Source organism: Hemitrygon akajei, chromosome 28, assembly GCF_048418815.1.
Source record: "Hemitrygon akajei chromosome 28, sHemAka1.3, whole genome shotgun sequence".
In the NCBI taxonomy this organism is placed as follows: domain Eukaryota; kingdom Metazoa; phylum Chordata; class Chondrichthyes; order Myliobatiformes; family Dasyatidae; genus Hemitrygon; species Hemitrygon akajei.
In genome coordinates, this window is record NC_133151.1 from 12,551,369 (window position 1) to 12,695,547 (window position 144,179).

General features: G+C 43.7%; 1 long non-coding RNA gene across 1 annotated transcript; it reads right to left on the minus strand.

The window, feature by feature from the left end:
• Positions 1-5,597: 5,597 nt before the first annotated feature.
• LOC140717691 (uncharacterized) lies at positions 5,598-75,317 on the minus strand. The gene is made up of 3 exons (XR_012096584.1): positions 75,142-75,317; positions 69,070-69,148; positions 5,598-5,699 (listed from the first exon to the last, which is right to left on the minus strand). It is a non-coding gene; the product is annotated as an uncharacterized lncRNA (long non-coding RNA).
• Positions 75,318-144,179: the final 68,862 nt, after the last annotated feature.

The window sequence follows — 144,179 nt, forward strand, 5'->3', positions numbered from 1 at the left end:
TCCTCTCATGCTAGTCATTTCAGCCCTGGGGGATAGCCTCTGACTATCCACATGATCAATGCCTTTCATTATCTTGTACATCTCTATTAAGTCACCTCTCATCCTCTGTCGCTCCAAGGAGAAAAGGACAAGTTTGCTCAACCTATTCTCATAAGGCATGCTCCCCAATTCAGGCAACATCCTCGTAAATCTCTTCTGCCACCTTTCTATGGTTTCCACATCCTTACTATAGTGAGGCGACCAGAATTGAGCACAGTACTCCAAGTGGGGTCTGACCAGTGTCCTATATAGCTGCAACATTACCTCTCAGCTCTTAAACTCAATTCCACAATTGATGAAGGCTTGTATGCCTTCTTAACCACAGAGTCAACCTGCGTAGCAGCTTTGAGTGTACTATGGACTCAGACCCCAGGATCCCTCTGATCCTCCACACTGCCAAGAGTCTTACAATTAATACTATATTCTGCCATCATACTTGACCTACCAAAATGAACCAGCTCACACTTATCTGGGTTGAACTCCATCTGCTACCTCTCAGCCCAGTTTTGCATCCTATCAATGTCCTGTTGTAACCTCTGACGGCCCTCCATACTATCCACAACACCCCCAACCTTAGTGTCATCAGCAAATTTACTAACCCATCCCTTCACTTCCTCATCCAGGTCATTTATAAAAATCACAAAGAGTAGGGGTCCCAGAACAGGGGCACCACTGGTCACCAGCCTCCATGCAAAATATGACTCGTCTACAACCACTCTTTACCTGCTGTGGGCAAGCCAGTTCTGGATCCACAAAGCAACGTCCTCTTGGATCTTATGCCTCCTTACTTTCTCAATAAGCTTTGCATGGGGTGCCATATCAAATGCCTTGCTAAAATCCATATACACTACATCTATGGCTCTACCTTCATCAATGTGTTAGATGAATTTTTTCATCCTCAAAAAATTCAATCAGGCTCGTAAGGCACGACCTGCCCTTGACAAAGCAACACTGACTATTCCTAATCATATTATGCTTCTCCAAATGTTCATAAATCCTGCCTCTCAGGATCTTCTCCATCAACTTACCAACCACTGAAGTAAGACTCACTGGTCTATAATTTCCCGGGCTATTCCTACTCCCTTTCTTGAATAAGGGAACAACATCCGCAACCCTCCAATCCTCCGGAACCTCTTCCATTCTCATTGACGAAGCAAAGATCATCACCAGAGGCTCAGCAATCTCCTCCCTCACCTCAATAGACTGGGGTACATCCTGTCCGGTCCTGGTGACTTGTGCAACTTGATACTTTCCAAAAGCTTCAGCACATCCTCTTTCTTAATATCTACATTCTCAAGCTTTTCAGTCCACTGCAAGTCATTTCTACAATTGCCAAGAACGTTTATTGCTTTTGAAGTTACAAAATTGCCAGTTACAGATCTTAGAAACATACTCTTTAAGGGTTCGCCTACCCACATCATTTCCCCCTATTTCTGCACTGAGAATGACAGTTTGATTCTTTTAGTTTTTAATAAATTTAAAAACTCAAGTAATATAACAAAACCATCAGTAAATGCAAGCCTAGAGTTGTGAAATAAGAGATAGATAGGGTAAGGTTTCTCCCAGACTGTCTGCATATTCATGCATGTTGCCTTCTCCATCCATGGAGGGTTTCTCCCCTGTTTCTGATTATGGTGAGCACAGCTGACACTTTTGTTCACCTATTCCTGAAGGATCTTTGCCCTGATGGGACATCTGGAGATTCTAGCATGCTGGAAATGGTCATCACTCTTTCTCCAGAGCAGAGAGTCAAACCCAAATCCAGCCCAGTTTTCTTGTTAATGCAAGTTTCACAGTGAGACACCATAGCCCAGGCTGGGAAGGAGGACACTGATGAAACCAGCTGTGGTTTCAGATTCTTGATTTAGTACCTTGCTGATGGCGTTTTTGTTTGCACTTAAAATAAAATGCATATGTCTTTATCTGTCATAGACGTGGACAAAGGCAGAAAGAGTAAGAGTGTGCAATACTAGAGTATGAGGTAGAGAGGGTGGGATTTGAAAGAGGGACAAATTGTGTGCAGGAAAGAGAAAGAGTGAGAACAAGAGGGAAAGAAATGTGAGAATGAGTGAATAGGCTAGAGGAGTTAAGTTCAGAAAGTCAGTCACTGCCGCGTTCATTGTCATCTGTACAAGTACACGTGTGCACAGGTGCAAATGAAAAACTTGCAGCAGCATCACAGGCACAGAGCAGCAGATAAGCAGCGGAAGGGAAAGGGAGTTACTGAGGGTGAAGCGAGGGTGTGAGTATTCCTATCTCCATGTGTATTTATGAGCAAGGAATGTCAACCTCAGGATTTGTCAGCTGGTCTGATCAGGGAGTATATGGACAGATGAAAGTGAATGCAGAAAAATGTGAGGTAATTAATTTACACAATGGTGCAGCAAGTAGAAGAAGCAAAGGTGGGTTACTTAAAACCTTAAAACCAGTCGCTTCGGGCAGATGGGCTCATCAGCCATTGTTGGCAGCTCATCCAGAAGAAGGAAATTTCTGATCTTAAACTGACCAGTGGAGTCCTCAAACAGCTCTTGTCACCACATTACCAGAGAAACATGGAGAAAACTCATTATTGTTGGTGAATGATAATTATAGTTAAGAAGTGGAGAAGGTCTAAGGTAGGTTTGTTTTCTTTGGACTAAGGAGGGATTTAACCAAGGTGTGAAGCCTGATCACAGCAAACAAGGACTTGTTTTCCTGGGTGGATGGATTGACCAAATGCTGGTTGTTGGTGCATTGATATTGGCACAATAACAGCAGGCTTTCCTTCATAAATGAGGAATCAGGTACAAAGGACCATGTTACCTACTCACCTAAATTGCCCTAAAGACCTAGTCACTGAAAGCTTGCTACCAGCGCATCGTGGCTACAGGTGTGCCACCTACAAAATGTTCTATTGTGCCCTTCTAGGTCATACACCCAGTCATGGTGGCTATGGAACTACTGAAAAGTCACCTGTTACATAAAAACATTCAGGGAAAGAAATCTACATTATTTTTGGCTTCACCCACCAATGTGGTTAACACTCTAATTCCTTTTCCATTCAGAATCAATAGGGAATGGAAAAAAATGCCAATAAATCCACAACTTCCATATCTTGTGAAGGAATAATTTTTTTTAAAAAAAAAAGCAGGACTGGGATTGGGAGTCAGCTGGAGTCCATTTATCCTCAGAAAAGGATATAACTTGAGGAGTTTTCCCACCAGTTCAGCAGATGGCAGATACCACTGGTGCATAAACAAGAACATGTGTGGTAAGGCTGCGTTCTTCAGTTTCCCGTGGTCATCTTGAGGGAAAGAGAAATAGAAATAATTTAGCAAGCGAGCCTACCTCTTGAACCATCAAGGAGAATGTTATCTTGTCTCCAGATTTCTTCTATTTCATAACATTGTACCTCTTGATAATTTGACAAAGGTGGTGGTCATTCAAACATTGCCTAATCTCAGACATAGGCACAAATGAACCGTTGGTTTATTTGGCATAGTCTGTCCTGGTTAAAGAGGGAATGTTGATTGCAGTCAACTTCCCTACTCAACTTCCAAGCCATTCTCTGACCCAGCAACACAATTACACATGATATTCCATATAGAGTTAATGTGTTCGTCCCACAGCCATGTGTTGGCTTCCATTATGGAAACCCAGCTCTCTCGCTCACTCAGATAATGTGTCAATACCTCCAGTTGAACTCTGTGTGTTTCCCCCTAGCTGTCAGTCTGTGGTTTTGTATTCCATGTGCTCCTGTTCCTGCCCCTGCTCTACTCTGGCCCCTGTATTACTGAGTACAGTGTCTCTCATCCGTTTCTCATTACTACATGTATTGCTGCCACCTTATCTCATTGTGCTCCACCTATCATCTGCCTCTCTGTTTATTGCTCAGTGTATTTTTCAGTCCTGTGTTTTCACCTGTTTGTTGCCAGATTGCGTCAGTGAATTTTCCTGACCCTTTCCAGCATTCGTATCTGTACACTGTCTGGCTGACTTTGTTTGCACCTTTAATTGTTACTCAATTAATATCACTGTGTGTACAGTACTGGGTCTGTGATTGGATCCCTACTCCAGTACCCTGACATATTGCTTTTCATCTAAGACCTGGTGTGAACCAGATGCTCCATTCAAATTCTCAGCCACTAAACTGTGGGATTAGGCTCCACTCCTGATTGGCACTATGATGCAGGACAAGGCAAGTCACATCTCTTTATATGACCCAGAAGGAGATCATTTCAATTTATCAAGTCTACACAGGCTAATAAAATCTTCTCAGACTTTCAGCTGGGTATTGACTATAGCTGACATTTCAATGACAAACTAGGACATTTTATCAGGGATCCCTCATCACAGTACATCACCCTTATTCATCACACCACTTGTACTAAATCAACCCAAAACTACACTACATCACCCTATCACCACACCAACAGTACCAAATCACCACAAAACTACTCTACATTGCCCCATCATCACACCACCTGTACTAAATCACACTACATCACCCCATTCATCACAACACCTGTACTAAATCACCCCAAAACCACAATACATCACCCATTCACCACACGTGTACTAAGTTGCCCGATCGCTATACTACATCACCCGTCACAACACTACACCACCCCGTCACAACACTATAGCACTCCTTCTCAACACTAAACTGACATCTGACAATAATTCTCTGCTACAAAATGTTCTGCAGCATCTGTTGGAAGGGAGCAGAAATTTTGTCTAAGGGCCAATATTTAGTCCAGAACCACTCACTGAAATCAGATTGGCTCATTGCTGATTTAGGTGCCCTGAAAGAGTAGGTGGAGGAAAAACACACTGGGGAACTGGAGGGGTAACGAACAAGAGAAGTGGAGGAGTGACACAACAGGGAACTAGAGGAGTAACTCACTAGTGGACACGAGGGGTAACATTCTAGAGAACTGGAAGCGTAACACACTAGGGAACCGGAGAATGACACACTAGGGCAATGGAGTGACTCACTGGGGAACTGGAGGGCAAACACACGAGGGCACTGGAGGAGTAACACACAAGGGAACAGGATGTGTAACATTGTAGAGAACTGGAGGAGTAACACACTAGGGAACAGGATGTGTAACATTGTAGAGAACTGGAGGAGTAACACACTAGGGAACTGGAGGGGTAAACACAGTAGAGAACTGTAGGAGTAATACTAGTGGACAGGAAGGGTATTCTATAGAAACAGAGGGGTGACACACTAGGGAACTGGAAGGGTAACTTTCTAGAGTAAAGGAGGTGTAACAGTATGGAACTGGAGGAGTAGCACGGTAGTGAACAGGAGGGGTAACACACAATTGAACTGGAGGGATAACACATTAGTGGAAAGGTTGGGTAACATTCCAGGGAACTGGACGAGTAACATTCCAGGGAACAGGAGGGACGTAGAGAGAAAGTGATCAGAAGACATGATGTCAAAGAGGTGGATGTTTTAATCGATCCTCCAGCTTACCAAACTCTTTGATGCACTCCTCAATCAACTCATCAATAGTGGCTGACTTTACGGTCTTCAGGAACTCTGGCAGCTTCTCCTCTTTCCCAGACATCTCAGCTGTTTATCTCAAAAGTGTCAGAAGCCAGAAGTGTGGAATCCAGACAGTTGGAAGGTGGGACCAGGTTCAATGTTCCTTCACTTCAGGTTTAAAGTCCTGCAAAAAAGGTTTTTTTAATCAAATTTAAACAAAGGAACACAAAAAATGCAAACTAGAAGGGAATCCCTTCTGATATGAGCTTAGCTGACATTTACCTCTTCATTCCTCACCTTAAACTGGGAATGAGGCTTCAGAGCTTGTTGGTAGTTCAATGTTGTAACTAATCCATTCTTACACCAAGAAGTGAGTTGGAATGGAATGGACATGACTCCAGAATCCTGGAGAGAGAGATGTTCTGGAATATCTAGAAGAACTTAAGGGGTCAAAGAGCATCTATGGGGGCAAAGGAGTGGCCAAAGTGTGGGGTCAAAATCATGCATCAGGACTGAGAGTATAGCAAGAGTGTTGATGGATGAATGATCTAATTCTGCTCCTTTGATTTTTGGAAATCAAAGTGAAAAGGAAGGATGAGACAGAGGCTGGTAGCTGTATTTGAAATGAACTACCAGAAATAGTAGTTGAGGTGGGCACATTATTAAGATTTAGAAGTTATCAGATAAGTCCATGGATAGGAGAAGTTTTGAGGATTGTAGGCCAAACGTGAACAGATGAGACCAGGTTGTTGAGCAACATCGTCAACATGGACAGGTTGGGCCAAAAGTCCAGTTTCAATAATGCATAGCTCTATAGTTATGAGGAACAAGCACTATGGCCCACCATGTCAACAGCAGCCATGATGTCAATTTAAGTAATGGCATCTATATACAGAGGCAAAATATTATGAGGATGGAGCCAAATGAGGTGGCATAGAGACAGAGACTGGCAGTTAATAGGTAGAACCAGATAAGCAGGGCTTAATGGACAACGAATGCAGGTTGGGAGAGTGGATAAGAAAGTTGAACTAAGGGAGAAGATAGGTGGATAGATAGGCTGATGAAATCAAGATAATAAGCAAGGGAGAGATGGAAAGGTGAACAAAGTGAGAATGCAACACACATAAAATGCTGGAGGAACTCTGCAGGTCAGGCAGCATCTACCAAAGTGAATAAACAATTGAAGTCTCAGGCCAAGATCCTTCTTCAGGATTCCTGTGGGAGAGAACCTGATGGATTGATGGGAGTAGAAAATGATCCTACAGGTATGTGGACCTGAACCTGGAAAACTGTGTTCATACCATTGGATCGTAGTCTAATCCCAGTGGAATATGAGTCGTTGTTCTTCTCTTTGCTATTGGCCTCATAGCATTATCATTCCTTTTTTAGTTGGTAGAGATTGCTTGGTAACCAGATGCGTTCAGGATCAGTGTTAATAACATTTTACCATTATCTGCTCAACTTAAAGCACCTTCACAACTCTTTCTAACTCAAACTGCTTGGTCAAATTCCTCTATCATTAGGTAAAGCCCTTGTGCATCCTGTATTTTATCCATACCTCATACACAACAGCATTTCCCACTTCGTGTCAAGCATCTGAACCCAATTCTTGCTGAATAGACCTGTCAGGAACTGCTTACTATGAATAACCCCAATACTGGCAACAACTGTCTCATACTTGTTGCATACACCACCACCATATGGGCAACTATTAATTACCCACTGATGGAAACCAGAGTCAGATAAACTCTCAGTAAAACAGACTGCAGGTGCGGTGAAGCAACACACACAAAATGCTGCTGGAATGCAGCAGGCCAGGCAGCATCTATAGGAAGAAGTACAGTCGACGTTTTGGGCTGAAACCCTTCATCAGGACTGCCTGGCCTGCTGCGTTCCACCAGCATTTTGAGTGTTGCTTGATTTTCCAGCATCTGCAGATTTCCTCGTGTTTGTAGATGCAGAGATTCACCTTACACAATGAATCCTGCTTTCTGGGGTTTTGCTCTATGCTTTACAAATTCCCCTCCAGTCATGTTAACACATTAAAAATCTCATTGTTGCACACAGTTTGGGGTTACTGAGCTCTCACATTCTCCAATGCTTTGACACTGTCACCATCTGAGAAGTAACTTCATATGGAGAACCATTCTCCTCCAACAGCTTCCACTATCTCCCCATCAGTGTGCCACAGAGAGAACTCTTTGATAGTGCTAACCATAAGAGATGGCAGATTCTGGAATCTGGAGCAACAGGCAATCTTCTGGAGGATCTCAGCAGATCAAGTAGCATTCCTGGGGGAGAAAGGAATTCTCAACCCTTTGGTCCAGAAGTCAGGATTAGAACAATCAGGGCCAGTGAATGAGTGTTTTGAAACAAAGTATCGATAGGTCCTTTCACTCTCCACCATTGTGCTCACAGATGCTGCTTGACCTGCTGAGTTTTTCCAGACTGTTTGCTGCTTCAGGTTCCAGCAGGAAGTTTGTTTGCTGATGTCTCAGAAATGCGTGTTAATCACACTGATCTATTTTGAAGTGCTCATATGGAGACAAAAGTGGAATAACTGCTCTTTTTCTGTCAAGATAGTGCTGAGCTGTGGTCTCCATTGAGATAGTGGCTCAGACTTGATCATAGAGATGGGTTTTGGGGACAGAGAGGGGATTCAGAAGTCAAGATAGTGATTAGGGATAGTGATGTGGGATGCCAGAGGTCCGATTAGGGGTTAGGGACGGGTGTAGAGGAGCTAGACATCAGACCTCAGCTCCGTGCTCCGAGTTTGAAGTCCAGTTATGTGGTGGGGTGGTGAAGGACATCCACAGTCCAGGCCTCACTTTGCACTCAAAGACCAGTGACTAAGAGTCCATGTGAGCAGGAGGGGCATGAGGAGGCATAAAAAGAATGTGGCAACCTCCCTCAATGATTATCATCCAGTTGTACTTATATCCACTGGGATAAAGTGGTTTGAGAGGTTGGTCACGAAGCACATCAACCTCCGCCTGAGGAGTGAGTTGGATCCAATCCAATTTGCTTGCTACCATCAAAGATCAATAGTAGATACCATTTCACTGACTGTTCACAGCTCTGGAACATCTAGACTATGGGTTCACAACATGGGGTCTATGGCATAAAAAAGTTAAGGATCCCGGTCTAAACAATGAAGATGCATACATTAGGATGCTCTTCATTGACTACAACTCAGTTTTCAAAACTATTATACCCTCTAAACTAAGCCCTCAATACCTCTGTACAACTAGATCCTCGATTTCCTTACTTACAGACCTCAGTACAGATTGGCAACAACAGCTTCTCCATGATCACCATCAGCACACATGCACCACAAGAATGGGTGCTTACCCCACTGTTCTACTCAATTTATGCCTAGGTCTGTATGGCCAAGTACAACTCCAATGTCATATTTTAGTTTGCTGATGACATTGCTGCTGTTGGCTGAATCAAAGGTGGTGATAGATCGGCATAGAGGAGAGAGGTTGAAAATCTGGTTGAATGGTGCCACAACAACAATCTTTCAATAAACATCAGCAAAACCAAAGAGCTGATTACTGACTTCAGGAGGAGGAAATCAGAGGTCCATGAGCCAGTCCTCATTAGGGGATCAGAGGTGGAGAGAGTCAGTAACTCCAAATTCTATGGTACTATCATATCAGAGGATCTGTCTGGGAATCAGCATGCAAGTGCCATCACAAAGAAGACACAACAACACCTCTACTTTTTTAGAAGTTTGTGTAGATTCAGCATGTCATCTAAAACTTTGACAAACTTCTATAGAAGCACAATGGAGAGTATCCTGACTAGTTGCATCATGACCTGGTATGCAGACACCAATGCCCAAGAACAGAGAAGTCAACAGAAAATGGTGGATTCACCCCCCCCCCCCCATCCATCACAGGAAAATCCCTCTCTATCATTGAGCACATCTACAAGAAGCACTGCCACAAGAAAGCAGCATCCATCATCAAGGAACTCCAACAAGGAGGTACAAGAGACATAGGTTCCATACGACCAGGTTCAGGAACAGTTATTACTCTCACCCATCAGTCTCCTGACCAGTGTGGATGACTTCAAACACCTTAATTCTGAACTGATTCCACAACCTATGGATTCAGATTTAAGGCATCTACAACTCATGTTCTCTGTATTATTTATTTGTTTATTTGCACAATGTGTCTTCTTTTACACATTGGTTGTTTGCCAGTCTATGTTTCTGTGTATTTTTAATTGATTCTACTGTATTCTTTGTAGTTACTGTGAATGCCAGCATAAAAATGAATGTCGGTGTAGCTTATGGTGATAAGTGTATCAGAAAACCAAATTCCCCACAATTCTCAGTGAAGACTTTCCTGCACCTTAATGTATGGATAAAATGGTAGTCCTAGGCTTTTGTATCAGAAGCCTTATCCGAAAACTGAATTTCCCACAACTGTCAGTCACACTGTGATGGCTCAGTGAGGACCCTCCTGCACCTTTGAGTCAAAATGCCATGAGTTTGAGTCAAATTGTGGCCATACACTCCCAGAGCAGGAATAGAAGTCTTTCCATTGAACATAAATATCTCACTATCCTTATTCAAAGAAGTGTCTTGTCTTAATAGATTTCCACAAACAACATCACTTTTGCTATCCATTGTGACATTAATGTCTGTGTGAGATCAGTTGCAGAGATATTCAGAGATACAGTTATAGTCATATACTACATCCAAGTACCTGAACCATTTTAAATGCCTCCCTAATATTTGCCTCCAGTTCTTCCCTTGGTAGCATACTCCACGTACCTATCACTCTCAATGTAATAAACTTGCCCTTTGCCTAACCATCTCCTTTGAATTTTCTCCTTCACACAAGTGCATGTCCCCTTTAGACATTTCAACCCTGGAAAAAAAGATATCGTCTGTCTTTCTGTGTTTCTCATAAACTTACAAACCTCTATCCAATCAACCTCTGGCTTCCTGTGAAAATAACCCAAGTTTGGTCACCCTTAGAGCTCATGTCCTCTAACCCAGATAAATGACTTCTGCACCATCTCCAAAGCCCTAACATGCTTCCTATAATGGGGCTGACTTAGATGCAATATTCCAGATGGAGGTGAACTGTTTTGAAAAGCTGTAACATAACTTCCCAACTCTAGAGCTGAATGCCCTGTTAGAGTTATTGAGTTATAGAGCACCAGAAAAGGTCCTTCAGCACATCTTAACCATGCCAACCACAAAGCCAATCAATGCTAATCCTATTGGACCTGAATTTCTACATTGCTTGCCCATTCAAGTACCTGTCCAAAAACCTTTTACACAGTGTCATTGTATCTTTGTCCACCATTACCTCAAGTAGCTCGTTCATTACAACCACTATCCTCTGTGACAAACATCCCCTCAGCTCCCTCACCCCTCAAAATCTTAAACCTACAGCCTGCAGTTTCAGGTTTTTGAAAAAGATCCTGATTATATCCTCTATCTAATAATTTTATAAACCTCAATGACATCAGTCCTCAGCTACAGATGGAACAGGATCAGCCTGCTCAATCTCTCATTATAACTACAGTCCTCCATTCCAGATGATAACCTGGTGAATCTCCTCTGTTTCTACTCTTTCCTGCAAAATGACAGCCAAAACCACACATAATGCTCTAAGTGCAGCCCGATCAATGACCTCTACAGCTGTTCCATGACATCTAACCATTTACATTCAATGTATTTGCCTAGAAGGAGCAACATGCCAATAGCCTCGCTCACTAGACTAATCACTTGTGACACCACTTTCAACACCTCATTCACCAGACTAATCACTTGTGTCACAATTTTCAACAGCCTTGTTCACTAGACTTGTGTCACAATTTTCAACAGCTCCTTCACGAGACTAATCACTTGTGACAACACTTTCAACACCTCATTCACTAGACTAATCACTTGTGTCACAATTTTTAAAAGCCTTGGTCATTAGATGAATCATTTGTGTCACAATTTTCAACAGCCTGATTTACTAGACTAATCATCTGTTACACAATTTTCAACACCTTGTTCACCAGACTAATCATTTGTGACATCATTTTCAATAGCTCCTTCACTACACTAATAATTTGTTACAATTTTCAACAGTTTTGTTCACTAGACTAGAACATAGAACATAGAAATTTACAGCACATTACGGGCCCTTTGACATACAATGTTGTACCAACCATGTAACCCACTCCAGAAACTTCCTAGAATATCCCTACCGCATAGCCCTCTATTTTACAAAGCTCCATGGACCTATCTAAGAGTTTCCTATGTATCCGCCTCTATCACCGTCACTGGTAGTGCATTCCATGCGCTCACCACTCTGAAAACTTACCTCTGACATTCCACTTGCATCTACTTCTAAGCACCTTAAAACTATGTCCCATCGTGTTAGCCATTTCAGCCTTAGGAAAAAGCCTTTGGCTATCCACACTACTAATGCCTCTCATTATCTTGTACACCTCTATCAGGTCACCTCTCTCCTCCGTCACTCCAAGGAGAAAAGGCCAAATTCACTCAACCTGTTCTCATAAGGCATGCTCTCTAATCCAGGCAACATCCTTGTAAATGTCCTCTGTACTCTCTCTATAGTATCCACATAATTCCTGTAGTGTGGTGACCAGAACTGAATACAGTACTCAAAGTGGAGTCTAACTAAGGTCTTATATAGCTTTAGCATTACATCACGGCTGTTGAACTCAGTCCCATAGTTGATGAAGGTCATTACACCACATGCCTTCTTAACACTATCAAATCATGCAGCAGCTTTGAGTGTCCGATGGACACATACTCCAAGATCTCACTGATCCTCCACACTGCTAAGAGTCTTACCATTATTATATGGTGTCTTCAAATTTGATCTACTGAAATGAACCACTCCACACTTATCTGTGTTGAACTCCATCTGCCAGTTCTCAGTCTAGTTCTGTAACCTCTGATAACCCTCCAGACTGTCCACAGCACCCCCAACTTTTTGTGTTATTAGCCAACTTACTAACCTACCCTTCTACTTCTTCATCCAGATCATTTATAAAAATCACCAAGATGAGTGTTCCTAGAACTGATCCCTACGGAATCACTGGTCACTGTCCTCAATGCAGAATACTAACCATCTACTACCACCTTTTGCCTTTTATGGGCAAGCCAATTCTGGATCCACAAAGCAAGGTCTCCTTGGATTCCATGCCTTCTTACTTTCTGAATGAGCCTTGCATGGGGAGCCTTATGCAATGCCTTACTGAAATCCATTTACACTACATTCACTACTTGACCTTCAATGTGTTTTATTACATCCTCAAAGAATTCAATCTGGCTTGTAAGGCACGACCTGCCCTTGATAAAGCCATGCTGACTATCCCTAATCAGATTATGTCTCTCCAAATGCTCAAAAATCCTACCTCTCAGGATCTTCTCCAACAACTTGCCCACCACTGAAGTCAGACCCACTGGTCTATAATTTTCTGGGTTATCGCTACTCTCTTTCTTGAGAAGGGAACAACATTTGCAACCTTCCAATTCTCTGGTACTTCTCCTCTCCCTATTGATGATGCAAAGATCATCGCCAGAGGCTCAGCAATCTCCTCCCTCGCTTCCTGCAGTAGCCCGGGATATATCTCGTCTGATCCCAGTAGCCCGGGATATATCTCGTCTGATCTAATTGCTTGTTACTCAATTTTCAAGAGGCTATAAGCTTGTACTTGAATATTCCTCTTGAAGTCAACAGTCCTGAGATTCCTGCTATTACTGTACTGGTCCAGTTAGTCTCTGATGTTCCAAAATGCATCACCTCACTCTGTACAAATTCAATTCCAGCTGTCACCTCTCTGTCCAACTTCCCAGCAAATTTCTGCCTCTCTGTATCCTTCCAAAACCATGTTTCTGAGTAGAGTCAGAGAGCACCACAGCACAAGAACAGGCCTTTTAGCCCATCTAGTCTGTGCTGAATTGTTATTTTGTCTTGTCCCACCAAAAACAGCTGGACCATTGCCCTCCATACCCCTCTCATCCACATACTTATCCAAACTTCTACTACTCCACTAGTTTTTGAATCATTTGCAAAAATACTCTTCAGTGCATTTAAATTCTCTTCCAATCATTCATAAACATGACAAGCAACAAATGTCCTAGCAACTGTGATCACTGTGACTTCTAGTCAAAAAGCACCTCTCAGCTACTGGCCTCTCCCTCCATGAACCAGCCCATTTGCCTCCAATGTTGAATCCCAGGTAATGTAACCTTTTAGACAAGCTTACTATATGGGACATTATTAAAAGCTTTGCTAAACTTTAAGTAAACTTTGTCTACTCTCCTGGCTTCATCATTTTTCTTAGTTACCTTAAGAAAACAGAATCAGATTTGTGGTACACAATTTTCCCTGCACAAAACCATGTTGTCTCCTTCAAATAATTCCCCATCTTTCTATATACACAGAAATCCTTTCACAATGAACAGAATATTTTTCCCAATAATTTCCCTACCACTGATGCCAGCTCATTGGCCCTATGGATTTAACCTCCTTAATGCCTTTTACATTTCCTCCTTTCTGACACCTGCACAGACATGATTCTGCATCCCCTAACTCTCCATCCAACACATCCTTCTCCTTGGTGAGCAGCCATCAGATTTAATCACTTTGCATTCTCCTTCTATTGCTTGGCCCCACACAGATTCCCTTTTGCTCCTTGAATACACTTACTCTTTTCCTGGTTATCCTCCTGCTTCTAAAGGTGCAACACACTCTTCATCCCACAGAATCTGTGCTGAACATCTATGGCCCATTTACAATATTCAAATATTTTCTATTCTTCTCACATTCTCAGTTACTCTCCCCAGATTTGACACCTCACTGCATATTTGGGGCAGCCTGACCTGCTAGTTGTTGGGACTTGTGAGGAAACGGAGAAATGTGTGCAATCTTAGATAGGACCAGAGGTCAGCATTCAACTCAGGTCAATGGCACTGTGAAGCAAACAGCCTACCAGCTGCACCACCTGCACCTCTGATGTACACAGACTGGCTGCTCTATTTCTACAACCATGAAACCTCAACATAGCATCACATTGGTAAAAACAATTTCAGATGGTATGAAAGGTTCTGCAAAAATACAACCTCGAGAAAGCAAAAAAGCAAATCGAGGTAACAAAAGGCACATTGCTATCATGACCCAGGGGCTGAGGGCAGGACCGAGTCCCCGGGGTTGAGCGCAGGACCGAGAGGCTTTCTCAGATGCTGCCAATTGCAAGTGTGCAGCGACTTCGGGGATTTCAAGGCCTCACAGCAAGATCCAAAGCGAGGAAGTGTTACAGATACTGGTTGTTTCTGAAAATGAATATCTGTGAACACCAGGCACAGTGACATACTTCTGATGGATGCAATCAAATAATTACAAACCCTCTGATTGCTGGGGCAAGGCCCAAGCTGCCATTCATGAACACTCAGGGGCAGTGCACAATCTGATTCTGCATTGTACTCACACACACACTCACAGAAACTCTCAAACACTCACACTCACACATACAGACACACACATCCACTAACACATTCTCACACATACACTCACACAGACACACATCTACTCACACACTCTCTCACACTAACATACACACTCAGACACTCTTACACTCACACACTCTCACGCAAACATACCCACTCACAGACACTCTTACTCTCTCACACTCACACACATAAATACATCCACTCACACACACTCTTTTACACTCACTCACACACAAACACACATCCACACACACATATGCACACACACGTCCACTCTCTCACACTCACACATACACACACAAACACACATCCAATCACACACTGTCACACTCACACACATACAAACACTCACACAGACATACAATCTTGACAGGTGGAATCTTTCCATACCCCACAAAAAACATCGAAAGGTTACATCAGGATGTTGGAATTTCACAACATTTACCGCTGCAAGTCACAGTAAAAGGTGACGACCTTGAAAATAGCTGAATATCTGACTCCTGATGTGCAGTTTCCTTCTGATCAAGCAAGCTTAGTTCGTCTCAATCCTCGCACACACACCCAGACCACCTGGGAACCGTGTCCCACTTAACTGCAAACAGAAACTGTCAGCAAGGCTGTTGAACCAGACCTGGGCCCTAGAATCCAGGTTCCTTCACTTTTCTCCTCCGTTCACTCCCTTGCCTCCAGAGGCCCTCCAGTTTCTGACTGGGAAAAAGAATATGACCATCCACTATATCCTAACTTTTATAAATAAATTAACTTCATGGAAAACAGTCCCAGCCTATCCAGTCTCTCCCTATACATCATGCTCTCCACCCCGGCAACATCCTTGTGAATTTTTTCTTCCCCCTCTTTAGTTTAGTCACATCCTTCCTACAATGTGTTCAGATCTGCACATAATGCTCATGGTCTCAGCAATGTCTGGTACAACAATAACACGACATGCCAGCTCTTGTACTCGATATCCTCTCCAATGAAGGCAATTTTCTGTAGTTCCTTCCTCGTCACTTTGTTGCCACTTTCAGAATCATTTCTAATATCACTGTCTCATGTAATGTGAAACTTACTGTTTTATAACAGCAGTATAAATCAGTTATAAAATTACTATAACTTACAAAATAAAAATTGGCAACAAAAGGAATCATAAGATGCACTTATGGGTTCATGAATCATTCAGAAATTTGATGGTAGAGGTGAAGAAGCTGTTTCTGAATTGTTGAGTGTGGGTCGCCGACAACAGTGGTGGAGGTGGATACAATAGGGTCTTTTAAGAGACTTTTGGATAGGTACATGGAGCTTAGAAAAATAGAGGGCTATGGGGAAGTCTAGTAATTTCTAAGGCAATGAAAGACTGCTCATGCAGTGAGTTGGGTTGAAGATACCAGTGGGAATGAGGCTGAACACACTGGGTTGGGGATACTAATGAGAACTAAGCTAATTACATTGGGTTAGAGATTCTAGTGAGAACCAGGCTGATTACATTGGGTTGGAGATAGTAATGAGAACACAGCTGATTCAGTCAGAGAGAAGATGAAAATAGGAGAGGAAGAGAGAACAGAGCAAAAAGATTTTTTTTGCTGCTGACTTAAATAAACCATTTACTGTGAAAATAGACCATAAGATCTTGGAGATTTCATCATGGCTGATCCAATTGCCCTCTCAGCCCCAATCTCCTTTTTTCTCTGTATCTCTTTATGCCCTGGCCATTCAAGAATCTATCAAAGTCTGCTTTAAATATACATAAAGACTTGGCCTCCATACCTGATTTTGGCAAAAGATTTCCACAGATTCACCAATTTCTGGCTAAAGATATTCCTCCTCATCTCCATTCTATAGGACAACCTTTATTCTGAGGCTGTCAGCTCTGGTCTTAGACTCTTACACCATAGGAAACATCCTCTCCACATCTACTCCATCAAGGCCTTTCACTGTTTGATAGGTTTCAATGAGGCCACCCCTCATTCTTCTGAATTCTAGTGAATACAGACCCAGAGCCACCAAATGCTCTTCATACAAGTTATTTATTCCTGGGATCAATTTTGTGATCCTCATTTGAACCCTCTCCAGTTTCAGCACATGCTTTCTAAGATAAGAGGCCCAAAACTTCTCACAATATTCAAAAGAGGCCTCATCAGTGCTTTATAAAGTCTCAACATTACATCTTTGCTTTTATATTCTAGACCTCTTGAAATGAATGCTAACATTGCATTTGCCTTCCTCACCACAGACTCAACCTGCAAATTAACCTTTAGGAATCCTGCACAAGGGCTCCCAAGTCCCTTTGCATTTCAGCTTTTTTTCTTAAGCATTTTCTCTCTATTTAGAAAATAGAGAACCATTTCATTTCTTCTGCCAAAGTGCATGACCATGCACTTCCTGATGCTGTGTTCTAACTGCCATTTCTTTGCCAATTCTCCTAATCTTTATAAGTCCTTCTGTAGCCTCTCTACTTCCCCAAAACTACTTGCCCCTCCACCTATCTTCATATCGTATGTAAACTTTACAATCGAGCCATCAATTCCTTCATCCAATTCATTGACATTGTCACATGGGGACAGGAGGCTGGACCCAAGTGCAGGATGCAGGCACTGAAGTACTAGGGACAGGACAGGAATAACTAAAGGATAGAACCAGATGGGGAGACCAGGGCATGCAAAAGAAATGGGGCATGCTAGGTAATCCTGGGGTTCAGAGAAAGTCCCTGGCTAGGCAGGAGAGCTCCTTGGGCGGCCACATAACTCCTGGGCAGCGCCTCCCAGGCAGGAACACAGAGGCCCAGGCAAGACAGGGAACACCTGGGCAGGTGCAGGCACAACCCATAGGGAGCAAGGAGTAGGAAGGGGCAGAGACCTCAGGGTGTGCCACATACTCCTGGGTAGGGCCACCCCCCCAGGCAGGAACACAGAGGCCCAGGCAAGACACAGGACACCTGGGCAGGTAGTGGGCACAACCCATCAGAGGTGAGGGGTAGGAAGGGGACAGAGTCCCCCACCAGGCAATGGCAGTCCAGCCTGCTACCCAACAGAGGCAAGGGATCAGAAGAGAACTTGGTCCAGGGTAACTCCAAGGTTGACTCACAGAACTTGAGGATGAAGCCATGGGCCCTCCAAGCTGGGACAACTGGAACAATCAGCCAAACCAGCTCATACAAGACAAACAAGTTCCAAGCAGGACAACCCCCAACTAGGCTCCATCCCAGAGTCCCTTATATCCACCTGCCAGCTGATAGGCAACAGGTGCACCTTCTTAAGCCAAGATGATCCTATTTGGCTTAAGGGTGATGGGAGGGACGACTGCAATACCCGGAGTCCGGAGTCCGTGGACCGGATCAAGACCCGGAATGCGGCTCAGGACTGGACCATAACAGACATTATAAAGTAAAAAGAATTGGTCCCAACACAAACCCCTGTGGAACACCAGTGGTCATTGGCAATCAGCCAGAAAAGAACATAACACAACATAAGAACGTAAGAAATAGAAGCAGGAGTAAATCATCTGGCCCGTTGAACCTGCTCCACCATTCAATAAGATCATGGCTGATCTGACCATGAACTCATCTCCACCTACCTGCCTTCTCCCCTTAACACTTAATTTCCCTACTATGCAAAAATCTAACAATTTATTTATTTAAAAGGCTCCCTGTATTCCCACTCTTTGCCTCCTGCCAATCAGCCAATGCTCTATCCATGTTAAAATCTTCCATGAGCTTGTTAAGCAGCCTCATCTATGGCACCTTGTCAAAAGCCTTCTGAAAATCCAAGTACACAAAATCAACTGATGCTCCTTTGTCTATCCTGCTTGTTATTTCTTCAAAGTATTCCCAACAGATTTCCTTGAGGAAACCATGCTGACTATGGCCTATTTTATCATATACCTACAAGTATTCTGATACCTCATCCTTCATAATCAATTCCAACATTTTCCCAGCCATTGAGGTCAGACTAACTGGCCTATAGTTTCCTTTCTTCTGCCTCTCTCCCTTTTTGAAGAGTGGAGTAACATTTTCAATCTTCCAGTCTTCTGGAACCATTTCAGAATCTAGCAATTCTTTAAAGATCATTATTAATGCCTCCATGATCTCTTCAGTTACCTCTTTCAGAATTCTGGGGTGTACACAATCTATTCCAGGTGACTTATCTATCTCAGGCCCTTCAGTTCCTCAAAAAACCTTCTCTCTAGTTTTAGTAACTTCACACATTTCACCACCACATCACCTGGAACTTCCACCATACTGAATCAAAATGAATCTCAGGATTGTATATGGTGACATAGGTGTACTTTGATAATAAATTTACATTGAACTTTAATAGGCACAAATGTAGTAAAATGGTAATGCATGGATGAGTAAGGTCTTCTAAGGGTAAAACCAGATTCTGTACTCGGCTGCTGAGAGCAGTGTTAAGCTACAAAATGAATACTGAACAGCTGTCTTCACCAGGGAAATGACTGCTGGAAAAGTAATCATGTTAGAAGATACAGTTGAGAGGCTAGACGTGCTAAAAGTTAATAAGATGAAAATATGAGGAAAGTTGGTTCAAAGTAAATCTGATAAATCATGAAGACTGGATGGGATGCATCCTTGGATTTTGAGAGAAATATGGGTCAAAATTGTGGAGGTACTGAGCATATTTTTCAGAACACTTATAGAACATAGAATAGTACAGCACAGTACAGGCCCTTCGGCCCACAATGTTGTGCCGATCCTCAAACCTTGCCTCCCATATAACCCCCCACCTTAAATTCCTCCATATACCTCTCTAGTAGTCTCTTAAACTTCACTAGTGTATCTGCCTCCACCACTGACTCAGGCAGTGCATTGCACGCACCAACCACTCTCTGAGTGAAAAGCCTTCCTCTAATATCCCCCTTGAACTTCCCTCCCCTTACCTTAAAGCCATGTCCTCTTGTACTGAGCAGTGGTGCCCTGGGGAAGAGGTGCTGGCTGTCCACTCTGTCTATTCCTCTTAATATCTTGTACACCTCTATCATGTCTCCTCTCATCCTCCTTCTCGCCAAAGAGTAAAGCCCTAGCTCCCTTAATCTCTGATCATAATTCATACTCTTTAAACCAGGCAGCATCCTGGTAAATCTCCTCTGTACCCTTTCCAATGCTTCCACATCCTTCCTATACTGAGGCAACCAGAACTGGACACAGTACTCCAAGTGTGGCCTAACTAGAGTTTTATAGAGCTGCATCATTACATCACATCTCTTAAACTCTATCCCTCGACTTATGAAAGCTAACACCCCATAAGCTTTTTTAACTACCCTGTCTACCTGTGAGGCAACTTTCAGGGATCTGTGGACATGTACCCCCAGATCCCTCTGCTCCTCCACACTACCAAGTATCCTGCCATTTACTTTATACTCTGCCTTGGAGTTTGTCCTTCCAAAGTGTACCACCTCACACTTCTCCAGGTTGAACTCCATCTGTCACTTTTCAGCCCACTTCTGCATCCTATCAATGTCTCTCTGCAATCTTTGACAATCCTCTACACTATCTACAACACCACCAACCTTTGTGTCATCTGCAAACTTGCCAACCCACCCTTCTACCCCCACATCCAGGTCGTTAATAAAAATCACAAAAAGTAGAGGTCCCAGAACAGATCCTTGTGGGACAGCAGTAGTCACAGCCCTCCAATCTGAATGTACTCCCTCCACCACAACCCTCTGCCTTCTGCAGGCAAGCCAATTCTGAATCCACCTGGCCAAACTTCCCTGGATCCCATGCCTTCTGACTTTCTGAATAAGCCTACCGTGTGGAACCTTGTCAAATGCCTTACTAAAATCCATGTAGATCACACCCACTGCACTACCCTCATCTATATGCCTGGTCACCTCCTCAAAGAACTCTATCAGGCCTGTTAGGCACGATCTGTCCTTCACAAAGCCATGCTGACTGTCCCTGATCAGACCATGATTCTCTAAATGCCTATAGATCCTATCTCTATGAATCTTTTCCAACAGCTTTCCCACTGCAGACGTAAGGCTCACTGGTCTATAATTACCTGGACTATCCTTACTACCTTTTTTGAACAAGGGGTCAACATTTGCCTCCCTCCAATCCTCCGGTACCATTCCCATGGACAACGAGGACATAAAGATCCTAGCCAGAGGTTCAGCAATCTCTTCCCTTGCTTCGTGGAGCAGCCTGGGGAATATTCCATCAGGCCCCGGGGACTTATCCATCCTAATGTATTTTAACAACTCCAACACCTCCTCTCCCTTAATATCAACATGCTCCAGTACATCAACCTCACTCATATTGTCCTCACCGTCATCAAGTTCCCTCTCAGTGGTGAATACTGAAGAGAAGTATTCATTGAGGACCTCGCTCACTTCCGCAGCCTCCAGGCACATCTTCCCACCTTTATCTCTAATCAGTCCTACCTTCACTCCTGTCATCCGATTGTTCTTCACATAATTGAAGAATGCCTTGGGGTTTTCCACCTTACTCGCCAAGGCCTTCTCATGCCCCTTTCTTGCTCTTCTCAGCCCCTTCTTAAGCTCCTTTCTTGCTACCCTATATTCCTCAATAGACCCATCTGATCCTTGCTTCCTAAACCTCATGTATGCTGCCTTCTTCCACCTGACTAGATTTTCCACTTCACTTGTCACCCATGGTTCCTTCACCCTACCATTCTTTATCTTCCTCACCGGGACAAATTTATCCCTAACATCCTGCAAGAGATCCTTAAACATCGACCACATGTCCATAGTACATTTCCCTGAAAAAACATCATCCCAATTCACACCCGCAAGTTCTAGCCTTATAGCCTCATAATTTGCCCTTCCCCAATTAAAAATTTTCCTATTCTCTCTGATTCTATCCTTTTCCATGATAATGCTAAAGGTCAGGGAGCAGTGATCACTGTCCCCCAGATGCTCACCCACTGACAGGTCTATGACTTGACCCAGTTCATTACCGAATACTAGATCTAGTATGGCATCCCCCCTAGTTGGTCTGTCAACATACTGTGACAGGAATCCATCCTGGACACACTTAACAAACTCTACCCCATCTAAACCCTTGGAACTAATCAAATGCCAATCAATATTAGGGAAGTTAAAGTCACCCATGATAACAACCCTGTTATTTTTGCACCTTTCCAAAATCTGCCTCCCAATCTGCTCCTCGGTATCTCTGCTGCTACCAGGGGGCCTATAGAATACCCCCAGTAGTATATGGTAACAAATTTTACTTCATGCTTAAAAACGGGGGAGAAAAGATAAGTACAGTGACCACACATCAGTCAGCTTAACAAATGATGGGAAAGTTTTAGAAATATCAAACAGAGTAACCTAGAGGAAAATAGATCACTTAGAGCATTCCAGCCTTGAGTTGCTAAAGGGCAAAACAAGTTTACCCAACACAATAGATTATTTCTTTGTTGAGGCAGTGGGCAGAGTTGATGAAGGTAAAAGAATTGCAAAAGGTTTTTGACAAATTATCTCCCAGTTATCTACCAGTTTGAAGCTCATGTCATATAAAGGGCAATTTCGGTGATGCACCATCAATAACTCACTCTGAGACGTAAGAAGCGAGATATCGGCTTTTATTGACTGGAAGAATGAACAACACTACATCCTGGAGAATGAGGCCGGGCTCAGGCCTCAATCGCCTTTATACAGGGGTCTGTGGGAGGAGCCACAGGAGCAGTCCAGACAGGTATATGTAGTTCACCACATTCGGCATGGAAAGAGGATAGTTAAATAAATGCAATACACACTAAATACTGGAAAAACGTAGTTGCTCTAGCATTCTATAAGTGTTACTCTGAATTCCAGCATCTGCAGATTTTCTCTTGTTTGCAGTTAAATAAAAGCACTGTCAAAAGTTTTTCCTTGGACTGGAGGAAGGTGAAAAGAGGTCTTTCCCAGAGATCAGTGCTTGGCTCCTTGCTTCTTTGATCTACGTTAATGACTTGGGAGTTCGTGAGCCATAATTTCTAATTTTGAAGATGACAAGGAATGTGAAAGTGCTAATAAATTGTAGTAGATATAAATAGGCTGGTGGAGATGGCAGATCCCTGTTTGATATGGTATAATGCTAAACTATATGAGATGATGGTTTGGCAGGAAGAATAAGGAGAGGCAACACAGTATAGATGGTGTAGGAGCAGGAGAATGTCACACTATGGGTGGTGTAGGAGGGGAATGTCTCATTATGGGTGGTGGAGGAGAGGAATGTCACAGTATGGGTGCTGGAGGAGAGGAATGTCACAGCATGGGTGGCATAGGAGCAGGGGATTGTCACAGTATGGGTGGTGTAGGAGGAGAATGTTGTATTATGGGTGATGGAGGAGAGGAATGTCACAGTATGGGTGATGGAGATGCAGGGGAATGTCAGAGTATAGGTGGTGTAGAAGCAGGGGAACGTCACAGTATGTGTGCATTATTCAGTGACAGATCAGCACATGTTGAGAAAATTGTCATTGTGTCATAGAGAAGTACAGCACAGAAAAAAGGCACTTTGACCCATCCAGTCCATGCTGAAACCATTTAAACTGCCTAACCCTATTCAACCTTTCACTATGAATTGGGGCTTCAAGATTCAGCAGCATTTTTGTAAATTTTCTCTGTACTCTTTCAATCTTATTTACATCTTTCCTGTAGGTAGGTGACCAAAACTTCACACAATACTCCAAATTAGGCCTCACCAATGTCTAATACAACTTCAACATAACATCCGCTTCTGTACTGAATACATTGATTTATGAAGGCGAATGTGCCAAAAGCTTTCTTTACACCCTATTAACTTGTAACCCACTTTCAATGAACATATTTGACAAACTCTGTTCTATATAATCCTTTCACAGTATTGGTGTCCCAGTCAATCTGTGGAATTTTAAAATCACATACTCTGACAACCTTATATTTCTTGCAACATTCAGCGATCTCTACAAACTTGCTCCTCTAAATCCCTAGGTTTGTTGGATGGTCTGTAATATAGCCACATTAATGTGGTCATACTTCCTCATAACTCAGTTCCATCAATAATACTTCACCTGACGAGTTTTCCAGTCTGTCCTGATGGAGCACTGTTGTGAAATTTTCCTTAACTAGTAACCCCTCCTCCTTTAATCTCTCCCACTCTGTCAAGTCTGAATCAACAGAACCCCTGAATATTGTGCTGCCAGAATTGCTCTTCCTGCAATTAAGGGTTAATCAGGCATACACAAGTGTAAAAGATGGAAGCTGTGCTGAAATTTTGTAGAATACTGGTCCAGTCACAGATGAGGTTTTGTGTTTGTTTCTGCTCACCATTTTGCAGGAAGGATGTAAGGATGTTTGAGAAGGCCCAGGAAAGATTTATAAAAATTGTTCTTGGACTGTAGATACAATGGTGGATTAGAGAGGCTAGGACTGTTTAGAGCAAGGGCCTGAGTTATAAGGAAAGACTGAAAGGGGTAGGACTTTATGCCTTGTAACACAGAAGATTGAGAGATGATTTGTTAAAGGTATACAAAATTATGAGGGGTATAGACAGGATAAATGCAAGCATGCTATTTCCACTGAGGTTGGGGGGTGTTACATTTAGAGGTCATAGGTTAAGTGTAGAAGATCATAGGGTCATAGAAAAGTGCAGGGAAGAAACAGGCCCTTCGGTCCACCTAGTCCATGTCAGAAACTTTTAAGCTGCCTACTCCCATTGATCTGAACCCATACCATAGCCCTCCATACCCCTAGCATCCATAGAAATATAGAAACATAGAAAAATTACAGCACAATACAGGCCCTTTGGCCCACAATGCTGTGCCTAACATGTACTTACCTGGGAAATTACCTAAGGTTACCCATAGCTCTCTATTTTACTAAGCTTCATGTATCTATCCAGGAGTTTCTTAAAAGACCCAATCGTATCTTCCTCTACCACCATCACTGGCAGCCCATTCCATGACTCACCACTCTCTGTGTGAAAAATTTACCCCTGAGATCTTTGTACATACTTCCAAGCACCTTAAAACTGTGCCCTTTCATGATAGTCATTTCAGCCCTGGGAAAAAGCCTCTGCCTATCCACACGATCAATGCCTCTCATCATCTTATTCACTTCTATCAGGTCACCTCTCATCCTCCATTACTGCAAGGAGAGAAGGCCAATTTCACTCAATTTATACTCATAATGCATGCTCCCCAATCCAGGCAACATCTTTGTAAATCTCCTCTGCACCCTTTCTATAATTTCCACATCGTTCCTGTAGTGAGGTGACCAGAACTGAGCACAGTACTCCAAGTGGGGTCTGACCAGGGTCCCATATACCTGTAACATTACCTCTCAGCTCTTAAACTCAACCCCACGGTTGATAAAGGACAATGCACCGTATGTCTTCTTAACCACAGAGTCAACCTGCGCAGCATTTTTGAGTGTCCTATGGATTCAGCCTCTAATGTCCCTCTGATCCTCCACACTGCCAAGAGTCTTTCCATTAATACTATATTTTGCTATCATACTTAACCTATCCAACCAAAATGAACAACCTCACACTTATCTAGGTTGAACTCCATCTACTACTTCTCAGCCCATTTTTGCATCCCATCAATGTCTCGCTGTAACCTCTGACAGCCCTCCACACTATCCATAACACCCACAACCTCTGGATTTACTAACCCATCCCTTCAATTCCTCGTCCAAGTTACTTATAAAAATCACAAAGAGATTACCGTAAAAATCCTCAAAATTTAATGAGGTTATAAGGCACGACCTGCCTTTGACAAATCTAGGTGGACTGTTCCTAATCATATTATGCATCTCCAAATGTTCATAAATCCTGCCTCTCAAGATCTTTTCCATCAACTGACCAATCACTGAAGTAATACTCATTGGTCTATAATTTCCTGGGCTATCTCTACTCCCTTTCTTGAACAAGGGAACAACATCTGCAAGCCTCCAATCCTCCAGAACCTCTCCCCTTCTCATTGATGATGTAAAGATCATTGCTAGAGGCTCAGCAATCTCCTCCCTTGCCTCCCACAGTAGCCTTGGGTACATCTTGTCTGGTCCCGGAGAATTATCCAACTTGATGCTCTCCAAAAGCTCCAGAACATTCTCTTTCTTAATGTCTATATGCTCAAGCTTTTCAATCTGCTGTAAGTCATTCCTACAATCGCCAAGATCCTTTTCTGTAGTGAATACCGAAACGAGGTACCTCCTCCGGTTCCATACTCATTTTTCCACTGTCACACTTGATTATTCTCTCATGTTTTATCCTCTTGATCTTAACAAGTCTCTTGCCTACATCCTTTTTTAAAAAGTGGAGTGACGTTTGCTGTCTTCCAATCTGCCGGGACCTGCCCAGAGTATAGAGAGTTTAGATAAATGATTACCAAAGCATCTACTATAACCTCCACCCTCATCCTGTTGTAGTCTCCCTTGTTCAAACAACAACACACACAAAATGCTGGTAGAACACAGCAGGCCAGGCAGCATCTAAAGGGAGAAGTGCTGTTGACATTTCGGGCCGAGATGTCGACAGTGCTTCTCCCTATAGATGCTGCCTGGCCTGCTGCGTGCTACCAGCATTTTGTGTGTGTTGTTGTTTGAATTTCCAGCATCTGCAGATTTCCTTGTGTTTGCTCAAGCATAATATACTAGTTTTAGATCTAACTATTTCATCCTCCATCTGAATGCGAAATTCAATCATACTATGATCACTCTTTCCCCAGAGGATCCCTGACTACAAAATCGTTAATCTTACCTGTCTCATTGCACAGGACTGGATCTAAGATAATATTTTCCCTTGTAGGTTCACTAACATGCTGCTCAAGAAAGCCATCACGGATGCATTCTATGAAGTCTTCCTCAGGACTTCCTTGACCAACCTGATTCACCCAATCTATGTGGAAGTTAAAATCTCCCATGACAACTGCTGTTTGGATCTTGCAAGCCTCAGTTATTTCTTGGTTAATCTTCTCTGCCACTGCGATATTTTTATTAGGTGGCCTATAAAAACACCCACCAGGTGATTTTTTTCCCTTTGCTATTCTTAATCTCTACCCAGATGGACTCAACATTCTGCTCCGTAGATCTTATATCATCTCTCACAATTGACCTGATCTCATACCTAATCAAGAGCGTCACTCCACCTCCTCTGCCTTCCTGCCTATCTTTCCCTATTACCTTATACCCTTGGATATTTAATTCCCAGTCATCGCCACCTTGAAACCAGGTTTTTGTAATGGCCATTAAATCATATGCCCTGGTACTGATCTGTGCCACAAATTCACTAACCTTGTTTCTAATACTACAGGCACTTAGATAAAGTGCCTTATACTTTTAGAATCTAGTGACCTATACGATTTTTGCTTTTTACTTTTATGCACTCTACTCTTACTTTTTTCTTCACTAACTCTAGCTTTGGTCTCTGCATCACTTCCCTCTTCTTTTCTGTGTGGGTTCCCCTCCCCCTGCCATATTAGTTTAAAGCTTCCCCAACAGCACTAGCAAACAATCTCCCTAGGACATTGTGCCCTGCTCAGATGTAGACTGTCTGGACGGTACTGATCCCACCTCCCCCAGAAGCGGTTCCAATGCCCCAAGTATCTGAAACCCTCCTTCCTGCACTACTGCTCAAGCCACATATTCATTCTAGCTATCTTGCTATTCCAACTCTGGCTAGCACGTGGCACCAGTAATAGTCCTGAAATGATTTTACCTTTGAGGTCCTACTCTTTAATTTATCTCCTAGCTCCCGAACTTCAGCTTGTAAGACCTCATCCTGTTTTCTTCCTATATTGTTAGTACCTACATGCACCACGACAGCTGGCTGCTCACCCTCCCCTTTCAGAATGACCTGAATTCTGTACAGACCCAAAGCCATCAAATGTTCCTCATATGATAACCCTTTCATTCCTGGAATCATCCTTGTGAACCTCCTCTGAACAGTCTCCAATACCAGCACATCTTTTCTTAGATGAGGAGCCCAAAACTGTTCCGAGTACGCTAGGTGAGAGCTCACCAGTGCATCACATCCCTGCTCTTGTATTCTAAACTTTTTGAAATCAATGCTAACATTTTCTGACTTGTGCTTTTCAATAACCTTTCCACAGAGCTGCTTGAAGTGTTCTTTTATAGACAATAGACAATAGACAATAGGTGCAGAAGTAGACCATTCGGCCCTTCGAGCCTGCACCGCCATTTTGAGATCATGGCTGATCAATTACTATCAATACCCGGTTCCTGCCTTCTCCCCATATCCCCTGATTCCCCTATCCATAAGATACCTATCTAGCTCCTTCTTGAAAGCATCCAGAGAATTGGCCTCCACTGCCTTCCGAGGCAGTGCATTCCAGACCCTCACAACTCTCTGGGAGAAGAAGTATTTCCTTAACTCTGTCCTAAATGACCTACCCCTTATTCTCAAACCATGCCCTCGGGTACTGGACTCTCCCAGCATCTGGAACATACTTCCTGCCTCTATCTTGTCCAATCCCTTAATAATCTTATATGTTTCAATCAGATCCCCTCTCAATCTCCTTAATTCCAGCGTGTACAAGCCCAGTCTCTCTAACCTCTCTGCGTAAGACAGTCCAGACATCCCAGGAATTAACCTCGTGAATCTACGCTGCACTTCCTCTACAGCCAGGATGTCCTTCCTTAACCCTGGAGACCAAAACTGTACACAATACTCCAGGTGTGGTCTCACCAGGGCTCTGTACAAATGCAAGAGGATTTCCTTGCTCTTGTACTCAATTCCCTTTGTAATAAAGGCCAACATTCCATTAGCCTTCTTCACTGCCTGCTGCACTTGCTCATTCACCTTCAGTGACTGATGAACAAGGACTCCGAGATCTCTTTGTATTTCTCCCTTACCCAACTCTACACCGTTCAGATAATAATCTGCCTTCCTGTTCTTACTCCCAAAGTGGATAACCTCACACTTATTTACATTAAACGCCATCTGCCAAGTATCTGCCCACTCACCCAGCCTATCCAAGTCACCCTGAATTCTCCTAACATCCTCATCACGTCACACTGCCACCCAGCTTAGTATCATCAGCAAATTTGCTGATGTTATTTTCTATGCCTTCATCCAAATTGTTAACGTAAATGGTAAACAGCTGTGGTCCCAATACCGAACCCTGTGGCACCCCACTAGTCACCACCTGCCATTCCGAGAAACACCCATTCACCGCTACCCTTTGCTTTCTATCTGCCAACCAGTTTTCTATCCATGTCAATGCCTTCCCCCCGATGCCCTGAGCTTTGATTTTACCCACCAATCTTCTATGTGGGACCTTATCAAATGCCTTCTGAAAATTGAGGTACACTACATCCACTGGATCTCCCCCGTCTAACTTCCTGGTTACATCCTCGAAAAACTCCAACAGATTAGTCAAGCATGATTTACCCTTGGTAAATCCATGCTGGCTCGGCCCAATCCTATCACTGCTATCTAGATATGCCACTATTTCATCCTTAATAATGGACTCTAGCATCTTTCCCACCACCGATGTCAGGCTGACAGATAGATAGATAGATAGATAGATAGATAGATACTTTATTCATCCCCATGGGGAAATTCAACTTTTTTTTTCCAATGTCCCATACACTTGTTGTAGCAAAACTAATTACATACAATACTTAACTCAGTAAAAAAATATGATATGCATCTAAATCACTATCTCAAAAAGCATTAATAATAGCTTTTAAAAAGTTCTTAAGTCCTGGCGGTTGAATTGTAAAGCCTAATGGCATTGGGGAGTATTGACCTCTTCATCCTGTCTGAGGAGCATAGTAACCTGTCGCTGAAACTGCTTCTCTGTCTCTGGATGGTGCTATGTAGAGGATGTTCAGAGTTTTCCATAATTGACCGTAGCCTACTCAGCGCCCTTCGCTCAGCTACCGATGTTAAACTCTCCAGTACTTTGCCCACGACAGAGCCCGTCTTCCTTACCAGCTTATTAAGATGTGAGGCGTCCCTCTTCTTAATGCTTCCTCCCCAACACGCCACCACAAAGAAGAGGGCGCTCTCCACGACTGACCTATAGAACATCTTCAGCATCTCACTACAGACATTGAATGACGCCAACCTTCTAAGGAAGTACAGTTGACTCTGTGCCTTCCTGCACAAGGCATCTGTGTTGGCAGGTCGATAGTTCTCTGTTTTCTCCCTCCCTCCTTTCTTAAAAAGTGGGATAAAATTAGCCATTCTTTTGTCTTCATGCTGTAGTTTTTGCCAGGATACTGACTTACCATCAGTTAGACCTTCCAGAAAGAGGTGTATTTTTACCACATTAAATTGAAATACCTTGACTGCACACAGGTCTCCATAAACAGATCTCAGTTTAACTAATTATATGACTTTAAAACCAATTGGCTGCACCAGTGATGATTTGGGGTGAATACTTATGCAATCAATTATTTTGTGTTTTATATTTGTAATTAATTTAGATCACTTTTATAGAGATCTGTCTTCACTTTGACATGAAAGAGTCTTTTTCTGTTGATCAGTGTCAAAAAAATCCAAATTAAGTCTACTGTGATTCAATGTTGTAAAACAATAAGAGATGAAAGCTTCTGGGGTGGGGGGGGGGAATTAATACTTTTTTTATAGGCTCTGTATACCCTATACATGGATGCCTGTGTTAATAGACTAGCATCCTTGCAAGTGACATCCTGCAGACAGTTTATGAAATTACTTCTGCTTCTCCTTTTTCTTTTCAATATACTCTTATTACTAATCTGTGCCTGTAATTACATTTTAATCATGTGTAGGGACGATTGAGCAATCAGGTGCTTTTGCTGTCTCCGAAGGAATTCCATATGGTTGAGAGTGAGGTTGAAAATCGTGTGCATGGCCTAATGGCAAAGCACCAACCCATGACTGGATCCAATTCTCCATTGATTCACCAGTTAAAGCATTGAGCAAGATTGAAATCAATAAGGATGAGAACAGAAGGTGAAGAATACGTACACAATGCTGGAAGAACTTCCATCACAATAGACAGGATCTCCCGGTTGCCACCCACTTCAATTCTGCCTCTCATTCCCATCTAGATATGTCCATACATAGCCTCCTCTACTGCCATGATGAGGCCAAACTCAGGTTGGAGGAGCAACACCTCATCTACCGTTTGGGTAGCCTCCAGCCTGGTGGTATGAACATTGAATTCTCCAATTTCCGGTAATTCCCTCCCCCTCCCCCTATTCCAAGTCCCTCTCTGCCTCTCTCCCCTTTCAACTTTCTGCTTCTTTATCTCTATAGTTCTTTCATGCTTATCCCCTCCCCCTCCCCCTTTATCTTTCCTCTGATTGGTTTTCCACCTGGCGCCTCTAGGCCCTACCCCCCCCCCCCCCATCTTTATTACTGGGCTTCGGCCCTCTCTTCCTGCCCATTCCTGATGAAGTGTCTCGGCCCGAAACGTTGGCTACTCTCTTCTCACGGATGCTGCCTGACCTGCTGAGTTCTTCCAGCGTTGTGTACGTATTCTTTGATCCACAGCATCTGCAGTTGTATTTTTGTGTTTTGAGATCAGAAGGTGAGTTGGTGCATTTGATCCAGTCTCCCTCTCACTCTCACTCTTTGCTGCTGGGGAAAGGAGCAGGAGTTGGGCAATGTTTCATCATTGCGGTTTGTGAATTGGACTCATTTTTAGAGGATTCTGCAGTTCATGTTATCCATGTTTCTACTTTTTTTATTGCTATTTTGTGTGATTTTCATTAGGGTGGACTGGCTGAGCGGCCTGCAGTCAGCAAATGACACAGTGCTAAATTGAACTGAACTGAACTAAACTGAACATTCCTAGACTGTTCCAATGATTCTGTGGTTTGATGTTGAACATTCTGTGTGTTATTTGCTATTTTTTGCTGTTTGCGTGATTTGTTTTTTTCCGCGTTTTGGGTGTTTGATGTTTTCTTTGAACAGGTGTTTCTTTGCTTTGTGGCTGTCTGTAGGAAGACAATTCTCAGGGTTGTATACTACATATATACTTTGACAATTAATGTGCTTTGAATCTTTGAATCATTGAACTTGACAAATTTAACTACAGTTATTATTGGTTTATTGTGTATTTAAACAGGGAAAGACATGGGGAAACTGAAGGGGACTAAAGAATGAATCAAATTGATGGTTCATTGAACATAACTGTAAGTATCACCACTGCACAATTTATAGTTTATAATGAAAATCAAATATAGCTGCAGAATATATAGAGTAAAAACATAAAAGCTGGAAATAGTCAACAGGTCAGGCTGCATCTCTGTATAGACTCTCCATCAGAACAGCACCCTTGGTGCAAAAGGTTTAGCTGAGTATATGAATTTAATTCCTTTTTAAAGGGAATGCAATGTGCTGTGTAACAAGACACTGTGTTCAATTGAGAGTTAAAGCTTTCTGTAGGGGATCTTCCTCCCTGTTCATAGTTCCTCTTTTGTTTATTTGCTTATGTAAGCAGTGAGACAATAGAGTCTATAGATACCACAAGGACATGAATTTGATATACACACCACAATCAGAGGCAGACGTTGATGGGCTATGTGATTAGATACCTGTGACTAGTGGTGTTCCACAGGGATTGATACTGGTACCCCCTGCTGATTGTAATATTCTCAAATGTGGATGTAGGAGGCACACTTCATAAGTCCTGAAGATGAGATTCATCCCAGAATGTCATATCATTTCCATAGATGTTGCCTGATCTGCTACGTTCCTCTAGCATTTTGTGTGTGTTATGCAGGATTTCCAGCATGTGATGAATCTCTTGTGTTTACGATCAGTAAATATGCAGGTGACTGGAATTGTTGACAAAGTGGAGGGTAGACTTAGGCTATTGTCTACATACAGGCTCCAGTCTACATTAACAGAGTCCAGTTTCAGGTTTCTGGGAATACACATCTCAGACGACCTTACATGGTCCACTAATACCACAACAATAGTTGAGAAAGCACAGCAACACTTGTTTTTTTTCTCAGGGCACTGAAGAAAGCTGGTCAACCTGAACAGTTGCTGGTGACCTTTTACCGCTGCACTATAAAGAGCATCTTAACATACTGCATCTCTGTGTGGTATCTCAGTTGTACAGCAGCGATAGGAAAGCACTTCAGCGGGTCATCTCTAGCGCACAGAAGATCATCGGGACACAGCTCCCAGCCCTGGAGGACACCTATAGCTCACGCTGCCTAAGGAAAGCTACAAGCATCTGTCAGGACAATACACACCCATGCAATCATCTGTTTGAACTTCTTCCATCTGGCAGACATTATAAGATTTTCTATGCCCGCACTTCCAGACTGAACAATAGCTTTTTCCCCAGAGCTATAATTGCTCTGAACCAATTGATCAAGCATCATCCATAAATTTGTTGTATTGCCACTTTTAATACTGGTTTTATGGCTGTCATGCATCTGAGTTGCGTTTTTGTGCTGCTGGACATTGCTTGTACTGGCTGGTTACTTGATTTTATTTTTTGTTTATTAATTTTATTTGTTGTTTTATAGCATTGAGTACCAGAGTTGCAAACTCATTTTCGCTGTATTGGTGCATGACAAATTGTACCATGCAATGGCAATAAAGATATTTCAATTTCAATTTCTATTGATGTGCTGGGGAGCGTAAATGGGGTTAGGACTAAGATCCTGGGGAGACTTCAGCTACAGGGGGAGGCCGGTGTGCAAGTCCAAACATCTTTTTGGTGGCAGCAAAGATAGACAATATAAGGCCATAAGACCATAAGGTGTGGGAGCAGAATTAAGCCATTTGGCCCATCATCTTCTCTGCCATTTCATCATGGCTGATCCAATTTTCCTCTCAGCCCCAATCTCCTGCTTTTTCCCATATCCCTTCATGTTCTGACCAGTCAAGAATCTATCAACCTCTGCCTTAACTTGGCCTCCACAACCACCTGTGGCAAAGAATTCCATAGATTCACCACTCTCTAGCTAAAGATATTCCTCCTCATCTCTGTTCTAATAGAAAGCCCCTCTATTCTGAGCCTGTGTCCTCTGATTGTAGACTCTCCCACCACATCCACTCCATCAAGGCATTTCACCATTCATTAGGTTTCAATGAACTCACCCCTCATTCTTCTGAATTCTGGTGAATATAGACCCACAGCATCAAATGCTCTTTGTATGACAAGCTGTTTAATCCTGGAATAATTTTCGTTAACCTCCTTTGAACCCTCTCCAGTTTCAACATAACCTTTCTAAGATAAAGGGCACAAACTTGCTCACAATACTCTGAGTGAAGCCTCACCAGTGCTTTATAAAGTCTCAATATTACATCCTTGCTTTTATCTATCTATTTATCTATCTATCTATTTATTTATTTATTCGCCCGTCCATTTATTTATTTATTTATTTATTGAGATACAGTGCAAAATAAGCCTTTCTGTCCCTTTGATGCTCGCCTGATTTAATCTGAGACTAATCACAGGACAATTTACAATGACCAATCTCTGGGGAGTGGGAGGAAAGCAGAGCACCAGGAGGAAACCCACATGATCACAGGGAGAATCTACGAACTCCTTACAGGCAGGTGAAAACCAAAGCTGGGCTGCCTGCACAGTCAAACGTTGTACTAACCACTACACTACTGTACCACCTATTCTAGTCCTCTTACAATGAATGCTAACATTGCATTTGCCTTCCTCTCCTCAGATGCAACCTGCAAATTAACATTTAGGGAATTAATATTATTGTCTAGCTCTGCACACCATCCTTACAGATCTGGAGAAGAAGGATGCTTTTGTGAGAATGCTGTTCTTGGACTACAGTTCAGCATTCAGCACCATAATTCCCTCCAGGCCCGACAAGCAGCTCTGAGACCTCAGCCTTCACCTTGCCTTGTGTAGCTGGAACCTAGACTCCTAGACTTTCTGTCAGGTCGCCAGCTGGTGGTAAGAATGAGCTCCCTCACCTCTGCCCCTCTGACCCTCAACACAGGTGCCCCTCAGGGCTGTGTACTGAGGCCCTTCTTTTACTCTCTGTACCCATGACTGCATCGCCACCCACAGCTCCAATCTGCTAATTAAATTTGCTGACAACACTACACTAATTGGCCTAATCTCAAATAATAATGAGGCAGCCTATAGAAAAGTCATCACCCTGACATAGTGGTGTCAAGAAAACAACCTCTCCCTCAATGTCACAAAAACAAAGGAGCTGGTTGTGGACTACAGGAGGAATGGAACTAGGCTAATACCCATTGACATCAATGGATCTGGGGTTGAGAGGATGAACAGCTTTAAGTTCCTTGGCATAAACATCTCTGAGGATCTCACGTGGTCTGTACATACAGATTGTGTGGTGATAAAGGCACAACAGCGCCTCTTTTTCCTCAGATGGTTGAAGAAATTTGGTGTGGGCCCCCAAATCCCAAGAACTTTCTATAGGGGCACAATTGAGGACATCCTGGCTGGCTGTATCACTGTCTAGTATGGGAACTGTACTTCCTTCAATCGCAGGACTCTGATTGTGGGCAGCCCAGTGCATCTGTAGATGTGAACTTCCCACCATTCAGGACATTTACAATGACAGGTGTGTAAAAAGGGCCTGAAGGATCATTGGGGACCTGAGTCACTCCAACCACAAACTGTTCCAGCTGCTACCTTTCGGGAAATGGTACCACAGCATTAAAGCCAGGACCAACAGGCTCCAGGACAGGTTCTTCCACCAGGCCATCAGACTGCTCAATTCATGCTGACACAGCTGTATTTCTATGTTATACTGACAATCCTGTTGTACATACTGTTTATTATAAATTACCATAAATTGCACATTGCACATTTAGACAGTGATGTAACGTAAAGATTTTTACTTCCCATGTATATGAAGGATGCAAGTAATAAAGTCAATTTAATTCAACACTTTTGTATTTCATATTTACCTTCTTAATTACTTTTTAGTTGCCTTCTGTTGGTTTTTAAAAGTTTCCCAATCCTTTAACTTCCCACTAATTTTTGCTCTATTTTATGCTCTCTCTTTTGCTTTTATGTTGACTTTGATTTCTTTTATTTGCCACAGTTGTGTTATCTTTCCTTTGGAATACTTCTTCCTCTTTGAGATGTATAAATCCTGTGCCTTCCGAATTGCTTCCAGAAATTCCAGCCATTGCTGCTGTGCTGTATCCCTGCTCGTGTTCTTTTCCAATCAATTCTGGCTAGCTCTTCTGTCATGCCTCTGTAATTCCCTTTACTCCACTGTAATACTGTTACATTTGACTTTAGTTTCTCCTTCTCAAATTGCAGGGTGAATTTATGATCACTTTCCCTTAAGCGTTCTTTTACCTTAAGCTCTCTAATCAATTCCGGTTCATTGCACAACATCCAGCCCAGAGTAGCTGATCCCCAGTAGGCCCAACCATGAATGAGCTGCTCTAAAAACCTCTCATAGTCAATCCAGAAATTCCCCCTTTTGGAATCCAGCATGAACCTGATTTTCCCAATCTACCTGCAATTGAAGACCCCATGACTATTGTAACATTGTCCTTTTGACATGCATTTTCTATCTCCCATTGTAATTTGTAGACTATATCTTTACTACTGTTGGTGATCTGTATACAACTATCTTTTGCAGTTCCTTAACTCTATTCACAATGATTGAACACCTTCTGACCCTATGTCACCTCTTTCCAGTGATTTTACTTTATTTTCACCAACAGATCCATGCCCCCCCCCCCCCCCACCGACTACTTGCCTGTCCAATATGTGTCCTTGGACATTAAGCTCCCAGCTATAATTTTCTTTTAGCCATGATTCGGTGATGCCTACAACATCATACATGACAATCTGTAACAGTTCTGCAAGTTCATCTACTTTATTCTTGAATATTTGTGTATTCAAATATTACACCTTCTGTCCTATATTTACCCTTTTCGGTTTTGTCGGCCTTTTATGTTTCAACTCATCCTATTGACTGCAATCTTGCCCTACTAACAGCCTCTCCTCACTACACGTTGCCTCTGTTTGTAAACCAGCTACCTCATCTTCACATGGTTAATATAGCTAAGAAGGCAATGGGATGGTAGCCTTTAATCAGGGAACTGAGGACAAGAGGCCGCGTTCCAGCTATAAAAAATGTTGTTCAGAGCTCTAACTCAGTTGGAGGTATATTCATGTCATTATAGGAAGGATGTAATAGTGTAGTCAGGTGCAGAGGTGATTCACCAGGAAGTTGCCTGGGATGGACTCTTTCGTTTATGAGGAACGATTGGAAAGGCCATGTCAGTTTTTACTGGAGTGGACAAGATTAAGATACTATGGTTGAAGTACATAAAATTATGATAAATATAGATAATGTGGACCAGAAGAATCTTTCCTGGATATCTGAGGTTAATAAGACTAGAGGACACAGATTTAAGATAAAGTGTAAAAATTTAGATGGGGCCTAAAGGACACCTTCTCCATTCAGAGAGTGGCCAGTATCTTGAACATACATTGCGGGAGTGTGGCGGAAGCAGAGTTGCTGACAGTATTTAAGAGGTGTCCAGATGAGTACTTGAATCCTAGAGGCGATGGACCAAGTGCTGGAAGATTAGATTAATACAGATGGGTGCTCAGTAGACAGCATAAAATGATGGGCCAAATGTGAATCATGAACTAATCACCAATATCAGATCTGCATGGAACTTACAGGGTCTCACTCTACACTGGTAAAACCATCCACAATCTATGGACATTTTATACCAACTATCCACAACACCTTTCCACATCTATACATCAGCCAATTCTTTCCCCAGCTTAGCTCATCTATCTCTAACATCCTTAGTTATCTCCACACTGAACACCCCATGATTTCCTGGACAGATTCCATTGTTCTACAACCCAGAAACTTGAGGTCATCCAAAAACCTTTCACCCACTATCCCTTCCATTTTGGTTTCTGCTTAAGCAGCACCCTGACTTTAAAACTCTCACTCTTATTTCAAATCTTTCTATTGTCCCACCAATCTCCATCTTTGTGACCTCCTCCAGCCCTAAAATGCTCTTCTTGTTCTCCCCTCTTAAATTCCATTTGCTCCACCATGAGTTCAGCCTGTTGAACTCAGAATTTTCCTCCCCAAACTTCTTAGACATTCCTTAAAACAAGTTTTTACCAAGAATTTGGTCACCCATCCCAGTGCAGTAATACTTGATAATTTGCTATACTATTGTTTATAAAGCCTCACTTGAAGTATTGTGAACAGTTTTGGGCCCCTTATCTGAAAAGGATGTGCTGGCATTGGAGAGTGTTCAAAGGAGGTTCACAAAAATATCATATCAGAAGTGTTTGATTGCTCCAGGTGTCTACTCACTGGAATTCAGAAAAATGAGAGCTGACAGCATTGAATGTTGAAAGGTCTCAATAGAGTGCAGAGGATGTTTCCTATGGTGGGGGAGTCTTGATCAGTCAGGGCATGAAGGGATACAGAGAAGTCAGGAGATTGGGATTGAAAGGGAAAATGGATCATGATGAAATGGCGGAGAGGACCCAATGCTCCTCTATATTAAGCTCTAAATCCTCGTGCATCAATAGCTGACTTACCAGCTTTCCTCCCTCCCTCTAAACCCACCAGGGAACATCTCACAATCCTTTTGATCTCACTTGAGCCCACTGAACATACAATGTCCCATCCTCATACTCCTTTTGAACTCAAACAAGAGAAAATATGCAGATGCTGGAAATCCAAGCAACAAACAAATGTTGGAGGAACTCAGAAAGTCAGGCAGCATCCCCACAGTCCCTTTTATCTCACTGTGGCCCGTCCCCACATTCCATTTCATCTCACTGGATCCCATCCCCACACTCCCTTTGATCTCACTTGAGTCCATCGCCACATACTATTTGATCTCACTGGATCCCATAACCACATTCATTTTATCTCACTGGAGTCCATCACCACATTCCATTTGATCTCACTGTCTTAAACTCCCCTACCATGGGAAATAACTTTGCCATATCTAACCTGTTCAGGCCTTTTAACATTCGGAATGTTTCTATGAGATCCCCCCTCATTCTCCTGAACTCCAGGGAATACAGCCCAAGAGCTGCCAGACCTTCCTCATACAGTAACCCTTTCACTCCCGGAATCATTCTTGTGAATCTTCTCTGAACGCTCTCCAATGTCAGTATCCCCCTATCTAAATAATAGTCTGCCTGTTTATTTCTTCCACCAAAGTGCATGACCATACACTTTCCAACATTGTAAGCTGATGGAAAAGATCCTGAAAGGCAGGATTTATGAACATTTGGAGAAGCATAATATGATTAGGAATAGTCAGCATGGCTTTGTCAAAGGCAGGTCGTGCCTTACGAGCCTGATTGAATTTTCTGAGGATGTGACTAAACACATTGATGAAGGTAAAGTAGTAGATGTAGTGTGTAATGGGTACTTTGTATCTGTCTTCACTGTGGAAGATAATAGCAGTGTGCCAGAGGTCTGTGAGTGTTAGGTAGCAGGAGTGAGTGCCATTACTATTACAAAGGAAAAAGTGCTAACTTAAAGGTCTTAAGGTGGAAAGGTCACCTGGACCAGATGGACTACATTCCTATAGGTAATGATGGAGATCTAGATGATTATAAGGCTAGCAGGAAGGAGCTTAAGAATGAAATTAGAAGAGCAGAAAGGGACCATGAGAAGGCCTTGGTGAGCAGGATTAAAGAAAACCCCAAGGCATTCTACAAGTATGTGAAGAGCAAGAGGATAGGACATGAGAGAATAGAACCAATCAAGTGTGACAGTGAAAAAGTGTATATGGTGCCAGAAGAGATAGCAGAGGTATTTAATGAGTACTTTGCTTCAGTATTCAGTATTCACTATGGAAAATGATCTTGGCAATTGTAGGGATGATTTACAATGGATTGAAAAGCTTGAGCATATAGACATTAAGAAAGAAGATGTGCTGGAAATTTTGGAAAGCATCAAGTTGGGACTGGACGAGATGTACCCAAGGCTACTTTGGGAGGCGAGGGAGGAGATTGCTGAGCCTCTGGCAATGATCTTTGCATCATCAATGGGGATGGGAGAGGTTCCGGAGGATTGGAAGGTTGCAGAAGTTGTTCCCTTATTCAAGAAAGGGAGTAGAGAGAGCCCAGGAAATTATAGACCAGTGAGTCTTACTTCAGTGGTTGATAAGTTAGACCATAAGACCATAAGATATAAGAGCAGGTAGCCCATTCAGTCCATTGAGTCATTCAATCATGGGCTGATTCAATTCTTCCAGTCATCCCCACTCCCCTGCTTTCACCCCATACCCTTTGATGCCTCAACATCACATCTCTGCTCTTATATTCTATATTTCTAGAAATGAACGCCAACGTTGCATTCACCTTCTTCACAACCAACTCAACCTGGAGGTTAACCTTTAGGGTATCCTGCACAAGGACTCCCAAGTCCCTTTGCATCTCTGCAATTTTAATTCTCCCTTCATCTAAATAATATTGGCTGTTATTTCTTCCACCAAAGTGTATGACCATAAAACAATAATCAGACCCAACGTGGAGTATTGTCAACAGTTTTGGGCCCCATATCTCAGAAATAATGTGTTGGCTTTGGAGAGAGTCCAGAGGAGGTTCACAAGGATGATTCTGGGAATGAAGGGGGTTAACATATTAGGTGCATTTGGCAGTTTTGGACCTGTACTCACTGGAATCTAGACGAATGTGTGGGGATCTCATTGAAAAATAGTGAGTGTTGAAAGGACTAGATAGAGTGGTTGTGGAGAGGATATTTTCTATCTTGGGGATATCCAGAACTAGATGGCATAGCCTCAAATTGAGGAGTGACTTTTTAGAACAGAGGTAAGCAGGATTTTTCTGTGGGTATATTTAAGGTGGAATTGATGGTTCCCTGGTCAGTCAGAGCATCGAAGGATATGGCTGGAAGGTAGGTGTATGGGGTTGAGTGGGACCCATGTTGAGCAGTGAAGACTTGATGGGGTGAATGGTCTAATTCTGCTCCTATGTGTTATGGTCTTATGGTCAAAAGAAAATAAAGCTTTGCTAAGTCATCTTCAACAATCAGGAGCTCCTGGTGGTCACCCATTCCAATTCGACTCCTCTCTGTTTTCCTTTCCCTTCGCCCTGCTTTTTCTCTCATTCCAGTTGCTCCTCAACCATTTTTCCCTCTTCCTTCTACTTCAGTCCTCAGCCTTTTCCACCTGTTATCTTGCATTATTCCCTACCATCACCCTTTCCCCACCCACATATGGTCCCCTTACCTGATCTCACCTATCACCTGTCAGGTTGTAGTCCTTTAAGTCCCCCATCTTCTTACTCTGGCTTCTGCCTGCTTCCTTTCTGCTCCTGATGAAGGATCTCCACCCAAAATGTTGACTGTTCATTTCCATGGATGCTGCCTACCCGCTGAGTTCTTCCAGGACCATGTGCCCCAGGTTCACACACACCCTGTGGGTGCTCTGTGCCCTCAGACACAAGTCTGCAACACTAAATTAACAGGCGTTTGGTCATGTCAGCTGTGGGTTAAAAAGTCCACCCTCACCAGTGGATGGCTGCTGTGTACATCATCACAGTGACTACACAGGGACAGCATGTCCAACATCTTTCCATCATCACAGTGACTACATTGGGACAGTGACATATCCAATGTCTGTACACCATCAGTGTGACTACATTGGGACAGTGATATGTCCAATGTCTGTACACTATCACAGTGACTACACTGGGACAGTGATATGTCCAGCGTCCCTGTTAGAACAAATTTTGGGTTTAGCATATTTACATTTAGCAAATGACTTTGGCTATCAGTCTTCACATCTGAATATGTATTGTTGTTTTGATTTGGAAGTGCTGCTCTGAACAATGGGTTCCTAAAGCCTTGAATCTCAGACCAGGCAATGCTGATTAAAACTCATTTGGATGTCTGTGGTGTGCCTGTGAATATGGAGGTGTGATGTTTCTGTGTAGCTTCAAGGAAAGCATTGTCCATCTTTGTAAATTTGGAATTTAGCACATAAAGTACGAAGCTCCACATTGGGCCAGCAAGACCTTTCGACCATATGATGCCTGCTGTACCTTGGTTTGTCCAATAAAGAAGCTGCTTTGTATCTACCAGTAATTTTCTCCGGTGATTTCATTCATGCAGCATTTGGTGTCAGAAGTGAGATACTTTGTGGCCCATTGCATGGCCAGTGAACTTAGTAGTCTAAGTGGGTGAGTATTTTTAAACATTAGCACTGACACTTGAATCTGTTTGGGTCGGTGGTACACGGGAACACGACGCATCATGAACACGGAAAGCTGAACTGGTAGATATAAAAGTGATGTGTCTATACAAGAGCTGGAATTTTGTGTGTTAATTTGGTGAGACGGAGCCACCAGTTGTGAAGGGTGGTTACCGACTGATCTGGACGCCAGAGTGGGGGCGTGTATACTCGTTTGGGGAGCTGCATTTTAGCATACACGTTTTGCGAGCGTGATGCAAAGGAATGCAGCAGGCATCATGAGTTCAGATGTTCAAAAGTGGCAGATCGCAGAGCACATACTCTGCAGTTTTAAGTACAGTTGTGCTGTTTAACTGGTACCCGTCTTTAAGATTTTGCATAGTGTGGAGATATTTCAAAGAGAGAGATTTACCCAGATATATGTCAGGATGGCACGTATTGAGGTCTGGTAAACTCAAGTCAAAAACCTTGATGATCCAAGCCAGCCCTTGACCTTGATTACGACCATTCATAAGCCCTTCACCCCGGGGAGAAACAAAGCATTTTGTCTGAGTTGCCCTCAAAGTCGCATGTTGGAATTCAGAGTTACTGTGCAAGCTCGTGGAAATGGTTGAATTTCATCAGATGCACCCTAAAGATATACATGTCTTGGTAAAGGTGAAGTGCCTGAGGAATATGTGGGACAGGATGGCCCAGGGGGTGCGGGATGGTACCTTGGCAACTACCGGGAATGCCAGCAATGAAGAAAAATATTGCTCTTTTTAAAGAGAAATGAGGCTGCAACTGGGGGAGGTGAGAGAGAGAGCAACTGGGGAATGATAACAGCAGTGATGCAAAGCGCTGATGAGACAGCCATGGATTATGCAGAACGTAAATATCAAACGTATGAGGAGCATTCCGTGTTGGATAATCCTGGGAGGGATGACCAAGTCTTCCTGAAATTGATGAAGGAAGGCCTGAGCTCAGCCCACCAGGAAGTTTTAGATTTAGGGATAGCGGTGGGGTCGACCTACTCTGCAATCGTTTCGTGGGTCAGTGAGATAGACCAAAAAAAGTGTAAGAGAAATCGTAAAGTGGCGATAGTGGATGCAGCTGCTCTGATGTTCCAGAGAGTTTGTTTTGTTTGCTGGTGGCTAGGACACGAAGCAAGGAATTGCTGGAATAGACGTGGGAGGGTAAAGGAGTTGATATGCTACAGGCGCAGCCTATTAGGACATGGTTGGGGGCAGTGTTCAAAAAAGAGGGAAAAAACAGGTGAATGTCACAGCAGACACACAATCTCTCACCCCATCTGTGCTCAGTCTGACCAATCTGACAGTCGATCAGATCATAGAGCTAGAAAAGACGGCTCCTAGGTCAAAAAAGGATGTGGCGGCGGGCCCCACTGCCAGTGCTGGTGACCCGCAGATGGACACAACAGCATTGTTAGGGGGCCAGCAACGCGATATATTAGTGGACACAGGGGCATCGGTATCGATAACAGACCTACCCTTGACAACAACCGGACAGGCTGTTTATATTAGGGGTGCAGAAGGGAAAATAGTGAAAGCAGAAAGAAGCAAGTCACAAATACTCAAACTCAGAGGAGTGTAGTTTCCAGTGTATTTCTGGGTATGTCCAAATAATGAGGAAAAGACATCCTAAGGGAAAGCAGGGGCCGTTCTAGATTCGGGAAAGGGAGAAATAATCTGGACAAGTCAGGGGCAAGGAACATGTACAACCAACAGAATACACAACCTGGCTAGCATAGTCGCAGCTGCCCCGATCAGCCAGCAGATCCCAGCAGTGTGAACTACACACATGCAAGATTATAGTCGAGTAAAGATAAACTCAATTAAAATAGAGGGGGCCTGTATAATCTCAATAAACAGTACCCTATAAAAACCGACGCACTGACCGTTGTCCGGGGTATAGTGAAGAAACTAGGGAATATACTGCAGCAACTACTAACTCGCCTATATGGCCAGTAAAGATGGATCATATCGGTTAACAATAGACTATACCACCCTTAGTAAGACCATGCCAATATTGCACCCACCGTGGCGAGCCCTGCAACAATACTGAATGGCCGGTCTCCAGAAAATAAAGGCTCTTTTCAGTCCCGGATATCGCTAATGGATTTCGGGGGCTGCCCTTAGCACCTGAGTCCCAAAAACGGCATGTATCATGAAATTTGTCACTTAGCAGCAGCAGTTCAATGCAACACATAATATAGAAAAATAAATAAATAAATAGGTAAATCAATTACAGTATGCGTATATTGAATAAATTAAAAATTGTGCTAAAACAGAAATAATATGGATTTAAAAAGTGAGGTAGTGTTCACGGGTTCAATATCCAGTTAAGAATTGGATGGCAGAGGGGATGAAGCTGTTCGTGAGTTGCTGAGTGTGTGCCTTCAGGCTTCTGTACCTCCTACCTGATTGTAACAGGTGAGAAAAGGGCTTGCCCTGGGTGCCGGGTGTCCTTAATAATGGACGCTGCCTTTCTGAGACAACGCTCTCTGAAGGTGTCCTGGGCGCTTTCTAGGCTAGAACCCAAGATGGAGCCGACTAAATTTACAATCTTCTGTAGCTTTTTTCGGTCCTGTGCAGTAGCGCCTCCCCCACCATACCAGACAACAATGCAGCCTGTCAGAATGCTCTCCTCCAGAATGCTCCAAAATCTATAGAAGTTTTTGAGTGTTTTTGTTGACATACAAAATCACTTCAAACTCTTAATGAAGTGTTCATCGATATGTTGGGACCAGGTTAGGTCCTCAGAGATCTTGACACCCAGGAACTTGAAACTACTCACTCTCTCCATTTTTGATCTCTCTATGAGGATTGGTGTGTGTTCCTTCATCTTACCCTTCCTGAAGTCCACAATCAGCTCTTTCGTCTTACTGATATTGAGTGCCAGGTTCTTGTTGCAACACCATTCCACTAGTTGGCATATTTCACTCCTGCACGTCCTTTCGTCTCCATCTGAAATTCTACTAACAGTGGTTGTATCATCAGAAAATTTATAAATGGTATTTGAGCCATGCCTAGCCACACAGTCATGGATATAGAGAAAGTAGAGCCGTGGACTAATCACTCACCCTTGAGGTGCACCAGAGTTGATCATCAGTGAGGAGGAGATATCATCACCAATCCACACTGATCATGATCTTCCAGTTAGGAAGTCGAAGATCCAATTGTAGAGAGAGGTACAGAGGCCCAGGTTCTGTAACTTATCAATCAGGATTGTGGGAATGATGGTGTTAAATGCTGAGCTATAGTCAATGAACAGCATTCTGACATAGGTATTTGTATTGTCCAGGTGGTCTAAAGCCGTGTGAAGAGCCATTGAGATTATGTCTGCTGTTGACCTATTGTGGCGATAGGCAAATTGCAATGGGTCGAGGTCCTGGCTGAGGCAGGAGTTCATGACCAACCGCTCAAAGCATTCCATCACGTAAATGTGTGTTCTACAGGGCGATAGTCATTAAGGCACATCACATTATTCTTCTTAGGCACATCAGCTGCCAAGACAGAGATCACAGGGTCACTGGGTGAAGCAGGGATCTTAACAGCAATAGTTATATTCTCCCTTTCGAAGTGGGCATAGAAGGTGTTGAATTCTATGACAAGGCATTGAGTTCTCCCCAGGGGGAGGAAGGACATGTCAGATGACGGATGTTCAGCAGTCAGCTTCATGCCCTATCCAATAAACGTTTAGGATGGTGAGGAAAGTAATGGGTCCATTTAATTACTGAGGCAGTTTCATACCTGGGTTCTCTTCATGAGTGGCCCTGTTACAAGCCTTAAGATTAAAGGAATTTACAAGATTAAAGGAAGAAAGCCTCCTCTGGAGGAAGTAAGATGGGGGGGCAGATGAGAAAAAGGTTTTTACAAAATTAAGAAAGCCCTGGTCTCTGCACCTGCACTTGGATTACGGATGCGACTCACCCCTTTCACTTATACTGCAGCAATGAAGGAAGGCACTACAACTCAGTAGTGGTGTGGGTCTGTGGAGACACATATTATTCAAGGAAACAGACACCATTTGCAGTAAGACTTCGCCGCTGGGTAGCAGCTTTAGACTGTGTCCCGTGGGCAGTGTGAGTAAATGAATGAGTTGTAATGATGGGACAACTCACACTACACACACCCCATACCATTGTAGAGCTTCTGAATACAGGGAGGCAGAGAGCAGTTACTGACAACAGAAGGGCAGGCATTCAGCACAGGCACCTAACACAACAACTGCTGAAAGCAGTGAGTCTGCCATCAGAGGTGGTGGCAGTTAGAATTAAAGCTTACCAGAAAGGGGAGAGTAAGGCGCAGAAAGGAAATGAGTGGGCAGACATTACCGCAAAGCAGGCAGCAAAAAAACAAGAGGCAACTGAAATTGCAAGTGTGCAGGAAGAAACGACAGAAATTAGTAAAATAATATACAATTACATAAAGGCAGAAGAGGAGAAATGGAGGAGAAAGGGAGCTAAGGAGAGACCAGATGGGAGCTGGATACACAGGAAGGAAAGAGTCACAACACCGCCATGTATTAGGAAGACACTGATGGAGTTATATTGCAGGGTGATGCAACAAGGAAGATGGAGCATGGTCACAACCCTCTGGCAGGACTGGTGATGGCCAGGGATGGGTGGGGATGTTGAGAAATTCAGTGCCCAGCTTAACCCTGGTAAAGGCATAAAGCTACAGCTGGTAGGGCCCAAGGGGACCCTGGGGAAAACATCCAGATGGACCTCGAGGACCCTTCGCAAAAGCAGGGGGAAATTATGGATCACTTCACCTGGGGGGTAGAGGCTTGCCCAACAAGGACTGCACTGTCCGCATCGCTGTGCAGATTCTAGTTCAGGAAATCCCCTCCCAAGGTGGGGAATCCAGTTCCAGTCGACTCGGATCATGGAGCACATTTCACAGGGAAAATGATAAAGGAAATGTGCTGACTATTAGGGATTCCACAATGGTTCCACACACTCTCAGAGTTCAGGAATGGTAGAAAGAATGAACTGAACAATCAAATATATCTTAGCCAAAGCTATAGCTGAGATGGGAAGGACATGGAATGATGTATTACCAGGAATCCTGATGAGATTACGAACAATGCCAAACTACATGCTGAGTATCAGCTCCTATGAATTATTGATGGGGCCAGCAATGCAACTCCCTTATGGGGTAATTATGGGTTGCGGTGAGCCTGGGACTTACAGGGATAGAATGACACAGTTTGTGAAAGACTTTTGTAACTCAACTTAAAGTATTGAAGGACTGGGCAAAACAACAGCAGCACATTGCTGGTCAGAGAGAGCTGGTGGGAAAGGAGAGAGTCATCCCAAAGCCCAGTGAATAAGTCATGGTGAGTGAGCTGCCTGAAAGGGCAGGGGTTGCTCACAGATGGATAGGACCATGTGACACATGTACCTGTGTGCAGACTCGACAAGGCAGCCAGTGGAAACACATGACCAGGTTAAACCGTACGACTCATTTTCTTGTTGCTCCCGCAGACAGAGCGGGTGTTACAAGGTGGGCATTGATGGCAGACTCTACTGCAAGGCACAGGCACTGAAGTACTAGGAACAGGTCTAGGTTTATTGAAATAGCAAGGTGAGTAAAGAAGAAACAACACTGGACATTGATACACAGGCACTGGACGAGACAAGGACACGGGCCAGGGCTAGGACTAAGACTAGGAAAGCGGGACCAGGACAAGGAACTTGGAACTAAGAGCCTGAGCTAGGACTCCGAGCCAGAGACTGGACAGGGACCTAGAATCTGGTTCTTGACTCGGGGTTGGACCCCGGATCTAGCCAAGGATGAGACATGGTTACAGGACTAGATGGGGCTACAGGACTGGACGTGGAATACAAAGCAAAGACTTGGACAGGATGAGGTTCTTGGACATGGCTTGGACAGGACAAGGAATCTCCAGCACCGGGCTGGGCGAGGTATTCCTGAGCTGGGTGAGGCACATGGACTGGAAGAGGCACCAGAATTGGATGAGGCCACAAAGCTCAGACTTGGACAGGGAACATGGGACTATGGAACAGAGCATAGGTCTTGGTTGGAACTAGGAACCTGGGTCTTGACTCAGAACCAGACCCCAGGTCTAGGCTAGGACAAGACACGGCTACAGGCTGTGGCATGGCTACGGGACAGGACAAGAATACAAAGCTATGCCTTGGACAGGACAAGGTTCAAAGACTTGGCTTGGACAGGGCGAGGGAACTCCAGCACCAGGCTGGGCGAGGAATCTCCAGCACTGGACGTGGCTCCTGAACTAGATTTAGCTCAGCTCTTGGACTCAGCTTGGTTAGGCTCTTGGGTACACAGCCTGGACTCCTTCTATGAGTGCAGGGCCGAGACCCTTCCTAGGACATGGGGCTGGGACCCTTTCGCAGGGCCGGGACCCTTTCTTGGATGCAGGACCAGGATGCTTCCTAGGACGCAAGGCCAGAATGCCTGCCGAGGATTTGGATGGGGATGATCCAGCACAGGACAAGGAATCTCCACACCAGACTGGGCAGGCAAGGCTTCAGAACAAAGGAAAGGGAACAGTCCAGCAGCCTGAAGCTGAATCCCAAAGCTATTTATGGAGCCAGCCCAAAACGAGAATCAGGTGCCTCAATTAAGGCACCCAATAGAACCAGGGAAAACAGGAAAACCCAGAATAAGGATCAATGGACCGGACCGTGAACCGGAATGCAGACTTCACGGACCAGACCATGACAGCAGGGGGATCAAGTATACCCAGTAACCCTGTAATTATAGAGAACTTAAGAGATGAACACCAGCTGGCCACACCAAACCTGACCATAGCTGATGAAAACATACCCGCAGGAAAGGCGAAAGCAGAAGACACCAAGAGCGTGACAGAAACCCGTGAATAGCAGGCTAAAGTGTGATGGTGATGGTATGTGATTGGTTGCTGAATGTTGATATTAGTTGAGTATCGAATTGAATTTATTTAAATCTTAAATCCATTCCACAACATGAGGGAGTAAAAATCTTTGCGTTATGACTCCATCGCAATGTACAGACATGTGAAGTTATAAGTCTAATGGCTTATTAGAAGCTGCCCTGTAGCCTGTTAGTCCAAGTTTGTATGCTGTGGTACCGTTTGCCAGACAGAAGCAGCTGAAACAGTTTATGGTCGGAGTGACTTGTGTCCCCGATGATCTTCCAGGCCTTATTTTGCACCTGGTGCTATAAATGTCCTCAATGGAGGGAATTACACGTCCACAGATGAGATGGGGCTGTCTGTATCATTTTCTGCAATGCCCAGCAATCAAGGTTGGTGCAGTTCTCATAGCCGGCAGTGATACAGCCAGTCAGGATGCTTTCAATGGTGCCCCTGTAGAAAGTCTTGAGGATGAGGGGACTTGTTCGAGCTTCTTCAATTGCCTGAGGTGGAGGAGATGCTGTGGTGCTTTTTATTTTGTCACAGAGCCGGTGTGTATAGTCCAGGTGAGATCTTCCTTGATGTGTATACCGAAGAACTTGAAATTACTCACCCTCTTCACTGCAGACCCATTGATGTTGATCGAGGCTAGTCTGTCTTTGTTCCTCCTGTAATCCATGATCAGATTTTTTTTTTAACATTAAGGGAGAGATTTTTATCTTGGAACCACTGTGTCAGGGTGCTATCTTCTCCTCTGTAGGCTGTCTCGTCACTGCTAGAAATAAGGCTGATCAACATAGTGTCATCTGCAAATTTGACCAGCATATTGAGGCTGTGTTTGATGGCATCTTCGTGGGTGTAAAGGAAGGAGTAAGGAACTCAGGACACAACCTTGGGGGGGGGCACTTGTGTTGAGGGTCAGAGGGGCACATGTGAGGGAGCCCATCCTTACCACCTGTTGGCAAACTGATAGGAAGTCTAGAATCCAGCTGCACAAGATGGGGTGCAGGCCAAGGTCTCTGAACTTCTTGTTAACAAACACTTAAGTCAGAATGCTGTTCATGGACTATAGCTCAGCATTAGGGTCCAGTACCTGGCCCTTAACACCCAAAAGAACAAAGAGATCATTGTGGACTTTAGGTATGCTAGGAGCTACACTCACATCCCCATCTACATCAATGGAGCTGTAGTGGAGCGTGTATCAAGCTTCAGATTCCTTGGTGTCCACATTTCCCAGGATCTCACCTGGTCCCTGAACTCCTCCATCCTGATCAAAAAGGCGCAGCAGCACCTTTATTTCCTGTGGGGCATCAAGAATGCTCACCTCTGTCCCAGGATGCTGACGAACTTTTACCGCTGTACCATTGAGAGCATACTCACCAACTGCATCTCGGTGTGGTATGGCAATTGTCCCGTATCGCACCGCAAAGCATTCCAGCGTGTGGTGAAAACTACCCAGCAGATTATTGGCACCCAATTGCCCACCATTGAGAACATCTACCATAAACGCTGCCTGGGCAGGGCGAAAAGAATTATCAAGGATGCATCTCACCCTAACCATGGATTTTTTACTCTCCTCCAGTAGGCGCTACAGGAGCCTCTGATCCCGCACCAGCAGGCACAGGAAGAGCTTCTTCCCTGAGGCTGTGACCCTGCTGAACCTCACATCACAGCGCTAAGCAGTATTGTACTTTTATGTTTGTGTACTGTAGCACTTATTTTTATTTGCAGTTATTTTTGCAGTTGCATTTCTGCTTAGATGCTAACTGCATTTCATTTGGCTTTGGTATCTATACTCGGCAAAATGACAATAAAATTGAATCTAATCTGATCTAATTTAATACCATCATTCCCACAATCCTGATTGAGAAGTTACAGAACCTGGGCCTCTGTGCCTCCCTCTGCAATTGGATCCTCGCCTTTCTAAGTGGAAGACCACAATCTTTGTCGATTAGTGATAACATCTCCTCCTCACTGACGATCAACACTAGTGCACCTCAGGGGTATGTGCTTAGCCCACTGCTACACTGTCTATATATACATGACTGTGTGGATAGGCATAGCTCAAATACCATCTGATGATACAACCATTGTTGGTAGAATCTCAGGTGGTGATGAGAGGGCACACAGGACCCTTTGTCAGGATAGTATAGTCTCTGAAGGGTCTCGGCCCAAAACGTCGACAGTGCTTCTTCCTATAGATGCTGCCTGGCCTGCTGCATTCCACCAACATTTTGTGTGTGTTGCATGCCCTCTTCTCACTGCCATCGGATTCTTAAATGGACATTGAACCTGTGAACACTACCTCACTTTTTTAATAACTCTTATTTCTAATTTTTTGCACGATGTTTAATCTTTTCAATATACATACACTGTAATTGATTTACCGGTATTATTTATTTAATATTATTGTTTTATTATTTTCTTCTTCTTCTTCTTCTTCTTCTTCTTCTTCTTCTTCTTCTTCTTCTTCTTCTTCTTCTTCTTCTTCTTCTTCTTCTTCTTCTTCTTCTTCTTCTTCTTCTATATTATGTATTGTATTGAACTGCTGCTGCTAAGTTAACAAATTTTATGACAGATGCCAGTGATAATAAACCTGATTCTGATTCTCAAGTCTGGAGGGAATTATGAATGCCGAACTGTAGTCCAGGAATAGCATTCTAATGTATGTAGCCCTCTTCTCCAGGTGGGTGAGTAGCATAGAATAAAATAAAGACCACCCACAACCCCTTCCTGTGCATCGATGAGAGGGCCTGTAGCCTGTTACATTTACTATGCTGGTGCCCCTGCAAAGAGAGAGTTTTAGCTACCTGAGAATGAAGGGGTAAAGATGAGGAATATGATTAAACTGCATTCGGCCAGCAGGGGAAGAGACAACAGGTGTACAAAAGAAGCTGCATTTCTAAAGACTTGTTCAAGCTTTTGGTACAATCTCTCTGCTTAGCATTTTGTAGGTAGCGATTAGGGATGATAGGGTAGATGCAAATGCACATAAGATAATGGGGGGGGGGGGAGAATTCTGAGGCAGGGCATTTCTGCTGTCCTATTTGAGTAGATCCTCCTTGTGGTTAGCCTTTCCTGGTGCAAATTTACTTTTGTCCAGGAGGGTCAAGAGGAGGATATATGTTAAACCAATTTTGGGGTTGAGCACATTTACATTTAGTAAGTGACTTTGGCTACCAGTCTTCATCTCCGAATTTGTATTGTGGAAAAGAAAAAACCTGGAGATGCTGGGAAGTATGTTGACGTTTCAGGCCAAGACCCCTGCCGAAGGGTCTCGGCTCAAAACATCGACTTCTTTTTTCATAGATGCTGCCTGGCCTACTGCGTTCCTCCAGCATTTTCTGTGTGTTGCTATGTATTGTGGATTTGATTTGGAGTGCAGCTTTGAACAATGAGTTTGCTAAAAGCCTTGAATCTCAGATCAGAAAATGCAGATTAAAATTCATTTGGATGTCTGTGGTATGTGTGCGAATATGGAGGTATGAAGTTTCTGTGTAGTTTCAAAGAAAGCATGTCCATACTGTCCTTTGATGTTTAGCACATAAAATACCGAGCTCGTCCTTGAGCCAGCGAGGCCTTTCCATATGATGCCTGCTGTGCCTTATTCTGTCGAATAAAGAAGCTGCTTTGTAACTACCAGTACTTTTATCTGGTGGCTTCATTCATGCAACAGAAGTCCCTACATTACTACAGTGACTACATTGGGACAACATGTCCAACGTCCTGGCAGGGAGGTTTGCTAAGGCTACGGGGAGAATTTAAACTAGAATTGTTGAGGGGTGGGAACCAAACTGAAGAGACTGGGGAAGAGGAGGTTAACTCACAAATAGAGAAAGCTTGTAGACAGTGCAAGATGGAGGATAGGCAGGTGATAGAAAAGGGACACGCTCAGACCGAAAGCTTGAGATGTGTCTATTTTAATGCAAGGAGTGTTGTGAACAAAGCGGATGAGCTTAGAGTGTGGATGAGTATGTGGAGATATGATGTGGTGGCCATTACAGAGACTTGGAAGGCTCAGGGACAGGAATGGTTACTTCAAGTGCCGGGTTTTAGATGTTTCAGAAAGGACAGGGAAGGAGGCAAAAGAGGTGGGGGTGTGGCACTGTTGATCAGAGATAGTGTCACGGCTGCAGAAAAAGTGGATGCCATCGAGGGATTGTCTAAAGAGTCTCTGTAGGTGGAGGTTAGGAACATGAGGGGGTCAATAACTTTACTGGATGTTTTTTATAGGCTGCCTAATAGTAACAGAGATATCGAGGAGCAGATAGGGAAACAGAGCCTGGAAAGGTGTAATAATAACAGAGTTGTCATGATGGGAGATTTTAATTTCCCAAATATCGATTGACATCTCTCTAGAGCGAGGGGTGGAGTTTGTTCAGGAAGGTTTCTTGACACAGTATGTAGATAAGCCTACATGAGGAGGGGCTGTACTTGATTTGGTATTGGGAAATGAACCTGGTCAGGTGACATATCTCTCAGTGGGAGAGCATTTTAGAGATAGTGATCATAATTCTATCTCCTTTACAATAGCATATGAGAGAGATAGGAACAGACAAGTTAGAAAAGCGTTTAATTGGAGTAAGGGGAATTAAGAGGCTATCAGGCAGGAAATTGGAGACTTAAATTGGAAACAGATATTCTCAGGGAAAAGTACGGAAGAAATGTGGCAAATATTCAGGGGATATTTGTGTAGAGCTTTGTATAGGTATGTTCCAATGAGACAGGGAAGTTATGGTAGGGTACAGGAACCCTGGTGTACAAAGACTGTAATAAATCTAGTCAAGAAGAAAAGAAAAGCTTACAAAAGGTTTAGAGAGCTAGGTAATGTTAGAGATCTAGAAGATTATAAGGCTACTAGGAAGGAGCTTAACAAGGATATTAGGAGAGCCAGAAAGGGCCATGAGAAGGCCTTGGTGGACAGAATGAAGGACAACCCCAAGGCATTCTACAAGAGCAAGAGGATAAGATGTAAAAGAATAGAACCTATCAAGTGTGACAGTGGGAAAGTGTGTATGGAACCAAAGGAAATAGCAGAGGTACTTAATGAATATTTCAGTATTCACTATGGAAAAGGATCTTAGTGATGACTTGCAGCAGACTGAAAAGCTAGAGCATGTAGATATTAAGAAAGAGGATGTGCTGGAGCTTTTGGAAAGCATCAAGTTGGATAAGTTGCTGGGATCGGATGAAATGTACCCCAGGCTACTATGGCAGGTGAGGGAGGAGATTGCTGAGCCTCTAGCAATGATCTTTGCATCATCAATGTGGACTGGAGAGGTTCCTGAAGATTGGAGGGTTGCAGATGTTGTTCCTTTATTCAAGAAAGGGAGTAGAGATAGCCCAGGAAATTATAGACCAGTGAGTCTTACCACAGTGGTTCGTAAGTTGATGGAGAAGATCCTGAGAGGCAGGATTTATGAACATTTGGAGAGGTATAATATGATAAGGAGTAGTCAGCATGGCTTTGTAAAGGGCAGGTTGTGCCTTACGAGCCTGATTGAATTTTTTGTGGATGTGACTAAACACATTGATGAAGGAAGAGCAGTAGATGTAGTGTATATGGATTTCAGCAAGGCATTTGATAAGGTACCCCATGCAAGGCTTATTGAGAAAGTAAGGAGTCATGGGATCCAAGGGGATCCAGAATTGGCTTGCCCACAGAAGGCAGAGTGGTTGTAGACGGGTCATATTCTGCATGGAGATTTGTCACCAGTGGAGTGCCTCAGGCATCTGTTCTGGAACCCTTACTCTTCGTGATTTTTATAAATGACCTGGATGAGGAAGTGGAGGGATGGGTTAGTAAGTTTGCTGATGACACAAAGGTTGGAGGTTTTGTGGATAGTGTGGAGGGCTGTCAGAGGTTACAGCGGGACATTGATTGGATACAAAACTGGACTGAGAAGTGGCAGATGGAGTTCAACCCAAATAAGTGTGAAGTGGTTCATTTTGGTAGGTCAAGTATGTTGGCAGAATATAGTATTAATGGTAAGACTCTTGGCAGTGTGGAGAATCAGAGGGATCTTGGGGTCCGAGTCCACAGGATGCTCAAAGCAGCTGTGCGGGTTGACTCTGTGGTTAAGAAGGCATATGGTGTATTGGCCTTCATCAATCATGGAATTGAGTTTAGGAGCCAAGAGGTAATGTTGCAGCTATATAGGACCCTGGTGAGACCCCACTTGGAGTACTGTGGTCAGTTCTGGTCGCCTCACTACAGGAAGGATGTGAAAGCCATAGAAAGGGTGCAGAGGAGATTTACAAGGATGTTGCCTGGATTGGGGAGGAAACCTTATGAGAATGGGTTGAGTGAACTTGGCCTTTTCTCCTTGGAGCGAAGGAGGATGAGGGGTGACTGATAGAGGTGTACAAGATGATGAGAGGCATTGATCGTATGGATAGTCAGAGGCTTTTTCCCAGGGCTGAAATGGTTGCCACAAGAGGACACAGGTTTAAGGTGCTGGGGAGTAGGTACAGAGGAGATGTCAGGTGTAGGTCACTGGCATGTCTGAAATGGTTATAATTACTGTACAATTCTAGCTTCTCATTCACTTATAGGGTCTGTGCTAAAATACAATTTTGACATACTTCTATAGATTTGTGCTGGAGAGTATATTGATGGGTTGCATCATGGGCTGATATATTTCACCTATCCCCTTGAATGGAAAACAATACAAAAAGTTGTGGATACAGCCCACAACTTTCATTATCCATCATGGATAATGCACTCTCCATTACTGAGCACATCTACATTGAACACCGAAGCAGGAAAGCAGCATCCATTATCATGGACCCCCACCACCCAAGCTATACTCTTGCTGCTGAAGATACAGGAGCCTCAGGATCCACACCATTAGGTTCAGGAACAGTTATTACTCCTCAAACATTAGGCTGTTGAAAGAGTGGAGAACTGTTACCACAACCTATGGACTGACTTTCAAGTACTCTTCATCTCATGTTAGAAACATAGAAACATAGAAAACTTCCAGCACAATACAGGCCCTTTGGCCCACAGAGCTGTGCCGAACATGTCCTTACCTAAGGTTACCGATAGCCCTCTATTTTTCTGAGCTCCATGTACATATCCAGGAGTCTCTTAAAAGACCCTATCGTATCCACCTCTACCACCTTTGCCAGCAGCCCTATAAATGCCCTCACCACTTTCTGCATAAAAAACTTATCCCTGACATCTCCTCCAAGCACCTTAAAACTGTGCCCTCTTGTGCTAGCCATTCCAACCCTGGGAAAAAGCCTATTACTATCCACATGATCAATGCCTCTCATCATCTTATACACCTCTATCACGTCACCTCTCATCCTTCGTTGCTCCAAGAAAAGAAGGCTTAGTTCACTCAACCTCATAAGGCATGCTCCCCAATCCAGGCAACATCCTTGTAAATCTCCTCTGCATCCTTCCTATAGTGAGGCGACCAGAACTGAGCACCCGTACTCCAAGTGGGTCTGACCATGGCCCTATATAGCTGCAACATTACCTCTCAGCTCTTAAACTCAATCCTACGATTGATACACTGTTTGCCTTCTTAACCAAAGAGTCAACCTGCGCAGCAGCTTTTGGTGTCCTATGGACTCAGACCCCAAGATCCCTCTGATCCGCCACATCGCTAAGAGTCTTACCATTAATACTATATTCTGCCATTATATTTGACCTACCAAAAGGAACCACCTTGCACTTATCTGGGTTGATGTTGTCAATATTTATCTATTATTATTTCTATTTTCCTTTTGCATTTACCGAGTTTGTTGGCTTTTGCACATTGGTTGTTTGTCTATCCTGTTGAGTGTGGTCTTTCATTGATTCTATTGTGTTTCTTGTATTTACTGCCTATGCCCACAAGAAAATGAATCTCAGAGTGATATATGGTGACATATATGTACTTCGACAATAAATTCACTTTGAACTTTGAAGTCTGAGGGAACTCAATCAGAGAAAGGCCATAGGGTTTCATCAGTCAGTTGCATCAGTTCTGGGGTGTCTCATAGAAACATAGAAACATAGAAAATAGGTGCAGGAGTAGGCCATTTGGCCCTTCGAGCCTGCACCGCCATTCGGTATGATCATGGCTGATCATCCAACTCAGAACCTTGTACCTACTTTCTTCTCATACCCCTGATCCTTTAGCCACAAGGGCCATATCTAACTTCCTCTTAAATATAGCCAATGAACCGGCCTCAACTGTTTCCTGTGGCAGAGAATTCCACAGATTCACCACTCTCTGTGTGAAGAAGTTTTTCCTCATCTCGGTCCTAAAAGGCTTCCCCTTTATCCTTAAACTGTGACCCCTCGTTCTGGACTTCCCCAACATCGGAAACAACCTTCCTGCATCTAGCCTGTCCAATCCCTTTAGAATTTTATACGTCTCAGAGCCCAGAGTTGAATTTAGTACAGCTAGACAGTGCACTTGAAGGCTAGGACATATGTTCAATCAAAAGTCATTGGAATAAAAAAGTAAATAAGTTTAATCACCATAGAAATTAAAATAAACAGGATCTAATGTTAACAAGACAGTAGCATTGTTCTTCTGTGAGAACGTCTTCTCCCACGCCTCACAGCTGCACTCAAAATGTCAGTGTCTCTACCATCCCCTGGGACCATGATAATCCTTTCCTCAACCACCCTTGACATGAACATTTGTCTTGTAGGAGCCCAAATTTTAAATGTGACCTTTTCAAATTCCTGGCCCATCTTTGTCCTGTCCAAACTCACCATCACATTTTTCAAATAAATGAGGGTTTGAGCAAATGTGAACATGTGCTGTGCCTCTCCTGAGAGTCTTTGATTGGACAAAATTAAAGGATTTTCACTCTGGGCTTAATCCATCCTGTTCCTGCCTTAGTGTATGATAATAAGACCATAAGATATAGGAACAGCATGGAGTCTACTCCACCATTTCATCATGGCTGATCCAATTTTCTCCTGCCTTCTCCATGCATCCCTTTATGCCCTGACCAATCAAGAATCTATCAACCACTGCCTTAAATAAACACACTCCCAAGGTTAGACAGTTTAGATGAGGTTTCACGCTGTCTAACCCTGGGAGTGTGTGAGGGGACAGTGTAAAGGGAGTTTGAAATACTATGACACAAGATTGATCAACAGCAGAGCTCTTTCCTGTTTTTTGTTCTGAAAGTCCCAGCAGCAGATTTCGATTCAAGCCTTATCAGGAGTGTAGCGTTTTTTCAGTTCCTGTACTCCTGCTGTTGTTATTTCACTGAGTGACATTTCTGTACTGATAAGTGTACATTTCTGTTGGCTCAGTCTAACGTCTGCATCACTGCCTCAACAGTTCATGTCTTTATTGTCTTGCTTTGTTCCCAGAACACATAGACCAGGACTCAAGCACACTCAAACTGACAGACACGACTGACTGCACTGCCATACTTGATATACAACTACCCATTCTCTTGCACAGGCATCACACTGCCAACTGACTGATACCACTGTTCATCAGCAAGCACTTCCTGACACTCACACCAGCATCTCCCTGACTCCCTTCCCCGGGCATTTCCTGGACAAAGGGGAGGAAGCAGTGGGGTCTGGACCTTCCCCAAAAATTCACAGGCCTAGGGCTGAGTATTTCAACTTCTGAGCTTTGGAGACGTGGGGAAATCCATCTGCAAGATTCTGTCTGGCTGTCATAAGACAGGCTAGCCAACAGGTTGACAAGGAAGGGTGGGGAAGGAAACAGAGCAGGAAGGGCAAGGCCATTCAACTTTTGTTTCCTTAGCAACAGCCTGACCTTGCTGGTGTTGTTGGAGAGACAGAGCATGGCGTGTGGGGGTGTGCATAAGCAGGAAACCAGTTGCGGGCTCTGTTGCACTTTGTGGCTTAATTACAAAAGGCAACGCCCAGTGTGCTGTCAGCACTGGGAGGTGGGCCCCCAGCTACAACCTCAGGCACCTGCTCAGTTATCTCGATTAGCCTAACAGTAACTACCGTTAATGTCAACACTGCAGTTGAAAAAATTCACGTGATGAAGTTTTCTGTGAAAACCACGGCACGTTAACATCTCTGTCCTCCTGGTTAAGCTACCTGCAGATCCCACTAGCAGGACAGACCCTTCATTAGCCAATCAATGCATAGAGTGTAGAGCTGTGTGATTAGATTCTGTATAGAGTGCTCTATAGAGCGCTAATACTAGCTGGTCTGCATTGTATCATCAGGTGCTCCCTCTGTTCTGCCACTTCTCACCCTTTAAAACACACTTCCTTTCTAACTTTGTTTTGTTCTCATGAAAGGCAAATGCCTTGAAATGACAACTCATTTTCTCCCTCCACAGGTGCTGCCTGACCGACCGCCTGAGGATCTTCAATATTATCAATGTTGCCTCCCTACCATCTAACCTTAAAAAGCGGGCCACTGCTTCCCTGTGGTGTACAGTTCTGTTCACAACATTACAGCAAAAATGTTACTGCACCGAAGACTGGCTGAGATAGGTGCTGCTGTTGTGGGTTTCAACCTGACCTTGGGTGAGGATCAGGGACTGTGCAGGATCTCCCCAGGGTGTTCCAGATTCCTCCCACATCCCAAAGATGTGATGGTAGTTTAACAGGTAGAAAATTCTCTAGTGTAGGTAAAGAGCAAAGAAAGATCAAAGTCAGTGGGGACGTGTGAGAAGGGTTAAATGAGAACAGGGATTTTTGATTAAACCTTTCACAGAAAACGTGATGGTTGAAAGGCCTGTTAATGTGCTCCACAGCTCTCTGATTCTATAACTCTCTCTAACATTGTACTTCCACTCTATTATTGCAAGAATACTTTTGCACAGTCAGCACAAATTCCCACGGCTGCTAGGAGTCTCACCCTCATGCAAGCAGGGTACAGTTCCCTAGGATAAAGGACAGAGCCCTCACGTTGATAAGGTAGGCGAGCTGGAGGACACATTTAGTCAAGGCAAGGGGGAGAATGAATTACACGGACCATGGACAGCTTAGTGGCGAGCGTGATCACTTCATAGTGGCAGTGACCACTGTTCGGAGTTCGATTTCCCCTTTTGCCTGTAAGGAGTTTGTATATTCTCCCCCATTCTAAAGGGTTAGGAAGCTGTAGGCATGCCATATTAGTGCCAGAAGTGAAGTGGCATTTACGGGCTGTCCCAGCACATCCTCGGACTGTATTTGTAGTTGATACAAATGATGCATTTCACTGTACGTTTCGATATTTTGACGTACAATCTTTTAAAAAATAGTCTTAACCTATCTTATGGCAGTACTATTGAGTAAACAATTTTCCTTTTTTACAGAGTTAATGAGCTAAAGTCATTCATGACCTGAGGGTTAAATCTGACTTGAACAGTCCCATCAGGAATTCCTACCTCCACAGTTATGGAAATTCACAATGCAAAGCTCATCACCCTGCAATTACACAAAGGATATTCCCATTCTAAATTTGAATATTAACATCCGGAACAGGGTCAACAATGGCATCATTTATAAATAATTGAGCTAGACTAACTGATGGGAGTGCAGGGACTTGTGCACAGGGCACAGGGAGCGATTCTTGGCATTTGGTGGTAATCAAGGATATTCCTCTGATATACAGTTCACCCATAGCTGCAGTCCCCTTTCCTCACTCGCTCTGTTCATCTATTTATAATTGCAGCCTCCGGAAACTGGCTAATACAGCTGAGTCAAGAGGCAGTCTTTTGCAAGAGCAGATTCTTGCAATACTTATGGGAAGACGGGCTTAAAACGGAAGCCAAAAGGGGAAGACAACAAATTGTCTGGTATACAAGCATGCTGACACAAAGGCAAGGGATCTGTTTGATGGGACTAAGTAAACAGATTTGAATGTTAATTTATAGATTCAAAGATTTATACAGCTCTGAAACAGGCCTTTCAGCTCAACTCATCAATGCTGAGCAAGGTGTCAAGGTGTCAAACGCAGGTCCCATTTGCCTGTGTTTAGTCAGTGGCCCACTCGAACTGTGAGTGAGAAATCAAAGCAACCCAGCTGTCAGGCTGAGAAAATACCTCAACCTCTCTGATACCTGTTCATAGAGACATAGTCACAGAGAACTGCAGCAAAGAAATAGGCCATTCAGCCCATCTAGTCTTGAGTCATAGAAAAGTACAGCACAGAAAAAGGCCATTCAGCCCTCTTGTTATAGAACAGTACAGCACAGAAACAGGCCCTACAGCACATCTAGACAGAGTACTAATGGCTCAATGGGAGTCATAGACTCATAGAACAGCAGAGCACAGAAACCGTCCATTCAGCCCACCTAGAGATAGTCATAGACGCAGAGCTCTGCAGCATAGAAACAGGCCCTTTGACCCACCTAGAGTCATAGGGTACTACAGTACAGAACCAGGTTATTTGGCTTATCTACACAGAGTATTGCCACACAGAAACAGGCCATTTGGCCCATCTAGTCCATGCTGAACTGTTACACTATGGATATATCACTGGTTCTAAATTTTGTAGCATGGGGAGCACACCTCAGCCTAAATGTTAATGGATTTTTGCCCATGACCTTTGATTCCCCCCACGTGGACTTTCATGATTCCAACTGAGATTGAGATTTGCAGCTTTAATGATGGGATTCACTGGCAATACTGCACTCTCTCCTTTATCCAAGTATAGACTGAGGATTCAATCTGTGCACCATATAGTAAAGGGCATTGCGTAAAGATCTGTGGTGTTGCCACAGGGATTTGCCAGCTGCCTTGGGCATAGCAGCTCAGTAGGCATCATACTCCTTTTCCTCCAATGATCACGGTTGTGAGTCTGCTCACAGTGTCTTGGCTTTAAAGACTAATAGACCAGTGGTTGTACCACAGGAACAGGACACTGAGATAAGACATTAAACTGGTTTCGTCCGCACTCTCAGCTCCTGGAAACAGTATCATTAAATATTAACAAAGTCGTAGCACGATATTCATCCCACGCAGCTTAATCCCTACTTCCCAATCTCCCCCGTAGACCTATGGCCTTCAAATGCACTTCTTTCAATGTAACAACTTTCTGTCTCCATCACCCTCTCAGGCAGCAAGTTTCAGATCCCAGCTCCCAAAACCCACCGTTTGTGTGAAATACACATCTTTCTCAGCTCCGCTCTACACATTTAACCAGAACAGCTTGGTTTTAACTCCACTGCTCAGGGACACAACTCCTCTCTCCAGACTCTCATCACTTGTATTAAGTCTCCCCTCGGCCTCTGTTTATAGGAAAACAATTCCAACATCCAATTTTTCTGCATTGCTTCAATTTTCCAGTCCAGGCAAATCCTCATAACTTCCCTGCATTCTCTCCAGGGGAACTACATCTCTCCTCTATTGTGGTGACTGTAACCTGCTCCTTCTGTGGTTAAATTAATGTTATTTACAGTTTGAATGTAATCTCCTGCTTTTAAATACTCTGCCTTGGCTAATAAATAAAAACACCCTGTGATTTTTAACCACATTTTTGATAAGTCCTGTCACCCTTAAAAATCTGTGGGTGTACATTCTAAGATCTCTCTGCTCTCCATTCTGTTTAATAGATAGTGTTGTGTAAAAGGGTGGCAGGGTGGAGAAATGCCTCTACTAAAGGAGGGGCAAGGTTTCTTCCCTCTGCTTAGTTCCACACCCCCCCCCCCCCCTCCTCCACCACCACCGATCAGGGCCACATGAAGCCATCCAAGCAGGTGGTGAATGGATGTATGAGCAGCTGGTACATATCAAAAGTCCTGGTTATATGAACACTAATGCCAGGCAGACAATATCAGAAGAGTATTGATAATGGCTGGGGTCACTCGTCTTGTAAAGACACTGCCCAGAAGGTGGCAATAGCATAACACTTCTGCAGAAAAATTTGTCAGGGGCAGTCATAGGTGTGGAATAGCCACGATTGCCTTCGTCATACAACATGGCACATGACAAATGAATGAACTGTGTAAAAGTCTTGAGCACATATACATACTAGGGTGTCATAGAGTCATAGACTCAGAAGTACAGCACAAGATTAGGCCCTTTGGACCATCTAGTCTGTGCTGAACCATTTAAACTGCCTACTCCCATCGCCCTGCAATGGGACCATAGCCACCATATCCCTAAAATCCATGTACCTATCGAAACTGCTCTTAACCATTGAAAATGAGCTCATCTGTACCATTTGTGCTGGCAGATCATTCCATACTCTCACAACCCTCTGACTGAAGAAGTTTCACCACATATTCCCCTTAAGATTTTCATCTTTCACCCTTAATTCATGACCACTGGTTGTAGTCCCACCCAACCTCAGAGGACAAAGCCTGTTTGTATTTATTCTATCTATACCCCTCATAATTTTGTATATCTCTATCAAATCTTCTCTCAATCTTCTGTGTTTGAAAAAATACAGTCCTGACCTATGCAATCTTTCCTCCAGACCCAGCAACGTCCTTGTCTATTGTCTCTGCACTCATTCAACCTTGGTTATATCTTTCTTGTAGGTGGGTAACCAAAACTGTACACAAAACTAAGAACTTCCCTTCCCTTCCACCATCAATGCTGCCCTCAACCTTATCTCCTCTATTTCACACAGATCTGCCCTCATGCTATCTTCCTGTTACCCGTCCAGGGATAACATTTCTCTTATCTTCGCCTACCATCCCACCAGTCTTCAAGTCCTGCACACAATCCTCTGTAACTTTTGCCATCTCCAATGGGATCACGCCACCAAGCACATCTTTCCCTCCTGCCCACATTCTTCTTTATACAGGGATCACTCTCTACTCAACTCCCTTGTCCATTTGTCCCTCCCCACTGATCTCCCTCCTGGCACTTACCATTGCAAGCAGAACAAGTCCTACACCTGCCTATACATTTCCTGCCTCACTGCCATTCAGGGCCCCAAACAGTCCTTCAAGGTGAGGTTACACTTCATCTGTGAGTCTGGTAGGGTCACCTATAGAATCCAGTGCTCCCTGTGTGGCCTAATGTAGTTTGGGAGACCACTTTGCCGAGCAGCTATGCTTCATCCACCAGAATGAGCAGGATCTCCCAGTGGCCACCCATTTTAATTCCACTTTCCATTCCCATTCCAACATGTCAGTCTGTGGCTTCCTCTACTGCCCCAATGGGGCCACACTCAAATTGGAGGAGCAACACCTTAGATTCCATCTGGGTAACCTCCAACCTGATGACACGAACATTGATTTCTCTAACCTTCAGTAATGCATCCCTCTCTTCATCATTCCCCATTCCCATTTCCCTCTCTCACCTTATATACTTACCTGCCCATCATCTGTCTCTGGTGCTCCTCTACCTTCCCTTGCCTCCATGGTCTTCTGTCCTCTCCTATCAGATTCCACCTTCTTCTCTTTCACTTTCACCAATCAACTTCCCAGCTCTTTATTTCACCCCTCCTCCCTCCCAGTTTCACCTGTCACCTACTACCTTGTTTTTCCCTCCCCTCTCTCCACCTTCTTACTCTGACTTCTCATCCTTTTTCTCCAGCCCTGATGAAGGGTCTCAGCCCAAAGCATGGACAGTTTACTCTTCTTCACAGATGCTGCCTGGCCTGCTGAGTTCCTCCAGCATTTTGTGTGTATTGCTTGGTTTTCCAACATCTGCAGATTTCTTCTTGTTCACAGTATTAGATACCCAAATTATGTCTCACCAATGGCTTATACTACTCCAACATTCATCCCATCTTCTGTACTCAATACATTGATTTAAGAAGGTCAATGTGCCAAAAGCTTTCTTTATGACCCTACCTGTGACACTACTTTCAACAAATTATGTACCAGTATTCCCAAATCCCTTTGTTCTACCACATTCCTCAATCCAGCTGATGCAGATCCCACTGCAAGCCATGATAGCCTTCCTCACTGTCCACTTAACCCCCAATCCTGGTGTCATCCACTAATTTGCTGATCCAGTTAAACACATTATCATCCAGACCATTGATATGGATGACAAACAACAAAGGACCCAGCACCAATCCCTGCAGCACACCACTAGCCACAGTCCTCCTGTCAGAGAGGCAACCATCTATGACCTTCTCTGTTTTCTCCCACAAAGCCAATGTCTGATCCAATTTACAACTTCATCCTGAGTGCTGAGTGAGTAAACCTTCTTGACCAACCTCCCATGCGGGACCTTATCAAATAGAAACATCAAAACATAGAAAAACTACAGCACAATGCAGGCCCTTTGGCCCACAATGCTATGCCGAACATGTACTTACTTTAGAAATTACCTAGGGTTACCCATAGCCCTCTATTTTTCTAAGCTTTATGTACCTATCCTGGAGTCTCTTAAAAGACCCTACCACATCCACCTCCACCACTGTCGCCCCCAAGCACCTTAAAACTGTGCCCTTTCATGCTAGCCATTTCAGCCCTGGGAAAAGCCTCTGACTATCCACACAATCAATGCCTCTCATCATCTTATGCACCTCTATCAAGTCACCTTTCATTCTCTGCCGCTCCAAGGAGAAAAGGCCCAGTTCACTCAACCTATTCATGTAAGGCATGCTCCCTAATCCAGGCAACATCCTTGTAAATCTCCTCTGCACCCTTTCTATAGAGTACCTTACTAAAGTCCATGTAGACAACATCTACTTCCTTACCTTCATCCACTTACCTGCTAACTTTCTCAAAAAACTTTCTAAGCTTGATTTATAAAGGTGCTTGACTTTTACTGTAGTAATTTTATTCTACTGTACTTCTGCCACGAAAAAAATTCATGACAGATATGAGTGATGATAAGCCTGATTCTGACATGGGTCTCTATTGTGGACTGAGAGTGGGAAGGGGGCAGGGAGACAGGAATCATGGCTTGAAAAGGGAAAGGGAGAGGGGAGTGAGTAACTAATTGTTTAGAATAAAATGACGTTGCTTGGTGTCTCAGGACTGGGTGTACCTGCACCCATAGCACCTCCTGACCCTGGCTCTCCTTTTCTGCCACATCTCCTACACCTCCCGCAGCGCTCCACCATTGCTATTCCCAACATCCTGTGCACCGGCCAGATTTATAAACTCGCACTCCACTCCACGTTGACTAATGCAGTATTGTGCAAAAGTCTTAGGCACCCTAGCTATATATATAAAGTCATGGGAGATTTTAACACATAGGTTGATTGGGAAAATCAGGTTGGCAATAGATCTCAATAGAGGGAGTTTGTTGAATGCCTAAGAGATGGCTTTTTAGGGAAGTTTGTTGTTGAAACTACTAGGGAATCAGCAACACTGGGTTGGGTGTTATGTAATGAACCGGAAGCAATTAGGGAGCTTAAGGTAAAAGAACCCTTAGAATCCAAAGATCAAAACATGATTGAGTTCAACTTGAAATTTGATAGGGAGAAAGTAAAGTCTGACATAGCAGTATTTCAGTGGGGTAAAAGAAATTACAGTGGTATGAGAGAGGAGTTGGCCAAAGTGAATTGGAAGGAGATGACAGGAGAGCAGCAATGCATGAGTTTCTGAGGAAAATGAGAAAGGTGTAGGATAGGTGTATTCTAAAAGCAAAGAAATACTCAAATAGTAAAAGAGTATAACCGCGGCTGACAAGGGAATTCAAAGCTATGTAAAAACAAAAGAGACAGCATACAACAAAACAAAAATTAGCAGGAATCCACTAGAAAATTAGGCCAGAGAAATAATAATGGGGGACAAGAAGATGGCTGATGAACTAAATGAGTATTTTGCACCAGTCTTCACTGTGGAAGACACTAGCAGTATGCCTGATGTTGTCGTGTGTGAAGGAAAAGAAGTGGATGCAGTTACTATTACATGGGAGAAGGTGCTCAAAAAGCTGAAAGATCTAAAGGAATATAAGTCACTGGATAAGATGAGCTGCACCATAGGGTTCTGAAAGAGGTAGCGTTAGAGACTGTGGAGGCATTAGAAATGATCTTTCAAAAAATCATTGGACTCTGACATGGTGCCAGAGGACTGGGAAATTGAAAATGTCACTCCACTCTTAAAGAAAGGAGGAAGGCAGCAGAAAGGAAGTTATGGATCAGTTAGCCTGACCTCAGTGGTTAGGAAGATGTTGGAATTAAGGATGAGGTTATGGAGTACTTGGTGACACAGGACAAGATAGGACAAAATCGGCATGGTTTCCTTAAGGAAAAACCTTGCCTGAGGAACCTGTTGGAATTCTTTGAGGAGATTACAAGTAGGATAGATAAAGGGGATGCAGTGGATGTTGTATATTTGGACTCTCAGTAGGCCTTTAACAAGGTGCCACACATGAGGCTACTTACTAAGTTGTGAGCCCATGGTTTTACATGGTATTAACATGGTTAGAGCATTGGTTGATTGGTAGGAGGCAGCGAGTGGGAATAAATGGATCATTTTCTGGTTGGCTGCTAGTGACTATTGGTGTTCCATAAGGGTCAGTGTTGGGACTGCTTCTTTTTATGCTGTATATCAATGATTTAGATGATGGAATTTTGCCAAGTTTGCAAATGATCCAAAGATTGTTGGAGGGGCTTTTAGTGTTGAGGAAACAGGTCAACTACAGAAGGATCTAGACAGATTAGGAGATGCAAAGGGACTTGGGTGTCCTTGTGCAGAACACCCTAAAGGTTAACTTGCAGGTTGAGTCAGTGGTGAGGAAGGCAAATGCAATGTAATATTCATTTCAAAAGGGCTTGAATACAAGAGCAAGGATGTGATACTGGGCTTTATAAGGCACTGGTGAGACCTCACCTTGAGTATTATGAACAGTTTTGGGCTCCTCAACTAAGAAAAGATCTGCTGATATTGGAGAGATTTCAGAGAAGGTTGACAAGGATGATTCCAGGAATTAAAGGGTTATCATACAAGGAATGTTTGATGACTCTGGGTCTGTACTCCCTGGAATTTAGAAGGATGAAGGGGGATTTCATTGAAACCTTTTGAATGGTGAAAGGCTGAGGCAGAGTATGTGGAAAGGATATTTCCCTTGGTGGGAGATTCTAGGGCTCAGGATAGAGGGGCATCCATTTAAAACAAAGATGCAGAGAAATTTCTTTAGCCAGAGGGTGGAGAATTTGTGAAATTTGTTACCACACGCAGCTGTGGAGGCCAGGTCGTTGAGTGGATTTAAGGCAGAGATTGATAGATACTTGATTGGACATGGTATCAAAGGTTACGGGGAGAAGTCCGTGAAATGGGGTTGAGGAGTGGAAAAAAGGATCAGCCATGATTGAATGGTGAAGCAGACTTGATGGGATAAATGGCCAAATTCTGTTCCTATGTCTTATGGTCTTATATCCTCAGTTATGTTCGCTCATCTTCCCTGGATTAAATTCCATTTGCCACTTTTCCACACTGCTGACCAGACCATCATTATCTCTCAGAAGTCTCAGCATCTCCCTTCATGAACAGTGACGTGATCACTGTATTACTTTTAAACTTCTTCACTGTGCCCCTACATTCAAGTCTTTGTTGGAAACATTCTGCAAACAGTAAAGAATCGAGTTCTATGGAACCCAATGGTGGAATAACCTGAGGGTCACTAACACACCTAACACTCATTATCCTGTGTGTCTTCTGCACTGAGCCAAGCTTATAGACAATTTGTCACACTCACTTGGATGCTAGGGGTTTACTTCTGTGACCTAAAATCATGTGGGACTTTGTCAAATGTCACATCAAATATATTGCTCTGTCCTCATCGGTCCTGGATACCACCCCGGAATATTCAGCCAAGTCTGTCAAATAGACTTTCCCATGTAAGGTCCACGTTAAGTGTCAAAGTTTGATTAATTTATTATCAAAATACAAATATGTCACCATATGCAACCCTGAGATTCATTTTCTTGTGGGCAAACTCAATAAATCCATAATAGAATAATAACCACAGCAGAATCAACCAGTGTGTAAAAGGCGACAAACTGTGCAAATACAAAAAGAAAAAAGTAAGAATAACAACAAATAAGTAATAAATATCGAGAACATGAGATGACGAGTTCTTGAAAGTGAGTCCATAATTTGTTCAGTGATGGGGCAAATGAAGTTGAGTGCCCCTGATTAACTGCTGCTTTTTCCTGAAGGTTTACGCTGCCCTGCTATATTTACCGTTCACCACAGTGAAATTAACTCCACTGTATTTTCTTGTCTCCTTTGCTAAATAATTATACATTGCACTCACCCAGTCATCTGGCACCCTTCCTGTAGATGTTGAGGACTGACCACTGCCTCGCCAGCTCCTCCCTTGCTTCCTTTAATGCCTGTGATGTGGTAAAGGGTAGGGAGAGTTGGGGAGATGATAAGGCAATAGGTGGCTGCCATTGAGAATAATTGCAGAGAAACATGAGAGTCAGTTAAAGGCAGTGTGAACATGATGGTTTGAAATTGGTCAGACCCCACTTGGAGTACTGTGTTCAGCTCCAGTCACCTCACTACAGGAAAAATGTGGATACTATAGGCAGCGTGCAGAGGAGATTTACAAGGATGTTGTCTGGACTGGAGAGCATGCCTTATGAGAATAGGTTAAGTAAACTTGGCCTTTTCTCCTTGGAGTGACAGAGGATGAGAGGTGACCTAATAGAGGTACATAAGATGATGGGAAGCATTGATTGTGCGGATAGTCAGAGGCTTTCCCAGGGCTAAAATCGCTAACACAAGGGGACATAGTTTTAAGGTGCTTGGAAGTAGGTAAGAAGGGCAAGTTTTTCACACAGAGAGTGGTTGATGCGTGGAATGCACTACCAGTGACAGTGGTGGAGGCGGATACAATAGGGTCTTTTAAGAGACTCTTAGATAGGTGAATGGAGATTAGAAAAATAGAGATTTCTATGTTCTATGAAATCTCTCCTGTGTTGAAAGTCTATCATGATCCTGAGAGAACTTTGAAGCAAGTTCTGCCATCAGTGACAAAGCATGGAAAGATTGTAACTATGTATCTCAGCCTTAAGGGGGAATGGCTGCCCTTAACTAAATGGAAGATGCTGCCAACTAGAGAGATGTCTGCAGCGGGGTTCAGGAAAGCTCTCCAGATAACGTGAAGGTCATATGAGAGACAATTCTCTAATTCCTTTACCCATCACTTTTCAGTGGAGAAAATGTCCCACAGTACCTGTGGAACAGGGAATTATGTTTGTTGCATACCTCTATTAAATCTCCTCTCAATCTTCTATGTTCTAAGGAATATAGTCCTAACCTATTCAATCTTTCCTTATAACTCAGGTTCTCCAGACTCAGCAACATCCTTGTAAACTTTCTCTGTACTCTTTCAACCTTGTTTACATCTTTCTTGTAGGTAGTTGACCAGAACTGCACACAATACTCCAAAATAGGCCTCACCAATGTCTTATACAGCTTCCATAACATTCCATCTCCTGTACTCGGCATCCAAAAGTTTTCTTATGATCTTATCCACCTGTGATGCCACTTCCAATGAATCATGGACCTATGTTCCCAGGTCCCTTTGTTCCACTGCAGTCCTCAGTGCCCTGCCATTCACTGTGTAAGACCAACACTGGTTGACCCTACCGAAGTGTAACACCTTGCACTTGTATGCATTAAATTCCACCTGTCATTTTTCAACCCATTTGTATTTCTTGAAGAACAGCCTTGATTATAGTGGGTAAATAGGGCTAATTCGACCAATACATATGTCACAGTGTTACAGTCACATAACCAACACCTGTGTGACAGCATCACAATGTTACAGTAGACTGTTACAGTGACACTAACCAACACCTGTGTGACAGTGTCACAGTGTTACAGTGACATAACCAACACCTGTGTGACAGCATCACAATGTTACAGTAGACTGTTACAGTGACATAACCAACACCTGTGTGACAGCATCACAATGTTACAGTAGACTGTTACAGTGACATAACCAACACCTGTGTGACAGTGTCACAGTGTTACAGTGACATAACCAACACCTGTGTGACAGCATCACAATGTTACAGTAGACTGTTACAGTGACATAACCAACACCTGTGTGACAGTGTCACAGTGTTACAGTGACATAACCAACACCTGTGTGACAGCATCACAATGTTACAGTAGACTGTTACAGTGACATTAACTGAAGAGTGGATATTGGTCAGAGTAAAGCATATTTTGAACTCCCTCATACTAGACTGATCCAAAAGATTGAGACACAGGATCCACAATGAGCTGGCTTTGTCATAGGAGGATAGAGAGGTGTTATTGTAACAGAACCTTTGTGACTTTTGGCAGCTGGCTTGGTCATAGGAGACAGAGGCTGCTGATGGACGGGTAATATTGTGACTGCACATCCATGACCTGTGGTGATAACAGTGCTGGACCTCTGTTATTTGAATATGTTGGATGGAAATATAGGTGGCCGAATTAGCTGGTCTGTCTTTGATTGGTGGGATGGAGATACATCTCTACAAAAGGAGGTGTAAGGCACTCCTTCCCTCCACTAGCCTTCAGGTTATCCTTGGCCCTCCATAGCATTCTGGTTACGGTCACATGAAGCCGTGGGATCAAGTGATGGATGGTTGTATCACAAGTCTTGGTTATGCGACCACTGACACCAGGCAGACAATCTCTGAAGAGTATTGGTAATGGCTGGGGTAACCCGTCTTGTAAAGACACTGCCTAGAAGGTGGCAATGGCAAACCACTTCTGTAGAAATATTTGATAAAAACAATCTTGGTGAAGACCATAATCGCTCATGTCATATGGCACAGCAAACAATGATGATGAATGTCTTTAAGTGTAAGAGAGGTATGGACTGAACACAATAAATTGAGACAAACTGGGTTGGCTGTACCAAATGGATAATGACCACCAGAGTCACTCTCTGACTCCATGTCTTCACCAACATTGGCAGAATTATGAGCAGCAAAGAAGGATGTTAAGGTATACAGCAAGATGCAGACCCACTGGCAATTGGACTAGGACACGGACCAGCTGGAAATCGGAACAGGGCACGGACCAGCTGGATTGAAGCAGACGAATACAGCAGGATATGGACCAGCTGGAAATTGGAGTAGGACACGGAGAAACTGGAAATCGGAGCAGATCATGGACCAGCTGGATTGGAGCAGACGAATACAGCAGGATATGGACCTGCTGGAAATCTGAACAGGGCATGAACCAGCTGGAAATCGGAGTAGGACATGGACCCGCTGAAAATCGGACCAGGATGCGGACTGGCTGGAAATCGCAGCAGATGACTGCAGCAGGGCACAGACCATTTGGAAATCGGAGCAGGACATGGATCAGCTGGAAATCAGAACAGAGTATGGACCAGCTGGATCGGAACAGACAGATGGCAGATTGGGTTTAGAACATACGAGGAGTGATTGATAAGTTTGTGGCCTAAGGTAGAAGGAGTCGATTTTAGAAAACCTAGCTCATTTATTTTTCAACATAGTCCCCTCCTACACTTACACACTTAGTCCAGTGGTCGTGGCGCATACGGATCTTGGACCTCCAGAAAGTGTCCATAGGATGGGTGATTGATAAGTTCGTGGCCTAAGGTAGAAGGAGATGAGTTATACAGCTCTCATTACATGCACATATAGTTCAACTCTTTGAGTGATTATGCAGAAGTTAGTAACTCATCTCCTTCTAGCTTAGGCCACGAATTTATCAAACACCCCGATGAGTTACTAACTTCAAACTTTCTGCATAATCACTCAAAGAGTTGAACTATATGTGAAGAGGTTCATTAGGGTACTGCCCAGATTCTCTGGAGTGACCTTATTGAAGTATGATAGAGTAGAGTCTTATTCCTAGGATGGAAATAACAAATTTAAGTTATCAGGGGGAAAGTTTAAAGAATATGAACATGGCAAGTTTTTATATACACGCACATGTTCATGGGTACTTGGACCTCGCTGTCAGGGAAAGTGTAGAAAGCAGATCTGATAACAGCACTTAAGAAGCAGTTGGACAAATATGTGTTCAGGCAGTGAATAGAGGAAGACTATATGACCATAACACATAGGAGCAGAAGTACGTCATTTGTTCCATTGTTGAATGCCCCATTACTTTCTAAACAGAGAGAAAATCCAAAAATCTGAGATGCAAACGGACTTGGAACTCCAAGCTTAGCTTGCAGGTTGAGTTGGTGGTGAGGAAGGCAAATGCAATGTTAGCATTTATTTCAAGAGGTCTAGAATACAAAAGCGGGGATGTGATGTTGGAGCTTTATAAGGTACTGGTAAGGCCTCACCTTGGGTATTGTGAACAGTTATGGGTTCCTCATCTAAGAAAAGATCTGTTAGCATTGGAGAGGGTCCAGTGGAGGTTCACAAGGATGATTCTGGGAATGAAAGGCTTATCATATGAGGAATATTTGAATGCTCTGGGCCTGCATTTGCTGGAATTTAGAATGATGAGGCTGGGGAATCTCATTGAAACCTTTCTAATATTGAAAGGCATAGATAAAGTGTGGAAATGATGTTTCCCATGGTGGGGGAGTCTAGGAAAAGAGGGCACAGCCTCAGGATAGAGGGGCATCCATTTTAAACAGAAATGCAGAGAAATTTCTTTAGCCAGAGGGTGGTGAATTTGTGGATTTTTTTTTACCACAGGCAGGCTGTTGGGTATATTTAAAGTGGAGATTGACAGGTTCTTGATTGGCCATGGCATCAAAGCTTACAGGGAAAAGGCCAGGGTGTGGAGATGATGGGGGAAAAAGGATGAGCCATGATTGAATGGTGGAGCAGACTCAATGGCCTAATTCTGTTCCTTTGTCTTATGGTCTTTTGGATTTGGCCTTCACAGCTGTCCATGCCAACCAATTCCACAGATTTACCATTTACCAAAGAAATTCCTTCTCATCTCCATTTTAAATTGGCTTCCTTCTACTCTGGTCCTAGACTCCAGTACCATAGGAAACATCCTCTCCAACCTTCACTCTATCTAGTCCTTTCAATATTTGATAGGCTTCAATGAGATTTTACCCATCTTTCTTCTGAACACCAGCCAGTAGAGTGTCATGGGTAGCACACCACAGTCAGCACTTCTATGTCCTATACTAGGGAAAATTCAATAATGCTGTTACTAGATCAATGTGCAGAGGTCCTCAGTTTACACCTCATCTGACCCTCTTTCAGTGCATCTTTCAGTCAGTACAGCATACCTGTGGCTGGGTTGTTTCCTGTGAAATCCCAGTGCAGGACTATGGGAAGGATGGACAAGTGTTACATGGAGCTTCTGAATGCTTTCATTAGCTTGGAGACATCATGAATGGAGAGACTATTCAGCCCTTTTTAAATAATGCTCTCTTCACAGAAAAGTCAAATTGCTTTGCAAATGCAAGGTCTTAGTTCCCTCACACTGAATAACCACATCCTGATTAACAAATACTTTTATACTTTCTTTTGATATGAGCTGTTGTTTGAGCCCAGAGCATCACTGAATCTTTTGCTAGACCACTGATTTGTTGCCTATGAGTGTGGCGAGAGGAAAGAGACATCAGTTATTGCTGTGTGGTGGACAGGTACTCTGTTATGGGAGTTTTCTGTTCAAGAACTGGCTATCACCAGCTCTTCATTACAACAGTAACCTCACTACATAAATCACTGAGAAATGGATTTCTTTGTAATTTCCCGAGATGCTGAATTACATTACAGAAACACAAGTCATAGAGTCATACCTTATGCCAACTGGTCCACACCGACCAGAATGCCCACCCAGATAGCCCTATTCCTACCCCTCTCAATCTTTGCTCTCTAAAATTAATGTTTTTAAAATGTTAATACACCTGCCTTAACCACTTCCTCTGACAGCTCCTTCCATATACCGACCACCCTCTGGGGAAGAAGTTGCATCACGGGTCCCTGTCTAACTCTTACCCTTCTCACCTTAAACTTGTGCCCGCTAGTTTTTGCTCACCTTCCCTGGGAAAAGACTGTGTGCATTCATCTTATGGACAGCATTATCTTATGGTTTCGTGCATTTCTGTAAGGTCACCGGCATTCAAAAGAATAATGTCCTAGCCTGCTTAAGCTCTCCCTACAACTCAGTCCTGTCAGCACCTTTCTAAATCTAAATGGTGTCCTTCCTATAACAGGACAACCAAACCGGTACTCTCAGTGTGGTCTCACTGCAGCGTAACATCCCAACACGAAATGTCCCGAAAGATGAAAACCTTACACAAAACTGTCAGAAATATTTTTAAACAAAATATTGAAAAAACAGTAACCCAGGATCCACCAGTCAAACAAAACGCAATGCAGTAACATTGGTTGGATTGTAAGCAGACACAGAACAGTCTTACCCCAAGAGTAAAATTGATTGATTCCAGGCATGAGAGCTTCCCATAACCTCAGTAAAAGTTTTCCGACAGAAACTGCTACTTGATAAATTTGAATCCAGCTCAGTATCGTTGACTTGTGGTGATATATCCAAGCCCTTGCTAATTCCACTGCACTCTCGGTGATGGCTTCTGTCAACTCAAATCGTTCCAAAAAAACACTTCATCATCCCCGGTCTTTGTACAGCCTCTTAAAAGGGCAATGTCAGTCAAAATTGTGGGGCCGGTTATGGAACTGGCTCCACTCCAAACGCCGTCTCTTCTCTAGTTCACAACAACTTTTATTGCAGATAACACGTCAAGTCTCATTTTGTACATAAGGACATACATAAATTTTATTAAAAAATAACTGAAACCCACTTCAGGAGCAGAACACAATAGTGAAAAACTGGGTGACTTTTGTCAAACAGAAGCTGAGGAAATATTAAAGTGAGGTGTGCAGATTTATCCCAACTGCATTATGGAGTGGCACATATCAGAGTGTTATAGTGAGGGGTGGGGGTGTGTCAGTGTTACAGTGGGGGGGTGTTGGAGTTACAGTGGGGGGCAAGTCGGAGTTACAGCGGGGGGGGGGTGGTATTGGTGTTACAGTCTGGGATGTGGGCCATGTCGGTGTTACAGTGGGGTCGTGTTAGTGCTACAGTGAGGAGTGGAGGTCGTGTCGGAGTTACATTGGGGGGCATGTTGGTATTACATTGGGGGCGTGTCGGTATTACAATAAGGGGACGTGTTGGAGTTACAGTGGGGGCGTGTCTGAGTTACAGTGGGGGGCGTGCTGGTATTACAATAGAGGGCCGTGTCAATTACAATGGGGATTACAATGGGGATGTCTCGGAGATACATTGGGGGGGTGTTGGTGTAAAAGTGTGGGATGTGGGCCACGTTGGTTTTACAGTGGGGTCATGTTGGTGTTACAGTGAGGAGTGGGGGCCGTGTCAGAGTTACATTGGGGGAGGCATGCCGGTATTACAATGGGGGGCGTATCGGAGTTACAGTGGGGGAGGTGTCGGAGTTACAGTGGGGGAGGTGTCGGAGTTACAGTGGGGGGATGTTGGTGTTACAGTGAGGGGTGTGTCAGAGTTACGGTGGGGGGCGTATCGATTACAGTAGTGGGTGTCGGAGTTACAATGGGGGGGTGTCTCGGAGATACAATGGGGGGTGGTGTTGGTGTAAAAGTGTGGGATGTGGGCCATGTCGGTGTTACAGTGGAGTCGCGTTGATGTTACAGTGACGAGTGGGAGCCGTGTCAGAGTTACATTGGGGGGCATGTCGGAGTTACAGTGAGGAGTGGGGGTCGTGTCAGTATTACAGTGTGGGCGTGTCAGAGTTACAGTGGGGGTGTGTCAGTGTTACAGTGGGGGGGTGTCGATGTTACAGTGGGGGAGTGTCAATGTTACAGTGGGGTCGTTTTACAGTTACAGGGGGGTGTTGGTGTTACTGTGAGGAGAGGGGCCATGTCAGAGTTACACTGGGGGGGCATGTCGGTGTTATAGTGAGGGGTGCGTGGGAGTTTCAGTGGAGTCATGTCAATTACAGTGGGGGGCTTGTCAGTGTCACAGTGGGGCTGCGTCTGTGTTACAGTGAGGGGTATGTCAGTTTTACAATAAGGGGTGTGCCAGTGCTACAGTGAGGGTGTGGGGTGTGTCAATGTTACATTGGGGGGTGTTTTGGTGTGTCTGTGTCACAGTGAGGGGTGGGGGGGTGTCAGTGTTATAGTGATGGGTGTGGGTGTGTCATTGCTACAGTGAGTGGTATGGGGTGTGTCAGTGTTACAGTGAGGGGTGTGGGGTGTGTCAGTGTTACAGTGAGGGGTGTGGGGTGCATTGGTGTTGCACTGAGGGTGTCGGTTGTGTCGCTGTTACAGTGAGGGGTGTGGGATGCGTCATTGTCACAGTGAAAGGTGTGGGGTGTGTCGTTGTTACAGTGAATGACAATTAGTTGACTTTCTGGATTTTACACGTTCTCCCTATGATCCTGAAGATTTTGCCCTGAATGCTCTTGTTTCCTGCATACCCCAAACACATCCAGATTGGTAAGTTCAAAGTAAATTTATTTTTTCTGTTCATTTATGTCACTATGTACAATTCTGAGATTCTTTTTGCTGTAGGTATACACTATAAATCCAATAAACTGAATGCAATCAATGAAAGACTACACCAACAAGGTGGTCAATCAGAGAGCAAAGGGGACCAAACTGTGCAAATACAAAACGAAAGGAGAAATAATATTATTATTATCATTGTTCTTAGCAAATCACTAATGAGTGCTCTGGCTATGCCTGTATCTCAGGTTTTACCAGCTTGAGCTATGAAAAATAAATAATAATCGTATATCAATTGCAATGTATACATTTGGTATCATCCCAAAGTCAGTACAAAACAGCATTAAACTATTAGGCCTACCTAGCAATATCTATGTAAACCTCCAGGGAGCCACAGTACTAAACACCACTAGAAAAGTTCATAGCAATTGAGAAATCAGTGGTTTGGCTATGCCTGCACCTCAGATTTTACCAGCTTGAGCCGAGAAAAATAATACCACAACAATAATATTTATTTTTAATTACAAATATTTTGTGAAGGATAAAGGGAAAACTTTCAACAGTATTTACTTCAAAGCTTAAGGAAATCTGCTAAATTGCTCAGTAGTAAAAATATAACAAAGGAAATGTCGACCATACTCTTTTCCATGGATGCTGCCTGGCCCGTTGAGTTCCTCCAGTGTTTTGTATGTGTAACAAAGGCAATAATCACATATTAACACATATATCTTTTGGCATAAATCTTGGTCTGAAACCAATCTGGAAAATTTACAAAGAAAAATAAGAATTGTATTGACAAATTTTAGAAAACACTATGTACACTCAAATACACTGAGTTTAACGCTACCTAGGACAGAAGGAGGAAGAGGAATAACAGACATAAAAAAATTTACACAATAGTCAGATAAAACTTCTCCGGATATATTTTCATCAACAAAAACAGGACTCAGCACTCCATGCGAGCATGTACAATTCTGATAAGAGGTACACACCACTAAACTTAAAATGAAAGCACAACCCAGAAAAACGTAGAAATTGTCACTATTGAAGAAAAAGATAACCAATGGAAGAACAGGACCGTCCATGGAAAAACCCCACGATCTGAGCAGTTGGAGACCACATCCCAGAAACAGAAAGGTTCCTTGTGGCAATACAGGATCAGGCTTTTAGTGCAAAAATAACTGAAATTCATAATATAAGACCAACAAATTCAAGGTGATAAATGCAGAAAATGCCAAGAAAAGCCAGAAACAATCCAACACATTACAGCAGCAATTTAATTCAATCTGATCACTTACACTGGGAGAATCAAAAGGCAAATATCATTCACCAAAATCTTGCTTTCATATATACAAACTCATAAAGGAAACCGTATTTTACTACAAGTACAATCCTGATCCAACTTTAGAGTCAGAGCCACAAATGATATAATGATCAGAGGGATCTTGGGGTCCGAGTCCATAGGACAGTCAAAGCTGCTGCGCAGATTGACTCTGTGGCCAAGAAAGCATATGGTACATTGGCCTTCATCAATCGTGGAAGCCGAGAGGTAATGTTGCAGCTATATAGGTCCCTGGTCAGACACCACTTGGAGTACTGTGATCAATTCTGGTTGCCTCACTATAGGAAGGACGTGGAAACCACAGAAAGGGTGCAGAGGAGATTTACAAGGATGTTGTCTGGATTGAGAGCATGCCTTATGAGAATAGGTTGAGTGAATTTGGCCTTTTCTTCTTGGAGTGACGGAAGATGAGAGGTGACCTGATAGAGGTGTATAAGATGATGAGAGGCATTGATCGTGTGAATAGTCAGAGGCTTTTTCCCAGGGCTGAAATGGCTAATATGAGAGGGCACAGTTTTAAGGTGCTTGGAAGTAGGTACAGATGGGATGTCAGGGGTAAGCTTTTTTTATGCAGAGTGTGGTGAGTGTGTGGAATGGGCTGCTGGAGGCAGATACAATAGGGTCTTTTAAGAGGCTCCTGGATAGATACATGGAGCTTAGAGGGCTATGGGTATTTTCTAAAGTAAGTCCATGTTCGGCACAGCAGTGTGGGCCGAAGGGCCTGTATTGAGCTGTAGGTTTTCTATGTTTCTATGTTTCTATCAATCCATTATTACAGATGGGACAATCCAGAATAACCATCCAGATATAATAATGCAGGATAAAATATAAGCAAGAGCCACTTACTTCCCAAGTATAGCCATTCCAAGCACACATAACTTACAGAAATCGATATGTGAAAACACCAGAAATATGCTGAATTAAAAGAGAAAACTGAAAGACTATAAAACGTGAAGAGGGCCTATCCCAACAGTAATATCAAAAACTGGTATTGTCCCAAGGTCATTGCACAATAGCATTAAATAATTATGCTTACTCTGCAATATTTATGTAAATTCCAGGAAGGCACAATAGTATACACCACGAGAATAGTCTAGAAGTTCCTAATAGCTGAGAAATGAGTGTCTACAAGCTTGAGCTGAGAAAAACATAATAAATAAGCAATAAATAGAGGATATGAGATGACCATAAGACCATAAGACAAAGGAGCAGAAGTTGGCCATTCAGCCCATTGAGACTGCTCTGCCATTTCATCATGAGCTGATCCAATCTCCCCTTTAGTCTCATTCCCCCGCCTTCTCACCATAACCTTTGATGCCCTGACTACTCAGATACCTATCAATCTCTGCCTTAAATACACCCACTGACTTGGCCTCCGCTGCCGCCCGTAGCAACAAATTCCGTAGATTCACCACCCTCTAAAAACAATTTTTCGCATCTCTGTTCTGAATGGGCGCCCTGCAATCCTCAAGTCATGTCCTCTCGTACTAGACTCCCCCACCATGGGAAACAACTTTGCCACATCCACTCTGTCCATATCTTTCAACATTCAAGATGTTTCTATGAGGTCCCCCCTCATTTTTCTAAACTCCAAGGAGTACAGTCCAAGAGCAGTCAAACGTTCCTCATATGTTAACCCTCTCATTCCCGGAATCATTCTAGTGAATCTTCTCTGAACCCTCTCCAATGTCAGCACATCCTTTCTTAAATAAGGAGCCCAAAACTACACACTGTATTCCAAGTGAGGTCTTACCAGTGCCTTATAGAGCCTCAACATCACATCCCTGCTCCTATACTCTATTCCTCTAGAAATTAATGCCAACATTGCATTCGCTTTCTTCACCACTGACTCAACCTGGAGGTTAACCTTAAGGGTATCCTACACAGGGACTCCCAAGTCCCGTTGCATCTCAGAACTTTGTATTCTCTCCCCATTTAAATAATAGTCTGCCCGTTTATTTCCAAAGTGCATGACTGTACACTTTCCAACATTGTAATTCATTTGCCACTTCTTTGCCCATTCCCCCAATCTATCCAAGTTCCTCTGCAGACTCTCTGGGTGTGGGGTCCTTAATAATGGACGCTGCCTTTCTGAGACACCGCTCCCTAAAGATGTCCTGGGTACTTTGTAAGCTAGTGCCTAAGATGGAGCTGACTAGACTTACATCCTTTTATAGCTTCTTTCGGTCCTTTGCAGTGGTTCCTCCATACCAGACAGTGATGCAGCCTGTCAGAATGCTCTCCATGGTACATCTATAGAAGTTTTTGAGTGTATTTGTTGACATGCTAAATCTCTTCAAACTCCTATTAAAGTATAGCTGCTGTCTTGCCTTCTTTATAACTACATCGATTTGTTGGGGCCAGGTTAAATTCTTAGAGATCTTGACACCCAGGAACTTGAAGCTGCTCACTTTCTCCACTTCTGATCCCTCTATAAGGATTACATAAGAACATAAGAAATAGGAGCATGAGTAGGCCATGCAGCCCATCGAGCCTGCCCCACCATTCAATAAGATCATGGCTGATCTGTCTGTAAGCTCAGCTCCATCTACCTGCTCCATAACTTTTAATTCCATTACTATGTATCTAACTGTATCTTAAATATATTTAGTGAAGAAGCCTCAACTGCTTCCCTGGGCAGAGAATTCCACAGATTCACCTCCCTCTGGGAAAAACAGTTTCTCCTCATCTCCATCCTAATCCTTCTCCCTGAATCTTGAGGCAATGTCCCCTAGTTCTAGTCTCACCTACCAATGGAAACAACTTTCCTACTTCTATCTTATCTATCTCTTTCAAAATTTTGTATGTTTCTATAAGATCCCCTTGCATTCTTCTGAATTCCAGAGAATATAGTCCCAGGTGACTCAATGTCTCCTCATAGGTTAACTCCTTCATCCCTGGAATCAACCTGGTGAACCTCCACTGCACTGCCTCCAGAGCCAATATATCCTTCCTCAGGTATGGAGACCAGAATTGCACACAGCACTCCAGGTGCGGCCTCACCAGTACCCTGTATAGTTGCAGCAAGACCTCCCTGCTCTTGAATTCAATCCCTCTAGCAATGAAAGCCAACATTCTGTTTGCCTTCTTAATAACCTGTTGTACCTGCAAGCCAACATTTTGCGATTCAAGAACAAGTCCCAAGTCCCTCTGCACAACAGCATGCTGCAATCTTTCACCGTTTAAATAATAATCTGCTCTTATAATATTCTTTCCAAAGTGCATCTTGCATTTACCAACATTGTATTCCATCTGCTTGACCTTGGCCCACTCACTTAACCTATCTATATCCCTCTGCAGACTCTCCACATCCTCTGTACAATTTGCTTTTCCACTCAGTTTAGTGTCATCAGCCAGTTTTGCTACACTACACTCAGTCCCCTCTTCCAAATCATCAGTGTAAATGCTAAACAGCTGCAGGCCCAGCACCGAACCCTGTGGCACCCCACTCACCACTGACTGCCAACCCGAGAAACATCCATTTATACCAACCTTCTATTGGTTAACCAATCCACTATCCATGCCAATACACTTCCTTTGACTCCATGCATCCATATCTTATCTTGTGTGGCACCTTATCGAACGCCTTCTGGATATCAAAGTATACGACATCCACTTGTTCCCCTCTAGTCACTGCACTCATTATGTCCTCAATGAACTCCAGATTGGTATGTGTTCCTTCGTCTTACCCTTCCTGAAGTCCACTATCAGCTCCTTTGTCTTACTGACATTGAGTGCCAGGATGTTACTGTAGCACCATTCCACTAGTTGGCATATCTCACTCCTGAACGCCCTCTCGTCACCACCTGAGATTCTGCCAACAATGGTTGTATCATCAGCAAATTTATAGATGGTATTTGAGCTATTGGCCGGCTGGTGGTGTAGTAACATCAGCGCCGGACTCCAGAGCGAAGGTTCCCGGAGCAATTCAGTTGGGCTGCTCCTGGACACTGCTTTCCATCCATGCTGGGTTGAATGTTGAGCTTACAACTCGGCCTCATAAAAAAAAACACTGTGAGAAGGAGGTGGGGGACCACTCACAGAATCTTTCTTCCAAGACAACCACTTGAAAAAAAAAGTGGGTGCCAAGGCTCTGGCAGAGTATGGCACACACAAAAAAAATTTGAGCTATGCCCAGCCATACAGTCATGTGTATACAGAGAGTAGAGCGGTGGGCTAAGCTAACATCCCTGAGGTGTGCCAGTGTTGATTGTCAGAGAGCTGGATATGTTATTGTGGAGGAGATGTTGTTGCCAATCCAAACTGACTAGGGTCTGCAAGTGAGGAAATCGAGGATCCAGTTGTACAAGGAGGCCAAAATCTTGAAGCTTATTGATCAGTTTTGAGGGAATGATAGCACAGAAATACTACATAATAGAGTGGTAATATCACCAAAAGGTCAACTGGCCTCAGGTGAGGGCGAATGTCAGATTTTGGAGGAGTTGGAGGCCATATTTTTAAAACATTGGATTAATATAAGTGGATGGTTGAAGTTAGCACAGACTCATTGGGCTGAAGTGACTTTCTGTCAATTCTTCAGAGAGTTCACCAAAGACATTGTTCTTGTCAACTTGATCTGAATTATAAATAGAGACGTCTCATGAAATGTGGTGTGAATAACTCTGTGGTTCTGCTGGATGTGACTCAGCTCTAAGAGGATAGGAGAAGCAGACATTTTAGAAATGGCTTAGACTCAGAGAAAAGCTCCATCTTCGCTGCCCCATTAAATAGGCCAAGAGGAGGGACAACGCTGGTCAATATTATCATGGGTCTCCTTGAACTCTGTACCTATCTCACCATTGCAGCAACTGACCTATGAGCTAACTCTTTTATGACACAAAGAGGATTCCCAAACATTTCTGAGACAGACATGGGCTTGACATAAAGGGATAGGAGTAAATTTTTCCTTTACTTGACACCTGTTCCCTCTGAAGAAGGTCAGCCAGGAGATATACAGAACAAATGGCTATGTACCTCTGCCTTTTTCCCCAAATGCTTCTTCCCACTGCAACTAAGCTTATCTTGCAGTTTGTGTCTTTGCCAATAATATCCTTTTGTGTCCTGATAACATGTTCATATTTTGTCTACTCATTACAAAAAGGAACATTCTGCAAATAATGTGAGTAGTTGAATTCCTTGAATCCCCTGAATCTGTCTATGAGCAAGTGTTGAAAATCACTTTTCTCTGATATCTAACATAACTTTGTTAAATCAAATGAAAGGGTCTTCAGTCTATGGCTTGAAGTTTCTGGGTCAAATTTACCAGCTCAGTTTACTTTGTCTGGATCCGTATATTCTACTTTGTCTGTCCCTGAAATTTGTGGCTGCTGCAGAAACACTATCACAGTGTAAAATTCACACGTGTGTCTTCCAATTCTGCATGATCGCTCCCATGCTCCCCTCAAGTATCTGTAGTCCTCTAAGCGAGTGCAGTTACTATTGCGATGGAATCTGACAGTCCAAAGGGCACATAGACCATATGGACCAGATGAACTGCAGCCTGAGGTTCTGAAAGAGGTAATGGTAGAGATTGTGGTGGCATTAGTAATAATCTTTCAAAACTCATTGGACTCTAGCATTGTGCCAGAGGACTGGAAAATTGCAAATGTCCCTCCACTCTTTAAGAAAGGAGGAAGGCAGCAGAAAGGAAATAAGACCTGCGATTGGATTCATACTGCAGCATCCGCAATGCTGAGAAAGTCGTGAATAGCACGTTCAGTGAGTTGGCCACACCGCAGGTAAAGGCTACACAGGCAGAAAGGGAAGGGGTGGCCACTAGACAGCGTAGCAGCAGGCAGGTAATGTAGGAGTCCCCTGAGGTCATCTCCCTCCTAAACAGATATACTGTTTTGGATACTGTTGGGGGAGGTGTCTCATCAGGGGAAGGCAGCAGCAGCCGAGTTCATTGCACCATGGGTGGCTCTGCAGCACAGGAGGGAAGGAAAAGGAGTGGGAGAACTATAGTGATAGGGGATTCGATCGTAAGGGGAATAGATAGGCGTTTCTGCGGCCGCAAACGAAACTCCAGGATGGTATGTTGCCTCCTTGGTGCAAGAGTCAAGGATGTCTTTGAGTGGCTGCAGGACATTCTGGAATGGGAGGGTGAACAGCCAGTGGTTGTGGTGCACATAGGTACCAACGATATAGGTAAAAAACGGGATGAGGTCCTACAAGGTGAATTTAGGGAGTTAGGGGATAACTAAAAAGTAGGACCACAAAGGTAATAATCTCTGGATTACTACCAGTGCCACTTGCTAGGCAGAGTAGAAACAGGAGGATATTTCAGATGAATACGTGGCTTGAAAAATGGTGCAAGGGGGAGGGATTCAAATTTCTGGGGCATTGGAACCAGTTCTGGGGAGGTGGGACTGGTATAAACAGGATGGTATGCACCTGGGATGGACTGGAACCAATATCCTAGGGGGAGCGTTTGCTACTGCTGTTCAGGAGGATTTAAACTAATGTGGCAGGGGGATGGGAACAAGTGCAGAGAGACAGGGGGGTGTAAAATGAGGGTAGAAGCAAAAAGTAGTAAGGTGAAAAGTAAAAGTGGCAGGCAGGCAAATCCAGGGCAAAAATCAAAAAGGGCCACTTTTCAACATAATTGTATAAGGGCTAAGAGTGTTGTAAAAACAAGCCTGAAGGCTTTGTGTGTCAATGCGAGGAGCATTCGTAACAAGGTGGATGAATTGAATGTGCAGATAGTTATTAATGAATATGATATAGTTGGGATCACAGAGACATGGCTCCAGGGTGACTAAGGATGGGAGCTCAACATCCAGGGATATTCAATATTCAGGAGGGATAGACAGGAAAGAAAAGGAGGTGGGGTAGCATTGCTGGTTAGAGAGGAGATTAACACAATAGAGAGGAAGGACATTAGCCTGGAGGATGTGGAATCAATATGGGTAGAGCTGCATAACTCTAAGGGGCAGAAAACACTGGTGGGAGTTGTGTACAGGCCACCTAACAGTAGTAGTGAGGTTGGGGATGGCATTAAACAAGAAATTAGAAATGCGTGCAATAAAGTAACAGTAGTTATAATGGGTGACTTCAATCTACATATAGATTGGGTGAACCAAATTGGTAAGGGTGCTGAGGAAGAGGATTTCTTGGAATGTATGCGGGATGATTTTCTGAACCAACATGTTGAGGAACCAACTAGAGAGCAGGCCATTCTAGATTGGGTATTGAGCAATGAGGAAGGGTTAGTTAGCAATCTTGTCGTACGAGGCCCCTTGGGTAAGAGTGACCATAATATGGTGGAATTCTTCATTAAGATGGAGAGTGACATAGTTAATTCAGAAACAAAGGTTCTGAACTTAAAGAAGGGTAACTTTGAAGGTATGAGACGTGAATTAGCTAAGATAGACTGGCAAATGATACTTAAAGGGTTGACAGTTGATATGCAATGGCAAGCATTTAAAGATCGCATGGATGAACTACAACAATTGTTCATCCCAGTTTGGCAAAAGAATAAACCAGGGAAGGTAGTGCACCCGTGGATGACAAGGGAAATTAGGGATAGTATCAAGTCCAAAGAAGAAACATATAAATTAGCAAAAAAAAGCGGCACACCTGAGGACTGGGAGAAATTCAGAGACCAGCAGAGGAGGACAAAGGGCTTAATTAGGAAAGGGAAAAAAGATTATGAGAGAAAGCTAGCAGGGAACATAAAAACTGACTGTAAAAGCTTTCATAGATATGTGAAAAGAAAAAGATTGGTCAAGACAAATGTAGGTCCCTTACAGTCAGAAACAGGTGAATTGATCATAGACCAATTGAATAACTACTTTGGCTCTGTCTTCACTAAGGAGGACATAAATAATCTTCCGGAAATAGTAAGGGACCGAGGGTCTAGTGAGATGGAGGAACTGAGGGAAATACATGTTAGTAGGGAAGTGGTGTTAGGTAAATTGAAAGGATTAAAGGCAGATAAATCCCCAGGGCCAGATGGTCTGCATCCCAGAGTGCTTAAGGAAGTAGCCCAAGAAATAGTGGATGCATTAGTGATAATTTTTCAAAACTCCTTAGATTCTGGATTAGTTCCTGAAGATTGGAGGGTGGCTAATGTAACCCCACTTTTTAAAAAAGGAAGGAGAGAAAAATCAGGGAATTATAGACCGGTTAGTCTGACATTGGTGGTGGGGAAAATGCTAGAATCGGTTATCAAAGATGTGATAACAGCACATTTGGAAAGAGGTGAAATCATTGGACAAAGTCAGCATGGATTTGTGAAAGGAAAATCATGTCTGACGAATCTTATAGAATTTTTTGAAGATGTAACTAGTAGAGCGGATAGGGGAGAGCCAGTGGATGTTGTATATTTAGATTTTCGAAAGGCTTTTGACAAGGTCCCACACAAGAGATTAGTGTGCAAACTTAAAGCACACGGTATTGGAGATATGGTATTGATGTGGATAGAGAATTGGTTGGCAGACAGGAAGCAAAGAGTGGGAGTAAACGGGACCTTTTCAGAATGGCAGGCAGTGACTAGTGGGGTACCGCAAGGCTCAGTGCTGGGACCTCAGTTGTTTACAATATATATTAATGATTTAGATGAGGGAATTAAATGCAGCATCTCCAAGTTTGCGGATGACACGAAGCTGGGCGGCGGTGTTAGCTGTGAGGAGGATGCTAAGAGGATGCAGGGTGACTTGGATAGGTTAGGTGAGTGGGCAAATTCATGGCAGATGCAGTTTAATATGGATAAATGTGAGGTTATCCACTTTGGTTGCAAGAACAGGACAACAGATTATTATCTGAACAGTGGCCGATTAGTAAAAGGGGAGGTGCAACGAGACCTGGGTGTCATTGTACAACAGTCATTGAAGGTGGGCATGCAGGTACAGCAGGCGGTGAAAAAGGCAAATGGTATGTTGGCATTCATAGCAAGAGGATTTGAGTACAGGAGCAGGGAGGTTCTACTGCAGTTGTACAAGGCCTTGGTGAGACCACACCTAGAATATTGTGTGCAGTTTTGGTCCCCTAATCTGAGGAAAGACATTCTTGCCATAGAGGGAATACAGAGAAGGTTCACGATTGATTCCTGGGATGGCAGGACTTCCATATGAAGAAAGACTGGATCGACTAGGCTTATACTCACTGGAATTTAGAAGATTGAGGGGGGATCTTATTGAAACGTATAAAATTCTAAAGGGATTGGACAGGCTAGATGCAGGAAGATTGTTTCCGATGTTGGGGAAGTCCAGAAGGAGGGGTCACAGTTTAAGGATAAAGGGGAAGCCTTTTAGGACTGAGATGAGGAAAAACATCTTCACACAGAGAGTGGTGAATCTGTGGAATTCTCTGCCACAGGAAACAGTTGAGGCCGGTTCACTGGCTATATTTAAGAGGACGTTAGATATGGCCCTTGTGGCTAAAGGGATCCTTGTGAAAGCAGGTACAGGGTTCTGAGTTGGATGATCAGCCATGATCATACTGAATGGTGGTGTAGGCTCGTAGGGCCGAATGGCCTACTCCTGCACCTATTTTCTATGTTTCTATGTTTCTAACACTCACGGACCTCTGGCACACTGCTTTTATCTTCCACAGTAAAGACAGATGCAAAGTACCCATTAAGTTCATCTGCGATTTCTTTGTCCCCCATTACTACCTCACCAGCATCATTTTTCAGTGGACCAAGTTTAACTCTCACCTCTCATTTACTCTTTATATAACTGAAAAAAACTTTTGGTATCCTAGTTTATACCATTGGCTAGTCTGCCCTCATTTTTCATTGTATAGCTTTTTTTGTTGCCTTTTGTTGGATTTTAAAAGCTTCCCATTCATCCAACTTCACGCTCACTTTTGTTATATATACCATATGCCCTTTCTTTTGCTTTTATACTGTCCTTAACTTCCTTTGTCAGTCACGGTTGCCTACCCTTGCCAGTTGAGAACAAGTTCTGTGGTAAGTATCTATCCTGTGCCTTGATAATTATTCCCTGAAACTTCAGCCATCTCTGCTTTGCTGTCATCCCCACCAATGTAGGTCTGTGGTGCAGAAAGGAAAGAAGAAGAAGAGGGGTGTGGCAGTGATAGGGGACTCAACAGTCAGGGGAACAGACATGAGATTCTGTGGACATGAACGGGACACCCAAATGGTATTTTCCCTCCCTGGTACCAGGGTCAGGGATGTCTCAGATCGCGTCCACAGCATTTTGGAGAGGGAGGGAGAGCAGCCAGATGTTTTGGTACATATTGGTACCAATGAATCAGAATCAGGTTTGTTATCTCCGGCATGTGACATGATATTTGTTAACTTAGCAGCAGCAGCAACAGCTCAATGCAATATATAGTCTAGCAGAGAAAAAATAAATAAACAAGTAAATCAATTACCTATATTGAATAGATTTTAAAAATGTGCAAAAACAGAAATATTGTATATTAAAAAAAAGTGGGGTATTGTCCAAAGATTCAATGGAATCGGATGGCAGAGGGGAAGAAACTGTTCCTGAATCACTGAGTGTGTGCCTTCAGGCTTCTGTACCTCCTACCTGGGTGCTGCAGGTCCTTAATAATGGACACTGCCTTTCTGAGAAACTGCTCCCTAAAGATGTCCTGGGTACTTTGCAGGCTAGTACCCAAGATGGAACTGAGTAGATTTACAAACTTCTAATAAATTATAGCCACTGTCTTGCCTTCTTTATAACTGCATCAATATGTTGGGACCAGGTTAGATCCTCAGAGATCTTGACACCCAGGAACTTGAAGCTGCTCACTCTCTCCACTTTTGATCCCTCTGTGAGGAATGGTATGTGTTCCTTCATCTTACCCTTCCTGAAGTCCACAATCAGTCTTACTGATGTTGAGTACCACGTTGTTGCTGCGGCACCACTTCACTAGTTGGCATATCTCACTCCTGTATGCCCTCTCGTCACCACCTGAGAATCTACCAACAATTGTTGTATCGTCAGCAGATTTATAGATGGTATTTGAGCTATGTGTAGCCACACAGCCATGTGTATATAGTCTAGTTTTTGTACTGTGTCATGAAACACCATGGTCCTGAAAAACGTTGTCTCATTTTTACAATGTACTGTACCAGCAGTTATGGTCAAAATGACAATAAAAGTGATTTGGCTTGACTTGACTTGAGTAGAGCAGTGGGCTAAGCACACACCCCTGAGGTGCGCCAGTGTTGATTGGGTTGAGTAGGACATGTTATCACCAATTCTGGCTAGGAAGTTGAGGATCCAATTGCAGAGGGAGGTACAGAAGCCCAGGTTCTGCAATTTCTCAATCAGGATTGTGGGAATGATGGTATTAAATGGTGAGCTTTAGTTGATGAACAGCGTCCTGATGTAGATGTTTATGTTATCCAGAATGTCTAAAGCCACGTGGAGAGCCATTAAGATTGCATCTACCATTGACCTATTGCGATGATAGACAAATTGCAATGGGTCCAGGTCTTTGCTGAGGTAGGAGTGCAGTCGAGTCATGACAAACCTCTCAAAGCATTTTATCACTGTCGATGTGAATGCTACCAGGTGATAGTCATTAAGGCAGCCCACATTATTTTTCTTAGGCACTGGTATAATTGTTGCCTTTTTGAAGCCTTTTTGAACTTCCGACTGTAGCAGTGAGAGGTTGAAAATGTTCTTGAATACGCCCACTAGTTGGTTGGCACAGGTTTTCAGAGCCTTACCAGGTACTTCATTGGACCTTCTGCCTTGCGAGGGTTCACTCTCTTTAAATACAGTGTAACATCAGCTTCTAAGACAGAGATCACAGGGTCACCAGGTGCAGCAGGGATCTTCACAGCTGTAGTTGTGGTCTCTCTTTCAAAGCGTGCGTAGAAGGCATTGAGTTCATCTGGTAGTGAAGCATCACTGCCATTCGTGCTATTGGGTTTCGCTTTGCAGGAAGTAATTTCTTGCAGACCCTGCCAGAGTTGCTATGCATCTGATGTCACCTCCAATCTCATTCGAGATTGTCTCTTCACCCTTGAAATAGCCCTCCACAAATCATACCTGGTTTGGATTGCCGTACTTGAATGACACAGATCTAGCCTTCAGCAGATGACATACCTCCTGGTTCATCCATGGCTTTTGTTTTGGGACTGTACAGCAAATCTTTGTAGGCACACACTCATCGACACAGGTTTCAATGCAGTTGGTAACAACTGCAGCATACTCATCCAGATTCGAAGATGAATCCTGAATACAGTCCAGTCCACCGATTCAAAGCAGTCCTGTAGGTGCTCCTGTGCTTTCCTTGTCCATACCTTCTTGGTCCTCGCTACTAGTGCTGCAGTCTTCAGTTTCTGCCTATACTCAGGGAGTAGAAGTACAGCCACGTGATCAGACTTCCCGAAGTGAGGGTGTGGAATAGCACAGCAGGCATTTTTGATGTTGGTGTAGCAATGGTCCCGTGTGTTGTTTGCAAATATTGAAAAACTACAGCGCAATACAGGCCCTTTGGCCCACACTGCTGTGTCAAACATGTACTTAATTTAGAAATTACCTAGGGTTACCCATAACCCTCTTTCCTCTGGTATTGCAAGTGATCTATTGATGGTAGTTGCTTAGTGATTTTTTTCAGACTGGCCTGGCTAAAATCTCCCAAAACAATGGTGAAGGTGTTAGGGTGTGCTGTTTTGTGCATGTTGATCCCATTACTCAGATTATCTAAAGCCTGCTTGACATTGGCCTGAGGTGGAATGTAAACTGCTACCAAAATGATCCCAGAGAACTCCCAGGGAAGGTAAAAAGGATGGTATTTTACTGCTCGATATTCCAGGTCTGGTGAGCAGAATTGGGATAGCATTGATATATTTATGTACCAAGATCATGAGGCATACTCCTCTACCTCTGGTTTTGAGATACTCTATGGATCTATCCTGACAGTGTATAGTAAACCCATCAATCTGGATCACTGCATTTGGTATGGAAGGAGTTAACCAGGATTCCATGAAACAAAGGACACACGCGGTCCTAATGTCCATCTGATTCAGCACCCTGGCTCTGAGATCATTGATTTTATTCACCAGAGAATGCACATTCGCCAGCAAGATAGTTGGTATAGGGGATTTAAAACCCCATTTCCTTCAATGCACTTGTAACTCTTCTACACCTGTGCTTCCTCGAAGTGTCCTCTATGGGCACTTCCGACCACAATCGGTGTTTTTTTCATTGGTTCTAGGCAGTGATAGTTCATTTAAATGCATAATGCATTTTAGATGCATATCATATTTATACTGAGTTAAGTATTGTATGTAATTAGTTTTGCTACAATAAGTGTATGGGACATTGGAAAAAATGTTGAATTTCCCCATGGGGATGAATAAAGTATCTATCTATCTATCTATCTATCTATCTTCGTTGACTGTACTGACCTTAGAAGGAAATTGGACGGATATAGGAAGGAAAAGCAAAAAGGTCCTGAAAAGAGAATTTAGAGAGCCAGGTAGAAAGCTAAGAAGCAGGACCTCCAGGGTAATACTTTCTAGTGCCACGTGTCAGTGAGGGTAGAAACAGGATGATTTTGGCAGATTAATGAGTGGCTGAGTGCAGGAGGCAGGGCTTCAGGTTCTTGGATCATTGAGATCTCTTCTTGAGGAGGTATGACCTATTCAAAAGATATTTTTGTGGGCAGGTTTGTTAGAGCTGTTGGGGAGGGCTTAAACTAATTTGGCAGGGGTGTGGGAACTGAGTGAAGGGACTCAGGATAGGACAGATGGTAAAAAAGCAAAGATAATGTACAGTCAGATTATCAGGAAAGGCAGGTAAAAGATAGGACAAATTTGCAGCCAGCAGGGTGAGTTTCAGTGCATTAGGGATGCAGAATCAAAAAGGGTAGCAAATACAGTACTCAAAGTGTCATATCTCAATGCACAGAGTACAAGAGATAAGGTAGATGGTCTTGTTGCACTTTTACAGATTGTCGGGTATGATGTTGTGGCCATCACTGAATCATGACTGAAGGATGGTTGTAGTTAGCAGCTGAATGTCCAAGGTTACATGCTGTATCAGATGTATAGGAAGCTAGGCAGAGTGGGTGGCGTGGCTCTGCAGGTAAAAAATGGCATCATATCAGTAGAAAGATGTGACATTAGATCAGAAGATGTTGAATCATTGTTGGTTGAGTTAAGAAACTGTAATGGTAAAAGAACCCTGATGGCTGTTATATACAGTACAGTATAGGCCTCCCAACAGTAGCTGGATGTGGACCACAGATTACAACAGGAAGCAGAAAAGGCGTGTCAAAAGGGCAATGTTATGATAGTCATGTGAGATTTCAACATGCACATCGATTGGGAAAAACAGGTTGGTAATACACCTCAAGAGAGCGAGTTTGTTGAATGCCTATGAGATGGCTTTTTAGAACAGTTTGTTGTTAAACCTACTAGGGGATCAGCTATCCTAGATTGGGTGTTACGTAATGAACTGGAGATGATTAGGGAGCTTATGGTAAAAGAAGCCTTAGGAACCAGTGATCACAACACGATTTAGTTTAACCTGAAATTTTAGATAGAGAGAAAGTAAAGTCTGACATAGCAGTATTTCAGTGCAGTAAAGGAAATTACAGCAGTATGAGAGAGGAGTTGGCCAGAGTAAATTGGAAGTAGACGCTGGCAGGGATGACAGCAGATCAGCAAAGGCGCAAATTTCTGGGAAAAATGAGGAAGGTGCAGTATAGATGTATTCCAAAAACAAAGAAATACTCAAATAACAAAATAGTACAACCGCGGCTGACAAAGGAAGTCAAAGCCAATGTAAAAGCAAATGAGAGGACATACAACAAAGCAAAAGTTAGTGGGAAGACACAGTGGGATTGGGAAGCTTTCAACAACCTACAAAGAACAACTAAAAGAATCATTAGGAGGGAAAAAGTGAAATATGAAAGCAAGCTAGCAAACAATATCAAAGTGGATAGTAAAAGCTTTTTTCAAGAATGCAAAAAATAACAGAGAGAAAAGAATGGATGGAGGACTGTGAGAAAGTGAGGCTGGAGAAATAATAATGGGGGACAAGGAGATGGCAGATGAACAAAGTGAGTATTTTGCATCAATTTTCACTGTGGAAGACACAAGAAGTATGCCACATGTTGAATGGTGTAAGGGAAGAAAAGTGAGTACAGTTACTATTACAAGTGAGAAGGTGCTCAAAAAGCTGAAAGACTGAAGGGTATACAAGTCACCCAGGCCACATGAATTGCACCCTAGGTTTCTGAAAGAGGTAGCAGTAGAGATTGTGGAGGCATGAGTAATGATCTTTCAAAAATCATTGGATTCTGGCATGGTGCCAGAGGACTGAAAAATTGGAAATGTCATTCCGCTGCAGAAAGGAAATTATAGACTGGTTAGCCTGGCCTCAGTGGTTGGGAAGATGTTGGAGTCAATTGTTAAGAATGAGGTGATGGAGTACTTGGTGACACAGGACAAAATAGAACAAATTCAGCATGGTTTCCTTCAGGGAAAATCTTGCCTGAAAAAACTGTTGGAATTCTTTGAGGATTACAAGTAGGATAGATAAAATGGATGCAGCGGATCTTGTATATTTGGACTTTCAATAGGCCTTTGACAAGGTGCCACACATGAGGCTGCTTGCCAAATATTACAGGAAAGTTACTAGCATGGTTAGAGCATTGGCTGATTGTTAGGAGGCAGTGATTGAGTAAAAAAGGTTACATTTCTGGTTGGCTACCAGTGACTAGTAGTGTTCTGCAGGGGTCGGTGTTGGGACCATTTCTTTTTATGTTGTATATCAATGATTTAGATGATGGAATAGATGACTCTCCGCCATGAGAAGGTACCTGGCGTCCCTATCACAATCCCTTCCATGCCTACGGGACACCTTTTTCTCCGTTTGCAATGGACCTGTCTGTTATTTCATCCTCCGTCGGATCCATGCGTGCAATCACCGTTTCTTTGACTTCATCACGTCCTGCAAGGATCGCAAGATCTTCCATCTGCAGACCCCAGAGCATGGACTTCGTATCGCGTCCCTGGGCCCGGCCGTCAATCTCGGCTGCCCCAGCTACCCTGGGCATATTGAGAACCTGGACTCCAGCACCATCAACACGGGTTCCAACGACCATGGATTGGCCTCGGCCGTCGATCTTGGCTGCCCCAGCAACCCAGGGCATATTGAAAACCCGGATTCCAGCACCATCAACGGCAACCCAGGAACCCGGACTCCAGCACCATCAATGGCAACCCAGGGCACATTGAAAACCCGGACTCCAGCACCATCAACGCGGGTTCCAACGACCATGGACAGCTTCAAAGCGATTGCGTAACCACCGACTGCGACTCCAGCCTTGAACTCCAGGCCGGGTCTTCACATGCTGCGATTGTGACTCCCGTCTCCCCTTCCCCCACCACCACTCTGCAATCCCCTCTCCCTCAGATCCCATCGTCAGCTCCTGGGCCCTCAGAGGCTCCATCTTCCTCTCACCCCAACCCTTCCCTCTCCACTGACACTACCAGCCTCCCCCCCCCCCCCCCCCCGATCCCATCTCTCATCTGTGCCGGGTCTTTACCATTCCCTCTGACCTTCAACTCTCTGAGGCAGAGCACTCCGTCCTCAGTAAGGGCCTCAGCTTTATCCCCCTTCGCCCACACCTCAGCAAGTTCCGCGTACGCCATGACGCTGAGCTCTTCTTCCGCCGGCTCCGTCTCCGAGCTTACTTCTTTGACAAGGACTCTCCTACCCCCACCAATGACCCCTTCTCCCGTCTTCAACCCTCCTCCTCTTCATGGACACCCCGCTCTGGTCTTCTGCCTGCTCTGGATCTCTTTATTGCTAATTGCCGATGGGACATCAACCGTCTCGACTTCACTGCAGCCTGTTCCAATTCCAACCTAACTACTTCCGAACGCACCAATCCCAACCTCGCTATAAAACCCGCTGATAAGGGGGGGAGCTGTTGTTGTCTGGCATACTGACCTCTACCTGGCTGAGGCACAGTGACATCTCTCTGATACCTCCTCTTATTTACCCCTTGATCATGACCCCACTAAGGAGCACCAGGCCATTGTCTCCTATACCATCACCAACCTTATCAGCTCTGGGGATCTCCCATCCACTGCCACCAAGCTCATAGTTCCCACACCCTGCACTTCCTGTTTCTACCTCCTACCCAAGATCCACAAACCTGCCTGTCCAGGTAGACCTATTGTCTCAGCTTGCTCCTGCCCCACCGAACTCATTTCTGCATACCTTGACACTGTCTTATACCCCCTTGTTCAATCACTTCCCACCTATGTTCGTGACACTTCTCATGCTTTGAATTTTTTCAATGATTTTAAGTTCCCTGGCCCCCACCTTATATACTGGCTGGGTAGCCTCCAACCTGATGGCATGAACATTGACTTCTTTAACTTCTGTTAATGCCCCTCCTCCCCTTCTTACCCCATCCCTGACATACTTAGTTGTTTGCCTGATCTCCATCTCCCTCTGGTGCTTCCCCACCCCCCCCACTTCTTTCTCCCGAGGCCTCCCGTCCCATGATCCTCTCCCTTCTCCAGCTCTGTATCACTTTCGCCAATCACCTTTCCAGCTCTTAGCTTCATCCCACCCCATCTGGTTTTCTATCATTTCGCATTTCCCTCTCCCCCCTTCAAATCTCTTACTATCTTTCCTTTCAGTTAGTCCTGACGAAGGGTCTCGGCCCAAAACGACGACAGTGCTTCTCCTATAGATGCTGCCTGGCCTGCTGTGTTCCACCAGCATTTTGTTGTGTTGTTAGATGGCTTTGGTGCCAAGTTTGCAGATGATCCAAGCATTGGTGGAGGGGCAGGTAGTGTTGAGGAACTAGGTAGGCTGCAGAAGGACTTAGATGAATTAGGAGAATGGACAAAGGAGTGGCAAATGAAATACAATGTTGGTAAATGCATGGCCATGCGCTTTGGTAGCAGAAATAATTGTATAAACTATTTTTTAAATAGAGAGAAAAGTCCAAAAATCTGATGCAGAGGGACTTGGGAGCCCTTGTGCAGAACACTCTGAAGCCTAACTTACAGGTAGAATCAGTGGTGAGGAAGGCAAATTCAGTGTTAGCATTCATTTCAAGAGATCTAGAATACAAGAGCAGGAGTGTGATGCTGAGGCTTTATAAGGCACTGGTGAGGCCATACCTTGAGTATTCTGAACAATTTTGGGCTCCTCATCAAAGAAAAGATGAACTAGCTTTGGAGAGAGTTCAGAGGAGGTTTATAAGGATGATTCCGGGAATGAAAGAGTTACACGAGGAATGTTTGATAGTTCTGTGTCTGTACTCACTGGAATTTAGAAGAATGAGGGGGATCTCATTGAAACCTTTCAAATGTTGAAAGGCCTAGACATTGTAGATGTGGAAAGAATGTTTCCCATGGTGGGAGAGTTTAGGACAATAAGGCACAGTCTCAGGATAGAGGGGCGTCCTTTTGAAACAGTGATGCAGAGAAATTTCTTTCACTAGAGGGTGGTGAACTTGTGGAATTTATTACCATAGGCAGCTGTGGAGACCAGGTTGTTGGGTGTATTTAAGGCAGAGATTGACAGGTTCCTGATTGGACATGGCATCAAAGGTTACGGGGAGAAGGCCGGGGATTGGGACTGAGGATAGAAAAAAAAAGGATCAGCTATGATCGATTGGTGGAGCTGACTCAATGGGCCAAATGGCCTAATTCTGCTCCTATGTCTTATGGTCTAAAACCCATGGAAAGCTCACATAAGATTGCAAAAGTGAGTGGGAATTTGAATGATTGGGAAGCTTTTAAAATTCAACAAAAGCCAACTAAAAAAGCTATAAGAAGGGAAATGATAAAGTATGAGGGCCAAGTAACTAACAATATATGAAGGATATGAAAAGTTTTTCAGTTATATAAAGAGTAAAAGGGAAGTGAGAGTTGATATTGAACCACTGGAAAATGATGCTGGTGAGGTAGTAATTGGGGGCAAATTAATGGCAGATGAACTTAATGGGTACTTTGCATCAGTCTTCACTGTAGAAGACACTAGCGGTGTGCTAGTGTCCGTGAGTGTCAGGGAGCAGGAGTGAGTGCCATTGCTATTACAAAGGAAAAAGTACTCAGCAAACTCAAAGGTCTTACGGTGGATAAGTCACCAGGGCCAGATGGACCACATCCCAGAGTCCTGAGAGAGATTGCTGAAGAGATAGCAGATGCATTGGTCATGATCTTTCAAGAATTACTTGATTCTATCATGGCCCCAGAGTAATATGCCAGTCAGCCTAAACTCAGTGGGTGAGAAAGTGTTGGAGTCTATTATTAAGGATGAAGTTTTGAGGTACTTGGAGACTAATGATAAAATAAGTCAAAGTCAGCATGGTTTCTTGACAAATCTGTTCGAGTTCTTCAAGGAAATAACAACTAGGGTGGAGAAAGGAGATGGCAGTGGATGTCATTTGGATTGGATTTTCAGAAGGCATTTGATAAGGTGCCACACAAGAGGCTGCTTAACGAGATAAAATCCTATGGCATTCCAGGAAAGATACTGGCATAGATAGAGGAATGGCTGACTGGCAGGAGGCAGTGAGTGGAAATAAAAAGGAGGCTTTTTCTGGTTGCTGCCAGAGACTCGTCTTGTTCCTCAGGAATCAATATTGGGACCGCCGATTTTCACATTGTTTATCAATGATTTAGATAATGGAATTGATGGCTTTGTGGTGAAGTTTGAGGATGATACAAAGATAGGTGGAGGGATAGATAGAGCTGAGGAAGCAATTAAATTAGACAGATTTGAAGAATAGGCAAAAAAGTGGCAGATGGAATACAGTGTTGGGAAATGTATGATAATGCACTTTGGTAAAAGGAACAATAGTGTGGACGATTATCTAAATGAGGAGAGGCAGACTCCCAGAAGGTTAATTTACAGGTTGAGTCTGTGGTAAAGAGAAAAAATGCAATGTTGGCATTTATTTTAAGGGGACTAGAATATAAAAGCAAGGAGATCGTTCTGAGCCTTTATAAGACATGAGTCAGGCCACACTTGGAGTATTGTCAAAATTTTTGTGACCCATATCTCAGAAACAACATGTCTTTGGAGAGAGTCGGAGTAGGGTCATGAGGATGCTTCCGGGAATGCAGGGGTTAACATGTGAGAAGTGTTTGGCAGCTTTGAGCCTGTACTCACTGGCTCACTGACTACAAAATGTTTGAAAGGACTAGATAGGGTGGATGTGGAGAGGATGTTTCCTATGGTGGAAGTGTATAGAAATAGAGGACACAGCCTCAAAATAGAGAGACGACCTTTTAGAACAGAGGTAAGGAGGTATTTTTTTAGCCAGAGGGTAGTAAATCTGTAGAATGCTCTGCCACAGACTGCAGTGGAGGCCAAACCTGTGCGTATATTTAAGGTGGAAGTTGATCGTTTCCTGATCAGTCAGGGCATCAATGGATATGGCAAAAGGGAGGTGTATGGGATTGAGTGGGATCTGGGATTACCCATGATGGAATGACAGAGCTGACTCGATGGACTGAATGGCCTAATTCTGATTCAATGTCTTACGGTCTAATATGAGGGGTATAACTTTAAGATGAATGTAGGAAAATATGGGTGGGGTTATGTCACAGGTAGTTTTTTTTATATAAACACAGAGTAGGGGGTGCGTAGAATACCCTGCCTAGGGTTGGTGATAAAGATGGAGGCAGTAAAGTAGGGACATTTAATAGACTATTAGACTTTAATAGACATATGGATGATAGAAAATTGGTGGGCTATGTGGGAGGGAAGGGTTCGATTGATTTTAGAGTAGTTTATAAGGTCAGCACAACATTGTGGCCAAAGGGCCTGTGCTGTACTGTTCTAAATTTCTCTATGACTTGGGAGTAACACTTGCAGCCATGGGATTCATGGGACGACTGGACTGAAGATCCACCAAGCTGTGGTAACAGCTTTTTGATTGTAGATCTCATCGTCACAATTGACAGAGGGTATCCTTGGCAAGACTTTGCACATTAAACCACAAACCATCTGCTCACACTGGGGAATGTGGGTGTTTACTGCATACTGATTAACAGCACTAGCATCTTCCAATGCCCTAACTATGTTTCCCAGTACAATCAACCAGGAAATCATTTTAGGACATGCAAAAAAGACATTGCTATCAATGTGCATAACAGCAGGATATTACAGCCAGGTCACCAAGTTCTCCATTATCCAAGCACCAAGCAATCTTGCTGGAGGAACACAGCAATCTGAACATCTGTGGGGGAAAGGAAATGTAGCATTTCAGGTCAAGGTCCAATCCTTCCATGGTGATAATCTAACTAATCTCATCTTCCTGTTCATCATCCATATCCATCCATTCCATGCATTTGACTAAATATCTCTTAAACATTGCTTTTGCATCTATGTCTACCACAACCCCTGGCAGGATGTTGCAGGAATCCTCTCTGTAAAAACTCATCTAATATATTTCCTTTATACTCTTAACATAAATCTCCCCTTAACACAAATCTATGGAGTGGAGGGGTTGCTGCCCTTTTAAATACAAAAGGAAATAACAGCAGTGCTTAGAAACCATGTTCTTGAGGAATCATCTAACAAGGCTATTTGGTAGAACTTAGAAATGAGGTGGGGATGGCCACTTTGGTCATTATTATTACGTGTCATTGTATGACATCATCATTATGTGTCATTGTATGGCATCATCATTGTGTCGTTGTATGACGTGGGCGATCATGGTCTCATGACCATGATTGTTCTTGGCAAATTTTTCTACAGAAGTGGTTTGCCATTGCCGTCTTCTGGGCCGTGTCTTTGCATGACGGGGGACCCCAGTCATTATCAAAACTCTTCAGAGATTGTCTGCCTGAAGACAGTGGTCACATAACCAGGACTTGTGATATGCACCGGCTAATCATACGACAATCCATCACCTGCTCCCATGGCTTCATGTAACCCTGATCAGGGGGGCTAAGCAGGTGCTGCACCTTGCCCAAGGGTGGGATGATGGTTAGTGGAGGGAAGGAGGGTCTTTGGTCGAGACATAACTGCACCCTGCCACCTTAATAAAGTTGTGTAATAGACCCCCTCCCCCCAATAGTCAGTGGGAACTTGAGCAGCAGATGTGTCAAGTGATTGTAGGTAGTTGTGGGAATAGTGGGATGGTTCTGGGGAGATTTTAGTTTTCCCAGGGTCGACTAGGGCACCCGGAGAGCAAAGGGTATGGATGAGGTAGAATTTGTGCAGTACATCCAAGACAGCTTGTGATGTATTTATGTAGAGGAATCTGATCAGGAAAGAGCAATTCTGATCTCCTCTTGGGGATCAAGGTAGGCAAAGTAACTGAAGTGGCAGCTGGGGAGCACTTTGGCTCCAGTGGCCCCAATTTTTACTAGTTTTAAAATAGTTATGGAGGAAGATCACTGAGTGTTTGAGACAGGATCTAGCCAAGGTCAACTGTATGACTATACGTAAAAGCAAAGGAACAGTTAAAAGTGCGAGGGTTTGAAAAGTGGCAGGTCGAGAATCCAGCAGCAGGGTGAAGGGTAGACATACCAATTCAGGGAACCCTGGCTGATGAGAGAGAGAGAAGCTTTGGTCAAGTGAGGAACAAATTAGGTACTTGAAGAGTATAGAAAATGTAAGAAAATACTAAAGAAGGAAATCAGGAAGGCAAAAAGAAGACATGAGGTTGCTTTGGCAGATAATGTGAAGGTAAACCCGAAGGGCTTCTACAGTGTATTAAGAGTAAAAGGTTAGTAAGGGACAAAATTGGTCAATTGGAAGATCAGAGTGGTTGTCTATGTGTGGAACCTCATGAGATGGGGGAGATCTTAAACAGTATTTGCATCAGTATTTACTCAGAAAACTGTCATGGAACATATAGAGATTAAAAAGGAGGAGGTGCTTGCTGCCTTACAGAGAATAAAGGTAGATAAATCCCCTAGGCCTGACATGGTAGTTCCTCGGACCTTGAGCGAGACTAGTGTAGAAATTGCAGGGGCCCTGGCAGAAATATTTAAAATGTCCTTAGCCACAGGTGCGGTGCCAGAGGATTGGAAGGTAGCTCATGCTGTTCCATTGTTTAAAAAAGGCTCCAAAAGTAAACCAGGTAATTACAGGCCGGTAAGCCTGACATCAGTAGTAGGTACATTATTGGAAGGTGTTCTGAGAGATCGGATGTACAAGTATCTGGACAGCCAATTTGGATTAAGGGTAGTCAACATGGCTTTGTGCATGGTAGATCGTGTTTAACAAATCTTGTAGAGTTTTTTGAGGAGGTTACCAAGAAAGTAGATGAAGGAAAGGCTGTGGATGTTGTCTACATGGACTTTAGTAAGGCCTTTGACAAGGTCACACATGGGAGGTTAGTTCAGAAGGTTCAGACACTAGGTTTCCATGGAGAAGTTGTAAACTGGATTTGAAATTGACTGTGTGGGAGAAGACAGAGAGTGATAGTGGATAATTGCTTCCCAGACTGGAGGCCTGTGACTAGAGGTGCACCTCAGGGATCTGTGCTGGGACCATTGCTATTTGTTGTCTATATCAATGATCTAGATGATAATATGGTAAATTGGATCAGTAAGTTAGCTGATGACACTAAGATCAGAGATGTTGTGGACAGCGAGGAAGGCTTTCAAAGCTTGCAGAGGGATCTGGACCAACTGGAAAAATGGGCCAGAAAATGGCAGATGGAATTTAACGCAAGCAAGTGTGACGTGTTGCATTTTGGAAGGACAAATCAAGGTAGGACATACACAGTAAATGGTAGGGCACTGAGGAGTGTGGAGGAACAAAGGTATCTGGGAGTTCAGATACATAATTTCCTGAAAGTGGCATCACAGGTATTGTGCGCAGTTCTGGTCACCTAACTATAGGAAGGATATCAGTAAGATTGAAAGAGTGCAGAGAAGATTTACTAGAATGTTGCCGGATCTTCAGGAGTTACAGGGAAAGATTGAACAGGTTAGGACTTTATTCCTTGGAGCGTAGAAGAATGAGGGGGAATTTGATAGAGGTTTACAAAATTATGAGGGGTATAGACAGTGTAAATGTGAGTAGGCTCTTTTCACAGACTAGGAGAGGTAAATACGAGAGGACATGGCTTTAGGGTGAAAGGGGAAAGGTTTAGGGGGAACTGTTTCACTCAGAGAGTGGTGGGAGTGAGGAATGAGCTGCCATCTGACGTGGTAAATACTGGCTCACTCTTAAGTTTTAAGAATAAATTGGATAGATACGTGGAAGGGACAGGTCTGGAGGGTTATGGACTGGGTGCAGGTCAATAGGACTAGTGGATTAAAGTTTCGGCACAGACTAGAAGGGCCAAATGGCCTGTTTTCTGTGCTGAGTTGTTCTATGGTGTATGGTTCTATGGAAGTGTACAGGTACACCACCTTTAGGCAGCTGGCTATGAAAGAGTCCCTCAATGAACATAAAACATTTAAAAGCAGACTTAAGAGGGAAATCAGGAGGGCAAAATGGGAGTATGAGATGGGTTTGGCAGGCAGAGTTAAAGATAATCCTAATCAAAAGGCTCTTCATATACATTAACAGTAACCTGGGAGATACTAGGTTCTTTAAAAGACTGTCAGGGAACCTCAGGGGATGGCTAAGACTTTTAATCGCTGTTTCTTGATGTTTGCTAAGGAGAATATCATTAATGCCAAAGAAATGAGGGAATAAATAGTGAGGTCTTGGATACATAATACAAGGAAGGAGGTTGGAAAATCCCCAAGGCCTGACCTAGTGCACCTCCAGACATTATGGGAGGCCAGGAAAGAAAATCGCAGATGCCCTTGTAGAGATAATTCAAGTCAAGTCAAGTCAACTTTTATTGTCATTCTGACCATAACTGCTGGTACAGTGCATAATAAAAATGAGACAACGTTTTTCAGGACCATGGTTTACATGACACAGTACAAAAAACTAGACTGAACTACATGATAAAAAAAAACGACACAGAGTTTTTGTAGACAAAGACTACAGACCTACACTGGACTGTATAAAGTGCACAAAAACAGTGCAGGCATTACAATAAATAATAAACAGGACAGTAGGGCAAGGTGCCAGTCCAGGTTTCAGGTATTGAGGAATCTGATAGCTTGGGGGAAGAAACTGTTATATAGTCTGGTTGTGAGAGCCGGAATGCTTCGGAGCCTTTTCCCAGACAGCAGGAGGGAGAAGAGATTGTATGAGGGGTGCATGGGGTCCTTCATAATGCTGTTTCCTTTTTCGGATGCAGCATGCAGTGTAAATGTCTGTGATGGCAGGAAGAGAGACCCCGATGATCTTCTCAGCTGACCTCACTAACCGCTGCAGGGTCTTGTGATCCGAGATGGTGCAATTTCCGAACCAGGCAGTGATGCAGCTGTTCAGGATGCAACCCCTGTAGAATGTGATGAGGATGGGGGGTGGGAGATGGATTTTCCTCAGCCTTCGCAAAAAGTAGAGACGCTGCTGGGCTTTCTTTGCTATGGAGCTGGTGTTGAGGGACCAGGTGAGAAATTTGGTGCTCTTTACGATCTCTACTGAGGACCCATCGATGTTTAGCGGGGAGTGGTTGCTCCGTGCCCTCCTGAAGTCAACAACCATCTCTTGCATCATTTCTAGCCATTGGAGAAGTTCCAGAAGGCTGATCTTATTCCTTTGTTCAAGAAGGGTAGCAAAGACAGGCTATGGAACTACAGGCCAGTGACTCTGTAGGGAATTCTGAGAGACAAGATCTGCCATCACTTGGATCATCTAGGCCTGTTCAGGAATAGTCAGTGTGGTTTTGGTGATCATGTCTGACTAATCTTTTTTAAAAATCACTATTTTATTGCAACACCAACAAATTACATTCAATACAATCAGTTGCCGATTACATTTTGTCTGTTTAACCCAGCCACCCCCCCAATCCTCCCCCCCACCCCTCCCCGCTCCACCAACCAACTGAATAGTAGTGCATACGCAGACAGAGCATTCCTATTTTAACAGAAGATCTTTTAAGTTAGATATCAAATTTGTCCACATTAAGATTGTGTTTGGCCGTGCATCATTTACTCTTGCTGATGATAATTCCAGGTAAGAAATGTCCAAAAAGCTCTGAAGCCAGAGAGTACTTGAAATATCATGAGGAGGTTTCCAACGCTGGACTACAATCTTCTTAGCTGCAGTCAGGCCTGCCAGCCAGATTTTGCGTGGTTTTTCTGTAAGGGAAAGATGGGAGTCATCATTTAGAAGATGTACAGTGGGGTCCATTGGTAATTGTACCCCTGTTAGTTCTGTAAGAGTATTGATAACCTTCCCCCACAAACCAAAAACTCCTGGATGTTCCCATACAACATGAATAAAAGGGCCAATGGTTCCGTGGGGGCAAAATGAGTGGTATGGGTCAGGAACCAGTCCCATTTGATGTCTAATTCTCAGTGTTAGATATGCTCTATGACAAAATTTCAAGTGTATATACCGATGATTTGGGTTTTTCAAAGCACCAGCAGCATTATCCCAAATCGCATCCCAGTCTTAGTCTTGTCCCAATTCAGATATCTCCCTATCCCAGGCTTTCATTCCTGATGTGACCATATATTTCTGGGAGTTTAATTTATCATAGATATATGACACTATCTATCTTGGAGCAGTCTGTATCCCACTTAAAATGGGATGGTCCTTTAAATCTGACCCCCAGGGAACCCCGTAGGCTTTACAAGCTGATCTTACTCTAAAGTAGAAGAAAAGAGAGTGTTTATCAATATTATATCGAGATACCAGTTCTTGAAAGCTAAGGATAGTACTTGCCCCATTAATATTTTGAAGAGTAGCTTTATCCTCCCAAATTCCCCCCAGATAGATGATTATTGTTCCACAATGCAGATGATTTGCACCATACGCTTTTAAATTTTAGGATTTTTTCTGCTGCTCTAAACATTTGTAGTATATGGGTTAACATTGGACCATAATACAAATCATATTTTTTGGTAGACATACCTATAAGGAGAAAGTCCTTCAACCTTATTGGTGCTATTTGCCCTTGTTCTATATTTTTCCATGATGAAACTTTATCCTCCTCCATCCAATAGCTAAGATTTTTTAATACAAATACCCAATGATACAGTTTAAAATTTGGACATGCCAATCCCCCATCTGACTTTTTGAATCGTAGAGCTGACCACTTTATATTGGGTCATTTACCGTTCCAAACATAGCATCGTAGTAATGAGTCAAGTTTTTGCCAATATCCTGCTGGAGGTGCAAGTGGGATCATTGAGCTGATAAAATTAATGCGGGGTAAGATGTTCATTTTAATGACCGATATACGGGCTGGAGCTGATGCTGGCAGATGTCTCTATCTATTAATATCTTCTATTTTTTTTCAAAATTAAAGAGTAATTTGTTTTAGCCACACATGATAGGGAGGTATTAATTTTAATACCCAAGTAGAGGACCTCATTTGTAACATTAATCTGGGGAGGGAGAGTGCTGATTTTGACAGATTAACTTTGTATCCTGAAAGAAATATGTCTGACTAATCTTTTGAATATTTCCAAAGAGGTACAGCAGTGGATATTGGCTAAATGGACTTTAGCAAAGTGTTTGACAAGGTCCAGCATGGCAGGCTGATCTGGAAGGTTAGGTCATGTGGGTTCAGGGGGAGCTGGTGAGGTGGATTCAGAATTGGCTCAATGATAGGAAGCAGAGGGTGATGGTTGAAGCTTGATCCTCCGACTGAAGCCTTGTGACTAGTGGGTTGCCCCAGCGGTCAGTGTTAGGATCTCTGTTACTCATTATTTTTGTGAATGTGAACATACATGGCATGATGAGCAAGTTGGCTGATGACAGTAACTCAGGAGTTTTGACAGTGAAGCAGGTTACAGTGAATTCCAAAGAGATCTTGGTCAGTCAGGGAGATGGGCTGAGGAATGGCAAATGGATTTCAATTAGATGCGTGTGAGGTGAGGCATTTTGGACAGACAAACCAGGGTAGGACTTATACAGTGAATGGCTGGGCACTGGCGAGTGTGGAACAGAGGGACCTGAGAGTACAGGGACAGTTTGCTGAAAGTGAGCGGGTAGGTAGGTCGGCTGGTGAAGGTGTTTAGCACTCTGGCCTTCATCAGTCAGGGCGCCGAGTTTAGCACAAGGGAAGTAATTTTGAAGTTATACAAGTTGGTGAGGTCATGCTTGGAGTGCTGTGTACAGTTTACGTCACCCTGTCACAGGAAAGACATTGTCGAGCTGGAGAGGTGCAGAAGAGATTTACAAGGATGCTGACTAGACTCTAGGGTGTGAGTTATAGGGAGAGGTTGGCCACACTGGATCTTTATTACCTGGAGAATGAGGGGTGACCTCATCAAAGTTTATAAAATTATGAGGGGTGTGGATCAGGTGGATGGTCACAGTCTTTCCCCCAGGGTCAGGGAGTCCAAAACCAGACCACACAGACAGAAGAGAAGAGGGAAGAGATTTAAAAGAGTCCCAAGGGGCAATCTCTTTATACAAAGGGTAGTGAGTACAGCTGAAATAAAACTTCCTAAATTTTATATTTAACACCCAGACTGATGAAGATGAATGTGTTGTGTACCTTTATTACCATTGTGCTTCCACTTTGAGAGAGTTATGAAACAGTTCCCCAGGATCCCTCTAAAGTTCCTGTACACCCCACTGTACATTTCCTGTCTCATTTTCCTCTGTTCAGACCGCATTATATGTCAATGACTTGGATGGTGGAATTGATGGCTTTGTTGCAAAGTTTGCAGACAATATGAAGATAAGTGGAGGGGCAGGTAGTGTTGAGGAAATAGAGAGGCTACAGAAGGACTTAGACAAATTTGGAGAATGGGCAATGAAGTGGCAGATGGAATACAATGTTGGGAAGTCTATGGTCATACACTTTGATAGAAGAAATAAAAGGGTAGACTATTTACTAAATGGAAAGAAAATTCAAACACCTGAGGCACAAAGGGACTTGGGAGTCCTTGTGCAGGATTCTCTAAAAGTTAATTTGCAGGTAGAGTCAGTGGTGAGGAAGGCAAATATGATATTAGCATTCATTTTAAGGGGATATAATAATGAGTCTTTATAAATCATTGGTGAGGCCTCACCTGAAATACTGTGAGAAGTTTTCAGCCCATTATCTTAGAACGGATGTGCTGACATTGGAGAGAGTTCAAAGGAGGCTAACAAAAATCATTCCAGGAGTGAACAGCTTATCATATGAAGAGCATTTGATGGCTGTGAGCCTGAATTGTCTAGAGAATGAGAACCTAATGAAACCTATCAAATGTTGAAAGGACTTGATAGAATCGATGTGGAGAGGATGCTTCCTATGGTGGGAACGTCTAGACCCAGAAGACACGGTCTCAAAATAGAGGCTTTTAGAAAACAGTCTCCTTTTAGAATGGAGATAAGGAGGAATTTCTTCAGAGTAATAAATCTATGGAATTGTTGGTATAGATGCTATGGAGGCCAAATATATTTAAGGCAGAGGTCAGTGGTTCTTGATTGGTCAGGGCAGGAAAGGACGCAGGGAGAAGACAGGAGATTGGGGCTGAAAGGAAAAGTGGATCAGCCATGATGAAATAATAGAGTAGATTCAATGAGCCAAATGACCTAATTCTACTCCTATGTCTTTTATGCTCCCAAAGTGCAGCATCCCACATATCTTAATTAAACTTCCTGCCATACTCCACCTAGATTTCTAAATGATCTGATATCTGTTGTTTCTTTTGCCAACTTTCCTCATTGACCACAACTCTGCCACTTATCGAGTTTTCTGAAAGTCTTTTTGTCAGATCCCTTACTCTGTCTTTCTATCATTATCCAATCCTTGGTATCTTTAGACATTCAGGGTTCCTTGGATTCGATATTTCCACTACTACAGGAACAGAGTTATTATCACAGAATGTGTTGTGAAATTTGCCTTAGCAGCAGCTGTTCAATGCAATACATAATCTAGAAGAAGAAAAAACTAATAAAATAATAATATGTAAATCCATTACAGTACATAAATATGGAATAGATTAAAAATTGTGCAATACCAGAAATAATATATATTTAAAAAGTGAGATAGTGTTCACAGGTTCAATGTCCATTTAGGAATTTGATGGCAGAGGGAAAGAAGCTGTTCCTGAATTGCTGAGTGTGTGCCTTCAGGCTTCTGTACCTCCTACCTGATGGTAACAGTGAGAAAAGGGCATGCCCTGGGTGCAGGAGGTCCTTAATAATGGATGCTGCCTTTCTGAGACACCATTCCTTGAAGATGTCCTGGGTACTTTGTAGGCTAGTACCCAAGATGGAGCTGACTATATTTACAAACCTCTGTTGCTTCTTTCAGTCCTGTGCAGTAGTCCCCCCCCCCATACCATACAGTGATGCAGCCTGTCAGTATGTTCTCCACAGTTCATCTATAGAAGGTTTTGAGAATTTGTTGACATGCTAAATCTCTTCAAACTCCTAATGAAGTGTGATCACTGTCTTGCCTTCTTTATAACTGCATCAATATGTTGGGACCAGGTTAGGTCCTCAGAGATCTTGACACCCAGGAACTTGAAACTACTCACTCTCTGAACTTTTGATCCCTTGTCGTACCCTTCCTGAAGTCCACAATCAGCTCTTTCCTCTTACTGATGTTGCTGTGACACCACTCCACTAGTTGGCATATCTCATTCCAGTACGCCCTCTCGTCACCACCTGAGATTCTACCAACAAAGGTTGTATTGTCAGCAAATTCATAGATGGTGTTTCAGCTATGCCTAACCACACAGTCATGTGTATGTAGAGAGCAGAGCAGTGGGCTAAGCACATGCCCCTGAGGTGCACCAGTGTTGATCGTCAGTGAAGAGGATATGTTATCACCAATCCGCACAAATTGTGGTCTTCCGGTTAGGAAGTCGAGGATCCAATTGAAGAGGGAGGTACAGAGGCCGAGATTCTGCAACTTCTCAATCAGACTTGTGGGAATGATGGTATTAAATGCTGAGCTATAGTCGATGAACAGCATAGGGGTTTGTGTTGTCCAGGTAGCTTAAGGCTGTGTGAAGAGCCATTGAACATGGTGGTCCTGAACTCTAATTACTTCACTTTTGCATGATTCCTACCTGTTGGGTGTAGACACATCTCTGAGTCTATGTCATTAGAGTCCAGGATATGGAAACTGGATGTTCCTCAGTTCAGGACCTTACCTTCAGAGAATCATTATTTTCCATAAGTGCTGTCCCTTTAGAACAGAGAAAAGAAGGAATTTCTTTAGTCAGAGGGTGGAATTCATTTCCACAGATGGCTGTGGAGGCCAGGTCATTGGATATATTTAAAGCAAAGGTTGATAGGTTCTTGATTAGTAAGGTTGTCAAAGTTTATGGGCAGAAGGCCAGTTATTGGGGTTGAGAGGGATAATAAATCAGCCACAATGAAATGGCAGAGTAGACTTGCAGAATTGGGTTGAATGGCCTAATTCTGCTCCGAAGTCTATGGTGTTATGATCTACTGTGAAACTTTATGGTCACTGATTCTCCAATCATCTGCCTCACTTCATTCCCTGAGACAGCTTCTCTACCCAACAGTGAACAGGCAATATCTTCTACATTGATGGGAGTTTTGCTCACTTGAGAGAATGAGACCAGAAAGCGGTGTGGAGAGATTTCAAAGTATCTGAAGACATTGATAAGGTGCTTCACAATGCAGATGGGGTAATTTCCTTCACTTAATGGGAGCAGAGAGATTGTGTTGGGACTGTACCCTACATTAGTTAAACCACACTTAAGCCACTGCAGAGAGTTCCAGTTAGCACATTACAGGAGAGCTGTCTGCTGATACAGGAGCACTGGTGGGGACTGGTGTGGATCTTACGCTGGATATACTTTTAACTTTGAACAGTGACCGGACAGGTTGAGATCATTTTCTTTGGATCTGAGGACATTAGGTGAAGTGCATAAAATATCTTTGAAAATGTATTTCATTCAATGAGAGAGACTCACATCCTGAAAGGGTGGGACAGAGGGAGACACCATGTAGATTTCAATAACTTCTGAAGAGCCAGTCAGGGAGGAGAACACTAGTGACCTGATGTGCCGAACAAACCCCAGATTTGTCATATATTTATCCTCACAATAGATTTTTCCTGTTAGCAAAGATAGGGGCATCAGATATTGGAGTAGGGGAGTCCTTTCAATCCCTCATGCCTGCTATCCCACTCACCAAGATCACAGATGGCATTTTGCTCTTCTGCACAAATCTAATTTCCCTTGCTATCCAATGTTCTTTCAATGTCTGTTTAAAATGGACTCCTTAACTGAGGTTCTTCAGCCTCTTGGGCAGACAATCCCAAAGATTAACCACTCTCCATGGAAAAAGCAAGGCAAGGAATTGGATTAGGAATTGTTCGGAAACTGTCAAACAGACTCTGTTCATCACTTCTTTGTTCCACTTTTGCTCCCTTTTATTGCAGATATCTTCTCTCCATCACAGCCCTGGTTTCAGGAGCAAAACTGCAAATAATAATAGGCCATTTATAAAAATTGGTTAAACAGAGGGCAGGCATGTGAGGATATCTTACAGAGCAGCCCTGATCCAGCTTAAGATTCACAAAGTAAATGGTCCACTTGTGTTAAACTGAGCCATTGAAGGAGACTTCTTCATAGAGTACCAGTCATAGAGATGTACAGCACAGAAACAGGCCATTCAGCCCATCCAGAGTCACAGAGCATTACAACACAGAAACAGGCCATCTAGACTCAGAGATGTACAGCACAGAAACAGGCCTTTCAGCCCATCCAGAGTCACAGAGCATGACAGCACAAAAACCGGCTCGTTGGCCTGTCTAGACAAGTTGTCAAGTGAAGTATAGAGTCATTTAACTACATAGATGTATATAATGTCTCTAACCATATAATAAATTAACATACAGTGCCATAAAAAGTATTAACCCCACCTTGGAAATTTTCATGTTTCATTGTTTTATAACATTGAATTATGGTGGATTTAATTTGGCTTTTTTGACACTGATGAACAGAAAAAGACTTTCATAACAAAGTGAAATCAAATTTCTACAAATTGGTCTAAATTAATTACAAATATGAAACACAAAATAATTGATTGCATAAGTATACACCCCTTGCAAGTCAGTATTTAGTAGATACATCTTCGACAATAATTACAGCCTTGAGTCTGTGTGGATAGGTCTCTATCAGCTTTGCACATCTGGACACTGCAATTTTTCCCCATTCTTAGAAACACAGAAAAAGCACAATACAGGCCCTTCAGCCCACAAAGCTGTGCTGAACATGTCCTTACCTTAGAAGTTACCTAGGGTTACCCACAGCCCTTTATTTTTCTAAGCTCCATGTACCAATCCAGGAATCTATTAAAAGACCCTATCATATCTGCCTCCACCACCGTCGCCGGCAGCCCATTTCACACACCCACCGCCCTCCGTGTAAAAACCTACCCCTGGCATCTCCTCTGCACCTACTTCAAAGCACCTTAAAACTGTGCCCTCTTGTGTTCGCCATTTCAGCTCTGGAAAAAAATCTCTGACTATTTACATGATCAATGCCTCTCATTATCTTATACACCACTATCAGGCCACCCCTTATCCTCTGTTGCTCCAAGGAGAAAAGGCCAAGTTTAGTCAAGCTATTCTCATAGGGCATGCTCCCCAATCCAGGCAACATCTTTGTAGCAACACACACAAAATGCTGGTGGAACGCAGCAGGCCAGGCAGCATCTATAGGAAGAAGCACTGTCGACGTTTCGGACCGAGACGTTTTGGTGTCCTGACAAAGGGTCTCGGCCCGAAACATCGACAGTGCTTCTTCCTATAGATGCTGCCTGGCCTGCTGCGTTCCACCAGCATTTTGTGTGTGTTGCTTGAATTTCCAGCATCTGCAGATTTCCTATTGTTTGCTTTTTAAACATCCTTGTAGATTTCCTCTGCACCCTTTCTATAGTTTCCACATTCTTCCTGTAGTGCAGTGACCAGAACTGAGCCCAATACTGCATGTGGGGTCTGACCAGGGTCCTATAAAGCTGTAACAATACCTCTCAGCTCTTAAACTCATCAATGTGTTTAGTCACGTCCTCAAAAAATTCATTCAGGCTTGTAAGGCAGGACCTGCCTTTGACAAAGCCATGCTGACTATTCCTAATCATATTATGCCTCTCCAAATGTTCATAAATCCTGCCTCTCAGGATATTCTCCATCAACTTACCAGCTACTGAAGTAAGATTCGCTAGTCTATAATTTCCTGGGCTATCTCTACTCCCTTTCTTAAATAAGGGAACAACATCTGCAACCCTCCAATCCTCCGGAACCTCTCCCGTCCCCATTGGTAATGCAAAGATCATCGCCAGAGGCTCAGCAATTTCCTCCCTCGCCTCCCACTGTAGCCTGGGGTACATCTCATCCGGTCCCCGTGACTTATCCAACTTAATGCTATCCAAAAGTTCCAGCATATCCTCTTTCTTAATGTCTACAGTATATGCTCAAGCTTTTCAGTCCGCTGTAAGTCATCCCTACAATTGCCAATGTCCTTTTCTATAGTGAATACTGAAGCAAAGTATTCATTAAGTATCTTCGCTATCTCCTCCAGTTCCATACACACTTTTCCACTGTCACACTTGATTGGTCCTATTCTCTCACGTCTTATCATCTTGTTCTTCACATACTTGTAGAATTCCTTGGGGCTTTCCTTAATCCTGCTCACCAAGGCCTTCTCATGGCCCCTTCTGGTTTTCCTGATTTCATTCTTAAACTCCTACCTGCTAGGAATACTCCAAGTGTGGCCTGACTAGTGTCTTATAAAGGCTCAGCATGATCTGTTTGCTTTTATATTCTATTCCCCTTGAAGACTTCAGGAGGGCATGGTGCGACCACTCCCCACTGAACATCGACAGCTCCTTGATAACGATCGTTAAGAGCACCAATTTTCTTGGTGTTCACCTGGCGGAGAATCTCACCTGATCCCTCAACACCAGCTCCATAGCAAAGAAAGCCCAGCAGCGTCTCTACTCTCTGCGAAGGCTGAGGAGAGTCCATCTCCCACCCACCATCCTCATCACATTCTACAGGGGTTGTATTGAGAGCATCCTGAGGAGCTGTATCACTGCCTGGTTCGGAAATTGCATTTTACCAAAATGCATTATCATACATTTACTGACACTGTATTCCATCTGCCACTTTTCCCCCATGTGTCCAATTAGTCAAAGTCCTGCTGCAATCGCATTCCTTCCTCAGCACTACCCACCCTTCCACCTATCTTCATATCACATGCAAACTTTGCCACAAAGCCATTAATTCCATTATCTAATTCATTGATAAACAATGTGAAAAGTAACACCACTAGTCACCAGCAGCAAACCAGAAAAGGCCCCTTTTATTCCTACTTGCTGTCTCCTGCCTGTCAGCCATTCCTCTACCCATACCACTATCTTTCCTGTAACCCCATAGGATTTTATCTCCCTTTGCACACAGAGATGCAACTTGTGAAGATGCTCTAAATGCTGCTCCTGTGAAATGCGGTTAAGACGAGCGATGGGAGACTTACGGTACTTGCTTCAATCTTCTTAGTAAATGGAGGCACTGCTTGTTCAGGGAGGTGAAATTAATGGAGCAGGAGAGGTCATCCGTGATGTGAACTCCCAGGAACATTGTGCACTTAACTCTCTCTATGGAGGTAGCATGCATTTGCAGAGGGGGATGGTTTGTCTGCAACTACAGTGATTTCCTTTGTCTTCTCCATATTCAGGCTTAGGGTGTTCTTCTCACACCAATCCACCAGCTGCTCCACGTCCTCTCTGTACTCAGTCTTATCATCGTTCTTGATGAGACCAGCCACTGTTGTATCATCCACAAACCTGATGATATGGTTTGAGCTGGATCCTGCGACACAGTCATACATCAGCAGTGTGATCGGCAGCAGGCTGAGCACACAACCTTGGGGAGCGCCAATGTAATGGGACAAGAGACTTTGCTGCCCATATAGACTGACTGTGGTCTTACTGTTAAGAAGTCCAGTATCCAATTTCAGAGAAAGGTGTTGGGACCCAGCTAGGACAGTTTCCCCTCCAGTTTCTGGGGTATGATGGTGCTGAACGCCAATCCGAAGTCTATAAACAGAGGTCTGGCATTTTCCATTTTCCAGGTGGGACAGGACAGAGTGGCGGGTAGAGGCTATTGTATCATCAGTGGATTGATCTGAGTGATAAGTGAACTGGAGAGGGTCCAGTAGTCGGGAGAAAGGCATTCATGTGCTCTATGGCCAGACGCTCAAAGCATTTCATAATGGTTGCTGTTAATGCCACCAGACGATAGTCATTTAGGCAGGTTACTGTGCCTCCTTTGGTGCTGGAACATCCAGAGCGACGTTGAATATATCAACCAGCATCTCTGTCAGCTGGGCTGTGCAGTCTTTCAGAACCCAGCTTGGCATATTATTGGGCCCCTAAGCTTTGGTTGACTCTGGTCATAGTCTTCCTTCCCTCAGCTTCAGCCAGACAGAATGTCTGCTCCTGAGAGGAGGGTTGCCTTCTTCACAAGCAGGAGTGAAGCATCCTGGTCACTGATGTGCTGGGTAGACTTGTAGCAAGTAATCCTCCATAATGAACTGCAGGTAAAAGAACCCTTTAGAGGCAGTGATCACAGTATGATTGAATACAACTTTAAATTTGATAGGGAGAAAGTAAAGTCTGATGTAGCAGTATTTCAGTGGAGTAAAGGAAATTACAGTGGTATCAGAGAGGAATTGGCTAAAGTCAACAGGAAGATGCTGTCAGGGATGACAGCACTGCAGCAAAGAATGAGTATCTGGGAAAAATGACGAAGGTGCAGATACTCAAATAGTAAAATAGTACAACCGTGGCCGACAAGGGAAGTCAAAGCCAATGTAAAAGCAAACGAGAGGCAACAACGCAAAAGTTAGTGGGAAGACAGAGGACTGGGAAGCTTTTAAAACTCTACAGAGAGCAACTAAAAGAGTCATTCGGAGGGAAAAGCTGAAATATGAAAGTGAGCCAGCAAACAATATCAAAGTGGATAGTAAAAGCTTTATCAAGAAAGTAAAAATTAAAAGTTGAGAGTGGATATAGGACTGCTAGAAAATGAGGACAGAGAAATAATAACAGGGGACAAGAAGATGGCAGATGAACTAAATGAGTATTTTGCATTAGTCTTCACTGTGGAAGACACTAGCAGTGTGCCAGATGTGAAGGGTGTGAGGGAAGAGAAGTGAATGTAGTTAATATTACAATGGAGAAAGTGCTCAAAAAGCTGAAAGGCTGAAGGGTACATAAGTCACCCGGATCAGAACTGAACTCTAGGGTTCTGAAAGTGGTAACAGTAGAGATTGTGGAGGCATTAGTGATGATCTTTCAAAAATCATTGGATTCTGGCATGGTGCCAGAGGACTAGAAAATTGCAAATCTTACTTCACTCTTTAAGAAAGGAGCAAGGCAGCAGAAAGGAAATTATAGACCAGTTAGCCTGACTTCAGTGGTTGGGAAGGTGTTGGAGTCAATTATTAAGGATGTGGTGATGGAGTACTTGGTGACACAGGACAAGATAGTAGAAAATCAGCATGGTTTCCTTTAGGGAAAATCTTGCCTGAGGAATCTGTTGGAATTCTTTGAAGAAATTACAAGTAGGATAGATAAAGGGGATGCAGTGGATTTTGTTTATTTGGACTTTCAGAAGGCCTTTGACAAGGTGCCACACGTGAGGCTACTTACCAAGTTAAGAGCCCATGGTATTACAGGAAAGTTACTAACATGGTTAGAATATCGGCTGATTGGTAGGAGGCAGTGAGTGGGAATGAAAGGATCCTTTTCTGGTTGGCTGCCAGTGACTAGTAGTGTTCCATAGGGGTTGGTGTTGTGACCACTTCTTTTTATGCGTATTTAAATGAATTAGATGATGGAATAGATGGCTTTGTTGCCAAGTTTGCAGATGATATGAAGATTGGTGGAGGGGCAGGTAGTGTTGAGTAAACAGGTAGGATAGAAAACACAGAAAACCTACAGCACAATACAGGCCCTTCGGCCCACAAAGCTGTGTGAACATGTCTCTACCTTAGAAATTACTAGCCTTCCCTATAGCCCCCTATTTTTCTAAACTCCATGTACCTATCCAAAAGTCTCTTAAAAGACCCTATTGTATCCGCCTCCACCACCGTTGCCGGCAGCCCATTCCACGCATTCACCACTCTCTGCGTAAAAAACCTACCCCTGACATCTCCTCTGTACCTACCCCCCAGCTCCTTAAACCTGTGTCCTCTTGTGGCAACCATTTCAGCCCTGGGAAAAAGCCTCTGACTATCCACAGAGTCAATGCCTCTCATCATCTTATACATCTCTATCAGGTCGCCTCTCATCTTCCGTGGCTCCAAGGAGAAAAGGCCAAGTTCACTCAACCTGTTTTCATAAGGCATGCTCTCCAATCCAGGCAACATCCTTGTAAATCTCCTCTGCACCCTTTCTATGGCTTCCACATCCTTCCTGTAGTGAGGCGACCAGAACTGAGCACAGCCAAGTGGGGTCTGACCAGGGTCCTGTATAGCTGCAACGTTACCTTTCGGATCCTAAATTCAATTGCACGATTAATGAAAGCAAATACATCATATGCCTTCTTAACCACAGAGTCAACCTGCATGGCTGCTTTGAGCGTCCTATGGACTCAGACCCCAGGACCCCTCTGATCCTTTACACTGCCAAGAGACTTACCATTAATACTATATTCCGCCATCATATTTGATCTACCAAAATGAAACTCTTCACACTTATCTGGGTTAAACTCCATCTGCCACTTCTCAGCCCAGTTCTGCATCCTATCAATTTCCCGCTGTAACCTCTGACAGCCCTCCACACTATCCACAACATCTCCAACCTTTGTATCATCAGCAAATTTACTAAACCATCCTTTCACTTCCTCATCTAGGTCATTTATAAAAATCACGAAGAGTAAGGGTCCCAGAACAGAACCCTGAGGCACTCCACTGGTGACTGACCTGCATGCAGAATATGACCCATCTACAACCACTCTTTGCCTTCTGTGAACAAGCCAGTTCTGGATCCACAAAGCAATGTCCCCTCGGATCCCATGCCCCCTTACTTTCTCAATAAGCCTTGCATGGGGTACCTTATCAAATGCCTTGCTGAAATCCATATACACTACATCTCTTCCTTCATCAATGCAGAAGGACTTAGACAGATTAGGAGAATGGGCAAGAAAGTGGCAAATGAAATGTTGGAAAATGCATGGTCATGCACTTTGGTAGCAGAAATAAATGTGGAGTTTATTTTCTAAACAGGGAGAAATTCCAAAAATCTGAAATGCAAAGGGACTTGGGTGTTCTTGTGCAGAACACCCTTAAGGTAAACTTGCAGGTAGAGTTGGTGGGAGGAAGGCAAATACAATGTTAGCAGAGGGTGGTGAATTTGTTGAAGTTGATACCAGAGGCAGCTCTAGAGCCAAGAACATTGGGTGCATTTAAGGCAGAGCTTGTTATGTTCCTGATTGGACACAGTATCAAAGGTTACAGAGAGAAGGTTGGGGTGTGGGGCTGAGATAGGATCAGGCTTGATGGGCCAACTAGCCTAATTGTGCTAATCTGTTTATGGCTTCATTACAATCCCTCACCCATACCCGTACCACAGCGGTAATCCGTGGCTCCTGATTTGCCCATCGGTAGCAGCCTTCCTAAACATTCTCCAGATCATATTATGAAAGCAGGCTTTCTCCACCTTTAGAACTGGTTTGACCTGTTTGATGTTGGAATTAACATCACAGATAATGATCTGAGCGTTTAATGTGAGGTCATAGAACATAACAGACAGACACAGGCCCTTCTGCCCATCTAGAGTCACTGTGATAGAACAGAACAGACACAGGCCCTTCTGCCCATCTAGAGTCACTGTGATAGAACAGAACAGACACAGGCCCTTCTGCCCATCTAGAGTCACTGTGATAGAACAGGACAGACACAGGCCCTTTGGCCCATCTAGAGTCACTGTAATAGAACAGACAGACACAGACCCTTCTGCCCATCTAGAGTCACTGTGATAGAACAGAACAGACAGACACAGGCCCTTTGGCCCATCTAGAGTCACAGTGATAGAATATAACAGACAGAGACTGGCTCTTTGTCCGACCTAGTCCGATAGACATATAACACTACAGCACTGAGTTAGGCTCATTGGCCCATTAGTCTTACAGCACCGCAGTGTAGTCCATGCCAAACTGCTAATCCCATCAAACTGCACATGTTGTCTTCCAGACAACTCCCAGCCATGTGCTTACCCAAACCTGATAAATGTTCCAATCCACACGTAATTTGTTCCACACTCTCACCATCCTCTGAGTGAAGAAGTTCCCCTCCCCCCTTTGGATCCCTTAAAGATTTCACCTTTCACCCTTATCCTCTGATTTATAATTCAAGTCTCGCCAGACCCTGCATGCATTCTCCTGATCTATACTCTTCATTCTCTTGTGCCCTAGGGGAATGTTTTGATTGGTCCTGTGAAGTTGCCAATCATAGATCGTATTAGGTACGGTAACAATGACAGGGCGGGAGAGGCGCTGGAGGTAGAAGCCGCAGCAGAGAATCATTTTAGATAGTGTAGAACGTACCAAGACCTAACCTAAATCAGTGTGAGAATATCTGGAGAAAGAAAAGTCTCGATAAATTTGTCCATGTGATCAGTGCTGGTCTCTGCAAACATTGGAAAGTTTCTCAGTCCAGATGCGAGCTCGCTGATCGAATGGGTGGACAATGCCGCCACCTGGTGGCCGTAACTCAGTAGGTGGCACAGTATCGCCATCTGCTGGACCTTACCTGTTCTGCAGGGATTGCAGAGTCATCAAAGGCAAAGAACAGAAAGTGATGGGAAATTGGGAAGGGTCTACTGGCAGGAGAAAACTGGAAATGAAAAAAATGGTTGTGAAAGGCTATAGAGAGAAAGGATATGGGGGGAGAGTGAAAGAAACAGAAAGCAAGAAGAGGGAGGAATTGAGACTGATAAATTTTTCGGGGAGAGAACAAAGGTGGAGGGGAGAAATGATTAGACTTGGTTAAGAGAGAAAAGAAGGTTGAAGAGATGGTGGAGATATGAGAAGGATAAGGAGATAGATAAGAAACAAGAGTGTAAGATGCAATGACAATACGGAGTATAGAGAGGACGTGGAATGGCTGGTGGATTGGTATGAGAAGAACACCCTAATCCTGAACGTGGAGAAGACAAGTGAAATCATTGTGGACATCAGGAAGTGCAGATGTACCATTCCCCTTGCAAATACATAGAGAGAGTTAAGTGCACCAAGTTCCTGGGAGTTCACAACACAGATAATATCACCTCCCTGAACAAGAAGGCACAACAATGCCTCCACTTCCTGAGAAGATTGAGGCAAGCAAAGATCCAAACCCCCATCTTAACCGTGTTTTACAGGTGCATCATGGAGTGCGTCTGACAGGTTGCATCTCCATCTGATATGGGACCAGTCAAGCATCGGACCTGAAATCCCTACAAAGGACTGTGAGAAAAGATCATAAGGGTCTCTCTACCATCTATGAGGGACATTTATCAGTAATTCTGTGTATGCAGGGCCCTTAGTAGTATTAAGGATCCCACCCATCCATCCAGCATCCTCTTTAACTTCCTACCATCAGGCAGGAGACTCCAATGCCTAAAAACAAGCAAACACGAAGAAATTTGCAGAAGCTGGAAATTCAAACAACACACACAAAAACATAAAAACAAGAATGGCCAGGATGAGAAACAGTTTCTTCCCGCAGAATATTAGGCTTCTGAACTCCCTGTCACATCGTATTCAAAGTGGCACTGGTTAATTTGTTCTGTACCTTACAATATTTAATGTTAATGCACTTTAGTTTGTTGTTTATGTGTGATTCATCTTTAGATTTTATCCTTACCTTCATAAATTATTGTGTATTAAGTTTACTACTGTGTTTTACACCCTGGTTCGAAGAAACATTGTCTCATTTCTGTATACATTATATGGTTATATACATGTACGTATATAGTTAAATGACAATAAGCTTGACTTGACTTGATTTGAAAGTTCAAATCAAGCCTAAATAAGTCAATAAGACCATAACATATAAGAGCAGAATTAAGCCATTTGACCCATAGAGTCTGCCTCACCATTTCATTGTGACTGATTCATTCTCCTCTCAGCTCCAATCTCCTGTCTTCTCCCCATATCCCTTCATGCCCTGGCTAACCAAGAATCTATAAACCTCTGCCTTAAATATGCCCAATGACTTGGCCTCCACATCCGCCTGTGGCAATGAAATCCACAGATTCTGCACTCTCTGGCTAAGTAAATTCCTCCTCATCTCTGTTCTAAAAGAATGTCTCTCAATTCTGAGGCTGTGTGCTCTGGTCTTAGACTCTCCCACCATAGGAACATCCTCTCCACATGTACTTTATTGAGGCCTTTGAACGTTCAATAGGTTTCAAATAACAGGGTTGTTATCATGGGTGACTTTAACTTCCCTAATATTGATTAGCACCTGATTAGTTCCAAGGGTTTATATGGGGCAGAGTTTGTTAAGTGTGTCCAGGACGGATTCCTGTGTCCTGACAAGCCGACTAGGGGGAATGCCATACTAGATCTAGTATTAGGTAATGAACCAGGTCAGGTCACAGATCTCTCAGTGGGTGAGCATCTGTGGGACAGTGATCACTGCTCCCTGGCCTTTAGCATTATCATGGAAAAGGATAGAATCAGAGAGGACAGGAAAATTTTTAATTGGGGAAGGGCAAATTATGAGGCTATATGGCTAGAACTTGTGGGTGTGAATTGGGATGATGTTTTTGCATTGTTGAAATGTACTATGGACATGTGGTCGATGTTTAAGGATCTCTTGCAGGAAGTTAGGGATAAATTTGTCCCAGTGAGGAAGATAAAGAATGGTAGGGTGAAGGAACCATGGGTGACAAGTGATGTTAAAAATCTAGTCAGGTGGAAGAAGGCAGCATACATGAGGTTTAGGAAGCAAGGATCAGATGGGTCTATTGAGGAATATAGGGTAGCAAGAAAGGAGCTTAAGAAGGGGCTGAGAAGAAGGGGGCATGTGAAGGCCTTGGCGAGTAGGGTAAGGGAAAACCCCAAGGCATTCTTCAATTATGTGAAGAACAAAAGGATGACAGGAGTGAAGGTAGGACTGATTAGAGATAAAGGTGGGAAGATGTGCCTGGAGGCTGTGGAAGTGAGTGAGGTCCTCAATGAATACTTCTCTTCGGTGTTCACCAATGAGAGGGAACTTGATGATGGTGAGGACAATATAACCATATAACAATTACAGCACGGAAACAGGCCATCTCGGCCCTTCTAGTCCGTGTCCAACGCTTATTCTCACCTAGTCCCACTGACACTCAGCCCATAACCCTCCATTCCTTTCCTGTCCATATACCTATCCAATTTTACTTTAAATGACAATACTGAACCTGCCTCTACCATTTCTACTGGAAGCTCATTCCACACAGCTACCACTCTCTGAGTAAAGAAATTCCCCCTTGTGTTACCCTTAAACTTTTGTCCCCTAACTCTCAACTCAAGTCCTCTTGTTTGAATCTCCCCTACTCTCAATGGAAAAAGCCTATCCACGTCAACTCTATCTATCCCTCTCATAATTTTAATTGCCTCTATCAAGTCCCCAGTCAACCTTCTACGCTCCAAAGAGTGAGAAATATGAGTGGGTTGATGTTCTGGAGCATGTTGATATTAAGGGAGAGGAGTTGTTGGAGTTGTTAAAATACATTAGGACGGATAAGTCCCCGGGGTCTGACAGAATATTCCCCAGGCTGCTCCACGAGGTGAGGGAAGAGATTGCTGAGCCTCTGGCTAGGATCTTTATGTCCTCGTTGTCCACGGGAATGGTACCGGAGGATTGGAGGGAGGCGAATGTTGTCCCCTTGTTCAAAAAAGGTAGTAGGGATAGTCTGGCTAATCATAGACCAGTGAGCCTTACGTCTGTGGTGGGAAAACTGTTGGAAAAGATTCTTAGAGATAGAATCTATGAGCATTTAGAGAATCATGGTCTGATCAGGGACAGTCAGCATGGCTTTGTGAAGGGCAGATCATGTCTAACAAGCCTGATAGAGTTCTTTGAGGAAGTGACCAGGCATATAGATGAGGGTAGTGCAGTGGATGTGATCTACATGGATTTTAATAAGGCATTTGACAAGGTTCCACATGGTAGGCATATTCAGAAAGTCAGAAGGCATGGGATCCAGGGAAGTTTGGCCAGGTGGATTCAGAATTGGCTTGCCTGCAGAAGGCGGAAGGTCATGGTGGAGGGAGTACATTCAGATTGGAGGGTTGTGACTAGTGGTGTCCCACAAGGATCAGTTCTGGGACCCCTACTTTTCGTGATTTTTTATTAACGACCTGGATATGGGGGTAGAAGGGTGGGTTGGCAAGTTTGCAGATGACACAAAGGTTGGTGGTGTTGTAGATAGTGTAGAGGATTGTCGAAGATTGCAGAGAGACATTGATAGGATGCAGAAGTGGGCTGAAAAGTGGCAAATGGAGTTCAACCCAGAGAAGTGTGAGGTGGTACACTTTGGAAGGACAAACTCCAAGGCAAAGTATTTGCCATTTAAAGTAAAATTGGATAGGTATATGGACTGGAAAGGAATGGAGGGTTATGGGCTGAGTGTGGGCCAGTGGGACTAGGTGAGTGTAAGTGTCGGCACGGACTAGAAGGGCCGAGATGGCCTGTTTCCATGCTGTAATTATTATATGGTTATATGTTATATATGCAGGTAGTGTGGAGGAGCAGAGGGATCTGGGGGTACATGTCCACAGATCCCTGAAAGTTGCCTTACAGGTAGATAGGGTAGTTAAGAAAGCTTATGGGGTGTTAGCTTTCAGAAGTCAAGGGACAGTGTTTAAGAGACGCGATGTAATGACGCAGCTCTATAAAACTCTAGTTAGACCACACTTGGAGTACTGCGTCCAGTTCTGGTCGCCTCACTACAGGAAGGATGTGGAAGCATTGGAAAGGGTACAGAGGAGATTTACCAGGATGCCTGATTTAGAGAGTATGCATTATGATCAGAGATTAAGGGAGCTAGGGCTTTACTCTTTGGAGAGAAGGAGGATGAGAGGAGACATGATAGAGGTGTACAAGATATTAAGAGGAATAGATAGAGTGGACAGCCAGTGCCTCTTCCCCAGGGCACCACTGCTCAGTACAAGAGGACATGTCTTCAAGGGGGATATTGGAGGAAGGTTTTTCACTCAGAGAGTGGTTGGTGCATGGAATGCACTGCCTGCATCAGTGGTGAAGGCAGATACACTAGTGAAATTTAAGAGACTACTAGACAGGGGTTATATGGGAGGCAGGGTTTGAGTGTCGGCACAACATTCTGGGCTGAAGGGCCTGTAATGTGCTGCACTATTCTATATTCTATATTCAATGAGGTCACTCCTCATTCTTCTGAATTCAGGTGAGTACTGGCCCAGAGCCATCAAACGTTCTTTATACTGTATGATAAGCTGTTTAATTCTGGACCTCCTTTGAACCCTCTCCAGTTTCAGTACATCTTTTCCATGATCAGGGACCCAAAACTGCTCACAATACTCCAACAGAGGCCTCACCAGTGCTTTATAAAGTCTCAATATTACATCCTTGCTTTTATGTTCTAATCTTATCGAAATGAATGCTAACATCGTATTTGCCTTCATCACCACCAACACAATCTACAAATCAACCTTTAGGAAATCCTGCACAAAGACTCCTCAGTCTCTTTGAGCCTCAAATTTTTGAATTTTCTTCCCATTTAAAAATAGTCTACCCTTTTATTTCTTCTAACAAAGACCATACACTTCATGACACAGTATTCCAGCTGCATTTTCTTTGCCTATTCTCCTAATCTGTCTGTCCTTTTGTAGCCTCTCTAATTCCTCAAACCTACCTGCTCTTCCACTTGTCTTCATAACATCCACAAACTTCACCATAAAGCTATCAATTCCATCATCCAAGTCACTGATGAATAGCATAAAAGAATCAGTTCCAACACAGACGCATGTAGAACACCACTAGTCACTGCCAGCTAACCAGGAAAGGCTCCCTGTTTTCTCACACTTTGCTTCCTGCCAATCAACTGCTGTTTTACCATGCTAGTATCTTTCCAGTACTACCATGGGCTTATTGCTTGCATAGTAACGCCTTCATGTGTGGCACCTTCTAGGCCTTCTGAAAATCCAAGTATACAATGATTCTTCTTTGTCTATCCTGCTTGGTATTTCTTCAAATAATTCCAGCAGAGTTAGGTAAGATCTTCTCTTGAGGAAACAATGGCGTATTTTATCATGTGCGTCCAAGTACCCTGAGACCTCATCCTTAACAAGCGACTCCAACATCTTCCTAACCTCTGAGGTCAGACCAACTGGCCTATAATTTTCCTTCTTCTGCCTCTCTGCCTTCTTGAAGATTGGAGTGACTTTTGCAACCTTCCAGTCTACTGAGAACCATGCCAGAATCTAGTGATTCTAGAATGATCATTACTAATGACTCCACAATCTCTTCAGCACCTCTTTCAGAACCCTGGAGTGTACACCATCTGGTCCAGGTGACTTATCTACCTTTGGACCTTTCAGTTTCCCAAGAACCTTCTCCCCAGTAATGCCAACTTCACATACTTCTGCACCTGACAGTCTCGAATTTCTGACATACTGCTAGTGTCTTCCACAGTGAAGACTGATGCAAAATGAAGCCACAGTGAAGAGCATCCCTTTGGCCGTTCCCATCAACAATAAGTATACCGTTTTGGATACTGTTGGTGGGGATGACCTACCAGGAACAAGCTGCAGTGGTCCTGTCTCTGGCACTGAGGTTGGACCCGCGACTAGGAAGGGGAGGAGGGAAGAGAAGAGAGCGGTAGTGATAGGGGATTCTATAGTCAGGGGGGTGGATAGGAGATTTTGTGGGGAAGATCGGGAGTCTCGGATGGTATGTTGCTTCCCTGGTGCCGGGGTCCGAGACATCTCAGATCGGATGCAGGTTATTCTCGAGAGGGAGGGCAATAATCCAGATGTTGTGGTCCATGTAGGGACCAATGACGTGGGTAGGATGAGTGAGGGGGTCCTGCGTAGGGAGTTCAGGAAGTTAGGTGCGAAGCTGAAGAGCAGGACCTCCAGGGTAACAATCTCAGGATTGCTACCTGTGCCACGTGCGAGTGAGGCAAGGAACAGGAGGATTATACAGATTAATACGTGGCTGAGAGGATGGTGCAGGAGGGAGGGCTTCAGGTTTGTAGATAATTGGGCCTTGTTCCAGGGAAGGTGGGATCTGTTCCGAAGGGACGGTTTACACCTGAACTGGAGCGGTACTAACACTCTTGCAGGGAAGTTTGCTAGAGCTTCTTGGGGGGGGGGGGGGGGCGTTTAAACTAAATTTGCAGGGGGCGGGGATCCAGAATGTGAGAGAGGATAGCGAGAGGAAGAATAAAGGACAGGTGTGGACTACACGGTTCCAGAATATTAAGTGTGTAGTAGAGGAAGGTGGGGCGGAACAAGTGATAAGGAGGACTCGTGTACAGAGGGATGGTCTGACGGAACATGGAGTTAAATGTGTTGAAAGAATAAGTAAATATGGGAAGGACAACAAAATTCTAGGGGCGTATAGCCCAATGGGAGTTCAGGGAGCTGGGTTAAGCACAATAGGCACCGATTCAAACAGAGAGAGGAGAAATGGGTTAAAAATTCTATATCTGAATGCATGAAGTGTCAGGAATAAGGCGGATGAGCTTGAAGCCCAGGTGCGAATGGGTAACTATGATGTTGTTGGGATAACGGAGACATGGCTGCAGGGAGATCAGACCTGGGAAATGAATGTACAAGGGTATACGTGCTATCGTAGGGACAGAAATGTGGGCAGAGGGGGTGGGGTGGCCCAGTTAGTGAGGAATGAGATTCAGTCCTTTGCAAGGGGGGACATAGGGTCAGGAGAAGTAGAGTCTGTGTGGATAGAACTGAGGAACAGTAAGGGCAAAAGGACCCTAATGGGTGTTGTCTACAGGCCACCAAACAGTAGCACGGATATTGGGTGCAAGTTGAATAGGGAGTTAACATTGGCATGTGGCAAAGGTAATGTCGCAGTAGTTATGGGGGATTTCAACATGCAGCTGAACTGGGAGAATCAGGTTGGCGCTGGACCACAGGATAGGGAGTTTGTAGAGTGCCTACGGGATGCATTCTTGGAACAACTTGTACGAGAGCCGACCAGGGACAAGACTATTCTGGATTTAGTGTTATGTAATGAACAGGATTTGATAAGCGATCTTGCAGTAAAGGAGCCATTAGGAGATAGTGATCACAATATGATAAGCTTTTATCTGCAATTTGAGAAGGATAAGGGCAGCTCGGAGGTGTCAGTGTTGCAGATGAACAGGGGAAACTATGGAGCCATGAGGGAGGAGCTGGCCAAAGTTGACTGGACGGATAGCCTAGCAGAAAAGACAGTGGAACAGCAATGGCAGGTATTCTTGGGAATAATGCACAAGGTGCAAAATCAGTTCATCCCCCAGAGAAGGAAGGATTCAAAGGGGGGAAAGTGGCCTCAGTGGTTGACAAAGGAAGTCAGAGACTGCATAGCATTAAAAAAAAGGAAATATGACAGAGCTAAGGTGAGTGGGAGGACAGATGATTGGGAAGTTTTTAAGGAACAACAGAACTTAACTAAAAAGACAATACAGGGAGAAAAAATGAGGTATGAATGCAAGCCACCCAGGAATATAAAGGAGGATAGCAAAAGATTTTTTAGGTATGTGAAGAGAAAGAAGATAGTTAAGAACAATGTTGGGCCCTTGAAGAATGAATTGGGTGAAATTGTTATGGGAAACAGAGAAATGGCAGAAGAATTTAATGAGTACTTTAGATCTGTCTTCACTAAGGAAGACACAAGCAATCTCCCAGATGTATGGATGGGCCAAGGACATAGGGTAACAGAGGAAATGAAACAGACTGACATTCGGAAGGAAACGGTGATGAGAAGACTGATGGGACTGAAGGCTGACAAATCCCCAGGTCCAGATGGTCTGCACCCTAGGGTACTAAAGGAGGTGGCCCTGGAAATTGCGGATGCATTGGTAATCATTTTCTAATGTTCCTTAGATTCAGGATCAGTTCCTGAGGATTGGAGAATGGCTAATGTTATCCCACTTTTTAAGAAAGGAGGGAGGGAGAAAACAAAGATCTATCGACCTATCAGCCTGACATCGGTGGTGGGAAAGATGCTAGAGTCCATTATTAAGGATGAAATAGTGGCATATCTAGATAGCAGTGATAGGATTGGGCTGAGCCAGCATGGATTTACCAAGGGTAAATGCTTGACTAATCTGTTGGAGTTTTTCGAGGATGTAACCAGGAAGTTAGACAGGGGAGATCCAGTGGATGTAGTGCACCTCGATTTTCAGAAGGCATTTGATAAGGTCCCACATAGAAGATTGGTAGGTAAAATCAAAGCTCAGGGCATTGGGGGGAAGGCATTGACATGGATAAAAAACTGGTTGGCAGATAGAAAGCAAAGGGTAGCGGTGAATGGGTGTTTCTCGGAATGGCAGGTGGTGACTAGTGGGGTGCCACAGGGCTCGGTATTGGGACCACAGCTGTTTACAACTTAAGTTAACGATTTGGATGAAGGCATAGAAAATAACATCAGCAAATTTGCTGATGATACTAAGCTGGGTGGCAGTGTGACATGTGATGAGGATGTTAGGAGAATTCAGGGTGACTTGGATAGGCTGGGTGAGTGGGCAGATACTTGGCAGATGGCGTTTAATGTGAATAAGTGTGAGGTTATCCACTTTGGGAGTAAGAACAGGAAGGCAGATTATTATCTGAACGGTGTAGAGTTGGGTAAGGGAGTAATACAAAGAGATCTCGGAGTCCTTGTTCATCAGTCACTGAAGGTGAATGAGCAAGTGCAGCAGGCAGTGAAGAAGGCTAATGGAATGTTGGCCTTTATTACAAAGAGAATTGAGTACAAGAGCAAGGAAATCCTCTTGCATTTGTACAGAGCCCTGGTGAGACCACACCTGGAGTATTATGTACAGTTTTGGTCTCCGGGGTTAAGGAAGGACATCCTGGCTGTAGAGGAAGTGCAGCATAGATTCACGAGGTTAATTCCTGGGATGTCTGGACTGTCTTACGCAGAGAGGTTAGAGAGACTGGGCTTGTACACGCTGGAATTAAGGAGATTGAGAGGGGATCTGATTGAAACATATAAGATTATTAAGGGGTTGGACAAGATAGAGGCAGGAAATATGTTCCAGATGCTGGGAGAGTCCAGTACCAGAGGGCATGGTTTGAGAATAAGGGGTAGGTCATTTAGGACAGAGTTAAGGAAAAACTTCTTCTCCCAGAGAGTTGTGGGGGTCTGGAATGCACTGCCTCGGAAGGTAGTGGAGGCCAATTCTCTGGATGCTTTCAAGAAGGAGCTAGATAGGTATCTTATGGATAGGGGAATCAAGGGATATGGGGACAAGGCAGGAACCGGGTATTGATAGGAATTGATCAGCCATGATCTCAAAATGGCGGTGCAGGCTCGAAGGGCCGAATGGTCTACTTCTGCACCTATTGTCTATTGTCTATAAAATACTTATTCAGTTCATCTGCCATTTCTGTATCCCCCATTATTACCTGTCCAGCATCACTTTCGGTTGGATATCCACTCTTGCTCCTCTTTTACACTTTATGCATCCGAAGGATCTTTTGATAGCCTCTTTAAAATTATTATCTAGCTTATCTTTGTATTCCATCCTTTCCTTCTTAATGACATTTTTAATTGCCTTCTGTTGGTTTTTAAAAGCTTCCCCATCCTCAAACTTACCACTAATTTTTGCTCTATTATATACCCTCTCTTTGGCTTTTGTGTTGTCTTTGAACATAAGAACATGAGAAATAGGAGCAGGAGTAGGCCATCTAGCTCATCGAACCTGCCCCGCCATTCAATAACATGGCTGATCTGTCCATGAACTCAGCTCCATCTACCTGTCTTTTCCCCATAACCCTTAATTCCCCTACTATGTAAAAACCTATCCAACTGTATCTTAAATATATTGAGTGAAGAAGCCTCAACTGCTTCCCTGGGCAGAGAATTCCACTGGGAAAAACAGTTTCTCCTCATCTCCATCCTAAATCTTCTCCCCTGAATCTTGATGCAATGTCCTCTAGTTCTAGTCTCACCTACCAATGGAAACAACTTTCCTACTTCTATCTATCCCTTTCAGAAATTTGTATGTTTCTATAAGATCCTCTCTCATTCTTCTGAATGCCAGAGAGTACAGTCCCAGGCGACTCAATCTCTCCTCTTAGGTTAACCCCTTCATCTCTGGAATCAACCTGGTGAGCCTCCTCTGCACTGCCTCCAAAGCCAGTATATCCTTCCTCAATTATGGAGACTAGAACTGCACACAGTACTCCAGGTGCGGCCTCACCAGTACCCTGTACAGTTGCAGCATGACCTCCCTGCTCTTGAATTCAATCCCTCTAACAATGAAGGCCAATGTTCCATTTGCCTTCTTAATAATCTATTGTACCTGCAAGCCAACTTTTTGAGATTCATGAACAAGCACTCCCAAGTCCCTCTGCACAACATTTAACCATTTAAATGTTTAAGTAATAATAATAATAATAATCTGCTCTTCTATTATTCCTTCCAAAGTGGATGATCTCACATTTACCAATGTTGTATTCCATCTGCCAGACCTTGGCCCACTCACTTAACCTATCTATATTCCTCAGCAGACTCTCCATATCCTCTGTAGAATTTGCTTTTCCACTCAGTTTAACGTCATCAGCAAAGTTTGCTACGCTACACTCAGTCCCCTCTTCCAAATCATCAATGTAAATGGTAAACAGCACCGACCTCTGCGGCACCCCACTCACCACTGACTGCCAACTGGAGAAACACCCATTTATACCAACTCTCTGCCTTCTATTGGTTAACCAATCCACTATCCATGCCAATACACTTCCTCTGACTCCATGCATCCGTATCTTATTTATAAGTCTCTTGTGCGGCACCTTATCAAACACCTTCTGGAAATCCAAGTATATGACATCCACCTGTTCCCCTCTATCCACTGAACTCATTATGTCCTCAAAGAACTCCAATAAGTTTGTCAAACAGGACCTTCCCTTTCTGAATCCATGCTGCATCTGTCTAATGGAACCACTCCTTTCTAAATGTTTTGCAATTTCTTCCTTAATGACAGCTTCAATCATTTTCCCGACTCAGATGTTAAGCTAACTGGCCTATAGTTGCCCATCTTCTGCCTACATCTTTTTTTTAAAAAAAGTGGCATGATATTTGCTGTCTTCCAGTCCCCTGGGACCTGCTCAGAGTCTAGAGAATTTTGGTAAATGATTACCAACACGTCTACTATAACCCCCGCCAATTCCCTCAGCACCCTGGGATGCATCCCATCAGGACCAGGGGACTTATCTACCTTCAGGCCCTCTGGTTTGCTCATCACTATCTCTTTAGTGACAGTGATTATATCAAGGTCCTTACCTCCAATTTCATCCATAACATCATTCTTTGGCATATTAGACGTGTCCCCCACCGTGGACTGACACAAAATAGTCGTTCAATGCCTCAGCCATTTCCTTATCACCAATGTCAATTTCCCCTTCTCGTCTTAGAACAAGAACATAGAACATAGAATAGTACAGCACAGTACAAAGCCCTTTGGCCCACAACGTTGTGCCGACACTAAAACCCTGCCTCCCATATATCCCCCCACCTTAAATTCCCCTATATACCTGTCTAGTAGTCTCTTAAATTTCACTAGTGTATCTGCCTCCACCACAGACTCAGGCAGTGCATTCCATGCACCAACCACTCTCTGAGTAAATAACCTTCCTCTAATATCCCCCTTGAACTTCCCACCCCTTACCTTAAAGTCACGTCCTCTTGTATTGTGCAGTGATGCCCTGGGAAAGAGGCGCTGGCTGTCCACTCTTAATATCTTGTACACCTCTATCATGTCTCCTTTCATCCTCCTTCTCTCCAGAGAGTAAAACCCTAGTTCCCTTAATCTCTGATCATAATCCATACTCTCTAAACCAGGCAGCATCCTGGTAAATCTCCTCTGTACCCTTTCCAATGCTTCCACATCCTTCCTCTAGTGAGGCGACCAGAACTGCACTCAGTACTCCAAGTGTGGTCTAACCAGAGTTTTATAGAGCTGCATCATTACCTAGCGACTCTTAAACTCTATCCTTCGACTTATGAAAGCTAACACCCCATAAGCTTTCCTAACTACCCTATCTACCTGTGAGGAAACTTTCAGGGATCTATGGACATGTACCCCCAGATCCTTCTGCTCCTCCACACTACCAAGTATCCTGCCATGGAGCTTGTCCTTCCAAAGTGTACCACCTCACACTTCTCTGGGTTGAACTCCATTTGCCACTTCTCAGCCCACTTCTGCAACCTATCAATGTCTCTCTGCAATCTTCGACAATCCTCTACACTATCTACAACACTACCAACCTTTGTGTCGTCTGCAAACTTGCCAACCCACCCTTCTACCCCCACATCCAGGTCGTTAATAAAAGATCACAAAAAGTAGAGGTCCCAGAACTGATCCTTGTGGGACACCATTAGTCACAACCCTCCAATCCAAATGTACTCCCTCCACCACGACCCTCTGCTTTCTGTAGGCAAGCCAATTCTAAATCCACCTGGCCAAACTTCCCTGGATCCCATGCATTCTGACTTTCTGAATAAGCCTACCATGTGGAACCTTATCAACTGCATTACTAAAATCCATGTAGATCACATACACTGCACTACCCTCATGCATATGCCTGGTAACCTCCTCAAAGAACTCTAACATGCTTGTTAGACACAATCTGCCCTTCACAGATAAAGTCAGAGACTATAGTGCCCTTCACACTAAAGTCAGAGGGTGACTTGAGCCACCCTCTTCTGCTTTATATATTTGTAAAGGGGGGGGGGGTTCTTCTTTTTCTTTGTTACTGCCTATGTTAATCAAAATGGCTTCTTTGTTTTGTTAAAAGTAGGAATGCTTCTTTGTTGCGAGAGAGTGCTGGAAGCTTGTTTGGGTTAAAATTTACTGATAACGAGAATTGTATTCCTTTGTAAACCAATTGGGATTAATGTTGTTCTTTCTTCTGAGTCTGTAAACTGTTGTTGGCGGGCTTTTGGGGAGATCGGCGCGAGGGGGTGAGTGAGAGAGAGAGAGAGAGAGAGAGAGAGAGAGAGAACGCGATGCTGTAAGCTGGGCGAGGAACGGACCCCAAGCGGGGGTCCAAGGCCAGGAGGTACCCCGAGGAGAGGAGACGTAGATGTGCTTGGTTGACCTCTTCGGGTGGTCCTGAGCTGCGAGTCGAGGAGTTCCGAGGGGATCGAATGGTGGCCAGAAGACTTCAGTAATTGAGCTCCAACGGTTGTGCACGAAGTGGTTTGGACTTTGATAAGTTTGGCGCCTTTTCTTTATTTTCTTTTCCTTCATGTATACTGTATCGTTATTAATCACATAGTTATAGTAATCTTTATAAACTGTAATCATTTAATCGCATATGGTGTCCTGTTTGTTCTTTGGCGAGGCGGGGACATCACACAGCATTCATACAAGCTGATTACCCAGTTTGGCGGGGCCGAAGGCTGCTCCCCCTAGACGAGAACGAGCTGAGCGAGCCTGAGGCGACCCAGGGGGTTACATTGTGGGGGCTCGTCCGGATTGATTTCTGTGGAAGCTGTGTGATCGCCCTCTTTAAATTATGTCTGCGGCAAAGAGCTGGTGTGCCTTTGCGGGTGTGCGATTGCGTGGGGTGGCTGTTGGTGCCCCGGAGGGCGTTGTTCGAGTTCCGACTAGCGTTGACGAAATGGTGGTGAGGCTATGGGCTGTCCATGCTGTTAAGAGAGCGGGTAATGAGTGGTAAGTATCTTCCAGCTATGGTGGGCTCCGCCCGGTTGTTGGAATAATGTCCAGCCCTAAAGGGGCGGAGGCGCGGGCGGAGCGAACCTCTCAGTTGTTGGGTGAGTGGCAGTGCTTGGCTGAGGGAAAGCGACAGTGATTGGTTGAAAGTTTGAGTAGGCGGGCTGGTGACGTTGTTAGAACTGTCGGGTGCAATTACCTCGAAGTGACAGCTGCCAGTTCTGGTAAAGTGTGGGAAAATGCGTTTGGTTCGACTGGAAGTCAAATGCCGCAGCTGGGGGGCTTACCACATCCGTGGCAGGAGATTGGTGGAAAGTTTTTAGTATATCCCTTTTGGCGGGGGGGGGGGGGGGGGGCAGATAAATTGCTTGCGGTGCCAGGGGGATCTGTCAAGGGGATCAGCTCCTCCCTCAGTTGTTCAGTTGATCCGAGAGGTGTCAGGAAACTTAGAGGAGGCCCAGTGGGGGAACGGCTTGGTGTCTCTGGGGGAGCACGTTCCCAGCAATGTACCAAGGAACTCCCGAAAGGATCAGACCCTATTCCTGAAGGCTTAGATGGACCACGCACTCAGGTGTCGTTACGGATGGATGGAAGCCTAGTTAAAGCCATCCTCGACACCGTGGCGCTGGTTAAGTTGCTGTACAGTTTGTTTTATAACCGTTATTGGAAGCATTTACTCTTGACGACATTGAGGGCACTGGAGATTTGGGGTACCAGTGCCAGTGATTATCTAGACGACGGTTGTTGGTCAGTGAAAATGGAGTTCTTAGAGGCAAATGTGGGGGTGACTGAGGTTCGTGAATTGTTAATGCTGGACACTGTTGAGAAAGGAAGCGTTTCGGTTCTGGAGAGAACCAATATCCTGCTGGTGCGCTTGGGGGCCTGCCCGGAGGAGGCGGGTGAGCGCTGTTTGGAGGCATTGTCGATACACCCAGAGTTTCGAGCTGCTTGTGCAGACGTGTGTAGCAGCATTGGGCCGGTACCGAATTCAAACAAGAGCCGGTGGTGGTACGGCCTGGGGGAAGTATCTGAGGGTGAGACCGTCTTAGTGGACGCTGCGAAATACCACGAGGGAGGGGAGTTGATCGCTGAAGACACCTCGGTGAGAGAGAATAAAAACACAAAGCTCCAGCATCTGCAGATTCACTCGTGTTGTCGGTGAGAGAGAGGTTGCGGCGACTGGCCCCTACAGCCGTGGAAGACGTAGGCAGCGTGCGTGTGGATTATATTGACCAGAATACTGCCCTGAGGGCCGAAGAGGCGATGGCCTGTCTGAGTGGTGCGAAGTGGTTTAAGGTGCTGGATCTGAGGAGTGGATGTTGCCAGATCCCGATGAGTGGGGCCGACAAGGAGAAGACGGCAGTTATAAGTTCCCTAGGATTCTTCCAGTCCGAAAAGATGCCACAAGGCATATCCGGAGGCCTTGCAACCTTCCCGCGGGGCATGTGGAAGTGTTTGGAGTTTTGGCAGATGTGGATGACCTCCTGGTATTTGGATTTGCCTCGGGAGAATATGAAGTGAGGTCGTTGCAGGAGCGGCTGAGAACTATAGAGTTAAAGTGTTTTCTGGACACGTGCCAGGGCTGGCGAAGGTCGCAGCTCGTGAGCAGAATCAAGTTTGAAATGAAGACGGAGAGACCGGAGAGAGTGATCTGGAACCAGTGCGAGGACTTACAAGTTGGAGAAAACGAAGAAAGTTGTCTGACTGAGGGCAACAGCAAACTGAGAGCCTGGAGAGGGGAGTTTGCGGACGTGAAGAAATTGCAGACAAACCTCGGAAGAGGGAAGCGGACGCTTGAAGGGAACCTGAAGATGACCATCGACAGTTCAAATGAAGTGCAAAGCCTGAAAGTCGATCTGGAAGAAGTCATGATGAAGAAAAAGCTGGAGATAAGTGCAGTGAATACTGAACTGGAGGCTGACCAATCTTTAACTGCTGCTTTTCAGGTCGGGGTGGAAGAAGCTGTTGGAGTAACTGCGTCCCAGATTGAGGTAGCCGGGATGCGTGAGTCAGAACTGTGAGCCTGTGGCGAGAGTTGGAGGGGCCAGAGAAGAAGCTGATCTCTCGATTGCAGGAGGCTGAAGAGACTGCAGGAGCAGTGCAAGCCACGTGTTTCCATTTGGAGAAGATCAAACAGATCTACCGATCACAGAAATGAGGAAGAATTCGGATTCGATGGATAATGTGCTGGATGTGTGGTACTTGCTGCCTTTTGCTGTCTTCCCCTCGATTGAGGAAGAGACCCTTGGCCCTTCTCCCACTGAGTCAGGTGTAGTGGGAAGGGTTAGCTGTGGGCAGCAGGGGGCTCAGAGTTGCAGTGGGGGCATGAGTGAGAGGTTGAGAGAGGAGTTGGTAGCGAGCCCGAGGTATCCCCAGTTGTGTCAGAGCCTGAAGGGTTTAGGTGAGGGGGTACGGAGGTCTTGGAGGGTTAGGAAACTCCCAGATAAGTTGGCCTATGTAGCGCCTGAGGAACAGCGCGTGAGGTTTACTGTTTGGGAAGCAATGTCACTGTTTGTGCCTGGGTTAGGGTTTGTGTTGGCAGGAAGAGTGGGCGAGTTATTTAATAGTCATGAGGACATGACTTTTATTTGGTGGGGGGAGAATGTAAAGGGGGGTTTCTTCTTTTTCTTTGTTACTACGTATGTTAATCAAAATGGCTTCTTTGTTTTGTTAAAAGTAGGAATGCTTCTTTGTTGCGAGAGAGTGCTGGAAGCTTGTTTGGGTTAAAATTTACTGATAACGAGAATTGTATTCCTTTGTAAACCAATTGGGATTAATGTTGTTCTTTCTTCTGAGTCTGTAAACTATTGTTGGCGGGCTTTTGGGGAGATCGGCGCGAGGGGGTGAGAGAGAGAGGACGCCATGTTGTAAACTGGCCGAGGAACAGAGGAGTCCAAGGCCAGGAGGTACCCCGAGGAGAGGAGACGAAGATAGATGTGCTTGGTTGACCACTTCGGGTGGTCCTGAGCTGCGAGTCGAGGAGTTCCGAGGGGATCGAATGGTGGCCAGAAGACTTCAGTAATTGAGCTCCAACGGTTGTGCACGAAGTGGTTTGGACTTTGATAAGTTTGGCGCCTTTTCTTTATTTTCTTTTCCTTCATGTATACTGTATCGTTATTAATCACTTAGTTATAGTAATCTTTATAAACTGTAATCATTTAATCGCATATGGTATCCTGTTTGTTCTTTGGCGAGGCGGGGACATCACACAGCATCCACACCAGCTGATTACCCAGTTTGGCGGGGCCGAAGGCTGCTCCCCCTAGACGAGAACGAGCTGAGCGAGCCTGAGGCGACCCAGGGGGTTACATATTTATAAAAACTTTTGCTATCTGTTTTTATATTTTGTGCTAATTTACTTTCATACTCTATCTTCCCTTTCCTTATTTCTTGTTTAGTTGTTCTTTGTTGCTTTTTAAAGTTTTCCCAATCCTCCAGTCTCTCACTATTCTTTGCAACTTTGTACACATGAGCTTTTAATTCAATACTGTCTTTTATTTTCAAGGCTGGCTCTCCCCACACTTACTGTCCTTACTTTTGACTGGAATATACTTTCGTTGAGCACTGTGAAAAATCTCTTTGGAAGTATTCCACTGGGATACCAACTGTCCTACCAAATAGTCTGGTCTCCCAATCCACATTAGTCATCTCCTCCCTCATCCTGTGTAGTCTCCCTTGTTCAAGCATAATAACTAGTTTTAGATCTAACAATTTCACCCTCCATCTGTATGCGAAATACAATCATACTATGATCACTCTTTCCAAGAGGATCCCTGACTACAAGATCGTTAATCTTACCTGCGTCATTGCACAAGACTAGATCTAAGATAGCATTTTCCCTTGTAGGTTCACCAACATGCTGTTCAAGAAAGCCATCACGGATGCATTCTATGAAGTCCTTTGACTTCTCTTGTTAGTCACAGTGTGTCATCTTGCCTTTAGAATACTTCTTTGTTTTGGGGATGTATATATCCTGTATCTTCCGAATTTCTTCCAAAAATTCCAGCCTTTGCTGCTTTGTCGCCATCCCTGCCAGTGTTCTTTTCCGATCAATTTTGGCCAATCCTCTCTCATGTCTCTATATTTCCCAGTACTCCACTCTAATACTGTTACATCTTGCTCAAATTGCAGGCTGAATTCTGTCATATTATGCTCACTCTCCCCTAAGCATTCTTCTACCTTAAGATCTCTAATCAACTCCAAACGCCCAGTCCAGAATACCTGATTCCTACATGGCTCAGCCATGAACTGCTCGAAAATGGCATCTCATGGGCATTCTAGAAACTCCCCTTCTTGTGATCCAGCACCAACATGATCTTCCCAATCTACCTGCATATTGAAATCTCCTATGACTATTGTAACATTGCCATTTTTGCATATAATTTCTATCTCCCCCTTTAATTTCTAAACCACATCCTTACTACTCTTTGGAGGTCTGTATATAACTCCCATCAGGGTCTTTTTACTCTTACAGTTCCTTAGCTCTACCCACAACGACTCAACACAAGGTTGAATGACACCAAGGCTGGGGGTGTTGTGAATTGTGTGGAGGGCTGTCAAAGGTTACAACGGGACCTCGAAAGAATGCAAAACTGGGCTGAGAAGTGGCAGATGGTGTTCAACCCAGATAAGTGTGAGGTGGTTCAGTTTGGTAGGTCAAATATGACCTAGTATTAATGGTAAGACTCTTGGCAGTGTGGAGAATCAGAGGGATCTTGGGGTCCGAGTCAAAGCTATGCAGGTTGGCTCTGTGGCTAAGAAGGCATATGGGTGCATTGGCCTTCATCAACCATGGGATTAAGTTTAAATGCAGAGAGGTAATATTTCAGCTTTATTGGATCCTGGTCAGACCCCAGTTAGAGTACTGTGCTCAGTTCTGGTCACCTCACTACAGGAAGGATGTGGAAACCATAGAAAGGGTGCAGAGGAGATTTATAAGGATGTTGCCTGGATTGGGGAACATGCCTTATGAGAATAGGTTGAGTGAACTTGGCCTTTTCTTCTTGGAGCAACCGAGGATGAGAGGTGACCTGACAGAGGTGTATAAGATGATAAGAGGCATTGATCGTGTGGGTATAGAAACATAGAAAACCTACAGCACAATACAGGCCCTTCAGCCTACAAAGCTGTGCTGAACATGTCCTTACCTGAGAAATTACCTAGGGTTACCCATAGCCCTCTATTTTTCTAAGCTCCATGTACCTGTCCAGGAGTCTCTTAAAAGACTCTATTGTGTCTATCTCCACCACTGTCATTGGCAGCCCATTCCACGTGGATATTCAGAGGCTTTTTCCCAGGGCTAAAATGGCTAACATGAAAGGGCACAGTTTTAAATAGATACAGAGGAGATGTCAGGAGCAAGTTTATTTACACAGAGGGTGGTGAGTGTGTGAAATGTACTGCCGGCGATGGTGATAGAGGCGGATGCGATAGGGTCTCTTAAGAGACTTCTGGATAAGTACATGAAGGTTAGAAAAATCGAGGGCTATGGGTAACCCTAGGTAATTTCTAGCAGGGATGATGGAGAATAGCAATGATTGGTGTTTCTAGGGAAAATTCAGAAGGCACAGAAAAGATACATCCTAAAGATGAAGTATTCTAAAGGCAGAACAACACAGCCGTGGATGTCAAGGACAGCATTAAAGGAAAAGACAGGGCATACAACAGAGAAAAAAATCAGTGGGGAGTTAGAGGATTGGAAAAAGGTTTTAAAAACCAACAAAAGGCAACTAATAAGCCATAAAGAGAGAAAAGATGAAGTATGAAGTTAGGCTAGCCAAAAGAGTGTATAAAAAGTGTTTTCTCAGATATATAAAGCGTAAAAGAGAGATTAAAGTGGATATTGAACACTGGTAAATGATGCTGAAGAAGTAGTAATGGAAAAAGAAATGGAGGATGAACAGAACAAGTATTTTGCATCATTCTTCACTGTGGAAGACTCTAGCAGTACGGTGGAAGTTCAAGAGTGCCAGGGGTCAGAAGTGTGTGAAGCTGCCATTACAATGGTTCTTGGAAAACTGAAAGGAGTTAAGGTGAATAAATCACCTTGTCCGGATGGTGTACACCCTAAGATTCTGAAAGAGGCAGCTGAAGTGAATGTGGATGTATTAATAATGATCTTCCAAGACTCAATGGATTTGGGCATTGTTCCAGAGGAATGGAAAATTGAATATGTCACTCCACTCTTTAAGGAGGGAGGAAGGCAGAGGACAGGAAGTTATAGACCAGTTAGCCTGACCTCAGTGGTTGGGAAAATATTGGAGTCAGTTATTAAGGCAGAGGTTATGGCAAAGTCAGCATAGTTTCCTTAAGGGAAAATCTTGCCTGACAAATCAGTTAGAATTTTTGAGGAATTAACAAGCAGACAAAGGAGAGTCAGTGGACATGGTTTATTTGGATTTTCAGAAGGCCTTTGACAAGGTGCCACACTTGCTTACCAAGTTAAAAGCCCATGATATTAGAAAACCTACAGCACAATACAAGCCCTTCGGCACACAAAGCTGTGCCGAACGTGTTCTTACCTCAGAAATTACCTAGGGTTACCCATAGCCCTCTATTTTTCTAAGCTTCATGTACCAATCCAGGAGTCTCTTAAAAGACCCTATCTTGTCCGCCTCCACCACTGTCTCTAGCAGCCCATTCTATGCACTCACCACTCTCCGCATAAAAAACTTACCCCTGCCAACTCCTCTGTACCTACTTACAGGAAAGTTACTAGCATGAATAAAAGGATCCTTTTCTGGTTGGCTGCCAGTGACTAGTGGTGTCACAACCACGGATTCAGCAGCGCAGTAGATACGGCAATTACATTCGTGAATATGCATGATTCAGCTAATTATTATTTCATTATGACAGTATTTAACTCCATTCATTCTGTTGTAGTGCTTGTCAAGACTTGGATAGAACACAGCAACACTTCGCTGCCTGTTTGCATTTGGTCTTGCCTGAGAAATTGGACTATCGGTCAACTGACTCTGAAGACTAGCGGTATTCGTTTTATATTGAGTTCTCTGCAGCCGCAGTGTAGGCTTCATTTTCTATTTGAGAGTTTAATTTAATGGCCCTGTTTGGCCTAGAGTTCATTGTTTTCTTTTCCCTTTAACATTGTTCTCATTAAAGTCTGTGAACTATCGACCCACTTCAGTGTCTCTCACTCCACACTTGGGCTATATCCGAATCGGGTGACAAGTGGTGTTCTTCAGGGGTCGGTATTGTGACCACTTTATTTTATTCTGTATACTAATGATTTAGATGATGGCTTTGTTACCAAGTTCGGAGATGATACGAAGATTAGAGGAGGGGCAGGTAGTGTTGAGGAAATGGGTAGTCTGCAGAAGGACTTAGACAGATTAGGAGAATAGGCAAGAAAGTGTCAAGTGAAATACAATGTTGGAAAATGCATGGTCATGCACTTTGGTAGAAGAAATAAATGTGTAGACTATTTTAAGTTATATCTAAGTTAGATATGGCCCTTGTGGCTAAAGGGATCGGGGGTATGGAGAGAAAGCAGGTACAGGGTTCTGAGTTGGATGATCAGCCATGATCATACTGAATTGCGGTGCAGGCTCAAAGGGCCGAATGGCCTACTCCTGCACCTATTTTCTATGTTTCTAAACAGGGAGAAAATCCGAAAATCTGAGATGCAAGGGGTCTTGGGAATCCTTGTGCAGAACAGCCTAAAGGTTAACTTGCAGGTTGAGTTAGTGTTAAGGAAGGGGTGTTCATTTAAAACAGAGATGTGGAGAAGTTTCTTTAGCTAGAGGGTGGTGAATTTGTTACCATAGGCAGCTGTGGAGGCCAGGTCGTTGTGTGTATTTAAGGCAGAGCTTAATAGGTTCTTGTTTGGACATGGCATTGAAGGTTACGGGGAGAAGTTCAGATAATGGGGTTGAGGAGAGGATAAAATGATCAGCCATGATTGAATGGTGGAGCAGACTCAATGGGCCAAATGGCCTAATTCTGCTCCTATGTCTTATGGTCATATGGTCTTTTACGGCACTGGATCTTCTGGGTTGGACTTGGTGAGAAAAAGGGATGAAGTCACAGCTACAGCAAGTCTTACTCTATCCTACCTGCAGTCAACATCAAAAAGTTTAATTACCGGGTTGGTTACATGTGTGTATGCAGTGGAATGCCTAGATCTCCCTGTACACCAGCATTCAATAATCTCATGGCATCTGAAGAATATTTTGCACTCTGATTTCCTGTCCTAACAGTTCCTCAAGCTGATCTTCAACACCCTTAGTGTGTGATAAAGTGAATATTTTACTGTTGCTAAAGGAGAGACTTCAAATTGATCTTCAAATTTTAATTGATCCAAAAATAACCCTCTGAAACCCCACATCTTATTGCTGTTTTCCACCTTTATAAACCTTTATGAAGGTTTCCACCTTTATAAACGTGCACAAATAATGGACATAGATTTCATGCCACACAGCAAGAGTCTCAGGAAAGAAGACGTTAGAGAAGTAGGGTAGAGTGCCTTTATTATTTGAATCATGTCAGCGTTGGTGATACAAAGACAACATAAATGTTTTTACATGGATGAGGCTGGATAAAAGCAAGTGAAACCAAATTATTTGTTGTCTGATTGTAGCCAACATTATGCAAAATAATTGGTGAAGTAGTTGGCACATATAATGTCATGCTTGGCGACTTTCCAGCAAAAGGACTCAACAGCAAGTTACATTATTGTGTACATTAGGCAAACTAAGGTCCCAAGTTTGGTTGAGATTCTTTGTTCATTTTACTGCCTTGAGATGCAAATTAATTGGAAAATCTATGTGTTGGATTGTTTATAAGAATTAATTTCTGATAAACAGTTCATGTATCAAATAATGTTCTATCAAATATTATTGTTCTATCAAATAATGTTTGCAGTATGGTTCTGTAACAAGACACATATGAGATTGCTCGAAAAGTATTCCAGTCGGGATATACTGAGATTAAAGATAGTCTAAAGATGAAAATATAGAAACATAGAAAACCTACAGCACAATATAGGCCCTTCGGCCCACAAAGTTGTGCCGAACATGCCTTTACCTTAGAAATTACCTAGTCCTGTATTTTTCTAAGCTCTATGAACCTATCCAGGAGTCTCTTAAAAGATCCTATTGTATCCACCTCCACCACTGTTGATGGCAGCCCATTCCACACACTACCACTCTCTGTGAAAAACTTACAGCTGACATCTTCTCTGTACCTACTTTGAAGCTCCTTAAAACTGTGCCCTCTCATGTTAGCCATTTCAGCCCTGGGAAAAGGCCTCTGACTATTCACAAGATTAATGCCTCTCATCATCTTGTACATCATCTAAAACAAAAGAGAATGGCAGCTCTGGAACCATCTCCTCACAATATCAGGGCTCCATCAAGACACCTTCTGCTGCCCATGTGGAATTTTCATGTTCCCCACAGTGACAGTGCAGGATTTCCCAAGGTACTCCAGCATAATTCAACATCCCAAAGATGTGTGGGTTGGTAAGGTATTTGTCCTTGTAAACCTCCACAGATGTATGTAGTGCTGAGGTATTTGACTGCTGTAAGTCTCTCCAGCTGTGCGGATTGGTGAGATTTTTGCCCATTATAAATCTCTCTAGATGTTTGGCTGGATGAGGAATTTGCCCACTGTAAATCTCGCCAGATGTTGGGTCGGTAAGGTACTTGTCCACTGTAAATCTCCCCAGACATGTGGGTTGGTGACGAATTTGCCCATGGTGCATCACTCAGACACGCGGGTTGGTGAGGTATTGTTCACTGTAAATCTCCCCAGACACGCGGGTTCGTGAGTGTGTTGCCTTTAAGGCATTTGTTTAGTTTATTATGTTTTCGCTTTAGTAATTCGTTTGTTATTGTTTTCTAGTTAAAGTTAAGGTTGTTTAAAGTAAATTTGTTGTCTGTGATATATCGCGGCATGCGATGATGTCACACCTGGTTTCACTGCGTCCTGTGGGAAAATACCGGTTTGGACAAACGGGAAGGGGGGGGGGGGGGGGCTTGTGTGTGCAGGATCAGCGCAAGAAAAGTTTTCTTTCTACGCACTAGAAACATCAGAGAAGCAAAGCCTTAAGTTCATAAGATAATCGATATGTTGAATTAAAAATGTTAACGCTGATTCTGTTAAAAGTAATGACGGTTGATAAAGTTTATGTTTTTTGTTATTTAAAGAGTTGCGGTTAGTTTGTGTTGAAGTGTATTTAAAGCCAGTCGATGGCGTAGGTAGATTCTGACTGTATGTTGCACTTTAATGTAATATAATTGTTGTAGTTTTCATGTATTTATGATGTAAATGTGATGTCAAGAAGGAAACAAATACTGTATATATTTTGTATTGTTTTATCAACAGTTTTCACCATACGTTAATGTGGAAGAGTGAACGGTAAATGGTTAATCTTACTGGGACTGCCTCATTGACTGGTTTAAGCTTGGTGTTTAGTTCAGAGTTCTTTTACACCTGTGTGAGAACACTACATTGAAAAGGCGGCATTACCAGGTGTTTCAAGTGCTACGATGGCATCACGATCCAGTATCAAGTCATTGCCATCCAGCGCCAGGAGCAGTAAGGCTGCCCATGCAAGAGCTAAAGCAGAAGCCGCCAAGGTGCGAGCGCTGTATGCCGAACAAGAAGCAAAATTGAAAATGGAAAAGGCTGCCAGAGAAAAGGAAGCGGCTGCCAGAGAAGCCGAAAACCAGTTGGAAAAGGTAAGGATAGAGTCAGAGTTAGAAGTGCTGACGCTACACCAAGAAGCAGAAGCTGCCAAGGTGGAAGCAGAGATATTAGAAAGTGCTGAAGAAATGCATGTTCTGGATGACGTAAG